This window comes from Balearica regulorum, chromosome 1, assembly GCF_011004875.1.
Source record: "Balearica regulorum gibbericeps isolate bBalReg1 chromosome 1, bBalReg1.pri, whole genome shotgun sequence".
NCBI lineage: Eukaryota > Metazoa > Chordata > Aves > Gruiformes > Gruidae > Balearica > Balearica regulorum.
This window is the reverse complement of record NC_046184.1, coordinates 47,130,951-47,268,269: the sequence shown is the minus strand read 5'-3', so window position 1 is coordinate 47,268,269 and position 137,319 is coordinate 47,130,951. Positions and strand designations below refer to the sequence as shown.

Genomic DNA, 137,319 nt, shown 5'->3' with positions numbered 1-137,319 from the left:
GAGCAGTGACGGGTGCTGCTTTCCTCCCGTACCCTCTGTGCCTTTCTATGCGACTGAATAAATGCTGCAGAAACAGAAAACATGCAGAATTTTCAAAATCCTGCCACAGGGAACACCTGGTGAGAAAAGTTTAATTAACTGAATTCCTTCTACCCTGAAACAACTTTTGCAGCACAACAAAATTTAAATTTGAATGTTGTTTTGGTTTATGGTCAAATAAATACATGCAGAGATAAAGTTGAGCGCATTCCCGTGGTATTAGCTGCTTTAAGAACGTGGATTTTTGCATACAGTTGGGAACACATCTTTCTACCCTACTAAGAGAAAACTTAAAAACAAACAAACAAACAAACAAAACCCCCAAAACACGTCTATCACATTGAATGGGCTGTGCTGCTCTGCCAGAAAGTTTCAGCTATCACTCATCTCCCTTAGCATGGAGGTTAGATTAGATAGCCACTCACACTCCCCTCTAGTCCTATTTTCTATTATTTCCATGATGTAGAAAGACCAATCTGCAGCTGATTTTGCTCTGTGGGTGTTCTGCAGTTCAGAAAGCTCTATGAATGAGAACCATATTTCATAGATATTTTCTAGTGCCTACTCTCTGTCACAGATTTCTTCAATAGTGTAATTGCTCGTATTCTTATGTAACTGGAATTTATAGGAATGAAGTTTTATTTTTTCCTCTGGAAGAGAATAATTGCCATTTTCCCTGCCATTAAAATCGGTGATCACCTAATTGTTGCCTCTTCTTTTTTCTTTTTCTTTTCCTTTTTCTTTTTCTTTTTGTCTTTTTTTTATGCTGAGATACTAATTATTAGCGATTTCAAGAAGATGAATGTATGGTATGTTATGGACCATAATCTTTTTTATCATTGTGCTGGTTTCAGCTGCTTCCCCCCCCCCCCCCTAAAATGACAAGGCAGAAACTTCAGTGTTAAAAATCTTCTTTGCTTTCTTATCACGTTGAATGTTCTTGACATATTATCTTCAAGTCCCCTGGATCAGGCACAACCGAGCTTGGAGAATTATACTTTTTTTTCTCAGTAGAACTGAACTGTCTTCTATTTCTCAGATGTTCCTTTACTTACTTTTTTCTACCTCTTTCCTACATCTGTAGCTTCTACTGCTCCATTAAGATTTTCATACTCAGAATTTTAACCCTTTCAGCAGTTAATTCCGTAAATCACCTTGACTTCCCCAATCATCTTTCTATCACATTTCTCCTAAAGAGGAGGATTAATCTTGCAAAGTAATGTACTCCAGAGAAGCTTTTATAGGGAAAAAACACACCTCTTTGCAGATCTGTCTCTTTCTCTCCCTCTTTCTTTTTAAATATTCCTCAGCTAGAGAAAACATTTATAACTATTCATTAGCGTCACTCAGCTTGGGAATCTCAGTTTATCTTCACTTGCCCTAAACATGTGATTTAAACAGCCTGTCCGGGCCTACAAATCAGCTCCGTTCACAACTGTGAGGCATCTGAAGATAATGAAACTATCAGGCAAATGGTAGATTCATGAAAGAACAGGTACATGAACCTCCATTTACTTTGTCACTGGAACATAAAACCACTATCGTAACATATGGATGACACCAAACACAAAAGCTGTAATCACTAAACAGATGGAAAAAAAACCATTCTGCTAATGATCCTGCAGTAGAAGGTACTGGAGACTATAATAAGGAACAGTCGATGTTCCAGTTAGCAGTCTTATGCCTTGGGAACAGAAATAGACACAGTGAGAATGAATGGACGGTAATTCAAGCTGTTCAATCTTGTCATTAAATATATTAATGTCTGAGAATTTTTGTGTGGATTTTTTTTTTATTTTATTTTTTATGGGTTTTAGCCAAATCTTGCCATGATTATAGAAGTATGGAAACTGGAAGAGGAATTATTCTGGGGGCGATCAGCAAGACAAAATTTCATATAGCAAACTGTCTCAAGATGCTCACTCACAATCTCAAAATTTAATCTAGTTGTGGTGATTAAGTTGCTTTGCCCCCACAACAGTTCGGGTATCAGCAGTTTAGGTTAATATGTTGGGCAGAAAACTGGTGACTCAAACTAATTTCTATCATGTCAGCTCAAGGGACAATAAGCTCAAGTGAAGCAGCAGGACAGACAGGGGAGGGTATTCAAAGCACATTTAAAGCAGAAAACATAGTCAGACACTGGAGCTGAACTTCCAGTCATTGTGAGTTCTCAGCATCTCTTTCTCTGAGCGTAAAATATGTCTACAATTTTTATTCTGTTTGGTCAGGACAGTGACGCTCAAAAATTGATGGTGTATTCACCTGCTGAAAATCCCAAAGACCACCTGGGCTGCAGAGGATATCAGAAAAAAAATTCAAAAGTAAAAAAGGAGATGATGGTTAACACACTGGATCACTCTTAAGGAAGTAAAACATTAAGCATCCTCTCTACTTCAAACCCAATCTCTAGCCATTCTGCGACTCATTTTTTTAGATTTGTGAGGTTGTGCACTTTAAGGAAATTTACTGCTGTAGAAAAAGCCCAAACACATAAGCCACCACATTATTATCTGAATCAGAAATATTTCTTCATATGCAGCAAATCTATACCACATTTTGTAAGGAGCTGCAAATCAGCAAAAACTTCTTGGATGGCTAATGAGCTATCTCTCTATGTTGTAAAGTTCTGGAGTCTGAAACTGTGAAAGTGGCATTTTGTGTGTGTACCCTCTACATATCAGGTCTACATGCATGGCAGAGCTTTTTATCTTGATGCTTTCACTCTTCATAAAGCAACAACATCTCAGTACCCCAGGGGATCATGATTCTCAAATCACAGAAAAATTTAAAGTATCATCTCAACAGAATGATCTGAAGTATCATATCTTCTTTTGCATTCAATGTTTTTTTTTTTTCCATTAAAGCACAGCCATTACATTTTCAGGACTTTGAGATTCTCTAACCATTCTCCTGACAAAATAGATTCTGTATTCCCATTACTATAAAGCAAATGCAGCATGTATATGCATCGACACACTTACAGTTAAAACCACTATAAATGTGAACCTTTTGGTCATATATACATGTAACTGTGTAGAAACTTATTAGGAAAAGTCATTTTGGATAAAAAAGGCCATAAGAAAACAATCTTCCCTACTACTCCTAATTTCCATTTCCTTTTTTCTGCTTTTACTAGAATCCTCCTATCTGAGAAAGCAAAGAGTGCAGTTAGAAGTGCCACCACAGTGTGTCATGTGAGTTATGCTTTGGGCACCTCCTCCTTACTTTCACCTCTCAGCAATGCATTCCCAGGCCAGATTGCATCCTTCTCATTTCTCTGATTACGTATTTTCCCCAAATACCTAAGTTAATCAATTTTTCATTTCTCTCCAGTGAGCTATGAATATTTTAATTTAAGTTTCAGGATATAATATATACAATGGACATGGGTGAAGAGCCTGATAGAACTTTGTTGAAGATTGCATATTCATGTAATCCACTGTTCATCAGACTGATCATGCTTTGAAATTCTGTGTTAAACTGATGAAATAGTTACAAGATGCAAAATTATTGCTTTAATAGTGTTACTATTGGACTGATCAGTTAACAATGATTATCTACAATTCCTGAAAGAGCAAACTGAAATTGATCTGAATTCAGAAGGGTGACTCTTTTTTCCCCAGGATATTCAGGTTTTGTCTGCAATTATTCTTCTGTTTTCCCTAGAACATGGTAACTGAAGACATGCAGCGTACAGTGTTATATAGCACTGGTTTCAGTATGTGACATAGGTAGGAATTGGGCTCCACACTGTGAAACTCTTGAAATAATTCTATTTTGTCTTTCCTGCCACCTTCACAAATTTCTTAAATATTTGTGCTCTTTCCTACTACCCAAGAGGCAATTTCACTTTAACTAGTTGTTTAGAAATCACGCAGTCATGAAAAGATTTTGAGTTAAAAATACTGAGGAATATTTCCTCTGTGCACAGTAGAGAGGCAACATGTTATTATTACTGTAAATCAGTGAGTGAGATTATGCTGAGACTGTCATTTTGGCCAGATATGTGTTCTTCGACAGGAATCCTGAAGAGGTTCCCTAACAACCAGTAACCTCTTCTTTTCTTTTTTTTTTTTTTTCCTTTTTCTTTTTTTTTTTTTTTTTTTTTAATAAAAGGGAGCCTGAAGTGTCATGGACAGTCTTCCACAGTTCTCCTACTACAACATAAGAAAAGACTAAGAATCACTGCCTTATTTCATAGAAGTGTTTCCCTTATTCAATTTGTAGTTATTTTTCCTTATCTTCTTCAGAAAATTTCATTAAGCAGGGCAGAAGCACTGATTTTAAATTTATTCTTCATATACAAGGTACTTGATTTGGCCATTTATGAGTACATCATTTAAAAATCATTGTTAAATCTGATTGTTTTTGATTTAGGAGTAATCCTCAGAAGCAAAATATGAATTCAAAGAGCTGTGGTTTCAGTACTGTGCCAGCATGCACATTCCAAGTATACACCCTTTCTGCAACTTCTAGCCTTTTTACCTATGAGGGATGGAAAGCATCTGTGTAATTTGCACATCTGTGAACTGAAATTTGCATGCATAGCATATAAGAAATTCCTTGGAGATTGAAAAGCAGACATCCCGATAAAGACAGACAAAGTGGTAATAAGAATACATGTTATAACAGCAAACACAGGCAACCAATCATTTACAACATAAGCAAAAACATAACTGACAAAGAAAGAAAACAGCCTTCTGAAAAATAAAACAAGGCTTTGCATCTGAAGAATATTTTACATTTGCATAACACCTTTCCATTTCAGTGCTTTACAAACATTAATTAGCTATAGCCATGTCTAAACTAGAATACAGCTTATAAATATACACAGCTCTGGGGAAAAAAAAAAAAGTTTCTCATCTGTGGCAGCTTCTACTAGCCTTGCTTTTACTGTAGGGCTTATCACAGGGAATGCTGAAGAGCTGCAATCTTCACCTCTATCCCTTATCAAAACTATCCCTTATCAAAATTATCCAGAGCGGTGCATCCTCCTGGACAGCTGTCATGATAGTAGTTCCACATCCGTGACTGCCATCCATATTGTAACGGCATCAAGCCTTGGTTTATTCACTGCTCGCTCGCTCTCCCCACTCTTCCTCCCAACAGAAATAAGTTAGACTGGCAAGAGAACAGTTGTGCTGTTGTAACTGCAGGTAAACTAGGGGATTCAGTGAGCACAGAGCGCTCACACCCCAGATTAACATGGTGATGTCAGCCATGCCGTGTGCTGTAGACATGATCTCAGCTTCAAACCGCCCCCCTGGTGCATTGATTTGTGCTACTGGAGCCATGTTTAATTAAGACCCAGAGGGAACTGTTTTCTAATCACTCGATGATGTAGCCCCAATCCTGCAAACACCTCCATACATGCCCAATTTTAAGAAGATGAGTAGCATGACTCAAATGCTAAAACTTAAGCTTGTCTGTATCTGTAAATTTCACGTACCCACACTGAGGAACATGAATCGTTAACTTAAACAGTGAGGCCTGGATTGCAGCTCTTTATTTTGGTGAGATACCTATGGAATCTCACCATGGAATCTCACCGATGAAGATACCATATGGAATACTTTGGATATTAACTGAAAATATGTCAGCAGTCAAAGATTATAAGTGGGTTTGAAGAGCATTTACCTGGTGGTGCCCTGTAACATTTCACATTGTTGATTTAGGCAAAACTGAAACTTTTGAAAATCAGGAATAAATATTGAGGGCAAAAAGACAAACTTCGGTTTCTTCCTCCTTTGCTCCTTGTTGTCCCCAGTCTCTCCTGGATGAACAAGTGCTCCAGTTGTATTCACTGGTAACTGCTGAGACAGCTTGACACTGAGACCCTGTAACAGCTAACAAGTAAAGGGTAGCTTTGCATTGATGTAGCTGCAATGGTCTCACTCTATAGGGCCATACCTTTATGAGCAAGGTAAAGCATTGGAAGTGAACCTCTCTGCCCCTATTTCAACAAATACCACCAAAGGGAAAAGGTTTGTTTACAAAGACGAGGTCCCTCTGCTGTGCAAACAGCCAGTTGAGGTCTTAATGCAGAAAGAATATTGTTAGATAGCATCCCTATAGAGCTAAGGGGTGTGAGAAGGTGTGAAGGAGTTCAAAAACTTAGCAGGTGTGGCATGTTACCTATGGCAGGCTTACACAAGTACAGCAAGTATAGGTAGCTCCTACTCCCTACGGTCCAAAGCCACAGAAGAAGGATGGACCAGTGCCTCAGTTAAAGTGGCAGGCATGTTTGGTTAACCCCCATTATGGGTTTTCAAGAGGTATCTTAGTAGAGAACACAGGATAACACTGACAAACTTTACCACTCTCCAAAGTTTCTCAGAAATATAAACATTAGAGGTAAGGAGTTGGCTATTATTTACACATTTGTGTAAACAGGTGGTTCAGATATAATGCTGACTTCATCAGATAGCCTGTGCTGGTTTATCCTGTACTCTTTTTTTTTTTTTTTTTTTTTTCTGTGGAATAGGGCTTGCTGTTGTGGTTTGAAATGTTTATAGTGTGTAGACATCAGAACCATCATAATATAGCCTACAGCTCTTGTACCAGGGCTCTCTAACAGTAATTTTCACTATGGAAGAGAGAAGAGAATAGGACGCTTCTCTGCCATGCGTAACAACCATTCCAGCTCCCCTCCTTCCCACACACTGCTGCTAGATGTCATTCATATTTGCAGCACTGAACGTGTGCTGTTGCATATATACTTCAATGGCAGCAGTTTCTTGCCAGATCATACCGCTTGAGGTTATGCAGCTGATTGTATACCAGTCCTGGTCATAGATTTATGCACCCAAGCAACTAGATTTTTTTTTGAGTAAGGCCTTCAAGCCATCACACAAGCTTTCATAGTCAGTCATAATCACAGTCAGGGATTGACCATCTTCCCCCTAATGCTACATCTTCTAGCACAAGGGCTTAAATAGTAAAAGTATCCATACATATTAAAATCAGTGGGAGTTAATTATCTAAACAACTTTGTGGATTTGGACTAAGGCAATGCTAAGTCAAAAGGCTCTATACCTTTTTATTAGATAGCTATATTTCCTTTATGCTGCTTCAGGATTTGGATACCAGCAGCCAGCGGGATGGGGAAGAAACCAGTGGAGTACATTCCTTTTATCCTCTAGAGCTTAGATGTCTGGGCCATGGGCAATTTTCTTGATGAAATAATAATTAACAAATTAGCGAGGAAAAAATATATACTTGACCAAGAGGCACAAAAGAGTTTCACAGGAGCAATCATTTACAAGGAGGCAAGTCTCCTCTGTTGTGAGGAATTATACCCCAGTTCAAAACATGATAGCATCTTCAGGAGAAGATGTATGTCTTGACATACGTATCCCTGCTATGTAAACTGTCTCATGCTGCTGCTTCTTTTTGGTCTGTCAGATGTAAGCATGCATCCCACATGGCTTTCCGCCCTTTGAAAATCGTCCTGATATTAGCTGGTCTGGAAAGCTCTCTCTGGCATCTCTGTCAGAAACATTCAGGCATGTAAAATCCTCCTAAATCCTCTCTCCTTTCGTTAGAGACCTATGTCCCTTACTGGAACTAATGCTAAATCTGTGAAAGGGCAGATGCGGCTTAGATTTCTGAAGATAGTTTTGATTATAACTATATATTATATTATAGATTGTAACTAAGATAGTTTTGATTATATTATTATATCTGAAATAGGCAAAGATGCTAGAAAATACCATATAAAATATTCTGCTCCATCTAGATAGTAAGCTCAATACAGGTGGGTTTTTTTTTTTTCCTTTTTTTCTTTTTTCATTTCTGTGTCTTAAACTGGTCCTATTTCAATGGCTTCATTCTGAAGTTAACACCAGGTTTACTCTTAAATTAATGTTCTGTGCAATAAATCTGCTTTCCAGCTAGGATGAAAGTAAGAAATTCTTTTGGATATGAATTACCGAACAGTCTCAAGAGGGTTTTTTTTTTCTTCTTCTAAAGGAGACAAAACACTTGTGATTCACTGTCCCAGAGATCAGTCTTTCCTAACACGTTTGCAGTTGTTCGTTTGTGTAAGAAGGCCTTGATCAGACCAAACTCCCACTGGCTTCAATGCAAAAGCTTCAAAAAAGCACACGGAAATGTGAATTTAATTGTCTCCAGGTATTACATCATATGCAGATTTCTACCCTGCTGATTTTTTTCTTCTAATAAGAAATGGAGTGAGTGAAAGGTTTAGAAGCTGCTTCAGCCTAGCATTTTCATATGTTGTGTATTAGAAGATTTCTTATTCTTCATGATGCCCTAATTTCCTTTAAAAGTAATTCATGAACTGGCAGTGTGCCAGTATAAGATTATGAAACAGCAGCTTTCTGCCACTGTGAAATTATTTGCGATACTTTCCATGTTCCCCTAGATAAGACGAGATGGGGGTAGGGGGGTGTAAACATTTTTTTCTGTCCTTCACAAAAATAGACTTCAGGGATGGAGTTATTCTGCCATTTACGTAGGGTTTGAGTATTTTCCGTACACGGCTGTAATCTAGCAAGGGGAGAGGGCTTATGTCTTAATGTGTGTCTAGCCCACATGTGAGCCGACATCTGGAGAAGATCTCTCTCTCTCTGCAGGAAGACGAGAACAGGCATGCTGGAAGTGTACATCAGGAAAACAATATCAAGGATTTTGGTGTAAAGTTGAAAAGTGATAGGTTTAATGGGTGCAGGTACTGACAGGATCTCAGGGACTGGCATTAAAGAACATGAGAACTCCCTCCGTAATGACTGAAGTAGTGCACACCTCCAGGGGGCATTTGTTTCAGATGTTTGTCTCTCAGAGATGTTCTCATTCAGCAGACAAGAGCACACTCAGAGGCTTGTTTCTTTCTGAAAATCCTTTTCAGTAGCAAAGGTCAGTTCTTCTATAGACTGTAAAATCTACTTAAATTACCTAAAAATGAGTTCCTCTTTTGAAATATTAAATAATGACCCAAAGTCAAATAATGAATCAGTTGATCCAGCTCAGTTGAGCAAGAGGCTTCTGAAATACAGCCACAAGGAAAATAAAATATTAGCTCTGTATATGTGTGTATTTGAGGAATCAAACCTGGCCATGAGCATGCCAAGTTTGATTCCAGTGAGGATGTATCACTCTGTTAAGAAGCTTTTTTAATTACAACATTAAAAAAAAAAAAAAGTAAACTCTATACATGGGGCATGAAGACTCCTTATCTCGGAGGCTATCTGGTGGGTGCATGGTCCTTGTCCTTTTTAAAGCTTATGATTAAAATTTGGGTGGGAAGAGGAGGAACAGTAATGGTATTTTCCAGTTTGTGGTTTGAAAGCATTTATTCTCCTACTGTGTGAACCAAGACCTTGGGAGATTCCTAACTAAACATAAACCACAGAAAACCATAAAATATTAAATAAATGGGACATTATCATTGCAGACCAAAAGGCATACAATTCATATTCCCTTTATTAATCACATCGTGGAGTGCAAAGCATATCATCATTAATGGAGATGTAAAGTCAGGGGAACCTTTCTGAGAATATTTCCATAGATTCTTCCTGTATTCCTTTGCTTCCTATGTGTTTAAAAGTCTTCAGATCATTGAAAATAATACTGTCAGTTGCTTATCTACAAATCCTATGCTCATCTTTTCTCACTTAGTGCTGCAAGGACTGTCATTGCTTATCCTTAGATGTAAGCAACATAAGAATAAGCAGCTTTTTTTCAGAACATGGGAGTAGGTTATAGTACATTATGCAAATTTAGCATATGTCTTTTGAGAGAAAAAAATGCTATATATAAGAAGTTTTATTAAAGTTATTTAGAAACCTATATTATGTTTTTATCAAGAAAGTATTTTTGTCATATTTTTAAATAAGGAAAATTATTTTCTTTGTGTCTCCTCTTCAACTTCTAAACCCTTCCAATAATAGGAAATTTCTTTAGTGTACCTGGTGTGTTTCCAATGTGCCTTTCGCAATGGATGCAGTTTGAGGTAGGGCTCCTGGAAGTGTGCTCAGATCAGTTTTAGGTTTTGCAATAAATCCTCTACACCAATTATTGGTGATCCTGGTATGGCAGCTTGGGGCACAGTAGTTCATCTAAACTGCTGTCTTTGATTTAGATGACACAATAGTCAGAGCTGCTACTAAGTCAGGCACTTACACCAAAGAATATAACCAGCATGTTGCTAAAACTGTTATGAAAAGTAATTATATGATATGTTTCATAAGAGGATTAAAAAAAATAAAGGAGAGTATTAGAAAGATCATTTAACCCTGTCTGCTGTTTCCATGATTACTGTGCAAATCTGTAGGAGCTAAGAATTTAGTTCATGTCTCATTTTAATCAATGTCACATTTTAATCAAAATTACAAAGTGAAGAAAAGGGATGTGCTGGGGAGCTGGAGAAAAGACACAAGGAGAGGAGCAATTGTCATGTTACATCCAATCATTAACGGAAGAGATGCTCTACTAGATCACACCAAATGTTTGCTGGCATCAGATCCTGTCTCTGATAGTGGGCACTAGCAGATGTTTAGTGAAGAATATAAAAGCAAGGCAAATATGAGGTAGTCTTTTTTACTCCCAGCATCAGGTAATCAGTGGTTCAAGGACTTTCAGAGCTAAAAGCATATTTGTACCATTATATTTAATAGTCCCTGCAACAGACAGAAGGATGTTCTTTCATATACCTCAATGCTCACTTAATTTGCTTCAGCCTCTTTATTGCAGACTCCTCAAGTACCTAACTGAAAACATTTACACCATTACAGAAAGAGTGGGAACACATAAGGGAGGAGAGTGTTAGAAATGGAGAAAATGGTAAATTCAGTCACAGGACATCATCTCAGTACCTAAAGAATGCAAGGAGAAAAAGAGATTTGGGGCCGAATGAAGAATGTGCTGGCTTGGACAGTCGTGTGCAGACAAAGAACTAGACTCCACATCTGGGGAGTTGCTCCCTGCCTTGAGATATATGCTTCAGAGTACTTAGAGCTTGTAGAACATTAAAAAAAATAGTTCTGTGTCTGCAATATTGAATAAAAATTTGCCTACAGGGGGACAAGCTGCCTGGTTTCTTTACCGCTATATTAAAATGTAGGAAAATCCTTACGTGGAAGTCCTCTACAGAGGTCCCAGCAGCTGAGGTGATGCTACATCTGGACCCAATCTGCAAATCAAAAGTAACCTGTGAGGTTTACTGTACTTAGGGCTATGCCAGTAGCTAGTGAGCTGTAGGAAAAGGAAGGAAAAAGAAAAAGAGGTTTGGGAAACAGCTGTACCAAGGGAATAAAGACTCAAGAACCCAGTGATTTTTGTGACCTCTATTGGCCATATGCTCCATGGTTTTGCCTAATCTCTTTTTAAACTCCTTCATACTTTTGTTCTCCCTGACATTTGTAGTCAGCAGGCAGTTCTGTCATTTACTTACAAGTACAATTTTTTTTGTGTGAGTTTATTTTAACTTTGCTGTCTAATTATTTCTTTCAGTGAGCCTTTGAACTTATACTGCGAAAATAACTGTTTCCTATTTATTTTCTCCATGATAAAGATTATTACAGATCTGTCTTCTAATATGCAGATATTTAACTTTCTTCAGATTCAAGTCTTATCTCTCCACTTAATTTCTCCTAATATATTAAGCTATTCTGTATACTAAAACTCTATTGCTGCCATTTGCTTCTCCCCCTCCATATCCTTTTTCAGATGGGGTACCTGAGGTATTCAAAATGTAGGCTCAGAACAAATGTTTACAGTAGCATAATGAGTTTTTCCACTTCATTCTGTATTCCTTTCTCATTTATTGTTAACTCCCTCTTTTTGTTTGTTTGGTTTTGCTCTTACTCCTATAGAACATTGACCTGAGGCTTTGAGTGAACTGCCCCAAATAAATTATGCTTCTGAGATGTGGCAGTTAATTTAAAGGTTTGATTAGCTTTTCTTCTCAGTATATTACTCTGCACTCATCAACATGACCTTCACCTGCCAGTGTATCATCAGCCACCAGTCTTTTAAGTTCCTTTTGCAAATCTTCTCAAGTGAGTAAGTTGAGCAGCAAAATCCACAGCCTCTCTGAAGATGGATTACCCAGTTTCCTGCCTTTTAACCAGTTATAATCCCAGCACCGACTCTGTTAGAACATTTAGTCTAGTCTCTTGTATTCATATACCTGGCTGCACTTAAAGCAGTGTGCTGGTTTTGGCTGGGATAGAGTTAATTTTCTTCACAGTAGCTAGTATGGGTCTGTGCTTTGGATTTGTGCTGAAAACAGCGTTGATAATATAGAGATGTTTTTGTTATTGTTGAGCAGTGCTTACACAGAGCCAAGGCCTTTTCTGCTTCCACCCCACCAGCGAGTAGCTGGGGGTGCACAAGGAGTTAGGAGGGGACACAGCCGGGACGGCTGACCCCAACTGACCAAAGCGATATTCCATACCATGTGATGTCATGTTCAGCATATAAAGCTGGGGGAAGAAGGAAGCAGGGGACATTCAGAGTGATGGCATTTGTCTTCCCAAGTGACTGTTACGTGTGATGGAGTCTTGCTTTCCTGGGGATGGCTGAACACCTGCCTGCCCATGGGGAGTGGTGAATGAAATCTTTGTTTCGCTTTGCTTGCACATGTGGCTTTTACCTATTAAACTGTCTTTATCTCAACCTACGAGTTTTCTCACTTTTACCCTTCTGATTCTCTCCCCCATCCCACCGTGATGGGAACAAGCGGCTGCATGGTGCTTAGCTGCTGGCTGGGGTTAAACCACGACAAGTAGATAGAAATATTAATGATGATTTAAAATAAGGGAGCCAAGGTACCAGAAGCGGCTATGCACGGTAATCTAGAGCACCGAATAGGCAATCTATCCTGTTCCTAAGGTAGCTTTTGCTGACTCCGCTGAGCTGCTCACTGCTGCAGCCAGGATGAAGTTACACACCATGGCTGAGCCAATCCAGCTGCTCAGGGCTGCTCAGACGAGGCGTCTTCCTCCCACATCTCTCTGCCCACACTCCTAGCCACATGGTTCTGTTTCTCTCCTCACATGCCAGTCCTGCCAATTGTCTGACACCTCAATAAGCCAATTTAACTAGCTTTCCCAACAGAAAGCTGTTTATTCACTTTCCTGTGTCAAGTCAGGTTTCCATCCATTTAAAAAGTTGAATGGTGTGAGCACAAAGGCTGTTGACAACCAGACCTGGCACAAGGAAAGGGTCGGGAGCCTGTGGCCGGTGGGACATGAACGAGACCTGCCCACTTTTAAGGATGGCAAGCCATTAGATTAGACAAAGTCATTTCATGTAAACCCACTCTTAGAATAGGTTTCACTGAGCTGCCAAGCTGCCCTACCACACAGCCAAAGGAGGAGGTCTTGCTCCCTGCCCTTTTCCAAGTGCTCCTTTCACTTTGCTTCCTCTCTTTTGTTCTCCTAGTCCTGCTTATAGTTCAACTCCTCCCTTGTAGCAGCTCTGGAAATCACACTGTCTGACTGATCTTGTCTGATTCTGAGGTAAGCCAATTCACCTCAACAATCAGCCCAAAACAGAAGGAACAAACTTTTGTTGCTGGAATGGAATTCAAATGAGTTATGTCAGCTTACCAGGAGATCAGATGAGATCCCAGACTGTGCAAGATAGGCCCTGGAACCAAGTGGTGGGTAAGAGACGTAAGAAAGGGAAGGAGAGAGCAGTAGCACACTTGCTCCTTGCTGCATGTAAGAAGTTCATTTGAAACTACCCATAGACTGATATGGTTATAGCTGGGTTTTAAAGCTGGCATTGAAAGCATTGCTATGCTGCAGTATTTTTGGCAAAGAGATGTACACAATGCTCAGCGTGAGCTGCTTTGGAAGATGGCAAATGAAACATTTCAATTTTATTAACCTTAAGCTTTCTGATCAACCACCTGAGATTTGCACCCAGATTTATTGTTCAGTAAGCTTACCCTGATGGCAGGTGATACTCTAATGTTTATATTTCCCTTTCCTTTTCCTTTAAATACCACAGTGAATTGTTGACATGTCTTTCTGATGATCTCAAGTTCAGTACATATGTATTTTATGGAATGTTTTCAAAAAACAAGTCCTGCAAACTGAACTATCTGACACTCATCTATTACTTCTCCTAGGGGGAAGACACTGTGTAGGAGAACAATTTGGCTGAGCTTAACAGCTCACGAGTGAAAAATGGGATGTTACCAGCTATTCACCTTTTAGATTTTTGCATGAAGAAAGCACGATTAGAAGATGATCATGCTCAAGACTTGAGCAGTGTTTGCTTTTTATGTCCATGTGGCAATGCTGGGAAGTGCCAGGGCCCTGGTCTGGAATGTTGGCCCAATATTCCTGGAAGATCAGAGCTGGAGTTTTCTTTAAACTAAGGACGTGTACATACAGATACAGATAGTTTGAGGCACTTTGGAAGTTTAAGGGCAAGCTAACTGAAGTGTTGTGTCAACACTGCCTACAAAATTAACCTGTCCCTCTGAAATATTTTGCTACTATTTCTGCTCTGTTCAGAGACTAGTTTATGTGCTGAGGAAGGGAAATTCATGTCCCTTCTGTTACTAGGAGAAGTATCCATGTATTTTTATGGGGTTTTTGTATGCATTTGTGTAAACTCAGTAAGACTTTTTGATACTTTTGTTTGGGTTCTACAGATTAATTGAATACCAAGTGGAACAGCACATATTCACTTCTTTATGTTACATTAAATGTCTTTCAGTCTTGTTTTTAGTAAAGAGCAATGTTCCTCGTTCTTAGGATTCTCTCCTTTATTACTTTGTAAGACTTTATCATACACCCACTTACTTTCTTCCTGGTATTGGTTAGGCTAATTGTGAAAGTGCATAGTCTGAAAGCCTTCTCTTCTCCCTCAGCTGTGGGGAAAATGCCTGCTTACTATGCTGGAGTCTTTCCTTCAATTGTTTGCATAGCTACATGAATGTAAGAAGCATTTTGATTTACTTGCATAGAGGGACCCAGTTCCCACATTACATACCTTTGGTTGAAAATTATTTTGCATTTGCTAGTAGAAGAGGAACCATTTACATAGTATTTCAATGCTGGAAAAAAATTGTGAGATGACTATTCAGAAGTAATAAAAACAGCTACAAATATCGAGTTCCCATTTATTTTCATAACGAAGAGAATAGTGAATATCATTCTGTAGATAAAGTTATTTCATTTTACCTCTGCCAATAAAAAGTTATTTGAATATTAATTATTCTCTAGGAAATTCTACACTGATTTGGTTTTTATGACAAATAGGCCTTGAACACCCCATAGGGTCCGAAAAATTTTCCCAGTCCTTTAAATATGGACAGTCCCCTCTTTGTGGCATATATGACTTGATTCACAGCAAAAGGAAGACTTCTGTGGACTTAATGTGTTTGGGCTTACGTTCATAATGCCAAAATCAGACGGCTTAAAATCTCTACTGGCAAAAGCATAAGAAATCTGAAAGTTGTTTCATTTCAGCTTCCCTATTTTTGTGTTATTTGGATGATTACCCAAACAAGGCTTTTAAGAGGCTCCGGTCCCTCTCTTTGTAGTTACAGCTCAGAGAATTTAGAGGCGTGGGACTGAACTGAAAATATGTGGGGTATTCCCAGAGCTGCCAGTAATAGGTAACCCATGGAACGGGCCTTTGCTTTGTTTTGTTCAGGCTGCTATGACTATCTTGACGAAAGGAGGAAAGGGGAATTTTAGAAAAAGCAACAGCTTTTTTTTTTTTTTCAGATAAGCCCTTACTCTGGTAGGCTCTTATTTAATCATGCCTCCCTGGTTAATGAAACAATTCCCTATTGTGCTGTACCTTTGGGTGGCCACATAAAGAATTTGGCCTGTGATATGTGAGAAATAGGAAAAAAAAAAAAAAAGAGTTATTTACATCTAATATGTACCTGTTAAAATAACTGCAGAGAGTAGAGGGCTAGGGTGGGCTAGGGCTTTGCTGGGGACTTTCCACCTGCCTGCCTGCCCTGGGCCCTTCACCCACCAGCATCATCCTTTGGGGTGCGATGGGTCCGCTTTCCCTTGCTCCGCTCCACATTGGAGGAGGGAAGAAAAAAAATATTTTTTTTTTTTTCCTTCTGAAGCTTTGAAAAGTTTTCCCTTCTAAAGCTTTAATCCGAATGTCTCGTTCCCAAGGGGTTCCAGCGAACAGGAACTGTAGTGTGTGTTCATTTCCCTTCTGGCGAAGCCAGCTTAAAATAATAACAAAAAAAGTCCTGCAACATCGCAGTACAAACTGAGCCTTTCGTGTTGCTGCCTCACTTGTTCTCTGCTAGGCCACGGTTAAGAGTTTTTCCGAGGTGCTTTTAGTCTGCGAAGGCTTTCATGCAAATAGCTAGTTTACTTAAAAATCCAGGGAGGGCAGAGGGGCCACAACGACCTGACTTTTTCCCTTCATCTTCCCATTACTTGTCCAACACCTTGTAAAGAGGTACTGAAAAGGCAGGTTATTATGTACTGGGAACTGGTGTGGCAACTGTTGCTTGCCCTTCATTAACGCTGGTGTTTAGCTGAACGACTTGACCTGAAGTGGCTGGAGCCTCCCGGGGAAAGTTTTCAGTCCTTTTGTTGTGTGATTTTACAGAGTTCCCCACCGGAGCAAAACCCCTTCTTTCCCATTTGCTGGCTGGTGCCCTGAGGCTGACGAGGCTGAAAGTTTAGCAAGTTCTGTGCATAACTTCACATCACAAGAGCAAGTGCGTGTTTCCCGGCCCCCCCTCCTTTCTTTTTCCTGCTCCTAAACGCCTCCTTCAAGTTTGCAGCTGGGCAGGACTCCAAAGGTGCAGCAGCAGCAGCAGCAACAAGCCGGAGTTCAAAGTTAGCAGTAAATTGCACAACTTCCAGCTCATCGCTACGCTCAGTGACTATTAACAAGCTGGAAGGCGCTCAGGGAAAAAAATAGGGGAGAAGGGAACACCCTCGAATTGTTTGGGGATCGCTGATGTTATGCTTCTGCCGCTGGGATCATGGCTCCCTTTGGAAGGAATTTATTAAAAGCTCGGCATAAAAACAGGTAAAGTGCGTGGGTACGCGGAGGAAAAGGGAGAGCGGTATGGGATGGATTTCTATTATACTTTTTTTTGGTTCTGGGGGGAGGATGTGTTGCTCCGGACCCACGCCGCTCCCGAGAGCTGTAACTTCGGGGCTCACCTGCGAGTGGGGCCGGAGGCAGCGGGTCGGGTGTGCGGAGGGAAAGGGGCGCTTCCACCCCCCTCCCCCCGCATCCCTCTGGACCTGTCTCTCCCCCCCTCGCTCTGGTTCTTTTGACTCCTGGGCAACATTTTCAGTGAGGGGAGGATAGCTCTTCCTGGCTTTGGACCTACCCCGTCTAAACCAAAGCGAACATTGGAAGTCCCCCCCGTTAACAAGGTGAGACTCGGTCGGGGCTGGGGGGAAAGGCTGGCGGCCCGGGCGTGCGGGGCAAGTGCCGACGGCCGGCGGCGGCGGGGAGGGGAACCTGGAGCCCCTCACCCATGCTGAGAACAAAACTCCTGGAGTTTCTCACGGGAGGGCTGCGGCGGGCCGGGCCGAGGCGGGCCGGGCTCCGGGTCCCTCCGCCGTCCGCTTGCCCCCCGTTTCCCTGGGAGGGAGAGCCGCAGCCTGCAACCCCTTAGGATCAAGCCCGTCCCTTAACTTGTGCGCTGGCTATAAGCCTGGGAAGTAGGAGAGCATCGATCTTCCAGCATGGGGCGGGGGGGGGGGGGGGGGGCGGGGGGGATGCTTTTTGGGTTTTTCTATTAGCTTTTAGTCTGAGCTGGACTTGACTGCCTATGGGGTTTTGCCTAGAAACATGTTGAGGGTGACAGCTGTGGTCCCTGGGTTGGCTCCTGCGAAGTTTCTTCATGAGGACTTTGCCCCTCACCTTGTGCGTGCTTCCACACGCCACGCACACCAACTGTAAAAAGAAGAAAAAGAGTTATGTAATCATTTTAAGGGCTAGGGTGGCACTAGATTTTTTAAAATGTGCTTGGAATGGAGTAAATTTGCTTGGACCCTATGGAGTTCACAGTGGCTGAACCCGTCTCGCCAAGATTGAACAGAAACAAATCGCTAGAATTTTGGCTCAGTGAGAAACTCAAAAATCTTGTAATCTCTTTCCCGCTTTGACTGGTGCTCTCCACTGAAATTTACTTCGTATTTAAGCGTATGCAAGGGAAAATCTTTTCCAAAGGGAATATAATTGGACCCCAAGAGGTCGTGTAAAATGTCCGGATTTTTCTCCAGGTTTGAGTTTTGGTTTTCCCATTCGATACATTAAAAATTATTCTGGGGGTATTGTATTTGTTGGAAACTTGGCGTATTATATGGAATATAAATCCGAAAGATTGTAACAGTCAAGGTTTAAAAAACAGGATACTATTTTAGAATTATTAATGCTGTAGGTTACTGATTAAACAGCATATTTGGCTAATGTGTCTGGAAACAGAAAAACTTTGATGTACTTATCATGTGGCCATTTTATGTTCAGAAGATCTGGAAAGGTGGACATGAACTTCTACGTGAAATTGCTTTTACCTAGAGCTGTAAATGTATTACTATTAAAATAGAAGTTTTGCTACTGCCATCAATTACCTGAATAACAGTGTTAAATCACAAAGCACAGTTCCACGCTGTTCAACAGTGAAACTGTTTCTCTTTTGGGTGTTTAAAATATCTTCATGCTAATTGCATCAATCTCACCGTGCTTGCTGATGTGACATTTTATTCCTCAGGAAAAGAAAGTCATAATCCAAAGCTTTAAATAGCCAATAAAAATTAAAATACTAAAGGAATCATTACCGTGAACATCTAGCACTTTCTTCTCATTTCACCCTCCCTTCCCCCGTCCCCCCCCCCCCCGAAAAAAGAAATTAATGCCTTTAGTGGCAGAGAGGTGTTGTGGCATAAGAAGGGGCTGAAAGTCTTGTGACTACAGAAGTGTGTGTGGGGAATCAACAACAAAGCAAACTACATAATTCTTAAGACTTGTCATTGTCTATTCAAATATTTAAATTTGTGTGTATTAGCTTTTGATACTGAATTTTGAGAATTAAACTTTGCTTATGTAGTTAGTAAAAGGGTCTTGTAGCATGATTGAAGAGCTATGCAATAACTCTTTTTTCATTATAATTGTATCTTTGTGAACTCATTTGAAACCGTGAAAAGGAAGTCAAGTGAGCTTAAAATCCTTGACTGTGTTTAGAGAGTAGTTGGGGAGTCTCGGGACTTGTGGCTCACTACCTTGTCTTAGTTTGCCTACCTGTAAAAAGGGACCAAAAAGGGACATACATATATGTATATATTTAATCTGCTGCTTTATTTATTAGGGTCTAGTGCTTGTCCATCTTTTTAAGAAACTCAGGTTTTTTTGCTTTTTCACTAAGAGTTTTTAATGACCATTTGCTACACGCAAATATAACTCTTGAGAGTTATAAGCAAATGAGGAATAAAATGTATGTTTACAGGAGGAGGACATAAAGCTAAGTCAAGGCAACAAAGGTAGTTGGAAGAAGAGCCAGAAGGAAAATGAAGGCGTTACAGTCATTTGCTCAGATAACAAGATGACACCTCTGTAATTAGTGCTTGTCTTGCAGCATTGCCCAGAGGTCCCAGATCAGGGCCCTGTGTCATAGTAGACTCTTCACATCCAGATCACAAAATGTCAGTCTCTACCCCTACGACCTCAGAGTTTAAACAAAGAGGTTACTCTAACTCGTACCTGTGTGTACGAGGTATTTGAGCAAGAGGTGGGGGATGTTGGCTGGGATGCTATGAGCCTTTAGGGAAAGAAACTGAGATTACACTTCAGGAAGATAAAACCTGTGCTGAACTGCTTCTAGTGTTTGAACGATCTTCAGCTGGTATTACTCTCTTGGGCTGCTGAAATCTCACTCATGCAGAGAGACAGCACAAGGCCTGGGTAACCATTGGTTCATTGGAACCCCTGATTTGATTTCAGAGGAGCAGCCGCTAGGAATGTGGCCCCAACATATTTTTCTTGGCCAGAAAAAGAATGAGTGTTATCTTGATATCTTTTTCAAGAGTTATGAGGAGTTTTTATACTATTCTTTGACCTCCTGTGACAAGCAGAAATAATCGTAGTCCCCAGAGCGTGAATGTGCTTGTCAGTGTGTCCACTGGAGAACAATGCATCCCAAAGGTAGCAAGGCCCTGCCCCACCCGCCTACAAATCCAAATATGCTCAGCAGGGACAGGCTGTACCCTCTAAGGCAATAAAGGAAAAGGGACGGTTTCCTGCAAGACTAAGCCTCCGTAACATGAATAAACTCAAGGGGATTTATTTTTATGCAAATCTCTTAAAGATGCTATTCTCTGGGAGCAGGAGGAATGTTCAGCTGGCATCACACTTTGGAAGTGTGATGATGTGAGCAAATGCTCGGGTGAAGATGGAGTAAGAGAAAGGTCATTGAGTTCTTTGCAGATAAGGTCTAGTATTGATCTATCACATTGCGCTGCTTAGAGACAAAACAGCTCCCTAACTAAATATGAGCAACGAATACAAAGCATATATACTTGCAGTGTTTATGTACCAGAATTTCACATTGTATACAATTTCCTGATTGCTAAGTAGAACAGGATTCTATGCCCCACTGATTTTCTGTAAGATTATGACTTCTCTACTCTTGGCTTCTAGATTTGGTCACTTCTGAGTCTTTATGTTCATTTAAATACTTCAGATGTTACCCATCATCTCAAGAATATCTGGATCTATCATTGTCTTATCTGCCTAGTGATCTCGCACCAAGAAAGCTGACTGCATTGCTATTGCTCTTTAATTGACACAAGTTCCTTGGTTTTTTCACATAAACCTTACCCAAACTTGTCAAAGCTCTGCTTTTCCATGCAAGTTGTAGGCCAGGGAAGTAGCAATCTGAAAGGGAGAGGGTACAGAGAATCCATCTTCTTCACAAAGTTTGCCTTCATCCTGTAGGGCTGTCCTGTTAGGAACAAATAGCTTGGTAAGTATTTTTTGCCAGTGCAATTGATGCTGGTCCTAAGTTTACCACAACCTTTTGTACACTCTGTTGACATACAGTACATCTGAACCCACAGTACTGTTTGGTGATGAAACAGTGTGTTACAAATTTGTTATTATTTAAATGCCTTTATTGCTTTTGCTTTTCCTTCATGTTTTTTTTTCCAACTTTATTGTCAACGTCTCAGTGCCACAGCAGTTGGCGTAGTGTTTCTGTATAGGAGGCAAAGATTTACTTTGCCTACTCTTTATGTTTGCCTCTCTTTAATCATCTCATCTCTGGTTCAGAGGCAGAAAGAAAGACCGTGCATATCTATTCATTCGTACGGATATAGAGGGAGTTCTTCCTGTCCTGACAGTCAGAGGCCCCTCCCCAGTTAGAGTAACATTCAATTATTCTCTCAGGTTTTATATTACAGCATGGGGTAATGAATTAGATTAGAGACTTCATCTATCTGATACTGACCTAGCATTACCATGTTCCCTCCCTTCCTCCCTCCCTCCAGTCGTTTCTCATCGTATCTAGTTAGCACAGTGATTTGAGTATTACTCTGAACATCTTTACTGCTCTACGGTTGAGCACACTGCTGTATATTTTAAGCCATAGTGAAGCAAAACTGAAAATACTCAGCATTTAGGTTTGGACTGGAAAAGCTCTTGGAGATCAGCTGCTTATCTGAATGAACTGTGTATGACCCACGCTGTAAGTCTCATGGGATCATGTGAGATGTCTAATACGTCTCTTGGATGAGCATACCCGGAGAAAAGTCTATATGAAGCTATAAAGGTGCTTTTTGGTTCAAGACTACCAGGCATTTGGTATGTATGTTGGAGGGGGGGATAAAAGCTTATTTAGAAATGGTGATGCTATGTGTATTAAATTTTTAGATTGAAAAGATGGTGCTTGTTTGGTAATGGTGGAACACATTCTTCTGCTTATTTTTACTTTTCCTTGAGTGTGAGATGTGTTAGTGAACTATCAATGAAGTTCCTTTTTGAGCCAGAGTTCATACATTACAATTTATTTTCTGGTCTTGCTTGTCAGCTACGTCTCGGGTCAAAGTGGTTGCATACATTTTCTAATAATCTTTGTACATATTTGTTCACTTCACTTTCAGGAAGACCTTTTTGTGTAGCAAAACACTAACCTTATTTCTAAAGAGTTAATTATCTACTATTCCAGGCGGGCAGACAGCAATTTCATTCCAAAGGAGTAAATAAAATGAGTAATAGATGTGTGTAATACTACACCATCTAAGGAAAGAGCATTTCTTAGGTTAAGTTGAAGCTCATCTGAAACACTAATATAATGGACAGTCAGGCTGAGACGATACATTTCAGGCAAGGGAAACACATTTTTAGTAACACAGAGGAAAAATCTTGCTGGTTAGTGGCGATTTCCTATGTTACTGATGAAAAAGTCTCTCAGAAGAGAGACTGAGACATGTTGGTAAATGTGTAATGATTTTGGTAGAGATGTAAGTTTTCAGAGATGGGATTTTTTAAAAATTCTAGTAACTAGTAATTCTAAAGTCAGTGATAATCACAGAGTAGTATCTCTTGATTTACCTGCAAATGTATACAATTGCGCTTAGAAAATCTTATTTTTTTGTTTTGTTTGCTTTATATGACAAATAATAACAACTTAAAATTATGGTCTTAAACATTATTATTTGCAAGCATTAACATCACACATGCTGTACGAGCCTTAATTAGTTTGTCCAACTATTTAGTATGTAGATAAATCCTTATTAATGGTGACAGAAAGGATGATGCAAGGTAAAGTATTTGTTTAAGACCACACAGTAAGTGAGGCCTAGAAGTGAATGTTGGACATGTTGGTACCCAGTCATGTGCATATGTAACTGAGCTATTATTGTCACTTCTATTGTTTCTCTTATGTGTTATGACACTCTCAGGATGGTGACTTTCTGTCGTCTTCTGCAGGTTTACCCTGCTAGCAGTTCCCCAAATATCACACAGGACACAACAAAGTCAAATGGATTCAGGACAAACAGAAAGAAAGAGTGAGCAACAACATGGAATTAGAGGGGAAAATAGATGACTAAATTTATTTGTGTAACAAAGGCCAGAACCATCCTCTAGAGGATGTAGGTACTAAACAAATACAGTTCAGTGTAATTTTCAGGTAGGTAAGATACTTTATTACAGACAAATGTCATGAAGAGTTCTCCGAAAATTTCTATGAGATCAGTTTGTGTCTAGTCTTTTTAAATCAACTTATTCCATGCCTGTGTCTCCCATTAGAAAAAATTACTTAGAACTGAGTGCAATATAGTTTTCATGCAAATTCTGGTGATTCCATTTTACCTTCCAGGGTTGTAAATTTTCCATGGACCTGCAAAATTCTTTCAATAGAAATGAGAATTTTTTCATAAATCTTTTCTCATACATATGTGTTACACAAATATAAAAGCCAAAAGCTAATTATTGATTCTGGAAGTTGCATTTTTTGAGGACCTTTGTCCAAAGAAAACTTTTTTGAGTACCTTTCTGGAACTTGGCCCAAATAGGCACCAGAATGACCCACTAGTTGCCTTTTCCTGTCTCGACCTATCCAGAAATGCGCTTAAGGTGCACGTGTTGCAATAGCGATAATGATACCGACTTGTTTGTGACCTCAGACAACTGATAAGCATACCTAGTTTTCCTCAGCAGTAATTTGGGTGATAATATTTACAGGCCTCAGGAAAATAAGTAGGGCATGACTAGACAGTGTAAAATCAGTAGAAGTTTCGAGTGTGAAAGCCAGTTAGAAGGAGAGGTATGATTAAAATCTGGGAGTTCCTTGATTCTAATTTTTGTCCAGTCCATTGGAGCTGGCTGCCACGCAGAGAAATGAGAATACACTGTAGATTGTTTAGGTTTGATTTCACATGATTCACTGAGGAATTTTCAACAGTCTAAAATTTTTCATAATGTTAAAAATGGCTTGTGAGGAGGGTTGTAACATCAAAGGAAGGGAAATAAATAAGAAAATGCCATGTGTATCTTGAGGTGGTTTTGTGAGGTGAACATAAGGAAAGCAAGTCAACTTTTGAAACCAAAAATCAGAAAGGAAGGCTTTCACTGGTAATAATAATAAAGTTTTCATGTAATTATATTTTTAATGCTATGAAAGCTAAGTCCTGATGTCATGTGGAGAGGAATAAAAGACACTAAACTTGAAAGAAAATTTTCCAGTGCAAGGTTGGCGCACCTCTCAAATGCATTTTATTTAAAGATGTCTTTCTCTTTCACCAACTTTTTCCTATTTCACTCTCATACCTGTCTACCTGAGTACATGTTTGCATCTGTCAATTTGAACCATTTCATTTGTAGCTTAGATGGTTGCTGGACATACATTTTTGGTGCCTTAGCATTAGAAGAAGCCAGGCTACCAGTTTAATTCTTATGTTGTAATCTTGGAGGTGATGTAAACCTCTGTTTTGCTGGATTTGGGTTGGGGTTTGTTGTTTTTTTTTTCCACGCTCATTAGTCAGCTGCAGACTAATGATAGGAGGAAAATATATTTGTACAGAGATAGATATGTGCTGTGAATGAAATACATAAATATAATTTGTCTATTTGAGGGTCAAACCTGTCAATCTGATTAATTTGCGTTCTTTATTCTCCACCCTTATCTGTTCACATTCATTAATGTAAAGAATTCAGAGTTATGAATTTCCCATCATAATGGAAAATATAATCAGCTCTCTTGAAAAGCACAAGATATTTCTTTCGTCCTCCTTTTAGTAATATAAAACTAACAAGGCTTAAATTAAACATGCAAAAGCATAACATTGTCTTGTTTGGGAAAAAAATCAGGTTTATAAAAAAAGTAATAATCTATTAGACCAAGTTTTGTTTTGGACAAGTATAAATATGTTTACCTTTAACTTGTAAGGATGCACGACCTCAGTAGTTGAGCAAAGACTACTAATTTTTAAGAGAGTCTGCCCTTGGGTCTTGAACCTGCAATTGGCTCTGTGTTAATAGATTCCTTCATTCATGTGGAACACCTTCCTTTGCTTTCCCCAACCTCCTCCAAATTCAAAAGAATTATTTCTACAGAGGGTAGTGTCCACTGTGAAAGCACTTTAAACTACAAAATTTTTCAGAGCAACAGTTGGGGCATTTTTTTGGATGATGTAAAGTATACCTCATTTGTTATAGGAAGATTCTGCTTACTAATCAGAGAGTGGCTTAGTGGTATTTATAAGTGCAGGATCATACGCCAATTTTCAGCTGCTCCTGTTCCTGTTGGCTTCCTTATTGGTAAATTCATGTTCTGAACTGTTGTTTCACTTGAACATTACCTGTTGACAGACTTCCTCTGTACTGATTGCTAAGGGACTAAGCATACTTAACTTGATTATTGCCTGTATCTCTTGGGGCCACTTTGTTGTTAGTATCCTGTTTTATCAGAGACCTCTGTACAAATCCAGTTTCCTAACAAAAATTTAGAATTGGTATTGACTTCACCGCACTTTCCCAGACTTCTGGTACTTTAAGGTCTAGGTAGACAACTAAGCATGTTTGTTTACCCTTGAAGGCCACTACAGGTGTCAGACAAAGATCTGAGTTATTTTTGGAACTAGAGTTACGAATGGTCACAGTACTTACTTTTACTGACACTCATACTGTCCATAAGATTCAGGTACATGGTAAAACATAAAAGTTCAGCTTCATCTTACTCAACTTCAGCCATTGAAAATCATCTAGTACCTAGTCATCTAGGTACTCTCTGTAGTTAATGGATACACCTAAACACTTCCAGAGGGCAATTCATTCAGCCTTAGACAAGCTTTCAGTATGGGATTAGTCACTCTTTTGGAGGTGCCTATCTTATGCCACTGATTACAGAGGAAGGTCAGAAAATTATCTTTGACTACACATCTACATTTTAAATAGCTTAAGGTAGATGACATGAGCCCCACCCCAATCACTTTCAAAGGGAAGGTCTTCATGGAGCATGCTCAGACTTTGTAGAGCACCTAATTAACCATCTTTTGTACTATTCATTTTAGAAATTAAAAAGGGAATAGTGAATGGAGAGGTGAATTACAGGTGGATAATGTATGATTAAGGGAGAACCATCCTAATAGCATGGATGTCTTCCCTGCCACTGCCACAAAATTCCTACGTGATGTTGGGCAAGTCACAAAAACCGCAGTTTACAAAAGTGGTTACTCAGTGCATGTTCCTCGTTTGCTAATTCAATCTTCTGTAATCTGTTTTGCACAAGGGCTGAGCAAAGGAAGTTTATGGATGTCCTGCTTTGGACATGTCTATAGATATCAATTCAGTTAGCCAGTGTGTGAACTTAAATGAGTGGATAGCTTTGGCCTAAACCTTTTTGAGCTTTGGTTTGTAAAAGGGAGTTCTCTCCCTATGTTGTGGTTTAACCTGGCAGGCAGCTAAAACAACCACACAGCCGTTCATTCACTCACCCACCCCCACCCCCCCCCAGTGGGATGGGGGAGAGAATCAAAAAGAAAAAAGGTAAAACTCGTGGGCTGAGATAAAGACAGTTTAATAGGACAGAAAAGGAAGAGGATGGTGGTAATAATAACAACAACAACAATAATAATAATAAAGAATATTAAAAAAGCGATGCACAGCACAATTGCTCACCACCCAGAGCCGATGCTCAGCTAGTTCCTGAGCCATGCTGCCTCCTGGCCAACTCCCCAGTTATATACGGAACATGATGTCATATGGTATGGAATATCCCTTTGGCCAGTTTGGGTCAGCTGTCCTGGCTGTGTCCCCTCCCAACTTCTTGGGTGCCCCTCCCCTTCTCATTGGCAGGCCAGTATGAGAAGCTGAAAAGTCCTTGACTGCTTAGCAACAACTAAAATATTAGTATGTTATCAACATTATTCTAATCCTAAATCCAAAACACAGTACTACACCAGCTGCTAGGAAGAAAATGAACTCTACCCCAGCTGAAACCAGGACACCCTACAAAAGCGTGTGGAGATAAATTCAGTAATATGTCAGCTTGTGAAGCAATTGAATATCTGGTGATAAAAGGCATATAGCAAAAGATTAAATTTAAAAATGTGTCTTCTATAAAGGGTAGTATCTTACATAGGAGAGAAGATATAAAATGGACACACACTGAAAAAATGTAATAAGTAATAAAAATAATAAAAAGTAATAAGCACTAGATTTATGAAGGAGACTTTGTACCTAAATGTCATTGTAGTCACCTAAGACAAGCTTTAAGAACTTCTGAATATTCACAAAATTATGATTAAATTCTGAAGTAGTAACATTTTGACTGGAGGCACTTCCCAGCCACCTATACTCCCATCATGTCTTACACTGCCCCTGAAAGCCCTGCAGTTATGTGCCTCCCTCACACCTTACCAAAATTAAGAAAAAGGCAGTCTTTCAGCTTTTTCCACTGTGAGGTCCCATCTGGTAGCCCTGGTCAGAGCATGTACAACAACACACGAAGTGCAGCTGGGTGTCCCGGTGGCCAGAACACCCCTGTAAGATGCCTGCACTTGATGGAGTCCTCAACATGTATTTGTCAGGAAAGTCCTGCCAAGTTATTCTAAACTGAAATTCTCCCAGTATTTCCTGTTTAAGTTGTTCCATTTTGTGCTGGCTCGTATGAGTTACAGCAGCCCAGACAAAGGCAAGCATTCATGTTGAAGGCTTCAGTGGGAGAAGGGGATCAGGCTTTTGGTTGCAGTTCTAATTAATATTGTATTTTTTATGCAGATTTTATACATCTGAATATAGTCTAATACTACCTAAATCCTACCCTTTTGTTCATATTTCTGACTACTTTAAGTCAGTTCCTCCTGAACCTGCTGGTGTCAGCAAATCCCATTGTTAGGAATTGAACTCATCTGTAGCGCTTTTTGTGGAAGTTTAGGTGTCCAAGAGGAGATTATGAATTTCAGCAGTGACTACTTGAAATTTGTAACACACAGTGTCTGCAATGCCTCAGTACCTTCTGTGGCTCTGGCGAAACCGAGCGTTATCTCCTGCACGCGTGAGACGGGGGTCTGATGTAAGGAGGGGAATGCACCTTGCTATGGATATACTGAATCAAATTAATTTTCATTGAATTAAGTACCATGGAAAACTTTAATGCCAGTGCTTAAAATTTTTGAGTACTTGACTGCAACTTAAGCATATTTCTTTCTGCTAGAGCATTTGTGCATGGTGGGCATTTATTTAGTATATAAATGCATATATGACAGTTTGTATTGTATGTGATCATGTAATGAATATGTATAGCACATAAGAAATACTGTCATGTACCTTATTATAGGTCTAACCTGTATTATCTACATCTAACTTACAGTAAAATATATTACAAACTCCCAATCATCATATGTGTAAACAATACATACAAAAATAGTCACTTATGTAGATTGTATACATATGCATCTACATATTACAAAACCGGGTACATACACGGTTCTTTAAAAGTCAGAAGTGACAAACTGAATGTGAACATGTCACAGAAGAATGCTAAAAATATGTATTTCTCCAAACATCAGAGTTGTTGGCATAGCAGAAGGAAGAATGCCTTCATTCAGCTGTCACTGAGGTATCCATTCAGCTTATGAAGTGCCTTGTTAGAAGTAAACTGCCTTTTTATCCTCCCTGAGCTATGAAGTCATCTGAATTGCTCTTATGTTGAAAGGATCCCCACCTGCAAAGACATCTGGATCTGTGAAATAAAGAAACATAGGATTAATTTGAACATTGACTCAGTCTGACTTTCTGTGAACTAAAGACAACAAGTAGTTTGCAGTGTCTTTTTGGTGTCACATCCCTCTTTGGATAATCACTATCCTGCCATAGATGTGTCTCACAAAACTAGTGTCATTGTTTCTTGGGCCTTGCCTTGGTCTTCAGTCACAGATACCCGGCCTTGTTTGGCTTCAGCTGGGCTCACTGCAGGTTTTTGGCCCACGCTTGCTGTTCATCACAAATCCTTTGCCATGGGTTAAGACCTTTTCAGCTGCAACAAATTTTTGAATTATTTCTTCCTAAACTGTTCAATCACATTCAGGTGGGTTATCTTCGATGGTTTAACAAGGCCTTTATCTTTATGGTCTAATTCATCATGACTCATGTGGTTTGGAGATAAGACAAGCAGCTCAGCTCTAGTGGGAGGGTTGTGATGGACAACAGACATGGCTATGAGCCTCTTCAGGTGGCCCCAGCTGGAAACTCATTATCTCTGTTCTAGAACAGTTTTGGGGCTTAAGTTATGATCATGCAAATATTTTAGGATTCATATGGTTTTTTATCTGAATCATGGAATGTCTTTTCTCTGCAGTCAGCTTCCTTCGTCTTCTCACAATTAAAACTTGTGTGTGCACATGCTACTGGACACCATTCTCTGTATCTCTCTCTTGCCTCTCTCCTTTGCATTAATCCAGTTAATTTCCCATTACTCTTGATCTTTGTGATCCAGCATTAACCTTGCTTCCAGACAGCAATTCCTCCCTTCTTGTCTTCCCTATCTCTGTTGCTTAGCTGGCTAGAACTAGTTTTGCAAGATGCTGTGCCCTCTTTAGAATATCCCTTGCTAGGGCAAAGCACAGTTGATAGGTTAACAATTTATTTCATTTGTTCAGTAGCTTCTTCAGGGAGGATGTGGTGATATTTCAGAGACGCTATCAGCCTGTGCCTGACTAACTACTTATTGAAGCATTCATTGATAAGCAATTTTAGAAAATTACTTGAAAGCATAAGCTGAACAAATCCTCATATTGTCAATGGACACTAAAATGCTTCAGGTTTCTTTGTTAAAAAATTATGTCCACTCATCTTGTTAGCATAATTATGTATCTAGTACTCAATTTAGCTCTTTAGAGTGAAGATTTATATAAGAGTCCACTTCAGCATCTCATCTCTTTTTTTTTTTCCTTTCAGCTCTTCAAATATTTTAAGTAATGGAACACATTTGTCACTGAATTATCTTTCAGAAAGTTTGAGGGAGAAATTTAAAAAAAGAAAAAGAACTGATTGTAAATTGAGATAAAAGAACATTGTAAATGAGGTCTTGATAGAACCCCTTTTGAGGTGACATCTTCAATATAATTTAATGAAAGCAAATGAAATGGGGAAGACCTACAGTATAATTTCAAAGTGGGGTGGTTCATTCTCTGCAAAATTTATTGCAATAAATACAGAAGAAAATTGAAGCCCATCCTGCCTTTCTCACTCCTGGCAAACTGAAAAGAGATACTCAAACCAGGTTTTATGATATACAAAAAAGTCTATTTTGAAAGATCATTAGATGTCAAAAAGTTAGGAAAGGCTGATGTCTCATGAGATTGCTGAACAGATCTAAAGGCTTGCTGTTGCACAAAGGGCAGTCCTAAATCCCCTTTCCAGGCTCCTGGCCACGCTTTGCCATTTCCTTTGCATTGGTACTGTTCTCACCTGACACCCTAGAACCCAACTCAGGGAGCAATACTCCAAAAAAGTTTTTCCTTTTTTCCCCCATTCCTTTTTTGTCCTTTTTTTTTCTTTCTTTCTTCTTCTCTGGATTAGTGTGCTGCCAGTTTATCAAGCTGGAAACCCTTTGGTTAAACTAGCAGAGCTGGCAGAAGCAAGGAGATGGGAATGTCAGATAGACAACAGATTGCCTAAACTACTTCATGAAGTTTGAAGTGATACAGTTGCTAACCTATAAGATCTTTAGCAGTAAAAATAGTATTTAGGATAACCACTTTCCTAAGGTAGTTATCTTGTAAATAATTTTGTATATTTTGGGGATTGTTCTGGGGAGTGTTGAGGTGTTTAAAAAACAGAAGCTAAAAATACTGATTCTTACAATGTTCCTTTTCAGAATCATGAAGTACGGTGTCCAAACTCTGAAATTCTCCACAGGCTGTTGCTAGAGCAGCTACAGAAGTAGTTACAGTAGATAGTCACTAGGAAAAGACTGTAAGGAAAAGAAGAGATGCTTTGCTGAGCCTGAGTTCAACTTGAGGAGTTGAAAGTCTATCTGGACTTCCTTTCCTTTCATTGTGAATGAGGTTAGCATCTGCCTGACATGGTGCCACCATGAGTAGTGAAGAGGTACACTGAACTGTTTGAGCCATGCACTGTGTCTAAGGGTTCATAAGAAGGTAACCGTCCCAGCCTCCTTTAGCCCAGGGAGGAGCTTATTATTTCCTTGTCTGTACCTTGTTCCTTTATTCAATTTACCTTATTATCACTGGTCTACGTATAGTGTGCTTTGTTCATGTTTTGACAGTCCAAACCCAACCTCAGAATGCTTTGTGTTTATTTCTTCACTGGGCAAGATGTCAACAAACGCAGGGGAGGGAAATAGTATACGTTTGCCTTTCAACAAAAGCTGAACTGAATTTCATGGAACAACAACAACAAAAATTATGCTTTCAACCTTGGAATTCCCCTCACTTCTTTGATCTTAAAAGCTCATAAACAACCAGGGTGCTTCTAAAAGGTGGTTATGAAAATTCCAATGGGAGAAGTTAGATAAAACAAATTTCTATTAGTTGTAATAGCAGCTCTAACTTTATCATTTAGAAGCCTATGTTCTAAATGAGCTATAAATGATTCTGCTTTCTCTGTGTCATTGAAAGTGATGTAATTTTAGACACATTCTGTACATTATTAATAGGAGCCCTGTAAAGCTTGTATAGCATAACCAGTGCTTAAATATGCATAGGCACTTTAAAAGATAGCACGAACAATATAGAGAATTGTTTTTTTGCAATGTAGCAAAATTCCTGTGGTAGATAAAACATACTAGTTGCATCTTCATTTGTCAACTAGCAAGAACGACCCACTGCCCAAAATCAAGATGTAGCATTTGCTGTATTGATATTCCTAAACTTTGCTGGTTGCTTACTAACACTGAAGAATTTGAAAATGCCCATCTTACCATTCCATCCATCATGGTCTAAAGCATTACTACCACTGAATATGTCAGTGTTTGGTTTGGCTCTGGAGTTTTTCCTGAATCTGCCATTTCTGTATCACAGCTGCTTCCTCGGTAGCCATTGCAATATACACATCAAAGCGTGTTTTCCCAGTAAAGCAAATTGTTAATGTTATTGTTGCTCGTCTTGGAAAATATTTTGGTAGACAGCTAGCTCTCCTCTGTTCTCAAACCTCCATTGTCTCAGGCCACCACAATTACAGACCTGATATGATGAACATGTTACCTGTCACAGCATTTTGTGTACACAGCACACTTGCTGATGTTACTCACTGCAATTCCAAACATTTTTTTGACTAATACCCACTTACCAACCTTAAGACTTTGAATATACAATGGAGAAATGATTATTTGTCTGACAGGAAGGCAGATTTAAAGCATAGATGTCACTTATAGAGAATGCGTACCCTTAGGGGGAGAGGAATAATTTCAGAGGTAAGACAGGAGAAAAGGGCAGGGGCAGATGCAGTCTTCATCTGAACCGGGACTGCAGCCTTTGCACTTGCATGTAGGCTAAGTGATCGGGAGCATAACCATGGTGTAGGGCAGACTTAAGAGAAGGGGAGGACTTACTAACCTGTTGGTCACCTCTGCTGAAATTCTGCACTTGAACTTTGCAAATGAGATTTTGCAAAACAGTATCTGCTGCTGGAGCAATGACAGAGGGTTATGTTATTATTAAATTGGAATAGGGGCAGGGGGATGTTCAGGATAATCTGCCATAACTATCACTCTTACCTAGTGAGCAAAGTGTATAATTCCTCTTACAATGTCTTCTATTTCTCTCTATTAGTGTAACTAATAGTGAGTTAATGCAACTTCGTGGCTTATTTTCTACCTAGTATAAACTCTGCTGTCCATCTACTTATCAGATTATTACCGTCAGTCATTGTTGGTTCTTCTTGTTGGCTGCTTTTTTTTTTTTTTTTTTATATCTGTTCTAAGTAGTGTCAGGGTTTTTTTCCCTTTTTATTTTTCTTAAATATTGGTCCTTGTTCAGGCAGCTGTGTCTAAACAGTACAGTTATTAGAATGAAGCACACGATTTCCCATGGGATTTTTACTGAAGTCTGACATGTTAAGTCAGCAAGAACTCTGGTGTAAATGACTTATTTGCAATAAAATAATTCTCTTTTAGAGAATTATTTTTTGAAAACCATCATACCTTTCATGTTTTTATTCTATGACAGAATAGTACTATCCCCTTTCAATTCAAAATTATTTAACTGAAATTTGTCATAGAGCACTAATATAGTGTAAAATGATTGGATGAACTGAAATTTTCACCATAGGTCATTGCTGAATTATAATGTATGCACTTTTGTACAGTAGCTAACTGAGGTGATGGCATTCCTCCGCAGAAGGGATTAAGGAACTAGTTATAGTTTTAAGTGCACAAATGATAATTGATACAGGACATAATTTTCAACAGCTGTTGCCAATTAAAATGTTTCATAAAGGCTTCCTGACGGTATGGGCATCTTGCTGAGAAAAAAACCTATGTATTTAAAAAGGAATTACAAAAGGAACATAAACTTATACTAGGAAAATGTGTTGTACATAGCTAGTTAAAGTGGCCTTTGTTTAAATCGTTTTCTTGTTTCAAGTATCTGAAATATTTCAGTTAGAACATCCAAGCTACTATGTATATATGTATGTTTGAAAAACATCACATGAATGTCTAGATGCCTATTTTCTTTTATTTTTAATAAATGCCTATGTACATTTCTGTAAAGGAGGAAGCTTTATCACAGAGCAACATTAAATGTATACAGAAACAGATGGCAAAGAGAAATTTAAGTTGTTTCTTTTGAAAGAATTATTTTGTTTTCTCAAGTTCTATGGTGTTCTGTCCAAGTCTTCCTGCAGTATTTGGACTACTCTGATTATCTATATCAAGAGGTTTTGTTCCTGTTATAGTTAAAGTACCAGTCCTGCCTTGCCCTGATACTTTTTAGCTAGACATTGCCCTGCCTTTTGTGTGATGCAGAAGGGAAGAAGGACCAAATTTCTGACATGTCATGTGTGGAACTTCTATCACCTCCTATATGATATGGACATTAACTGTGCCTCCATTAATATTGTTTTTTAGGGATAGGTGAAGGGGAATGAGCATGCAGTTAGTTAATAGGCTGTCTTGAATTCCTAAGGCTTTGGAGTGATTCCAGCGTCATTGGGTGGTGAGAGAGAAGATACTTCCTCATTGCTGCCCTTAGGAAACTCAGAAGCGTGTAATCTACTTAGGCGGGAGGCATACTGAGTATAAGATTTGGCTTTTATTGCTTTTTGAATAACTTTACAGAAGGTGACAGAAAGTTGAGACAAAAGGTGGATTAAATGTGGATAGTCCGAATAAATTTAGTGTGAACTTTTAGTATGATCCATTTGTGCCTGAAAGGTTGAAATACTTCTGACCTCAGCTTTCATATGGGCTGTGTATTATTTACAGTTTTAATGTTTAAACTCATTGTCAAAAATCCGTTTGGATCAAATAGTTAGAGTTTCTTCCAAGGAAGGGCTGCAACACATTGCACCGATAATTTTACTTTTTGCAAATCTCACAGATAAAAATCCCACAGAGCCAAAGTATGTTTTGATCTTTTCTTTCAGAATGATCGTCCACTGTCTCATATAAGCTTTTAATTTTATATATGGTAACATGCTGTGATTTTGAAAAATAAATAATAAATGTAATATTAAATTATTTCTAAATAGAATGTGGTGACTGATAAACTAATTAACCTTTATATACCCTGACATGTAAATGCCACTGGTATCAGAAGCTCTCAATGGCATGTACCATGTGTCCTATGTTACAAATGCAGGATGTTTCTATCAGTAGGTATCCCTGTAATACTGCCCTCTTCTTATTTCCAGCAAGTAAATATAATTAAAAGCCATCAGATTTCTTTGATATTTAGTTATAGCTCAGATCTGAGACACAGAGATAACAGAGGGATCTCTCTTAGTCGACTCCAGGCATGGAGGTGGCAGACACCAAAGCTCTAGGCAAAGACTTCACTACAAGGATGCAGTAGGCAGCAGGAGGGTTGTCTCTTAAAGCCTTTATTTTTTTTTTTTATTTTTTTTTTAACGTGCTCTTAGTCGCTTTTAGTTTCTCCATTGAAAAAGTGAATTGTTCTAGGTGGTATCTTGACATAATGTAGGGGGTTGTTTCTTAGTAGGTCAGAAGCACTTTGGTCTATGACAACAGCATACCTACCTGATAGCTCTGGTGGGCTGAGGACCCCATCATGGCAGCCAGTCCATCATTGACCACAATTATCAACTGATTTGCTGCAGATTAGACTGTATGTTCAGATGTGTTCTTGAGAGGGTTTATGCTGTCAATAGGAGGCTATTTATAAATTACTGTTCTGTTGCTTTTTCACATTGCAAATGTCAGTTATGTCATGTGGCTATCTGGCCCTTCTGGATGCTGAAATGTATTCATGCAAGCACAGCGTCAAAGAGAATAAAATAGATGAAGAGAAGAAAAGATCTCAAAATTAATTTTCTGCACCAAAATGGACAAAATTAGTTATGTCATCTGCTAGCATAATACTAGAGACAATCCTTCTGACATAAAGAATAATTACAAATTATGTGCCACTTGCAGATACAATGGTGAAAGAAAAAAAGGTGACATTATTACATTAAGAAATACAACAATATTCCAACCCACAAACATTTGTAATAACAGATACAGCTTTATGACATCTGATTAACAGTAATTTAATTAATACATAATAAATAAAAGGTCTTCCATCTCTGAGAATTAAGACGTGATTTCCCCAATAAATTGATGAAAAAATGACTAAGCTATTTCACACAAATGGCTTTCCAGCATGAACACTTTGACAGCAAATTTATAAATTGTTAACAGCTGTATACATTTTCAAGCAAAGGATTAATGTATTGCTTTGTGTGCTGTTTATTTTCACATGCAGATTTTTGATTCTGTATAAATTTTTTCAATGACTGGAAGGAGACAACTAATAAAATTCTAGCAGTTACCTAGGTATTTTTTAGTTACTCAGTTTGATATTTCCTTGGGGAGGGTACAACAAGAAATATGGTAATGCCGAGAAAGGAATTCCATTGTATTTTTCTGTGAAAGTCTACAAAAAATTTATTACAGTGAAGGGAGAAAAGAGGTTTGGGGTTTGTTGTTTGGTTGTTTTTTTCTCAACAAAGACAAAATATTCTTTTAGTGTCAATGATATTTCAGAAACACTGTATTAAGCTGCTAACAATATGATATGTAAGTGATCTAGTCCCAACAGAATGTTTGCTGAAATTAGTAAGGAAAAATTAGTATCTTGTAGACATGATGGTGAAATTCTAAAAAGTAGGCGGATCCCTTTATTTGATTGGCATGATATGTTGCGTATTTAGGAAGAATGTTAAAATTTTCAGGAAGGCAAAGGATTATGTGCTTGATATGTATGTTTTTGTGCCAGACATCCCTTAAAGTTAGTGAATATCAAAAAATGCCACTTCCAGCATTCAAACTATCTCATATTTTGACTCTGCACAACATAAGTACATGTTTTTGTTTTGTCTATACACTGGAATGTATTACGTTTCTTCCCCTAGGCCTGAATAATAAATTAACAAAGTGTATATCTGACACGCAACAATCAGCTTGTGGTGACACAATCAAGACTGTGTGTGAGGTCTATAACATGATTAGAATGGGTTTTTGGGTCATCGTGAAGAGAAGCAAAGAGTAGAAAGCATGAAAGTAGCAATCAAACCAAACCAATAAAAAAGATTGGAAATGTATTTTTGACCGTTCTCAAGCTTAAATTCCCATCTTTTCCCGAGCAAGAAGTGACTTTGCAAAAAAAAAAAAAAAAAGAGTTGTGTGTTGTTGTTATCATCAAGGCTTTAAAATCATAGATGGATAAGTAGAACATTTCAGCGATCAGTTCAAAGAAACAGAATTTAAGTCTGAACTGCAAGCTTTAAAGCCTGTTTACAGCAACAGCAATAAACTAGCTAGCTAGTTTTGAAGAAGTTGCTACTGATACTGTTTTTCAAGGAAGCCAAACATTTAAACTGGAAAAACATCTTAGCTGTCACAGACTCATTACTTGATAGGTTATTAAAAAATGATAGTTCTTTTGCTTCCTTTACTAAACTGCAGGATGTGAAGGCCAAGGAACCAGTAAGTACGAGAAGCTTGCCTCTTCATTAAAATAACCTTCTAAAAGCAGATCTTGTTGCTGAATATTGTCATTTTTAATATGACATCTCAGAAAAAAAAACAACCAACCAACAGTCACTGTCAATGACCAACATTTATTCAAGACGAGGAGTTACAAACTGCATTATATCTTCCTTAGTATTGAAATGACTTGATGGCTTTCCTTATAAATGATAGTAATGAAAAGTGAATGGAATAGTCAACATCTAAACTAAGCTATGAAATCTTAATGTGTAGGTCCCATGTTTAGTTTTCTTTATTAAATCTATTACTGTCTGAACCATTCTTGTTACATGTCTCTCAGACAATAAACCAGAATCTGACTGGATTATTCTTACCTGTAATTAGCTACCTGAAAATCAGCTATTTCGTTGAAGGTGGCCACATAGTTAATGAAAGAGAGAAATAGCTTCATCTGAGGATTCATCCCAATGATCATAGATGGTTTAGGCTGTGGTGACTTTCTCCTTGGAGGTCCACTCTCCTCTCATGACAAGGAGGACATTTGATGGTGACTTTATACTGAAATCTTAACTTCCAGATGCCAAAGTGAGATGAATTCCACTTCATATATGCAGAATCTGCTCTCCACTTTCTATGAGGAAAGCACAGCTTAACAAAAGTTATTCCCTAGTATTAACATCTTCCTGCATCCTGAAAGCAAGTCTTTAATAACTGTTATGCTGTGACTGACAGACAAGCTTCATTTTTGTTTGGCACTACCTGAATTAACTATGATTAAAGAATTATACAATAAATTTTACTTGAAAGGTCCATGGTAGGCCACATCAGTTTACTATTTTATAGTGGAAGATAATAAAGAACACTTGATTTTTTAGAAGATATTCAAATTCCGTGGTACTGTGAGATTATAAATGATTTGCTAATTCTTTTTAGATTAAAAAGAAAGATCAAAAATTTAGTGAGACTACTGAATAAAAATGAGGATAATATATGTTGTGACAAACACATGGAAAAATTAATGAAAGAATTTGCACTTTACAGTTCTGTTTTGATCCAAGAATTACAGCGATGCTCAGAATTTCTTTTTTATTCTTCTCTGTAAATGGTAACCATATTATTACAAGGTGTATGTTACATATGCTATACATAAATACATATATTTACAAGTATATATTTTCATGTATAAACTACTTCTTCGTGTACTTGCATCTACATACACTGTCCATTTCTGCAGTGCTACTACTAGGTATGGACTTCAGTATGTTAATACACTATAGAGAAGGTAAAGAAATACTCTTCCCAAAACCACTCGATAGAACATCTGGGTAGACAGGTGCATTGTAACTGAAAAAATAACAGGGGGTAATAAACAACTAGAAAATGATTGAAAACAGTAATTTAAAAATGTTATTTTATGTCCATATTGTTTGCAGAAATCCTGTCGAGATTGCTTTATAATAAACAAAGTATGTCCATCAGGAGCTTGCTTAACTCCTGCTGAAGTCAGTGGGAAGTCCTTGTGAAAAATGGGTATAGCAAAAGTATTTATCAGTATACTAATACTATGGGGTATCTAGGGGTTTTCAAATTTATCTGAAGATTTACTGATATCACAGAGAGAAACTGTGTTCATAGGAGAGCATTAAAGGAGCCATGAGGAAAAGCGACAGTGAGCTTCTGCTTAACTCGCATAATCTGTTACGTGCTGAAAATATTGACTAGGAGACAATATGGCAATCAACCAAAAACAAGAATGAGAAAAAAAATAGGAAGACTTTCCATGTGCAAACAAATTGCCCAAGACTCTCAGAAGAATGCTAAAAGACTGAGATAACATTCATTCCCTGAAATGTATTTGTTGATTAAAAAAAAAACCCCACAACAAACCACAAACCCACCAAAGACATGCTCTGAATTTACTGCCTCAAAGTCCCAGTCTGGTATTTTTTATATTTTTATGCCTTTGCTTGTTTGTTTGTTTTCTGTCAGTACTTTTATAAGTTGACATTCAATGACTGGTAATACGCTTTTATTTCTAGGTCAATTATTTATGTATCGGTACAGAACACGGTTTGAGACACTGTATTTTTGATAATTCATTTGGCATAATTTTAAGCTTAACATATAATGTAACTGTGTAGTTTATCTGTTTGTCTCTTTTTAGATCTGTAGTGTAAAACAAATACTGAGTTATTTGACAGTCACAGCTGACTTATGTTGCAATTGTCTATTTATGTAAGTTTCATTTAACTACCAATCTGTCAACAGACAAAAATATTTCTATAGCATCCTGTATTCTGTAAACCTAAAACCACAGATACTGACTTTTTAGCATGTGACATGCTTAACAGTAATGCCATTTCATCTGATACCGTCTTTCATTCCCTCCACCCCATTTAAACTTGATTATTTCTGTTTCTGTGTGCCATTTTGCCATTTCTGTGTCTGTGACATATGCTTTCGTATTTTGAGAAGCAGTCTATGAAAACATTATTAATCTTCCGAACACCAATTTTAAAAAATAATTACCGTAAAATGCTGGTCTGTAAGAGGGAGCTATTGAAGTGGGAAAATGATGTCATTACTCAGCGTAATATACCAAAACATGAATTTTACAGAGGAATGTTCCAAGACCTGGAGCAATGTAGTTGGACAGAGCTCTCCTGTGCGATGATACTAATAAACTCACTCTTGTAGGTTTTATTGGTATTCATTTGCAGTCTCCTGTCTTTTGAGGATTATTGCCTCCTGGTCAGAATGGCACCTGGAGCTGAGTCAATCATAGTTCAATGTATTGGATTGCAGCGTGTCTCTCGTGTTGTGTAAGAATTAAGAAAAAGGAACAAGTTGGATTGCTTTAGTAATCATAGGGTATAACCCTAATTAAGCCAAGTAAAACTCCATTCCTACTACATCTCAAAAGACTAGGAAGGTACTGCAAATAAATAGTCCCAGATAGAAACAAATGTCATATTGAGCCCTTTGAGTATTGTCTGAACTGTCATTTTCATTTTCAAGCTTTCTCTGTCAGACTGGGTTAAATCTCATCCATTCAAATGAATTGGAAGGGATACCAGAAAACCCAAAGAAATGCGTTTTTCCTCGGGGAATTTATTGTTTTATCATTTTAGGCAAGAGGCCAAATCATCAGGTCTGGGCAAGCAGCAAATTGTGCATGTAGAAGCTAGAGGACAGGAATATACTGGACAGGTTCCTCCCCTTTCAGCCACAACTCCTACATTGGCAGCGTGGCCTCGTCTCATTGAACGTAACCCATGGCAGTCCAGGGCTGTACAGATGGGGACAAAAAGTTAACTTCTACATTTGATCTGCTGAAGTGCTCTCTAGGCTCCACTGATTGTATTGATGAGACAGCTACAGTAACCGTAATGGGATCTTAGACACCTGAAGTCGGGCGTCTCAGTGTGTAAGGAGGTACCAGCTGCTAATGCCAGGTTAATGTCACATTCATTGGAATTCATTAATAAATAAAGAAATGATAAAACTTTTTACATTTCCTGACATTTCTGTATCATTGCAAAGGTTATAAAATAATGACTTATATACATATTCTTTCATAGTTGGTATTCTCTCACAACTCACTGGAATCCAGGCTATTTGATACTTCAGGAAAAGCAATACATTTCTTGAGACTTGTTAGTGAAAATCACAGTGGAAAACAATGGTGTTTATGCTTGTGTGGGTGCAGGTGTGGCAAAAGAGCTATAGATTTATCCTATCATCAAGGTCTTTTAACTTAGATGGTGTTCAGTCACCTTTATTCATTTTCAGCAGCGTTTCAAAGTCCACCATGTTCAGTGCATATTTGGAGGCATGATTCTTTGCTTCAGAAGCCTCAGTGATATTAAGAGCTTATAAATGTTTGTGCAATGTCTGTGTGATGAGAACAGATATGCAGATCTGAAAGTTATGTCTGGAAAGTAATGTTAGGACAGTCTGGAAATGTAACGCGGATTGCCAAACTTTATCCCTTATTGTCAATACATACTTAATACGGGTACAAAAACTAAATTTGATAAAAGATATTTTGTGTGAGATTCACATTCAGCTGGACTAGTAGTAATATTAGAGCAGTAGCTGAAATGGGTGTGTTTTTCTGTTACTTAATCCAAAGGTATTTCTTCATGTAACTTAAGTATATTGTCTTGTACAATAATATGGGATTTTTCAATACTGTAGTCATATCAGAATTATAGTTGTTATTCACACAGTCTGTGCCATTGATATGTAATTTATATTTTGTCTCTTCTTGTTTCCCAGGTCCCCCAACAAGGACATGGCTTCAAATGAAAGAGAGATTGTGGTTTGGGTTTGCCAGGAAGAGAAGATTGTATGTGGCCTGACAAAGCGCACAACTTGCACAGAAGTGATTCAAGCACTGCTTGAGGAACATCAGGCAACATCTGGAGAGAAAAAGGTCCTTTTTGGAAAACCTAGTGATTACTGCATTGTGGAAAAATGGAGAGGCTCGGAGCGAGTCCTTCCTCCCTTGACAAAGATTCTGAGACTTTGGAAGGCATGGGGGGAAGAGCAGGCTAATTTGCACTTTGTGTTGGTAAAGTCAGATGCTTTCCTCTCCTTTCCATTGTGGAAGACAGCTGAAGCTAAAGTAGTACAAAATGTAGAAAAACAGTGGGAGCTCAGTCCAGCAAATTACATGAAGATGTTGCCAATAGACAAGCAGAAGAAAATTGTCAGGAAGACTTTCCGGAAACTGGCCAAACTTAAACAGGACAGCGTTCAGCAAGAAAGAGATAATATGGAGACATTGATTCATTTAATCATTTCTCAAGATCATACCATTCATCAACAAGTCCTTAGAATGAAGGAACTAGATATGGAAATTGAAAAATGTGAAGCGAAATTCCATCTAGATCGTGTAGCCAATGATGGAGAAAATTATGTGCAGGACTCCTATTTAATGATCAATCCAAGTGAGGCTGAGCAGCAGGGGAGTAGGCCAGATGATCAAAAAGAGATGCATGAATATTTGAGCAAAAGTGAGGGAATTTTACAGGTTGAAGAGAGACTGAAACATCACAAACAATTAATAGAGAAGCTGTGTGCTGAAATTGAAAGAGAGGTACATGGTATATGCACAGAAAGAAGCGGAGATGATGTTCGTACAGAAGGAGCTGCTAATACTCAACTGGAAAACTCAAATTTGGAAAGTGTAAAATATGAGCTGGAAAAAAGTATGAAAGATGGTCTGAGAATCAATTCATACCTGAGCTGCGTTCAGAAAGAGCTTACATACAGGGACTCACTGCTTCAAAAGAAGGAAAAAGAATATGAACTTCTTACAGAAGAATTTAATTTACTACACGTTAAAGACAACATTGAAGCTAGGCTTCCATCAAATGAAGAGCCATCCAAGGGCAGTGGTATCTCCAGTAACAGCATCGCAGTTCCTGACTTTGTTCATAGAGTGACTAATCTGGACATAAACGACACAGACTCTGACACTGGAATCAGCTCCACACACAGTCAGGACTCTGAAATAACTTCAGGGGACATGGTACTGTTGTCAACATAGCTGAAAACAGTCACGCATTTATGAAAAGTCATATTTTGGCAGATATTTATAAGAATTAGTAAACCTTGTTGTCTTGAGAGTTCAGCCCTTTAAGATGTTAAAACTGGCAATGCTGTAGCAAAGTAAACAGTGTCTATTTATGTGCTTAATAGTATACTTGTGCTTAAGTGCATAGGCAGTCTCGTGGATTAACTGCTAATAGGTGCAAGATTGTTGGCTTTGCTAAATCAGGGCAGACTGTTTAGACCTTGTAGTATTGTTACTCAGTGAAACAGGAGCATTCTGACTGGCTTGGACCAAAAGTCTGGAGATTTGATATCCCCTGATCTTTGGATCCACCTGTGCATCTCTCTAACTTTTTAGGAATGTGAATTAGAGATTAGACCAAACTAGACAGAGAGCTTGATTTTCTGCTCTGTTACATTAGCTTTATTCAGCTGGAGTTTCCTTGCCATGAAGCTGCTGTAAAGGAATATATAATGGAGCATGTATTCTGTTAAAAAATAGTTTTTATGATATTGTAGGACAAAAAAATGCAGTTGCATTTATGCTGTGTATTTAAATTTAGTTTTGAGTTATTAGGATGGTATTTTCAAAAACACCTAAATCTCATTTTAAAAATTAACTTACACAGATAGGTTTTTAATTTCCATTCTCTTTCAGCAGTGTTTAACTGCTTCTAAAATCCTTAAAACCCCTACTTATCTGCTGTTACCCTGTAGTTGCCCCAGTGATGCTTAAGTCCACATAGTTTCTGCCAAGGGGCATGTCAGAACTGCCTACATCCTGCTTGTGCTGAGACACTCAAATCCCCACACCTAACCCCAGGGGCGTTTTCAGCAAGGCTTTCTCCTGCCTATCTCACCAGTCAGATCCAGTATCTTGGGCCTCCTCAGATCATGACTACCAAATAAAGCATAACAGAAAGGACAGGCAGGAACCAGACATTGTTGGCACTGGCTAGACACTGTTTCCCAATAGCCAGATAGTCACCATTTTCACATAGCGGGTAGGTTGTCAAATCTCGTCTCATGCTGGTTTGGAGCCGGGATATAGACCTGTAAATCTTGCTTCCTTGGTCAGCACTTTGGGATACAGCTAAATCTGATCTACTTCATATAGCTAATTAAATATTGCGCCCCAGGAAAAAAAAAAAAAAAGGGGGAATGCAAAACATGAGAATTTTACACCTCTGTGGTTAAGTCAAATGATTTCACTTAGGATGTAGGAGTTAGTCTCAGATCCTTCTCTAGTGCATTTCTGTGAATCCAAAGTCAAAGGTGTAGAGTTGAGGTCGTCTCCTCGGTTACCAAACAAGATTTCTAACTCTGAGCTACAGACTCTGCTAACAGAGAGCACATGAGTAATTTCTGGGTTATGTTTGTATTTTGCAGATCAATCTGTTTATTGCTTTTGATTAAATGAATTGAATGGGGAAATCGTTACAGTGTTCCTAAAAAAAGTTTAGCTCCAGCAAAAATCAAACAAATTCTGGAATTAAAAGCCTACAAAGTAAATAAATGAACAGTACCTAGAAGGTAAAAATGAAAAATACTTTCAGATACACTGCTTTCCCTTTCTGTATTTTTCTTCTCTTAAATGTCTGTCAACCATCTGTTTTCTAAAATGACCAAAGTGCTAAGACTGCTGATTAGCACATATTTGAAGCAGGGGGAGGGGGAAAAAAAAAAGGAAAAGAAAAAAAAAATAGCCTTTTCTAAAAAGGCAATTTTTTTTTTTTTTTTTTAAGTTTTTTAATCCTGGATACTATAAATAATTTATATTCCAGGAAAGTGTGCTAGTTGCCTTAATATATTTTGTGTTGTGTTTTTGTTATACAATGTTATTTGAATACTTCAGTAGTAATACGTCATGTTTAGACTCATCAGCTCCTGATGGAAACACAAGTATGTATCAAATATATTATCTTTGTAATAATTTATTAACGCAGCTCAGCATCTTTTGAACTTTGTGGTATCACTCTGACAAGTGGTAAGCACAGAGCTCAGAGAGAGTAGAGTAATGTAGTCTATGAGTTCTTGTGAGTTTAGCTAACAGTTATTTCTAATGAGTTGGTTTTTTATATAAGTACTTAGGGGACAAAGAGTTCAAACAAAATAATAATCACAGCTGTGCAAGCTAGTACAAGACCAGTGGGGGAACTAATTTCTACTCATAGTCTATCAGATTTATTTCACTCATAGGAACTTGTACAGGTTCTCAAAACTGATCTTTATCCACACTACGTGCTTGATTGTACATCCCCCGCAATGTGTAGATCTTAAGAGTATTTCTGTATTTTAAGAAGAAAATAGGAAAAATAGGTTGGGAGAGAGAATTTCTTAAAAAATAAAATAATATTTAAAAAATCCAGTGTTTTGAAGCTTATATTTGAAGCTTATACTTTGATATCTCAGACAGACTTGTTTCTTTCAGAATTTAGATGAATGTACAAGATGATTAAAGACTGTGTGCGTGCTTTGCTGTTCATCTGCCTCTACTCTTTTCATATACTTGTTCAATCTGTTTTTAGGATGCTAAAAGTATGTTTTATGAACTTTTATGCTCCTTACTTAGCCATTCTTCCTTTGTCTCAACTATCTATGTTTTTTGTTTGGTTTTGGTTTGTTTGTTTTTTTGTTTTTTTTCTAAATTCCCTTAAGGAAATGCACAATCAAATGATTTGGCTCATTTACTGTCATTCTTTTAAGCCGGTTCCCTTTCCATATTCACATTTTTGTTTTATTTCATAAAATTTTCCATGGAGTAGGTTATACTTACCAACAAAGAGGAAGATAAAAAAAGTTCTGCATAAGAGGAGAGAAAAATTCTACCCAGGGATTGGGAATGTGAAATGTGAAAATGAAATGAAAGGAAATTTGGTCCATTACACTCATCTGCACAAGAGATTTTTGATAAAAAGACAGTTAATTCTTCAGAGTGAGAGGAATATTGTGGTGAGTAGGTGCCAGACTCAGCTTGTATCATGACTTTTCAGGTGGGATAGGTTAGTCCCTGATACGAATCTAGGCAGAGATCTTCAGTGACTGTCATCCAGGCTAACAGTACTGAAATGAATCGACTTGCCTAATACAAAGTTCTTTGGATCCTACATACTTAAATAGTTTCACATATATATTTATAACCAATATAACTCCAACAATTTCCAGGGAACACAGTGTATACCCCAATCTCATGTTTCTGCCTGACTTTATTATGTGCTTTTACAAATTTGATGAAAGCAGATGAGTCAATTTAATTACCTGCTTCAGTTCCTTGATGACTCTTTCAAATATAAAACTTAATTATCATTTGGTTATACATAAATTTAGAGTATTTACCATCCATTTATGTTCTTAAAAATTACTGTGTAATTACAGAATTATTGCTTTTTTTTTTTCCCCCCCCTGCAAAACTGAGCAATCCCCAAGAACTTCTGTTACTTCAAACTTACAGATTATATATTTGCCTTCAGATTGTGCGTTCAGGGATTGTTCTACTGGCTTTCTTTTGCTACAGACGTACATACATACATCTTGCTAACACAGTGTATTTGATCATATGATACGGAGAGATTGAAATTCACAGAGATGAGAGCTTCAACTTGCAGCTTTAGGCTGCTAAGATTAATAGGCTTCGCATTTCTCTACATGCCCAGAATCATTTGTTAGTTTCTGCATATTTCCAATGGTCTAAAGACATAGATATAATAAATCATTATTACGAAATCATATAATTTGTATTTCTGATTGCCTAATTGTGTTCATCACTTCGGATGAAGGTTTAGGTTCATGAACCTAATTCAGCAAAAGTGCTGATATATCTAACTTTAAGCAAATAGTAGTTTGAATGATTTTGTGTGTGATGCATATTAGATTTTCTTTAATAATATGTGAACATTCCTTGCTACATTTGTAGTATTCTTGTGACTGTTCATTCTGATTAAAAAACAAACAAACAAACAACCACCACAAAACCAAACAACTTACTATTTTCCATTTTTATCTCATGAAACACTGGTCTTGTAATAAAATATCTTTGGGAATGATAAACATTTTCAGTAGCACTGCAAGTGGAACATGCACTTAAGAACAGAAGTCTCTAATCTAAAGGGTCTTTTTCTAAACCCATCTTAGACCATCTCTTCCTGTCTTGCCAGTTTAGTTAGCTTGAGCATAAAGGGCTCTTTCCTTCCAACAGTAGCATTCTCATGATGATTACACACATATTTTTCTTTTCCTAGAGTCGTAGTGTTTATCCTTCTGGGTGCTTTACTACAGCATTTAAAAGACAACTAGTTTATTTGGCATTTTATAACTTCCGAAAATAAATTGCTGTTTGCTATCTTTCTCAGGGCTCCATCTAACAACATAAACACACTTGGAAACAAATATGACTACATTTCCAGTGCCCATAATATAATAATTTTTTCCATATATTAAAACCATTAATTTTTTTCCTGAAGTGTGTTTAAATGAGTATAGGGCTGTTTAAAATATTGTATTGCCTTTGTGATATAGTGTTTTGTAAAATGTAATAGTCTCATTCCAAAGTTTGTTGGGTTTTGTTGGTTTTTTTTTTTTTAATTTAACAAGCAACTCAGAATATATTATACTATGTCAAAATCTCATAGTCCTTTCTCAAACAAAACTATCCATGACTGAAACTACTTTCTTCCAAAGAGAGGACAGCTGGGACATAAAATACAGACATCAGACTTTTCGTTCTAATACTTAACAGATTCAAATATTTAGTTAATATGCCTTACATCAAACATAAATTTTCAGATGGATGATTACAGACTGATTTTCTGGAATGAGATCAGTGGCTGCCTTGCGATAGAGCAAGTCCAACTGGAATCTGGTCACTAATTTCAATAGGAGCTGTTCAGAATTTTCTACAAGCCTTCAGATTTAATTGAGGAAACATTCCCAAATAAAAATGTATAGTTATGTATGGGCACTATTTCACTTTTCCTGAATTGTGTATTAAGTGCTTATCTTTTATGCTACATTCATTTTTCAGGGTAAAAAAAAAAAGCAAAAACAAAAAACCCCACCAAACTTCAAATCTATCTAGAATTCATACCAGTTTTCTATCTTATTCATCTGAAATTTGAAGGTTTTCACATCAGTGATTAATTAAAAAGCCAAGTGATCATTCTATTTTCAAAAATATTTACAGTAAGAGCTGTTGACTATGCTAGCTTTGTCAGCTGAATCCCACGTAAGGATGGGAAAATTTAGCCTTTGTGCATGTAAACGCAGGTTTTTGCTTATGCAATGACTATATGCATATTTTGCTTGACTAGCCTGTTGGTTGAGATTTTAGTTCACCCAAATATTTGAAAACTTAACTTGTGGTATTCAATCCATTCACTGACATCCATTTTTCAGGAAATAATAATTCTTTCTGGGGAGAGAGGAATTATTTTATTAAGAACAATGCAAGGATCATCTTGCTAGGATGCAGTTAAGATGATAAAACAAAAAGCCCAGCTGGTACAAAAAGTTCACTGTCAGCTAGAAGTTCAGTTTAATCCTATGCAGTATCAAGGTTGGATAGATCATATAATATTAATTATGGGGAAAGTCATGCAGTTACTTGTTATGATAAAAAAATTTGTGTTGTTCCACAACGCAAAGCATTAAAGGAGTATACAAGATACAGAAGTATCTGAGCACTTTAACATGCATTCCCAAGAATACCACATGTCAGCAATTCTGTTGCAGATTATAGGGGGGGAAAAGAGTTATTTGGATGAGGAAGTACCTGTTAATTACTTTCTATCTTTATTCAGACTTTTTGCTAGGCATAGAGCGGGACCTTTTGATTTAGAGAGCTTTTGTCATTCATGACCTAGAAGTGGTGTGGACTCCTTTTGTATTAGATTACAGTGGCAGAAAAATATACAGTGTTTGTGGTAATTTTAATTCTTTTGCAGGTTGCCACAGACTGTGTAGATGTAAAGCTTATTTGACCATTTTCCCCGATTCTGATTTGATTCATCTCCATACTTGACCTAAATAATTACCAGTCTTATGTATTGGCAGCTCTGTGCAATTTCTCTTATGTTCATATCTGCATTTTTTTAAGTTTTTCAGTGGTTAGATCAGATTTTATTTAGAATTTCTTCCAACATCAAACATCATCCTCTTTTATGTTCATTCCTATTTTGCTTCAGATCAGCTGTATTTCAAGTTCTTATTTCCGAGCGCATGTATTTGTTTTAAACTGCAGATTAAATAGCTGCTGTTTCATATTTTATTTTGCTTAAATATTCATAGAATAGATATACATACTACCTTGGGAAAGGAGGTTATTGCTTAAACCTCAGTTCACCAAGCTGATTAGCCTCTTAATAGTTTGCATATAGTAAATTGCCCTTACTTTTGCTCTTCTTTATGTATGAAAATAAGTGGATCAGGAGATGCTTTTATGTAACATAGGAATGTCTTGATTAAAATATTTCCTACATTATTCATAGTTGCACTGAATTCTGACAGCAGAGGAGTTATACGTAAAAAAGTCTGAACTGGTATTTCTTTTCTGGTATTTTCATGTCAAGCAGGGCCAGGTCAATCATAAACCCAGGACTGTATTGCACAGTCACACATTTCTAGAATAATAGATTAGCAATACACAGATTAGCTAATGTTCACTAAACTTTTCTGGTATGCTTAAAGCTGAGAGCTTGAAATAGTTGTTATGAAACTGTTACCAATGATGACCCCAAGAGGCATAGTGTTCCTCGTAACATTTACCATTTTCAGGGTTGCTTATTTTTGCCATCTGGATGATTATTTTACTATGCAAACAATTTTGTTCCGTAAATGTGAACCCTCTCTTTCTTTGGGAAGGACTTTGTATTAACAAGCAGATCTTTAGCTGGGTTTCATTTCTCTTTTTTGCAAAGGCAGAATGATACAAACGAATTTTAACTCAAGTGTTTTGAAAAATATTTGTACAATTCCTTTCTGTACAGATTAGTCAGTTGCGTACTATTGCTGCTCTCAGTGTTCTTTTCCAAGACGTATTTCATATATTTGGTTTTGATGTCTGAAATTACAGGCTGAGATTGTTTGTAGTTAAGTCAATATTTGAGCTATGCAACATAGGCATTTAGAGAAAGGCCAAGTCCTGTGCTTGTGTAACTGTTTCATTGCTGTAAAATTCCACAAGATTCAGGAAAGATAAATTGTTTATATATGACTATGGAGGGGAAGCAGAGCCATCTCACAGCATCTGTTGTAACACGACTGTTCTACAAGTGCATCTTGGTGAAGATGGCAAGAGAATGCTTTATGAACTGTAATTTCCTGATAAAATAATTTCTTGAATTTTGTGATTACGTGGGACTTTGCTTTCACTAGGAGAGGGGAGAGTAATAAACTTCCTGTTCTAGCTTTGCCAAAGACTGTCCGAAAAATGATCCACATGTAATTTTTGCTCCAACACAAGAAGCTAATTCAAAACCAACAAACTTCTATGATCTTTAAGCTAAATTCATGGTCAGAAGATCTTGATAATGTCTTTTAATTCTTGCGTTGGTAAAACTGTAGTTTTAAATCACAGATTTGCCTCAAAAATTTATTCACACCTGAGTTTACTGAACCGCAACAGAACCTCAGAGTAGTATCTAAGAAAAGCATTCATCAAAATAGCATCCTGACACCTGGCATCTGAGAAATTGCTTTGCTTCCGTCATTGGACTTTCCCCTAAAGTGTACACAAAAACTACAGGATTTCCCTCAGAAATATGTTACACTCCTTATATTGAATGAGTGATACAGTAGTTGAAATTTATGCTTTAAGTAAATTCAGTGGAATAAAACAAGGAAACAAGAATACTCTCATCTGTTTTCTGAAAGTAGATTAATATCCTTATCTTTCTGCATAAACGCACAAGTTTGTTGTGATTCCCAGTTATTTTTCCACTGCTTTATACCATTGTCTACATGACTTCCTTTTTCTTTTTTAAACATATTGTGTTTTTTCATACACTACTGGATTAACTAATGTTTTGTGTTGCTAAGTAATTATCTTACAGTTTGTTTGTATGTATACTTTGTTAATCAACATTTGCATTTCCTTCTTTTTGGCTATGACTCTCCCCAAACAGCATTTTGACCCACAATCAGTGCACACAGCTTCACTTTGTTAATGCAGCTACTACACTACTGAGATAGACTTTGTTATCAATACTTTTAAAAGGCAAATACATGATTTTGCCAATTACAGTACAGATTGACACTGAGAACAGAAAATCACCATCACATAAAAAGCATAAGGAAACTTTTATCTGTCAGATTTCACTGTGGGAGAGATTGAGGGTTTTAAAATTCAAAAGAGTATGGAAATACACTGGGAATGGACTTGTTATGACTTATGCATTCGTACGTATCTTTCTCCAATTTAAAGTTTCCCTGTTACAGCACTAATATTTCTGGCTATCACCATGCTGACCCTCTCGTAGTCCATGATCCCATCTGCCAGATGCAGTCAGGCAGGCTTAGATATGACCAGTTGCATCTGATAGTTGAGGTCCCAGTATGATTTATGCAGAAGTTGGCAAGTTTATGCCTGGCAGATGCTTGGCTCACAAGGCAGATAATTCTGAGTCTCACAAATGAATTGTGCTACCATAGTTTTTCTCCTAACACATAATCTTATATGAGTAAAAAGCACCATCATCACACAATCCACTGTTTGTTACATCCCATGACATACCTGATAATTCCTGCCTTCTCTTTTCTGTGGCCTGGGACAGCTTTTGTGAGGCCTGAGAGAGGAATGAATTTAACTGTGGTTTAGCATGAAATAGGATAAAAGTAAAGTAAGGGTTGAACTGGAGCCAACCATAACGTAAAATCCTTAAAACATAGTTATAAAAGGCCAACAGAGCAAGGACATATGCACAGATACAAGTATATATATATAAATAGAATATTTTGTCCCTTGTTGTGGGTGTGACAAACTCTCAGGCCATACCCACCCGTATCATATGGCAGCCCTGTATTTATTTCTGGATCAAAATGAAAATTAGAAACAACTGCTCTGCAGTGATAGTAATTATCTATTGCCAAGGAAGAAGTAAATTCATCATCTCCAGGATTCCTTAAATTGAGACAGGATGTTTTTATGCTCTAGCAAACCGCAAGTTATTGGGCTTGACAGTCTTCACTTACATTTTTGGGAAAGATGATATGTTCCACTACAAGAATTATTGGTAGAAATTTTATGGCCTGTGTTAGGCAAATATCAAACCAGATGATCCTTATGTCTTAAAATCTGCCCTTAGAATTTACAGCTGCTCAGAAACAAAACCCTATTAGAAAATGATGAAGGGAAAGAGGAGGACTGAAACACTGATCTAATTTTTTTTCTTTCTAATAAAGCACCACTGTTTCCAGAATGGGCAGATCTGCTTGTTCTGGAATGACTATGTCCCCAGACTTGTTTGTAGTCATGGCCTAACTGAAAATTTCATACACACAGAAAAGCAAGCTGCGAATTCTCTACTATTTTCTCTTCTGGCAGTTGAAAGAAGTATTGCCTACACCTCCACAGAGTACATCTCTCATGTCAAGCCATGTAGAGATTTACCTGCCCGTGCAATGACTGTCTAAGCAGAGAGAGAAATAATGCCTTCTTACATGTGAGAAATTAGGCTCAGAATGACTGAGTTACTCGAAGTTGTGAAGTTTCTGTCAGTGCCAAGGAATATATAGAATTAGGCGTGGATCTATCATGCTACTAATGCTAAGACTTTCCCTCCTATCTAGTTTCTGCCATCCTGTCTCACATCATGGAGCACTTTACTGGAGGAAGAGAAGCAAAGAGGTCCTAAGGAACTAGACTGACAAAGCCCTGGCACACAGTAAATCTTTCCTACTTCCTCCTGTTGAAACTGTAATATTACACAGAGCTCAAAGAATGGGAATACTCTGCGTGCAACACCAGAGAACAGGTGGAAAGAAGATGGGGAGAATGGATGAATGCAAAGGGAAAATAATTTACCATATAAAATAAAAGAGGGGAAGCAATGCCTGACTCCTCTTCATCATTGCAAAAGACGGAGAAGGGAAATACCATAGCCCAAAACTATTAATTCTGTCTTCTCTTTTAGCTTTTAGCTGTATGCCACATCCTTTCTAGGATGAATTGTAAATTTCCAAACTAATTCAACCTTAATTCTTAATTTTCCATTCACAACTTCAATCTAGGCTTGGAACAGTTCTGCTACATGTGAGCGCATGAAGTAAAATTCTAAAAATGAATCTTGGTCTTTTTTTATAAGGGTTAAAATCTGAGCTGCTCAGCTATTTTAACTTTCTGTGATCTAATCACAGTCAAGGCGCTTTAACCTAGTGCTATAAAACCATAGCTGCAAAGATGACTTCTGCATTTTTTGTTCTTTATATATTCACTGTAAATCATGAAGCACACAAACAGAAGTGCTGTAATTATGTTAGGCTTGCACTGCCAGTTATGTACCTTAGTAAATTCTCAGAAGTTTTTCGCAAGATTGAGGAATAAGAGGTACATTACATGTACTTGGAAAAAATGTCAAAAACATGAGAACACAGTGTCATAGGGTTTGGTATTGACTTATACTCTTTTAAATCACAAACTATCGATCTTCTCTCTTGAGCTCACACAGAAAAAAGAAACTTTGTGCCAGCAAGGAAAAAAGAGTTTTTCATCTTTTTCAGAATATTGCCAGAAGCTTATACACAATGGACACTTCAGATGACCCCACCCCAGAAAACTGTAGGAAAAATGTTCTTCCATCCCTTCTCCCTTTCCTTCCAGCTATCTTTATGTCACAAGCTGGTCATGACTGGAAAGGCATCTAAAGTGTATTTCAGAAGAATAGCATCTGAAAACTGATCCCTGATGAGAAAAGTGGCAGATCAGAACACTTAATAGATGATATCTGACTTAATGGCTGGGTATGGTGGAAAACTTGAAAAAAATCATAGAGGATGAGAAATCTGGGTGTTTGATAACCTCCCTTCACCAAAGCATGAAATTTGCACACCCTCAAAATTATGATTTAAAATACCTGATGGGACTACAGGCAATGCAAGTTAGTCAATAAATGGAACAGACTGAGAAGGATCAATCTCTCTTCAAATATTTTGGACAAAAATATTCTGTCCTACATGGTATTCCTCACTCATGTCTTGCAAAGCATTTTATGAAAATTATTTCACCAGTAGTGATTTAACTGAAACTCATTTAGTATCAATACCTGATCTCACTCTCTTGCTCTTCTCGCTGATACTTCTAATATTTGTATTGAACGCAAAAAGCCTTTAGTTAAAAGCAGTAAAGTGAAGCAAAACAACCCAAAAGCTTTTCCATCAAAGTATCACTTCCTTGAACTCAAGAAACAGGTATTAGCAGAGTCTACCCATCTTTAAATTCTCAGCAGAACTGCAATGGGACAGCAGGCTTTACTAAACACTTCCTGATATACAACTTGTGTTTATGCCGGTGCACTAAACCACAATTCATCATGTATTGTTCAGGGTCCAACACATGAAATATTCAATACAATGGCAGTTCATTATAAGAAATTTTCGGTATAATTGCATTTACCCTGATTGACAAAAGTAAGATGAAGGATCTCATTTAAGGTGTGCGATCACATTAAGTAGAAATGCTCCTGTGCATTCTTCAGTTTTAGTTTCAGCAAAGGCATCAGCTAATAAAATTCAGATGGTCCTATATGAGACATCATCTAATTGCTGCACTCCATCTGTTGTAATGGGAATTGGATAATTTACTATATAAGAAAGTTGATAGATTATTGGAGCAAATGTGCTTTTTTTGATAGTAGCCTCTGGAAAGTAATTTTTCAAATAGCCTTTTATTAAATAAAGTTATTTGAAAACAGCATACTTCCCTGCAGAACTGTGTGGATCTCTGAATATATACACCCATGCTGAGTAGCAAATTACATGTGAAAGCATAAGAACATCTGCAATTTAGACTCAATTTATTCCTTAGAGGAACAGCTATTTCACATGGAGTTGCATGACTTCCCTCGCTAGTAAGTTAAATACACCTTTTTTCATCTAACTTGGCAAATGATACAATATTCTTGGGAACAGACAAGCAGAGACCAAAAGAACTGGGATTGCTGCTTTGATAGTTTCTCAAAGCCTGGATGTACTTGGAAATCCAACTGTACCACGAGGCCTGCAAAAGCCATCAGGCATTGAAAAATAGGAAGAATTGCTCAAGGGTTGGGAAGGTGGAAACAGTGATGTGACTTCACATAACTGGCAGGGAACTTGGGGCACTTAGTTCTCAAATAGGCAGGGCTGAATCTTCAGCAAAGATTATGCTGCATCTTAAAGCAATTTCAAGGCTGATACAGCAAATACAGTCATGATGAATGCTATATGGTGCTGCAAGCATCAAGAAGCAATTTCTCTGTTATTCTGTGTGAAAGCATCTTGTGTTTGTGCAGGATGCAACACAATGCTGTCCCAGTTTAGGATGCTAGTAACACAGAGCAAGCAATTTATGAAATTGTGTCATTTGCAGGCCTGTGCTATGGACCTTTTGCTACGAATGGAAAACTCTGGTAACTTTTTTCTTTTCTCTTTTTCTTTTTTAAAAATAAAGAGTTCCTTGTATTTGCATAGAGTATTGTTTTTTTCTAATAAATGCCAGAAAATTTGCATGTGACTTAGAAGTGTAAAATTTTGCAGGAACATTAACAGTGAAATCATTCATAGCAAACTATTGCTGCCAGGCAAAAGAATTAAGGAGCATAAGGTATTTTATAAATACATTGAAAGGAGGAAGTGCTAGAGAGAAAACTGATCCCAGAATAACTATTCAAAACTAGTTACAGCAATGCAGATTTCTAAGAAAAAACATTTCACAAGGGAGTGAAGTAAAAATGTTAAGATACTGAAAAACACTCACTCTTAGTTTAAGTCTGCCTAACCTCTTCAGTTGCTACTCACTTTAGACATCTCACCTCATCTCATCTCATCTCGTAGGAGGAAATTATTTAATAGCAAGGTACTGTGCAAAGGTTTATGTTACAAGGATCAGTTATAATCCAGACATCCAGCAGAACTCTGTTGGACTCTTTGGTTGAGAGTGGATTTTGAACTGCAAAGAAGAAATGGGAAGGAGAGATAAGGGAAGATGCACCAGTAGTGAAATTCCCGCCATGCTGTCCTGCTAGTACTAAGATGTGGGAGAGGAAGGGAGAATAAATATGTCACACGTGGATTTTTTTCTTTAAAAATGGGCTCGCTCGGATCACAAGAAGCTGGGAAACTGTGAGTGAGGCTTCTGTGTAATGATGTGGCTGTCAGTGCCCCTGGTTCAGAGGAAGAACAGTCACTCTCTTGTCTAGTTTCCTCCTAGAGCTCCAGCTGGCATTTCTCCATGCGTGGAGGCTAGCACCTGCACCACAGCTGGCCATGGGCCCTAGGAAAGCTGTGCACTGGGTATCGATTAAGTATGGAATAAAACAACCATCAGCTTTACAGTAGATCATTGCTTCCTCATGCCAAAGGTGCTATTGCACAATTTTTTTCAGTGTTTACCAACAGTCATTTTCCAAAAACAATAGCAAGGGTTTGCCAAGTGGGCAGAAGTTATGCAACAACCTCTTTATTATATTTGCGGAACTGCTTAGTTTTGCACTGCAACGGATGTGCTGTGTGTATGAGTTAGGAATAGCATGTAGGATTCACTTTGGATTTTCTGCAGTATGATACATCACCTGGGGCATAGTTAGGAGTTTCCTGCTGTGGCAACAAATGACATAGGGTTTGCCATCACTACCAAATATAATAGAATCTCACGGCTTTTGTTATCATCATAGGATCACGTCTTGAAACATTTTCAAAGCAAAAGCAAGAGACAAAGTGACTAGTCATTGCCACTTGTGACCGTGACTTGCCTCTATTAAGCAGTGACTCAAGGGAAAATGTTTTGAAAACTTTCCTTTTCATACACTATTTGAACAGAAAAGCCACGTTGTTCAAGTGCCTGCTGAGCACAAGAGAGCTGAGCTCTTTTGTAGTTATGTGCTGGGCAAGCCATCTCACCCACAGGAGTGTGGGGATGGATTCGTGAGCATGTTTTCAGACGTGCAAAAATTATGTGTGAGTGTACACTGGGGAGGAGGAATGAGGAAAAAAAAAGGTAAAAATCAAAATGCCTTAATTTTAATATAACACGCATCTGCATTTTCATTACATCTGACCATTTCAGTGACAGCTTTTAGGAGAGCATAGGTCTAATGCTTCTAAGTTTCTAATGCTTTTCATCTTAAGGTCTTACAAAATATTATGAAATATGTTAGTATTACAATTTCCAAGGTAAATCAAGGCAGAAGAAGAAAATGGAGTTGGCCAAGATCACTTAGACAGTCAGTCAGTGGTAGAGTTGGGATTTTTAATGTGATCACTGAGTCCTAGGATAGTCCTCTGTCCATTATTTTCTACCAGTTCCCATTTAGGTGAATGAAAAGATCCACAGTAATAGCTATTGCTGGGACCAGATGTTTTTAACTCTGCCTTCTTTCTGGAAGACTATTGCTTTCTAATTCAGAGACACAGTTAACAGCAAATAGAAAAACAATAGCTCTTCTGGGATTTGCAGGATTATATAAGATAAAAAAAAGTCTGTAAAGAAACCCAGGAATTCAAACCCAGGATTTATTTTCTTTTTTTAAAATAAAATTATTTTATGCATTTTTAGCAATAAACTCATGTTACATGGTATTTTATAGCATTTATATGAAAACCAAAATAAATACAGTGTTGCCTTTTCCCTCTGTCAATGTGTAAGTACTTTATATGGAAAAAGATTTGTAACTTTAAAAGTGACATTTCTTGTTGTATAATGGAAATAGTTCTTAAATTATTAACGTTTGGGGTATTTAAATAGCTTCCTTTTTTTTTCATATTTGTGTTATTTCTGCATGCAGATTACAGAAGCGCAACTTTTATTTTAAAAGATACTATCCAATAAAACTACTTAAAAATATACAATTTAACTGCAATACCAAGCACTCAAATGCCAGGGTTAATTTTCTTTCACAGAATGAATTCACTTCCTTTGACTTCATGCATTATAATATGCAGGCACCAATCACATTAACATATGATATTTTTCAGCAGGATCCTCCTTTATGCAGTGCGTGAAAAATTCTTATCACGTAACGAACCACCGTTTCAGGTATTATTCTCTCCTTGTTCCCTGTGTGGCCTTCTGCTCTATGCATTACGCACTATTCAGACATTAAGAAGACTTACTAATTCCCCCCTGGATTTCACTGTGGGACGTATCCATGGAATCAAAACCACAAAAGATTCACAAAGACTCACAAAGGTCTTGTGATAACCCACTCTCGGAAGAGGGGATGCTGAAGCAGAAAGAGCTTAAGGTCAAACATTTCCATTAATATTGTGTGTTTAACAAGAGTTCTTTAGCACTTGAATTAATAGCATTAATGTACAGCCCTCAATGACGGGTACAAGTTCAAAGTCCTGGCTTCCATTGGTTTTGTTTACATTTCACTGAGTCTTCAGGATGCCCCTCAATTAGACATTGGGTTCTCGGTGGAAAAAATGATCCAGCTGGAGAGGGAGAAGAGCAATGCAGCTACAGCACTGCAATCACAGCATGTGATGCATAGCACAAGGACTAGGGACTAGGTGGGATGGTACTGTTTCTCAGGGAGAGAGTTTACCTACCAGTCTTCTTCCTACGGAGTCTGATTAGGAGTCAAGGAATACAAAATCAGTACTTGTCCTTGAAATGTCTGTTTCATCATCATGTCAGAACCCCAGATTTGCTGATCTTTCAGCCAGCTGCTTAGACCTTTTGCTTACGGTGAGCTCCCCGAGGTTTTTAAAGTGAAAAAAAAAATAATCTAACCCAATAAAAAACTCAAAGCAACCCCATCAAATCTCTATGTATTTTGGGATTAGACATTATAATGCATATTAAAAAAAAAAAAAAAAAAAAAAAGAAGAAAAAAAAACAGAAACAGAATAGAAATTAAAAAGCTACACTTGCTTTGTCCACTGTGTCCTTGAAGACAGATCCTGGCTTGCTGTCAGTCAATTGTGTAAAAAATGGCACAGTCCCTGTTGATCCCCAGGTATTTTCTCTTTCCATTGTCTTATAGGCATGTTTGTCCATTCCCTGATCTTCACAGAGATCTGTGCTCCCAGTTTCTTGCTGTCATTCCCCTTCTTTCTTGTTCTGTTCATGTCTGCAGTCTGGGAAACTTTTCTCCTTGTCCATGATCTAAGGAGCAACCTCCTACCTTCCTGAGGAGTTGATCTGACCCCCTCAATCTATGATAGGGAAGATAATATGCAAGCTGGAAGCAAATAAATCAGACATACACATTTCTTCACAGTCATGTAGAACCTTCTAGGAATAATCTGGGTTACAATTCAAACTTTCAGTTCTCTATCCTTTTCCTGAGGTTTCCCATTTGGTTTGCAAACGGTCTTTTTTGTTTGTTTTATTATTGGTCTCTCTTTAATATATAATTCCTATTCTTAACCAGTAAAAGTTTAGCTAGCAGCAAGAATTGCATGGTCACAAGGGGACAATTTCCTAGATCTGACCCTAAGTCATATATTTCACAAGTGAAATAATGCTCTTTTATGAGGGAAGTTATGATGCAGGTGAAAATTTTTTGAAGAGAAGGGGAAAAATGAAGTTCTGTGATGTGGTTTCATATTGACACCTGCATGGGTCACTGAAGTTGGAATATTTATATCCCTCATTTAAACCAATGGCATAAAAGACAGGATTTAAGCTTATCATCAGAGCTAATCAAGTCAATGGAATAATTAATAAATTTTTATCTTCTGCATGGACAAGCTGTAGAGGAGAATGAGCAATTTTGCTCTTGGCTTTTATGGCTATTTGCCCACAGAAGGAATGAACAATGAGGTTATGGAGTTCAGGGCTCTGCTCCAAGCTCCAGAGAAGCTGGTGCTGCAACACCACAGGCTGTTCCAGCATTATAGCCCATCCACATGTTCCAGCTTCTCTAACCTAATGCCTATTTCTCAGTTTTGCATCTTTTCCACTCATGGTTTCTTGTACCAGTCATATTGCTCTATCTATAGTATTTTATTCCCAGCTCCTCATGCTTGTCATTTTCTAACATATGTTTCTTGATTGTCTCTCTTAGCTTTTCCTTGTAGTTCTAGATTACTTCTGCCACTGCCAAGCTTTTTCTTCCAGACATTTCCAGTCCCAGTCACATTCCCTGGTTTCCCTGTCACGGTCTTCTTGCCTAGTCAGTCCTAGCTCTTGAAAAGAGCTGAATTGTTTTGTTTGGAGTTTTCCAGAAGAATTCAGCCTGAGGCAGGTATGAAGCATATGGAATTTCAGCCTAAATAGTTAAAGTCTGGCAAAGTTTTATGCAACATAAAAGAAGGTCTTTAATAATAAGCAGTGTTACTAGCCAAATCTGTATAAATCCTAATCTGGTTCCCTTTGAAGTCAATGGTAATAGTCCCAATGGGACCATTAATGTTAAAACTTTGTAATACAGTAAGCAAGTAAGTACATGCTTAAAGTGCTTTTGTGGATTGGACAGCAATTAAAAATGAGAATGTACCTCTAGTTACTATGAACATGAATATATTATTTGCACTTACTACTTTCACTTCCATTTTATGAATGTATCCAATGAAATCTGTGAAATTTCTCTTTGAAATTTCTGATTGAATAATGTGGTCATATGTGATGGACATCCAAATCCACAGAAAATGAAGAAAATTGATAAACTGATGTTCCTGCATATAATACTCTAAATGGCTTTACTTTACACTTTAAAAAGTACTGTTCTTTGTTGTGGCTGTATTGGGTAGCAGCATTTCGGTTTGTAAGCATTTTGAGCCCGTGTTCAAAGTAGCATAGGAGAGAGGAATATGATCTTTTGCCTTTGTTTTCATTTGTAATTCCAAAGAACATGAAGGGCTCTTTCATGCTTTTCCTATGGAGTACAATGCTTTTGAAATTCTCATACAGGGCAGGTTATAGTCTAGGAGCCTTTGGCAATATGGCCAGGATACAAGACATCACAGAAAAAAACAAATGTGAAGAAAATAATTGATGAGGCTGGAAAAAAAGAGGCAGCGGCATCATGTTGTAAGGTTGTGACACATAGGCTGTTCAGAGTTGAAACACATGAAGGCAGAGCTGTGTGGGTCTCATGGATTCTGTAGATGCAGAGTCTCCTTTTGAGGAGAAACCCCTCAAATCCTAAAATCCTCTGTACACATCCCCTTTCCCAAACTGTAACTCAGACATGACAAGAACAGTCAAAATTTTCCCCTTTTTAATAGTGATGAGATCTCCAGCTGTGCTATCTATGGAGTTTGTACTGTATTACCTAGAAAGTCATCCTGTAAGCCACATCATTTTAGGTTGTTTTGGAATTTTCTGATTTAAAAAAACCCCAACAAACCAAATTAAAAAAAAACCCAACCAACCAACCAACCAACCCACAATAACAAAAACCTCTTCATTTTGCTTCTATATCACATTTACATCAGATATAATTTTTCGATGTATGTAAGTTAACATGCCATAATCAAGGTCATCATGAGAAATAAATTATGTGGGCATGGAAACAGTATAAATAGTATCAAACAACATTCCCCCCCCCGCTAGGAAATTCAGTTTCTCTGATGCCCTTTGGGAATAACAAACTCCCTTTATTTTCATTCCAAATTCCAGAGTGATTCTTCTGAGTATCATAATTTACAAGAATAAGTAATTTTCTTTACTACTCACTGCTGACCTCTTCCAGGTAAGTCTTGAAGTTTGAATGACTTTTGCACTGGAAAACTCATTATCAAGGTTAGTCTTCTTCATATTGGTGTAATTAAGATCAGAATGAGGTCCAAAGCCTTGCTGCTTGTTGTAGTGTCTCAGTTTCTCATTAATCAGAACACAATCCTCTCCAGAGCTCTCCTCAATACAATATTGGTTCATTTCATTCTGCCAAATGAAATTGCTTCCAGGTTAAGTTGACCTAATTATATCAGACAAATTGTTAATTAATTTCCTCATTTGAGCTTCTCAGGTATCAGGGTACAAATTGAATTACTACCTACCTTCTATAAACTGACCAGCTGATTTCTATCATTTCACATATTTTTTTTAATATATGTAAATTTCCTTGTTGCTTTTGAATGGACTGTTTTCTGTGATCTGTTTTTCATTGCCAGTACTTTTATATTGCCACAAACAGTTGCTCTCTTGTTCTGTAATAGGCTTCAGATTATTTTCCTAGCTGTGTAGTAGCTCGCCTCATAAGGTGTCTGGTCCAAAGTTACACAATGTACAGGGCTGTTATTCTCCTCTTTGGAAAGACCTTATTGAAATTCAGAAGTGCTCACTTTCAACATTGTTTCCAACAGTGCTACCACTGTTTAGACAGCAGTATGTTTTTTGGGAAGATTTTTCAGTCATCATTTGCTTCTGTGATAGAACTAAATGGAATGGTTCAAAAAAAACCCTAGAGCCATGCCAGTTCATTTCTATAAGCCGATCCTCCCTCCTCTCTCCACCCATTTCTTTTACCCTGAAGCTTTTTCCCAGCCATCATGATCTTCTCATATTGCTATGATTCTGCATGCATCTTTTCCTGCATAGCAAGAGGCCTGTTTTTCTTACGCTTTTATGTTGCAGGGCTAACATTGCCTTCTGACTAAGTGATTCATAATGGAAACAGATATTGCTTTTCACTGCAGTATAGCGTATAGGGGAAACATAAATGCTTCTTACGTCTTTTACGGAAAGTCTGTCCAAGTAACAAATAAAGCTGAACAATTAATCCTCGTGGCAATTGTAAGTGGGACATCCTTAATTACATTATATTATACAATTATACAACACAGCAATGAGGAAACATCACTAATATCAAAACACAGTAACATAAATGCATGCAAACATATAGGAATGTATCTCGCATGCTAGTGTCCTGCTAATTTGCAGGACGTTTATTGCAGTGCCATTAAACAGAGAATACAGGATCTGTCATAGGTACTGCAGAGGCATTCTGCCTTTGGCCTCCTATACATAAACACTGCTATAGGACTGCTTTAGCATCTAAGGAAGCCAGCCAGGGTTCTGAAATTCACTTGAGAAGCAAAAGCAGGCCCAGTGTGGCACATCATAGAGAATTTTTAAAAGGTAGAAACTACTGTAAATCCTCTAGTAAATTACCACACACAGCAAAGCCTATTAAAATACAGAGTATTTATTGCTTGCAAGGACAGAAAACTTGAGGGAATTTAAATCTCACAGTTAAGTCATGCAACTGAGACTTTTAAGACAATAGTCAAACAAACAAACAAACAAACAAAAATTCAAGTGTTTGTAGCCCAGATCCTGAAAGGTATTTAGAGACTTAAACTGATGGAAGTTAAATCCTGAAGTACTGTTCAGGCTGACTACTAAGTGTTTACATATCCAACTGCCTTCGGTTTCAATACATGTGCAAGTATCTCTAAGAGGCAAGGTCTACAGGATCATAAGCCAGATCTACATTTCCAAGCAGTGTTTCTAATTGATAGCCATCTATGGATAATAAGGTACATGCAGACTAGTCAGACAGGCAGACCTATGAAGAGCAGGCTGAGAGTGATCACGTCCTCTGGAAGCTCCAAGTTTTAGTAGGATATCAGTAGTGTATGCAAAGATGAGTGCTGAAAACATTAAAGTCATTGTCATTCTAGTAAAAACAGAAATATCTGCATAAATTTGCTTTTTTCTCTGTGGGAAGTTGATACACATTCAGATTTAATACATGTTTGAGCCTTTTCCTTATTGGAGATGCTTTCTGGTGGTGAAAAAAAAAAGCACCACAGGAAAAGACAAAAAATCCAAACTGTTTCCATCAGTTATCTGAGCTTTAAAAATAAATTTTAACCTTAAATTTGTAAATTGGGAAGCCATTTTAATGATATAATTTGCAAGTTTAAAATTCTTTAGTAAGAAAAGGTGAAGAGTTTAGAGATGCATTCTGTCCTCAGAGACTGAGTTCTTTTCTCTCTGTGGAGCCCTTGTAATACTGTATATTGCAGCATTTATTCAGCTCATTTACCTGGTAGACCTGTTTTTTTTCTAAAATGTTCTGTAAGCCATAGAGTTCCATAAGTAACTGGGATGTCAGATAAAAAAAAAAATAAAAACTTCTGATCCTCTTTAATTTTTTTTAAAAAGTTGGCAATAAAGCTCTGCTAGTTTGAATCAAGTTATTTATTGCATGTCAATACACACAGCACTTCACCACTCGTGGGTGTTATATTCTGCTGGTATAGTGCGATGTCTGAAGTTGAAAGAGTTGAAAGGGAGAGGAATATATTAAATGAAAATGTCATTAATGTAAATATATTAACAGGAAAGACAGAACTGCAAAAAAGAAGAAAAAGCTGAAGTAGAAAGAAATCTATAACAATATGAAAATGGACTTCCGGATGAAATTAATTCTAGCTAAGTTATTTAAAGGAAAACTGAAAATGGCAGAATGCATTTAAATGGTTCAATAGCTGTTTCAATCATTGGCCAAATGAAGCCACAGTCTAACAGTTATTTTTCTTGATATTTATCTTAAATTTCACCTTACAGTTCTTTATTTAACAGTAGAGTTAAAGTGATGTTAAACATTATTGTTTAACAGTAGAGTTTGACATGAATAATTATGCTGTTTGTATACAATATTTCTTATTTGAGAATCATAGAACTTTTGTGGTACCCTAAAGTACGCTGTCAACTTGAAACCAGTGCCATGTAATCTTTTTTTTTTCCTTTTTCACTTATCATGATCACAAATTTGAGTTCTAATTGCCGTAACTAAAACAGAAAGAAAAAAAAATCCTTTTTCAGAATTGCGTTTTCAGCTGTGTTGAATGGAAGAATTCCTGGAAAGTTAGTAGATTATATTCAGACCACTCTGGCACTGTTTTGCCCTTCCTGTGACGTTCTTGTATAAAAGAGTGAGAAGTAGCACATGCAGTTTCTTAATACTGGGTTGCAAGATGCTAAATATCTGTACAAATATGGAGAAAAATATCCAACACGTCATCATCTAGATATAAAGGCAGTATAAATCTATATATTTATATAGGTCAGGTTGGTGGGTTTTTTGGATGAGGAGCTGGCATATGTGGCGATTTTAACAGGACAGAGTGTCCCAGGTGCAGGCACCTTGGTGCTCTCCGGCTTTCTGCCCGTGTGAGATGTAGACTGAGAGGGCTCAGAGAAGCTGCACAGATCCAGGGACCTGTGAGGTGCCAAGTGAGCCCTGAGCTCTGCAGCCTTTGCAGACACTACTCCTTGAAGATTAACATTCCCAGGAGCCCCTGAAGAACTCTGCCAAAAAATGACTCTGGGTAAAACTGTGTTCAAGCTTAGTGACTCTCTGAAATATTTTGATCGGATCTCAACAGAGACACCAGGGAAAGAAGCTCTCTTTGGTTAACAATGTCTGAATTTTACATAATCTACAACAGGAAACTCCATCCTTTATTTCAATGTACATGTAAACAGAGCAGCAGTTGTTGTTATCTGCAGCTCACGGGGCTAACTTTACAACAGTATTGTAATCCAAAATCTTCCAGACAAGTCTTCAAACACACAGCAGTAGGGAAAATAGTACTGTTTGAAAAGTATATTGATCAAACAAAAGAAATCAACAAAAACTTGCTGATTTCTGTCCTGGTTTACAATTATTTCAACCTCTACAATCATGAATAGTTATAAATTGTACGCAGTAGACTAGCTTGTGTTTTAATTAATTTCATCTTGAGAAGTAATTGAGTTTTAAGATATTTTCCTATTACGAACTCTACCTCTTCTATACACCCAAATTCTTGGGTAAGAGTCTCCAAACCATAGAGCTCTATCACACTGCAATGTGATTGCATTTCACAAAGTTTTATTGTTCTGCTTACAAGTTCTTTTTCAAGTTTTAATGCAATATGAAGTAGAAAGCATCCTATCTTGGTCCTACATTTTTAGTAAGTGTGCAAGTGGAATGATTTTGTCATTCTTTCTCCTTTGTTAGCAATGCAACCTAAAATGATTTTTGAATTGGAAAATGTAATGTAAAGTACTTTCAAGAGATATTTTATTAGTAACGTGCTGTATCAAAAATATCTCCAAGTGAAATAACCAGATTAAAGGGTAGAGAACATTTAGTGTATTTGTAACATTTTACTGTTGCAAAGTCCATTTAGTTTTGGGTCCATCATATAATATTTATTTTTAATAGTTACTACTGAAACACGTCTTTTGAAGTCCACACTTAAGAAATGGCACAGAGGAGCTGACAACACAGTCAAAAATGAAAACTAGTAGGAACTAGATGTGTCAAAGCCTGATGAAATGGAATACCAATCAATATAGAAGTTGTGAGAAATTGTTTGGAGTCACTGAACAAGAAAACATATGTGTAACACTGCAACATAACATGTAACTTCCAGGTGAACAGCAATGGAAATCATAAACTATCATTTTCTACACTCAGTAAGCAAAATGAACAAGAGAATTTTTATTCTGCAATACTTTGATTGCCAAAAAGAAAAACAAAAAAAAAAGAAGTAGGTTGGCTGTCCATCTGTAAATTCAAGTTATAATCTAAATGGGATTTAGATTGAAAGATACAAATCACAGAGCATCTGGAGAACAACCTCAGAAAAAGTGCCTAGCATTAGCAAATAGACTTCAGTTGGGGTTCCAGTTGCTAACTATTTTCATGGGAAAATGCCCAATACATTTGAAGAAGCAGCCATGTGGAAACATAGAATACTTTGGGCAGGTCTTACTAATTATTTTAAAGAGAAAAGCCTTGATAATTCCCTTATAGACACACAGAAAAGCTATGTTACTGTCTAAGAATAGAGGAAATTCTTCAGTTAGTACTAAGGAGAATTGGACTAATGAGACTAATGGTCCATGGACACATGATAATTTCGTGCTGCCACAAGCCAGACTGGCTTCAGCTGTAGCATTCCTGCACTGGGTGATTCTGGCCCGAAGCCCAGCAAGCAGCCGGGGAACAGCTCCACCAGCCTCTGACACCAGCAAGAGCCTTCAGATCAAACCCTCTCTGTTACGGCACAGGGGCGCGTTTGGGAAAGCTAGGCGTTGTAAATATTCTTCAGCTTGGCCTTAGTGAGCTCTGGAAGGTAAATGGGTTATGGACAGTCAATCAGTTTGACTCCAGACCTGACGGTGAAGACACAGTGACTTCGTCCTACTCCCAGCCGTTCCTCAACAGCTTTCGTGTGTCCTTACTCACAGTTCAGGTGCAGGAATGAATCATCACTGGTGCCCCGAGGCTGTTCTCTGAAACTTTGCCAGGAGTGAATTTGCTCTGGTATCTCAGAATTTGTTCCTGTCACAGAAGCTGATTTAGGATGTAAATGAAGCCTATGAGTTGACAGCAGCCCCTTTGCCCCTTGGCTTCTCTGTTCAAGACCAAACTCACAGGCTGTACAAAGTCTGGCACAATGCTAAATTTTTTCTGGCTGTTGTTCCCTTCTATTGCGTTTCCATTTTCTAAACATACTTTCTTATATGGAAAAAAAAAAAAAGCAAAAATTATATTTAAAAATGTCAGTCGTAACTGTTACCATGTGTCAACAGGAATACAATAGCTGTTGTGTTACATAAATTATCAATCATTGCTCTTTTAAAAATGGAGTCTGAACAAAATGAATCTTAATATTCTACATTTTCACTTTTTTCCTGTTATTTATCATTTTTCAGAGATGGCAGGCATTATTTTATCAAGGCATGATAAAAATTACCTACAAACTAACGACTAATTTTATTCCAGTAAATCTGCGGGGTTTATGGTTTAGAAGGATTTTATGACCCTACCTGTCTAGTCCCCTTTGGATGATGAGTTGCCTGCCTGTCTATTTTGCTGAAGACAGGACACATTCAGTCTGCCGTTGTATGGCATTAATGATCTGTCTGTCCATTCGAGGCAGAATGGAGAGTGCTGCTGCTCTTTTCCTAGATGGCAATCTATCATCTTCTGTGTGACAGCAAAGTAGTAATGGAAAAGAACAGAACCAAAAAAATTCTAGGAAGCCCCTGGGGATTCACTTGGAGAATGCATTTATTTTTTTAAAAAACATCACCTATTTTATTGGATCTCCCAGGAGTTGTAACACTACTCAGCTCTGGGGCTAATGAAGTTCCCTTGTGAATCATGCTGTTTCAACTATGTGGGGCATATCTTGATTAGCATATGTTTCTTCTAAAAATACATTTTGAAACCCCCAGGACTTGACATTTGTTTGCAAGCCATACTAGTCATTCAACCTTGCATCACTGATTTTAGGACAAAAACTTTACTTTTAATCGTTGTGGAAGTAGATCTAGCTTTATCTGCAGTTCCTATCTGCAGCAAAAGCTTAGAAAGGCCATTAGTCCCCTCCAGAACACAGCAAAAACAAGGAGCTTTCTCAATGTGAAAGTGAGACAGAAGACTTTAAAGTCTGAGCTTGACTTTAAAGATTTGGGAACTCCTAGGGAGCCAAGATTTTAACCAATATTCTCAAAATTTCTATTTATTTATTTAGTTAGTTAGTTATTAAACTCCATTCCCTTTCTTTGGTATCTAGGGTCCTGACTGTAAGGACACAGGGGTTATAATGACATCCCTGAGTCTAAACCAAAAGAGAACCAGGAGGGAATGCTGCCAGATCTGGTTCTTGCAGATTTTCTGTGTGTATTGGCTGTGCCCCATGCCTCTCTGTACACGAGACTCAAATGGACAGCTAGGCCTGTGTTGTACCTAACACAACATTCTCACTTTGGAATTTCAAGGCATAAAGAACAGTTCTGAATTGTAAGCTCCATCCCTGATCACCCACAGGTTCTGCAGAGGCAGTGAAAGTGTGGCTACCTATGCTTCTTTCCAGAAAGTTCTTCAGTGTGATTTCCACTGGTCCAGAACCACCACGTTCTGGCCACTGGTCACTCCTGGCAGCTGGGGCTGTCCGCAGGACAGGGCACCATGGTTGCTCAGGAGGTTCCTGAGCAAAGGAAGCTCACAGTGGGTGCTACCGCTGAAAGACGTGTGTGCTGCAACCAAACATGTTACATTTCCCTTTCCCAGCCTGACGTGCCCTTGTTCCTCAGCCAAGTCACTGTGAGACAAGTATGTAAACACAGAAGACATCCTCTCTTGACATGACTCACCTTCTTTTAGTCCTAATCTAACCAGCTTTTTACACCGCCTGATGCATCTTCTTCATGTCCTGGAAAATGAAAAATTTCCTTTTCTTGGGCTGCAGGTAGATTAGTACTTCACAACTGGCCTTGCTAACATGAGGTTGAAACAACCTCTAGTAATATTTGTAGATGTTTTTACTGTAACTGTTTCTGCCCAGGTTTTTGTTTAAAATGTATCTTTTGAAACATACTTCTTTTTGGTCTGGATATACTTTATTAACAATTTTGATTGGAAAATGATACACAGAAGAGTATTATACAAAATTAACCAATGTATTAAACTGTGGCCTTAATCTTGTGGCAGAACATTAAGTAAATTATAGTCTTTTTTTCTTTAATAATATATAAAGTATATACCATAGTTGCACCATCTCTTTCAAGTGGATGAACCATAACAGAAAAAGAAAGTCTGTAGTTTACCTATAGTGTTTCTAAGCATTATATGATCAGCCTTCAGTGATTTGGTTAATGTTTTCATTCCCTTGCTAGTTTTAGGTGGGCAAACAGAAGGCCACTGATAGCTGTTGTGCTGCTGCTGACCTTTCTTGAGGCTAGAAAACACGTTCTCCAAGAGCTGACTTCTATTTCAGACATACTTACTCCCATCTGGTGTTGGTAAACCTCATTTGGCATCATTTAGTAAATCTCTAGTTCAGTTGACATTTCTGTGGTTCTTCTGCCTGTCCATGTTCCTCTAGCCCTTAGTTTTTATGGAGGATTAGCCTTTAATCAGTTAACACACATATTCTGTATACAAATTAGACCCAAAGAGCAATTTTCCAGAGGATTCAAGCTTTTCTCTCTACATATGCAGAGCTAGGAGTGCCTGAGATATAAGCAGCAATGATCCAAAACCATTTATGAGTCTTGGAAGAACAAACCTATTACTTCTCAATTTCTTTGTGAACCCGCTCTCAGAATGTTTTGGTTAGTGAGGCGTTATGAATTTTGAGATATTCTCTTAGAATTTGAAGCCTTGCACACCAGAGTGGACTTACATGTCTGTGCTAAGGTTCAAATACAACTCTGTAATATTGCTAGTGGAAATGACTAGCTAACCTAAGACTCATGTCCTGCAAAGATAAATGCAGTCATAAATGTGCACCCTGAAAACCACTTTGGTTCCCTTCTTCAGTGAAGAGAATGGAAACTTTCAGCCAGTTGAAATAATTTTCTACAATCATACAGAGAAAATGACCCAGCCTCATCTGAAAAAGGGTGGTGGTGTTTCTAAGTAACCATCCTTCTAACTCTCATTATGAATCCTTTCTTCTTCCACATCATAAGGCATGAGTAAGTTGTATAAGTGAAAATAGATGTATTTCCAAAAATGCTTTAGGAAATTAAGAGTATCTTGATGGATGTTAACTGATTTATTTTTTTTTATGTATTACATAGAAAGTCACAAAAATAATGGTGGATCATTAACAGCATTCATGTTCACAGTTTTTGCTAGGTATCTGCACCATGCAGGCCTAGCACGTGGACATAGTAGATACAAAATGTTACTGTTTGTGGAAAATTCTGACTAGAAAAAATGCTACCAGCTGTGTGTGAGGTAGTGGAAGCTCCATTTCCTGAGCTCATGCTCTCTTGCTGAGCCTTTTGTCTTCTGGGTGACTTAAGTAGTCTGGGTGAAGTTAAAAGCAACCTGATCCTGAAGGTTTATTGATCCATGTAACTATTAATAATAATAATCTTTTAAAAAATATAAATCCTCTGACCATTTCCTAGATAAGACTAGAGTTTCCACTGAGAAATATTGCATTTTACTCCTGCAGTTAAAATAAAGCATTGTCCAAGTAACCAAGTGCTAGCAAAGAAAATCCAGCAGAAAGCAGTACTTCTTTATAAACTACTGAAAGATTATACTAATTATTTCATGTTTCTTGACTCATTAATTTCCATTATATTTCATAATCTAATATGATGTGGTTTTCATTCTCAGTACATTATTCCTAAAGCAAAGATGATATAAAAGTCTTAAATAATTCTTAAATTTTTCATTTATTTTGTCAGTTTCAGTGATAATAAAGAAGACTTTTGTCTAAAAGCCTGATTATTAGGCTTAGGCAATTAGTTTAATAGTCACTCAATTGCCTCCTTGGGATGTGATAAAAGTAATTTCAAATTTGTATTTAATTTATAAAGAGTAGAAGATCACAGTAGATCAGTGGAGCATTTCAGATAGTATACTTTTCATAGACGATGTGATAGAGCTTCATAGTGTTGTTTATATGCATGTTGAATTACAAGAAAGTAAAAAAAGAAATATAAAAAAATTACTTTAACCTAAGCAACAATTATTAGAAGAAATTAATCCATCTGAAATTACTACCTCAAATACAGTTTAAAAAAAAAAAAAAAGATATCTACTTCTAGATCGCAGTCTTGTTATTAAAATCTCAAGAGGCTCCATTTACAAACTGCAGTTATGCAAATGCAACTGTTTATCTAGGCAGGAGAGCATTCCTGTGGCATTGTACACAGGAGAAAAAATAATGGATGATTTCATTGCAGTTAGTGAAGGGAAACATACCATATGAAAAATGTTTTTTAAAACGAATCACTTTTAAGTTAATCCAGTGCTATGTAGTCAGCCGAGGCAGCCAAACCTACGACAGAACATGAGCTAGGTCCACAAGGGTGTGGCACTGACCAGTATCTGGAACCTTGAGCCAACTACTATTCAACCACCTGGAGTGGGCAAAATGGGTTTTATTCCCCACATAACAACAATGTTAAAAATGTATTCTGTGCAGTGGTCCTGGAGGTGATGTGGATGAACACTGCGACAGGTGTTTCTCCTCCTCCCTGCTCAAGGAAGTCATCCTAACCCCTCCCCGTGCATCTCTGGTGATGCATCTTGCAGTGATGATTCCTGCTTCACCACCAGAGGACAGATTTTCGGGAAAGGACAAGGGCTATGCTTTAAGAATAAGGTTGTGTGAGTCAGCACCCTTTGCCAGCCCCCTACTCTCGCAGTTGTCCTGCCCTGCTTCTCCCTGCCAGTGCTATCTGAAGTCAGTAGGAGGAAAAGGCTCTTTGACTGGCAGCTCTCCAAGCTTTACTCCCTGATAGCTCAGCTCCAGCCAGGCAACGCTCCCGCACAGCAACAACTATGTCACTGCTTGACTTCTCTCCAACCAAGACAAGTAGACATAGTTGTGGCGCACCTTTGCTGCAGCCATGGCTGCCAAGGAAAACTGGGCCTAGCAAATCCCTGCCATTATTCTCACAGGAAACAGATGACATGATAAGGCTGTAAAAGCAGTGCTGTAAATGCCAGAACCAAAAATTCTTCCTGTTGTCCAGGAGAGCTACAGTGAGAAGGAATGCTATTTATCTGGTATTACATCTGTAAAAAAAAATAAATAATAATAATAATTAAAAACCCCCCTAAACTCCTCTTGCATGTGTCTCACACATGAAAGCATTTCTAGTTACATACTAAACCAAGTCACATTTCAGTCAGGATGGGCAGTAGAATATGGTGCAGCAGCTTTCTCACATCCCATCTTCCTTACAAAGGCACTTTAAGCACTGTAACGTTCTTAATCACCACTCAGAGATAGTTACAAAGACCCAGAAAGGATTACTCTGTCTCTGCCCTTCACCTGCTTATCTGTACTTGCCAAACAGCTTTCACTGAAATCTCAAGTGCAGATTGTTGTAAAGTTACATCTCACTGGAGATAACCTCAAGATCCCATCTTTCCTTGAAGGCTTAGATAGACTTTCAGGTTACTGGTGGGAAATTTTCTCCAAAGCTGTTTTACTAGAAGTCCTACTTTGACAACATCTGCAAAAGAGTACTTCTAGACATGATATTTTGCAGTGGAAAATGTGGCTCATTGATTTCAGAGTGAGGATGGCTCCAGACATGCTACTTGGTGGCCACCTACAGCTCTTCAGAGAATATTGTGTTTTCTATCTTTGACTCCAGAGACTGACTGGATGGAGAGCTTCTGGCCCTCCTTGCAACCTACCATCTTCCCTGCACACCAAATAGGACGACAAAACAATACACAAATAGAAATTGTTAGAAAGCATCCTGTCCCAGATCTATGTTACATGAAACTGCTGGAGGAGCGCTTCGACCACAACAGAAGTGGTTCTGAACACATCATAAGCAAGCCCACAAATAATGAGGAGCTGGTGCATCTCCACCAGAAATGTACCTAGGAGCAATATGAAACTGTGCAAAAGGACAGTGACCCATGATGGAGTCCAGGAGACAAAGACTGCAGAGATAAAAGTAGGACCAACAACTCTAGGAAGTAGGCTTCTGCCCATTTCAGAAGCCATTGTGGCTACTCTCATCAAGCCAGAAGCACAGGAGGAGGCTTTCCTCTCCTCTCTTTGGTTGCAGATGCCCATGACCACAAGCTGCGGTGCCTGGCCTTCCAGACTCTGTGTCAGCCTTCCTTCCGAAGAGACTCAAACAGTCCCACCACAGCCTTCAGCCTCCACACCAGCTACGGATCACAGGGAGGAGGGGAAGGAGGAAAGAGAAAAAGAAGGCACTCACAGGTTTCGTTCCATATAGGAAGTTTAGCAATCTGTGAATACAGAGGGGTTTCTGTGGTCCAAAACTGTCAATTCAAAGTAGAACAGTTTCAAGGGGTGGATTATGAGAAAGAGAGATGTGATTATATTGAAGTTTTGACTCCAGTATGTTCTTGTTATGTAGGTTTTATACTTTTGTCGCAATAGTATGTAATGTATTCTTTTTACTGTCATGTTGAGGTTGTTCTGCAAAATTTATTGCTCCTCTCTTCCTCTTCTCTCACACCCATTTTCACATATTTTTTCACCATGGACCCTATGCATAGCACAGTCTACCTCCGCCCCCATCTTCCTTCTGCCTTTAGATCTCTCTTTAGGTAACCGTTCTGAATTCCTTCCTATTTTTATTTTCCTTCCAATAATTACACTATACCTCATATCTGCATAAACAACTGTCACATTTTTACTGGTTTTTTATCATCTCTCTTCATATATAAGATTTTCAGTAAAGCTACTGTCTTCCCCTGCTTTGCAAAGTGCTTTGGCCATTTTCTGAGCTAAATCAGTAATTTGTAATAATGTACTAAGGAGGAGATCCACAACTCATTTTCCATTTGTCTGCCTGTCAGTATTACAAGTTTTATCTAGCTGGTAAGTTTGCCACTGACTCATTAATGTGTGCAGCTCATATCATGTCAAACTAGATCCCTGCCAAGCTTTTCCCACCCTGATGCTATCTTGTGGAGTTTTAGATTAATTGGAATTTTGGACTAAGTGAAAGCCTGAGGCATTTAACTAACAAAATGAGATTAACATAGGTTGAGTCTGTTATTGAGAACTACTAAACTAAAACCTCAGGTGTGTAGATTATTCATTTTTTCAGCATATAGATTTGCTGACTATTTAAAAATAATTAACTTTACCTGCTACCATATTGGGCAAAACTTTGGAAACTTCATCATTCCCTGATCCCTTTTGCTGTTGGATATATCATTTGTACATGCTGTTTCCTGACATGTTGTCTCTCTCTGTTCCATAAATTATATGTTTGTTCCACTAATTATGTGTTCTCCTTTCCATCTCATCCAATCACAAAGCTGTTTCAAAGCATTTCTGTTGGACTAAGCCTTGCATCCAAAGCAGACACAGACTAAACATCTTTGCTGGTACATTTCCAAATACTTACAATAACCAGTGTAGGAGTGAAACCCCCATTCGGAAGTCCACATTGCTTAATTTATACAACCTCTTCAGCATTCTGTTGTGGGCATAACTCCATCTCTCACTTTAATTATAACTGATACAAATACTTAATTGTTCACTGTTCCAGACAGTTAAAAAAAAAAAAAAAAAGAAAAGCTGTTTTACAATGATCATAGCTGTTGCACAATGATCATAGCTTGCTTTTTAGTTGTGGAAAGCCAAAGAGCAGAATGAGAACAATTATTTAACAAAGATCCCTTGCAGAGGTAAATATATTTTCACAGTCTTCACAGGGATTTTTTACAGTTTTCATAGAATCATAGAATGATAGAATGGTTTGGGTTGGAAGGGACCTCAAAGATCATCTAGTTCCAACCCCCCTGCCATGGGCAGGGACACCTTCCACTAGACCACATTGCCCAAAGCCCCATCCAACCTGGTCTTAAACACTTCCAGGGATGGGGCATCCACAACCTCTCTGGGCAACCTGTTCCAGTGCCTCACCACTCTAACAGTAAAGAATTTCTTTCTAACATCTAATCTAAATCGACCTTCCTTCAGCTTGAACCCATTACCCCTTGTCCTGTCACTACACTCCCTGATAAACAGTCCCTCACCATCTTTCCTGTAGGCCCCCTTCAGGTACTGGAAGGCCGCAATTAGATCTCCCCGGAGCCTTCTCTTCTCCAGGCTGAACAACCCCAACTCTCTCAGCCTGTCTCCATAGGAGAGGTGCTCCATCCCTCTGACCATCTTCGTGGCCCTCCTCTGGACTCTCTCCAACAGCTCCATGTCTCTCCTGTACTGGGGCCCCCAGAGCTGGACGCAGTTTTAGGGTCGTAAATAGAATAACTGCTGTGGGATTTTGAGGAAGAAGTTGCAATTCCGTTCCAGCTCTGTCATACATGTCTTCCCTTTAAAACCAGAGAAATCACTAAGGGACTGATTTCTTTATATATTTTTTTTTTCTTTACATCTATTTGGTAGACCAAAGCCAAGAAAGTGTCCAATGTGAATTATGTAGGCAAGCAAGATTGGTGTCTTGAGAAGAATAAAGTGGAACATACTGCTTAGTATCAAAATCATGCTTCACCCTGAAGTTGCACTTGACATTTACCGTAAGTTATCTGAAGAGATCCCTGCAAACAGAACGAGTTTGGGATTCATTTACACCCTACACTGCAGTAGTATACTTGTTAGGTATCATTTGAGCTTTCTTTCTCATGATTTCAAATATGGACTTTAGACTGAATGAAAGGCAAGTTTCAATAATTACATTATCATGTTACATTACTGAATTGTGGTGAATATTCACATTAAGCGTTTTAACACCAATATGATTTATGTGTGATTTTTCCCCATCAAAATGTTTGAATAGCTCTACCTTGGTTTTGGGTGATTTTCCTCAACACATTACTAATTACTAGGAAAGATATTACAATAAAATGAGAGGAAGGCACTAGCTGTTGTAGTATAATAGTTCAGCATTTTCTAAGATGCCTGTTTTCAAAGGCTTTCATGTTCATATCTCCTATGTGTATCTGACTCCAGCTGATTGCAGAGTCACAGTGGCTGGGAGTGGCAAGCTCCATAAAGGGAATGGGGGGGCTTTTTGATCCACAAAGACTCTGTATCATCCCTTTGGCACTGTAACAGCCTTAGAGCCCCAAGTTTTCACTTAAAAAACCCTTACATGCCAGTGTGCCTTCCCTGTGCATATAGCCTACCTCAGGATCTGGATATTTATGATCTCACTCCTTTATGTATCTGTCAAACTATTGGAAAGCATGTGTGTGTATATATATATATATACACACCCAGTATCACAGTGTCCATACACCTATGTGCTCAGGGCATAAGTACAGTTCTTTATCTGGGCCCATGTCTATTACTAAAAACAGCAGAGGTGAAATAGCACTACCTGAAACTACTACCCTTAGATTAATGCTTGTTGCTCAGCCTCACTGAAAAGTTTTGTGATAAAGTCTGAACTCCAGAATCCTGTAAGCATGTCCCAAGGCAAATTATATAGAGAAGCATAATTTTTCTTTCATCATTTTCATTTGCAAGTGTATTTTACATTGTGGTTGCTGATGATATGTATCGATGTTCTATAAGAATATTTTGTGGGCATGCCATACTTCTGAGGAAATTAAAAAGATGGAGAAAACTAGGACAGGCACCATATAAAAAGCTCAGCGCTGCTTAATGCGGCTTGTAAGCACATGCTTAAGTCTCAGATCTGTCTATGCTGAAATATGTTTGAAGCCATTTTTGTTTGAGTTAAATTATGTGATCACCCTCAACCTAAACATTTCTGATCAAATATCTAAAATATGCATCTTTTACTAGCTCTAGTAGTAAGATAGTACTATAGCGATATAGTAACTACACACGTTCCTTCACCTTACACATATTTGTACTACTAGTGCTGGCTAAAATAATTTTAATTAAACTTTTCAAACAAAATGTAGCACTCTGGCAAAAAACTTTTTGTACTCTTTTGACTTTTCATCAAGTAAGTATTAAACATTTGCAAAGAAAATTACAGTGAAGTAGGAACTATTAGTTTCCATCTTTTTTTTTCCAGGGAAAAAATATTTTCACAGTCTTATTGTAAATTTAGAGTTTGTAAATTCTTACAGAATCCCCACCAATCCCAAAGTCTTTTTTCTTCCCCTAGCTGCAGTAATAAGTTAAAAGACAAGCTTAATTCAAAGCTCCCCCAGAAACATGTTGGTTACTTTTGGCAAAAGCACGCAGCTTTATTCATAAGGAGTTGTAAGGAATCCATTTTTGCCTGTAGATTTTAGTCTCGTCTCTCATGAATAGTTATTGCCATGCAAGTTTTAGTTAAGTCTGAAAGTTTAAGTAATTTAAATAGAAATGATTATGCTAATTTTGTTATTAAGCAGCTTCCCATTCAAAACATTACAAACACAAATTTAGGAATAGAAACAATAATTCATGATGTAAATGAGCTATTATACAAAATCATGTGCCAAATATTTGAGTTGATCAGTTTGTGCACAGCCAATGATTATAAAATTATTTGAGAAATATTTTCTTATCATTTAATGAATATATGGGATTAAAATTAATTACCAAAAGACTATATGGACAAAGGCAGTCATAATAAACATGATTCATAATAGATTATTTGCCTTTTTTTTTTTTTTTTTTTTGTCATGACTGAGATCATATTTCTAGGAAGATACCTAAATCCTTCTACAAATGTATTTAAAAAGGTAAAAAAAACCCCAAACAACCAAAACAAACAAAAAACCCCCAACACCAAAACCCCACAAAAAAAACAGCAAGAGAATAAACAGGAGTTTTTAGCATTGCTGTGAAGGAAAATATTACTATATGGTAATTTTACTGGGAAAAATTTACATGACAAAAATACCTGGTATGTTACGAAGAGGTCTAAATGCTAACAGTTCTTAATGGGGTCTGTTTCCAGAAACTTCACATAAAATGTAAGAACTTATAACCAAAGCAACATTTCTACTGGGCTATAATAAGGATCACAGTTCATACTCTTAGAAAATAAGATCCAGAGTTTAAATACTCAGCAATCCTCAGCATCTATTCAGCAAATTTAATTTCTTCAGTTTCCTGAACAAAACCGAAACAAAAAAGAAAATTTTATCTGAGAACAACTGTGCGTTGTATTTAAAGATTTCTTTTTGGTGGGTGAAGATAGCTGCCAATTCTTGACAAAGTATTTCACAATTTCTAATGCATAAAGGAAGTCCTTACAAGCCTGTTAATCCATAAACCGAGCTTCCAGAAGTTGTTCTGGTAAACACTGGGACTAACGGTGTTATCCCATCATGTAATTCCTTATTTATTTATTTATTTATTTATTTATTTATTTATTTATTTCTCCCTCATGATGCATATTTCCATCAGACATCCAGACAACCTTTAGTTAATAATTGTTGCTTTCTTCAATTTGGGGTGGGCATCCACGAACAGTAAGTCATGTCACTTATTGCTAGACCTACCAGAAAACCTCACATGCAGCTCCTGGAGAAACGTGCAGTATGTGGAAGACATCATTGCTGGAGCTGGGAATCACAAAAGCCAGCAGGTGTCCAGGAACCATTTAAGCTGACTATCAATGACCTGCATGGTAAGGAAGGGGTAGAACAATAGTCTCAACCTTTCCAGGAACTGCTGGACAATTTAAAATAGCACATAAGCCCAAACTGAGGTGACATTTAGACTCTAGATTATGGTAAATGGTACAGAAGTGTGCTGCACTCTGTCATCTGACACTTTTCAGATATCTAAAATATCCTCAGAAAACATATTTTGCCATAGTACATATTTTCAGCCAAGTGTACGTGTCCATATGTTGACACAAATTCAATGACCTGTGCCCAAATTTTACAACTCCATAGGCCCCTTATATCTGAGAATCTCTTATTTACAGCCTGTTTTATGGAGCTGATGATAACAAATGTGTGTCCCTATTAGACCGAGGAGCAGAGGTGACTATTAGCGTTTCTGTAGTCTAAATTCATCATTTTCAAACCTGGACCACAATACCAGACCACTTTCTGTTTGGTGTTTTTTGTGGGTGGTTTGTTTTTTTTTTCTTTTTCCGGTGTTGGGTTGTAATTTTTCCACCTTTCCCCTCATCTGAGATGAGAGATCTTAATCTCAGGATGTATCTAAACCACACTTCTTATGAAGTTTGTTTTTTTGATTTTGAGGCATTCTCAGTATATGTTTGAATCTCCTCTCCATACTAAGAATCTCTTCCCCATTTCCTCAACATGCCTTTCTAGGGTTATGTGTGTTTGTGGGTTGTGTTGCAAGTCCTTTAAATGGGGCTGAGTTGAGCACTGCAGCACTGGGATCTCTTGGATAAAAGACTGAGTTTGTAACATTCCTGCAGCCAGGTACATGTTTCTAATTCTTGCTATTCCCTGCTTTAAGGAAGATAGCATATTCTTGCAAGTATCCTGAATTCCTGCAGATGTAGGGATATACACTAATTAGTCTTAGGTTCTAGCTGAAGGTCTTGTCAGACAGAAGTTTGACATTTGGTTCTTGGGATGGTTCCTTCTGTATGGCAAGACAGTCAAAACCGTTCATTTGTCTCTCCCTCACAACTGAAAGCAAAATGTTTGACCGTACCTTTATACGTTCTGTTTATGGTTGCTCTCAGCTGTGTTCATCACAATCTCAGCCACGTGCCAGCGGAGCAATGGTTGCGTTTGCACTTCAGAGAGGAGGCATAGTAGGGCGACACGGGTAAGGTCACAGTCTCAGAATAAAGCACTGCAGTTGCCTGTTGCATAGAGATTTAGACCTGACAAGGAAGGAGAGTCCAGTGCTGACATAAGAATATGTAAATCCTGAAATGTAAAGAGTAGCATGCTTTCACCAAAGGCCCAGTTTAAGGGACCTGAAAGCATTTTTTTATCACAGGAGATAAGCACATCATTTGATCTAAGCCAGCAAACATATGTACTGTGAAAATATTTTTCAAAGACATACAAGCTACGGGCGATTTACCATAAAACACAATGTGCATGTGGGAAAGATTTATTGTGGTAATCTTGTAAATAATGATATAGAAAGATTCTTGTACTATATTTTGAAAAATCTATGTATTCTGGGCCTTTATACGGCAGACAGATATTCTGTTGTTGTTCAAAGACTTTCTGGTGTCATTGGGAAGTGTATGATCCTCTTACCATTCTGTTTGATTAAATCCTATTCTAATTCTTATTTAGAATCCTTATTTAGTCCTGTGTGTCAGGACCACCCTTTCAAATTCATTTAAATTCTTCTGGATTCAACAGCTTACCTCTCTACTTTCTCTAATTAAAGTGTGTTCCTTTAACACTGTTACTTTACACTAAAGGTAGACAGATAACTTCTGTGTCTGAGTAGAACCATCTTTTCAGAACACCAAACCTTTATGGTGATTAAGATGATATCTGAAGTTAAAACATGACATTTTTGCAATAATATGTGGGTTCAAAATGAGAATACTGGAAAAAGACATTAAAGCTTGCACACAATTTTCACCTGTTGCTGTAATGAGTGAAACACTTCAGTTTAATTTTTTTTTTTTTTTACTGGCTGTGCATATGCAAGCAGCAATGCCACACTTTATTTTGTTTTAGTTTAATTTTGGTACACTTTTTATTGACCTTCAGGGGGGAGGGGGAGTTGCATCAAGTTAAAATTGTTGCTGACCTCCAGCTAAAACCAAAGTGAGGTTACGGAAGAGATGGAAACCACTATAATGTTCCGAATCACTTCTGCAAGTCTGTATATCATCGCATGGGCAGTTCCTTTTTCTGTGGCATTTTTGAAAGTTGAAAATTTCCTTAAGATGTCTATGATCTTCTTTGTCCTTATGTTCATCGATCCAAATCCTACCATTTGTAGAAATGCTCCTGAAACCAATTGTATTCCCGTCTATAAATCTTATTTTTATCTTGTGTTAAACTGAACTGCATTGAGTCCTATTCTTTTTTAACTTTCATTGCAAACCTCCAGTCTTTTCCAATTTTTTTTGTAAGATCATATTTAATGATAACGCTCAAGTAGAGAGTTCTATTCACAGAGGTAAAGCACATACTGTCCTAGAGGAAACATTTTCTTGCAGTTAAAAAGTAATCCAGGAACAAAGCCAGTTTGATCCTCTCCGTTCAGAATAATAAGCGTGATGTGGACAAATGGTCACTTGGAACAGGTGGACTAAGAAAAGCAAATTTATTTCAGCCTTCAAATTGTAATGACTTTCTTGGTTGTAATTTGAAACAGAGATCTGGAGGTGAAAAGTCTGCTACAATTACCTAATCTATCCAGCTTTTTCTCTTCAGATCTTGTCTTTGAACTCTTGTTTTGGGACAGAAATCTCAAAGTGCCCATAGATTTGCATTTCTAACACTGAAAAAATTATTTATTTAAATATTTGATTTCATCTGTGAGTGTCACATGGCTCTATTCATGCCATCATATAAAAAAAAGAATTTTCTTGTTATGTTCTAAATTATCCTGTCTTTTACACGTTTACATTAATCTTCCTTCTCATGAAATTATACACGGTTACTACTTGAATTTGCTAGAAACCAGTTGCTTCCTTTGAAAAATGCCTTAATAAAGATTTTTACCTGCTATTTACCTTTTTCTTCATTGTTAGCATGTCTATTTCATCTCATCTTCAAATATTTGGGAAATTAACCCTCCCAAATACCCAAGTATTTCATTCATTGTAGAGTTATATATATACACAAAATTAAATTAAGATTAGAATTTGACCTGACCTGTACCTTACTCACTGTTATATATATTTTATATATATACACACAACTAAGGAGGTTCATTCCTGTTTTTCCAGGTAAGTTGACTGGTATTTCTCTATTGTTTTGTCTAGTGGAAATAATTGGTTGATACCAAAATGCTGTGAATTTTTTTGGAGGCAGATATAGAGTAATAAGACATGTAAAATTAAAATGTAAATTTTCCAGACAGTCAGAATTAGGTCTGTGTGTAAGTCAGCGAAGGTATGGGCAGGTGTCACTACATGGTGTCATCCCTGAGCCTTGCCAGGCAGTCAAATGAATGTGTGAAGCTAAGCAATTTATTAGGGGATTAAACTGTAAAAAATTAAATTTTATTAGAAGTCTTATTCAAGGATTATTTTCACAATTGTCACATTTTCATACTTTAACAATAAATGGAGCAGTGATAAATTTGTCTTCAACAAAGTTGCATAATACCTGCAATACAAATTTACCACTTTAATGACATAAAAATTTTGGTATTTTGATTAAAGAAAAATATTCAAGTGTTGTAGATTTTGTGCAAGTTAACCAATGGAGATATGTACTAGCCAAAGGATGCAAAACATAAACAGTTCTTTGCTTAAGGCAGAGAAGAAAGCATCTCCTTGCTTCCAGCAACACTAAAATCACCATTTATTTTATGGTTCCATGACTATTTATCAACTTGCAAGGAAAAGCTTTTGCACACGGCTCAAACCTAGTATGCCTTGAAGAAGGGCAGGATTCGGACCCTCTAGGGTGCTAAGTATTGCGATACCTGTCAGCTTAGACTCCCAACTTCTGAGGAAAGGACCATGACCAAAATGAATCAACAACTTCACAAGGGCTTTCTTGCTGAGGCAGAAGCAGCCTTGTACTGCTCTGCAGTGCTCGGAAGAGGAGGCTGGGTCCCTGCCATGACTGTAGGAACTGACCTGTAAAACATCCCAGAATACTGCCTACAGGCTAGGCACTGAAACCACCGTCCTTTAGTGTCCAGTCACATGGTGTTGATATTAACTCTTTAATAGTCCTGTAAACAGAACATCCAGCTCCATGCTGTAAGGAATTGAACTTCAGTTCTGTCCTCTGCTTGAGTCCAAACTAACAAGTCCCATTTTTCTGGATATTATTCCAACCAAATATGCTGGTTTGGAAGGAAGCTAGTTTTTTTGAAGGGGGAAGTAGTTTCTAGTCTTTTCATTGAAGCTGCATCTCTATGCATAAAGTTATTATATTTTTTCTTTAGTTTATATTTGTTTTGTCAGATAAAATAATGGGCAGTGATTTTGCTGTAGAAACAGTCACATTATGATTCCAGCTCCTTCTTGAATTTCAGCTTCTTGTTGATGTAAAATTTATCTCTATTTCCTTTTAGAAAGTTCATTAAACTCAATTACCTATTGATGGTTTATTGTTTCAGATTCGCTGTGCTGTGTACACTGCGGACTGGGGTACAGGTGCTGATAGACAGCGTTGCACAAGTGTGGGAAAAACATTTTGATGACTGCTTGGACCCTGAAGAAATGCAGATGCTCTCCTGCGCTCTCCTGCACGTGGAGCTCTAGCTGACAAGTCTGACGGAAGCTAATTTAGGTCTTTTCACATAGGGTTTCAATTGCTATGGCTCCTGGAAGCACAATACTTCAGAGACAACTGAATCACTCTTCATGTAACCATCTCTGGTCGGGCATGGCTGGATATGAATCCCAGCTAGCAAGTCCACAAAAGTCAAGCTGGCTCTCCCCAGCCATGCAAGTGCTCTGATTGCAGTTGCCGGGGCACAGAAGTTCCCTCAATAGAAGAGATGGAAGCTCCCAGTGCTTCAGGCACTGAGAATGTATCACACCATCCTCCATCAAATCATCCCCTGCATTCACACTGCTGTCTGCAAACCTAACAGGGATTTTGACAGTCTGAAATACTAAACACTTCATATCGAATTGATACAGCATATCAAAATGGTATGCGTGCACACTGTGTTTAGTGCAGGTGTGTGGCTACGTGCCAATCTTGAGTGAGACTGATTTTTTATGACTTAATATTTCATGTGCTGCAACATTAAAATTTGTCAAGAATTGTCAGTAGCAGACAGGCAAACATTCTGGGCTAATATTTTATAGCTGGCACAGAAAAGACATATGTTCTGTGATCTTCCAGGAGATTTCACTTTCATCTCTCCCTTGTCTAAAAACTATCATTTTAGATTGAGAGCATGCGGTTACACAGAAAAACAACCTTTAGAAAGAATTTTTTTCCTTTTAATTTATTTGAGACATGCAGGATAAAATTTATACTTTTTATTCGTGTATAAAAATCTAGAGTAAATTTTAAATAACAACAAGCACAAAACCTAACAATTACAGCATTCCATGGATGAATCTTACTCTAAATAATTTGCGATGGCAGAAGGAATGACAACACCTGTACTCTGACTAAAATAAAACTGAACAATCAGAAAGTGAGTTCTGCTGTGGTAAATGAGGCTTCAGTTATTGCGGGCACACATCCCCTTATTTTCTTTATCAGCAGATGCTGATGTTACAAAACCATAACTACCAATTGAGCACAGATGGTTATCTGTGTTCAGCACAAAAGCTCAGAAGGGAATAGGCACTTAAATAGAGAGACCTCAGCCATCCCTCTCAGTAAGTTTCCTGTTCTGATTTTCAAACAATATGTCTCTTACAGTTTTCCAGTCGCATGCAATCTGCACATCCAGAAAGGTAACCGCAGCTGCCATCAGCACAGACCAGGCAGTAAATGAAAGCTGACCTCAACTGGCTGAAGTACAGATTTCTGTACTCCCACAAGTGGATCTGCCTTGGGCTTGAGTTATAATGTCTCACTAGCACCCTGGGCACAGCTTCCTCCCTCCTCTCTAAGAATCAGACCACAGACAGACAGCTATGGTAGATATTAGATGAGTGCAGAATATAATTTTTTTTTTCTTTTTTTTTACTCTTTCATCACCGATTCCTTATGTACACACCGCAGTGCTGGCTGGCTGAAGGAAGGAAATGTTTCAGATAAAATTTCAAATTCCTCATCTTAAGATAAATTTAAAAATATTTTCTCATTCTGTGACTAAATTTGCTGAACATGAAGCAAGGGGCACAATGGCAGTGTGGTAAATAAGATGAGTGTGTAAAGTTATCTTCCTAATATTCCAGAAAAAACAATGAGAAGGAGAATAAATGCTGCCCAAATTAAACATGGAATAGCTCCACATACATTTAATTATACCACTGAACACATTCCCTCTGATCCTGTAATGAGGAAATAAAAGTAGTTGGAGCTAAAGTTCAAAGAAGTTCTGAGATTCTCAGAAACCATTTGTCACTCTCTGACTTCTCTTTGCAGAGCCAAATACTGTAACTCAGCACAGAAACAATGTCCTTTAGGGATCACGAATAGCTGGAATCAGTGAGTGCTGGCCTCCCCCTTGGCACGTTCTACAGAGCATGTCCTCTGTGACACGGATCTCCCCAGGTCTTATCACAGCTCCTGCTCCAGAGAAGGATGTGTATAACTGGTGAATGCAATTTGAATAGCTTGGTGCTGAATTACAGAAACAGGGCAGAGAACATGTTATGATGAGCTACATGAAGTCCAAGTGTTTATGCAGTCTATGAAAAAAAAAAAAAATTTATATATTATACATATATATCTATATATAGTATATAGTGTATATTGCATATTGTATATTGCATATTGCATACTGTAGATCATATAGTACAAAAATTACCTGTGAAAATTCCATTTTATCCTAAAGTAGATGGAGAGGAATATGTTGTTCTGTGGTACATGGGTTGGTGTCTCCGAATGGATTCAGTCAGGAAATACATAACTGTGTCAATATGAAAAGTGTCTACACCCTTTCTGGATTAATGTTCTCAATAGAAGTAATTAGGACTCACTACATTTACTGAATGAAGTTTTGTCCAGCTTGGTTTTTTTTTTTCTACTGTCAGTCTTTTTCTCTGCATTTTATCTCTTTAAAATTCTTGGTTACAATGGCTGAAAAAAATACCCCTATATGTGAACAGATTGGTGAGTGTAAAGTACACATTATGCAAAAAGATAGTGGGCGTGTTGTTGGTGTGGCTGTCTCTCTCTGCCCGCTTCAGATAATTAGTCATGCTGAAAAACTGGTATAGTTCTGTATGATTGCTATGCAAGCAATCAAACTAATGCCAGAAACTGGGATAGATTAATATACCGTGGAAGATATTTGAATTGAGTAGGAAAACCAAAGGGGAATTATCTTCAAAATAATGGTTTCTAATGTCCATGATAATGTTGGCAGAATTATCTAAGTAGGGAAGAGGACCATATGTTAACGTTGCTTGATTGACATTTGAAACAGGAAGAGTTGCTTCTGTTTCTGGAACAAGATGCTTGTAAACTAGTCATGAGGTGGGTAGTGCTGGGTGTTGACTCTTATATATTAATGACAGGCCTTTGTACTATCTTTTATGATTAACATATTAAATACTGTATTACACTAATGTTCTTTTCTCATTATTTAAATAGGTCACTGTTGGTGGAAAGGAGAACAGAGAACTGTGCAAAGAATAAGTTTTGTGCTCCACCATCTCAGTGTCCAATTACTGGCTTCAGGGTGCCTGTATCTTACCTATCCACAGATTCTGTTTTGCCTTACTCAGTATTGGTTTAGACCACACAGGGAAAAAGCCTACCCTAGTTAGATTATCCACATTTCTCAGAGGATATTCATAGAATCATAGTATCATAGGAAGGTTTGGGTTTGAAGGGACCTCAAAGATCATCTAGTTCCAACCCCTCTGCCATGGGCAGGGACGCCCTCCACTAGACCACATTGCCTAAAGCCCCATCCAACCTGGCCTTGAACACTTCCAGGGATGGGGCATCCACAGCTTCTCTGGGCAACCTGTTCCAGTGCCTCACCACTCTCACAGTGAAGAATCTCTTCCTAATACCGAATCTAAATCTACCCTCTTGCAGTTTAAACCCATTACCCCTTGTCCTATCGTGCCATGCTCTTGTAAACAGTTCCTCTCCAGCTTTCCTGTAGGCCCCCTTCAGGTACTGGAAGGCTGCTCTAAGGTCTCCCCGGAGCCTTCTCTTCTCCAGGCTGAACAACCCCGCCTCTCCCAGCTGGTTTTCATAGCAGAGGTGCTCCATTCCTCTGACCATCTTCATGGACCTACTCAATTCAAATATCTTCCACAGTATATTAATCTATCCCAGTTTCTGGCATTAGTTTGATTGCATGCATAGTAATCAAAAAGAACTGTACCAGTTTTTCAGCATAACTAATTATCTGAGGATCTGTAGAGGACTGGAGGATAAGGACTGGTGCTGAAGGTATCCACCAGCTAAATTCAACATCTTCCTTGCCCTGAGGGATTTTAAATCTACACCTCTCCCTTTTTCAAGTATAGTTTAACCCCCAGGCTGTATGTTTTTCTGCTGGGGACATTCACTTGGGAAGGCTGTGACTATTCTGTGTAACATTATTTTCTTTCTGTCAGAAACATTCATAAGAAAAATACCTGCTAAATCTGCATCTCTCACTACCTCAGCACACCATGCCTTGAAACACTGCTGAGATTCCTTGAAAAAAGCAGGAATGACCAGTCTCATTTTTGAAAGAGAATAATAAAGGACTGTGTTCTGAAAGACAAACTTTCAGCCTGAGGTTCCTGAGAACAAAGAAACATCTCAAACACCTCCACCACTCTTGCACACAGTTCTAGATTTAAGGCACACAAGGGTTCTCAGCGATCCCAGTTGAAAGGTGCGAACTTGTATTCCCATGCTTTGTGTTCTGAGTATTTCATATTCCATTCAAATCTGCCTGATTTTCCACTTTATGAAAATTTGAATATTCACATTTTTCCTTCAGCTTTTGAATATTAAGAGTGCCAGAAGTAAAGAACTCAGCTGGTATTGTAAACATTTTTTTTAAATGGAGTCTAAGTACTTAAAAGTACCTAAAGGAGTGTGCAGACCCATCCAATGAGACTTTATTGTTGTTAACTCAGTGGGAATAATGCACAAGTTATCACACATCAAGTAAGTCACAGTATCTGACTGTGAGCATCCTTTTAGCCAGTGGAAATTATAGGATAATACAATTTGGTTGAACTTTCTCTTATTTTATATCTTAAAAACATCTATGCATACAGATAGAGCAAGTCAGCCATAGCTTGACTGCAAATCTGAGTCCATGCAAGTTAGTGAAGTGCAGCTCTGACCAATATAAATTCAAGAGAAATGCTGCCGTAATAGTTCTAACAGATAAGAAAAGTGAGCTCTTATTTTAGGAAAAAAATCATAATGCTGACTTCACTGTGAAAAAGATAAAATGATAAAAAAAAAGCCTTAATTTATGATCTAATAGCTGCAGCTGGTTGTTTATGCCTTAGGTTTGTAATTTTTTTATATTCCCTCCTCATATGTAGGACTTTTAGTTTGTTAGTAGAGAATTTCCCATTTTGTTGCCTCCAGCCCTTATCACTCCGAACTTTTCAATAGCATTTGGAGCTGATTTCATCCTCTTGTGCAGTTGCTACTGATCCAGTTTTGATTTTTCTTTCAGACTTTCTTTAAAGGGAATTATTACTAAAAATACCTGGTGGTAATACCTGAAGCACTTGCTTCAGGTAAAGAAAGCAATTTGAAGTGACTTAATTGGTCAAAATGCAAAATCTCTAGTAGACTATAAAGTCCCTTGCTGGATGTGGCTGGAGGAGGTTTTCATTATTTGCAGATAAACAGAAACAGATGTCTGCTATAAGCTGTGGCTGTTTAAAAAACTTCTCAAATGGAAAAAGAAAAAATAAATAAATAGAGTTGATAAAACAGTGCAAAACATTTTTACTGCTGTTGACTTTATTGATCACTATTAATAGCAATGCTGCTGTGCAAATTAAAGGAATACTGTCAACCGCAAAACCTCAGACATGTAATGAAAGGTTTCAATGGTGGCTAGAGGAGATGAAATGAACCCTCTAAATTAGAAGGTGAGCTGAAATATGTTAGAAAAGACAAACATTGCTTCACTGTCTCAGAGAACGCAATGTGTTCCACTCTGGAAAGATTTACCTATGGATATAGAAAGAAGCCTCAAGCAAAGAATGCTTAGAGAGAATGGCTGAGACAGTATCTCAGCGTGGGGAAGGCTGTACCATTTGAACTTCATCTCTTTTAAAGTCACATGAGTAGTATTGCACTGATGATCTAACATGAACACCAATACACAGTAACGCTAACAATATGTTTGTTATAACACTGTTTGGGAATTGATAACATAACAAGCTCACCATAAAGACAAAATCTTGAGAAATGTATTTTTTTTTAAATAAATGGGAATGACAAGTATAGGGGGAAACTGCCTCAAGTTGCTATGATCTTGGCCTAAGACCTGGGAGGCACAGGCTTGATTTCCTGCTTTCTTGAAACCGCTCAGTAAAATTCTATTTTCACCATGCTTCTTCCCTGTATACAAAACAGTTGCAAAGTCAAGTACGGTAATGAAGACAAGCAGAACACATGTCTGGAAATTACGGAAAAAAAATCTATCACTAAAAATATAAAAAAATAAAAATATAGAAGAAGTGCTAATACCTGTAAACCTGGCATGTATAGCTACTACCTTTATAAATTTTTGAGAAATAAAAGCAACTGTCCTAAGCAGGTGTCATCTTGATCATCACTTTCCTGATTTGATTATGACGAAGGGAACAGACAGTACACTGAAAAAGCAATGGTTATGATAACATAGAGTGTACAAGAAGGAACTGAATGAACAAAAGAGTGAATTTTGGGCAATTGCGAGGACTGACTCATTTTCCAAAAATATGTGCATGCTGTGTGATAAACCCCAATAGATAAATCACCAACTAGAATGACTGTAAACAAAATGCTGTTATCTTTGCTTCATATGTAAAACTTTTCAGACAACAGAAATCAGGTATTCATGTATATTGCTCCATCACAAGTTAAATCCAACAATTAATTACTAGACTGATGTCCTGCCATACTTTATAAGTAACTAAGAGAAAATAACAGTGTAGCACACAAACATTAAGTACAACTGTGAGGTTTTTGTTCTGTTTTGCACCCATCTCCCTTTCTCCCGTTCCATCTCATTGTCTGTAATCTCACCAGGACAAGTGTATTTCATTTCTCCATTACTGAATTTATACTTTGAACTTATAGTGCTGCAGATGGCAGTACTATTGATCAAAGGATTGCTCAAGCCTGAAATGGTATCTAGGAAAAAAAAAAAAAAAAGAGGTTTGTTTAAAGTGTAGACATGAAAGCACAAAGAAGAATAATGCACATTCATATCAAGCAGTATCCTCCAAGCTTAAGAATATGTTTGTTGTTGAACACTGGGGACCAATTGGTGCATGATTTGGGGGGAATTAAGAAACAATAAAAGAAATTCCATACTTGGAATATTTGCAATATTATGGCTTGAAGTTACTGATGTACTGACAGAACTCACAAATCTGAAAACTCTGGTTTGCGTACATCAGAATCAGGTTTCAGTCATGGTGTTTTCTTAATAAAGCCTCTTCTCCTATTTTCAGTAGTTAATAAGAAAAAAAGATAGGGCTTTTTTTTTTGTTTCTAATTGCAGTAGTTTTTCATTGTTATCCTTAAAATTTATGTGATATATTCTCTTTGATTTTTATTTTAACTTTTTTAGTTTCTGAGACTTGAACTAAGCACTATAAATTAAAAGAGAATTGTGATGGACTCATTAAGAAATATTTTTATATCATGTTTGACCAACCTGATGAACTCCTGTAATGAAATGACTGTCTTGATAGAAAGAGGGAGACTAATGGATATTGTCTACTTTGACTTCAGTAAAGCTTTCAACAGTCTTCCACAAGATCCTCATAGAGGCGCTGATGAAGCATGGGCTGGATGAGCAGACAGTGAGGTGGACTGAAAACTGGCTGAATGATCAGGTCCAGAGGGTGGCGATCAGTAGTACAAAGTCTAGCTGGAGGCCAGTAGCTAGCGGTGTACCCTAGGGGACAATGCTGGGTCCAGTCCTGTTCAGCTCTTCTTTAATGCAGAGCATACTATCAGCAAGTCCACAAATGACACAAAACTGGGCAGAGTGGCTGGTACATCAGAAGGTTGCGCTGCCATTCAGAGAGACCTTGGCAGGCTGGAGAAATGGGCTGATAGGAACTTCAAGAAGTTCAACAAGAAGTGTAAAGTCCTGCATGTGGGGAGAAACAGCGTCATACACCAGCAGATGCTGGGGGCTACCCAGCAGGAAAGCAGCTTTTTAGAAAAGGACCTGGGGGTCATGGTGGACACCAAGTTGAACATGAACCAGGGATGTACCCTTGCAGCAAAAAAAAAGGCTAGTGGTATTCCATTAGGCAAAGCACTGTCAGCTGGTCCAATGAGGAGATCTTTCCCCTTTATTCAGTACTGATGAGGCTCCCCAGTACAAGAGAGACATGGACATACTAGAAAGAGTCCTGTGAAGAGCCACTATGATTATTAGGGGAGTGGAGCATGCTTTCCATGAGGAAAGGCTGAGACCTAGGACTGTCCAGCCTGGAGAAGACTCAGGAGGATCTCATCAATGTGTACAAATGCCTGAGGGGAGGGTGTAAAGGAGACAGAGCAAAGCTCTTTTCAGTGGTGCCAGTGACGGGACCAGAGGCAATGGGCACAAATAGAAACACAGGAGGTTCCCTCTCAACATCAGGAAACACTTTTTTACTGTGAGGGTGATGTCCCACTGCCACAGGCTGCCCACAGAGGTTGTGGAATGTCCCTCCTTGGAAATATTCAAATGCCTGGGCAACTGGATCCTTGCTTGAGCCAGGAGGTTGGACCAGGTGACCTCCAGAGGTCGCTTCCAACCTAAACCATTCTGTGATTGTGTGATTCTGGTCTGATAGATATAGGGTTTTGAACTGGGGTTCAAGACTACCACCTTTTACTGTTAGATCTTCAATTACACTATTTTATCACTCTCAAGGAGGCAACTAGAATATTCATGTTTCTTTTCCTATTTCTTTTCTATATTAGTTTTTCAAGCCAAGAGCATCTGTTTGTGGACTGCCCAGGTTAATGCCTAATCAATGTTTTACTAGTTATTACAAGTAACATGGTTACAAAAACCTAGTGACTAAAAGAAGTGTGGAAATTTGAGTAGGCAGAATATGATTGCTTGTCCTGTCTCATAGTTCTTTATGCCCCAGAACTGGTCAACCTATGAATTATTTTCCTTACAAGGAAAGTGACATAAATGGAAATGATAAATCACTCTAATAATCAAAGTGTGATAAAACTGTGAGATGGGACACTGAGTAGTTCTACCGAGTGTCTTCTTTTCATGGACAGTTCATTTGTAAATATACTCCAGAAAAATAGATAGGACTCTTAAAATCTTTTTATTTTTCAACAGAGGTGCACAGCTTTCCCCTTTACTTATTTTCTCCCCTTACGTGAACAAAACCTCACAATTCTCTTAAAGTCAATTACCCATATTATCAGGTCACATCTCACTCATGCTCCGTACTTGGAGCGTGTTCTAATTCTGCTCTCTTTCAACAACTTGTACATGTCTGCTCATGTTAGCACAGTGTAAATATATAGAAGGACAGTATGTATATGACAGTAGATTGTTTGATTAAAATTTACAAAGAAAATGGTTGCTGATGTTATGTGTCTATTACCCTTAGAAGAAAATTCAAGCATTTAGCACAAGTTAAAACTAAGGCTTTTATCCTGAATATCCTAGTGGATTTTATTAAGTAACAAATTTCAAATGTTACATTCAACTAGACTAGATTGGTACTAGCACATATATTTCTATGTATCTAGATGTTTTCTCTTGGAATATGACACTGATGCTTTGATCTCTTGTTTGTTCTTTGTTTCACCTCCAGTCTTCTGAAGGACTTGCTCTCATAGCTCTTCTGTGTCAGGAACTAGGTTACCTATACCCCAGTCATTAGGAAGGGGCTTTTTCAGGGGTTTGATTATATGCCCTTTCCAAAAGAATTTCTCTGTATTCCAGGAGAAAGGGAAATACAAATGTGTTTGTCTAGAAGTGCTTAGATCATCTTTGCTTAAATATTCCCCATGAATATGGGCAATACTGGAATTGGTAATACTGTCTTTCATCTAAAGGAAGAGTCAGCCAGACATGGAATGTGTTAATGCACTAATAATTGCATTCATTTTCATGAATGTACATGTGTGAAATATGATCATGTTCATGAAACCATGTTGAGCTTTCTGATTCATAGATTAAAAACTGCAGTCGTCTTACAAACTCCATACACACACACTGGTAACTGCACTAGCTTGTTACCTGTCAGAGTTCATTACAGAACAAAAAGCTGGAGTGTTTAACTGAGGTGACCCACTGATCACAGCGGGTTCCGAATTCATGCTGAAATTTAGACTTTAGAAAAATGGCAGAAGCTGTGACCACTTAAAACAAGTGCCGTGTCACTGGGATAAGAGTTTCAAGTCCTCTACTGACAGGAATAATGACAGTATTCAAGACCTATTCAGGCCCCCGCCCCCTCACAGAGCAGCCATAATACACATCTGTCACTTTTCCCAAAATGCCACACTTATGGGTGCCATTCAGCTCCACTGCCAGCCTTCATTTTCTTTTTTGTCGTCACTAGCCTGACACTTAAAAAGAGGATAAACAATTATTTTTTTCCTTGCAATATTTTCTGGTGAAACATTATTCTGGTGATGTTAGTCAGAAGTTACTTTTAACTGTAGCATCTAGCATAATTAAACGAAAGACACCTATTGTGGGTAACTATTCTTCTGTGCTAGTAAACTTGCCAAACTTGATGGTGACAGTGGAGAGAGGGAGACACACCAAACTGTGCATCATTTCACAACTTGTGCTACCCTACTTGGCAATCATAAACATAGAACCTGGAAATTAACAATTTAGTAGTTGATCTGGGGTTTAACCATATTTTAGACTTTGTTTAAGAAAGTGATCATTTGTGCTTTTTAAATTAGAAAACGGATATGCTAAACAAAATTACTAGACTGTGACTGAACTTTTCAGAAGCTTACACTTTAATGAAAATTTGATTGTGAAGCTTGCCTATTCTGACCTATGAGAATCTCAATTAATTTAACTAATTAACATTACTAATTAAATCTGCCCTAAAATATCCAAATCAGACATTCAAATTCATACCCATTGACAAAATAGTGTACTCACTTTTTAACTTAAGCATCCAAGTTTTCTTTTGAGTATTTCTTCCTTTGGACTGGAGGTTCTTTTCATTAACAACCAACTTGCGAAAGACTCTCAGTTTTTGCCTGCCAGTAAGCATTTTATTTTAATATTGTAGTAATGTTCAGTAATTCACTTGATATCTAAACTAGAGAATTCTGAAAAGCAAAATAGATGTAGAAAATCAGAGCCAGTTCCCTCCTGTGATAGTTTCCAAGACAACTAGACAAGATGGGAAAGCCTAATACACTTTTAGATGCTTTAGATGGGGCAAACTGCAAAGAGAAATTGAATTACTTGTCCACAGTGAAAGGAATGGAATGTAACAGAAACCATACTTAATCGCCAGAATCTCCAGTGTTTCCAAGAAAGTTAGAGCAGTAAAATTTTTCCACGTTGTTCAGCTGCTCAAACTATAAGAACTAGCTTTCCATGGGGACACTAGTTTTGGAATAAGCTCCTTCTTCCAGCATTAATAAAAAATACCTGCTAATGGAACTTAAACTAAACTGAAAATGAGAATTGAATTTGAAAGAAAAAAGCCTTTCACCTTTAGACCACTCAAATTTGTCCATTTAACTTATTATTAACTGAATATTTATCAAAGGTCCCAGACTTCTTGGGGACACAAATTGAAACTAAAGTGGGTAAAATGTTTTGGTTTTTTTCTGATGGAATCGAGAGATCATGTTTAGATATAATTGAAATCTAATAATTGATGGAATAAAAATATTTCTAAAACTGTGTTTTCCTCTGTGTAATTTCAGTCACTGATAGGCAGCATAGGAAGATTAGCCCATCCATACAAACATATTCTGCAATAACTAATGATTTAGTTTGTGAACAGCTTTAAAAGTTTGCTTTTTTTTTTTTTTCACTGTCACACAATAATGATAAAAAATGTTGTTTGCTTGTTTATTTTTTTATCTATGTAAAACTGGAAATCAGTCAGCAAATACATGTGTCAGTCACATTCTATATGTTGGTGGGTGGGAGTTTGGCTTGTATGCAGAGATACTGAGAAAGTAAGCATCACTTCTTCACTTTCTGGATGTGTCTCAAACCCAGAATTTTCTCATTAAAAACTTGGTTGGAACAGATGTATGCTTGCAATTTTTTTCTGCTTTGATAAAATCCTGTATTTCACCAAAGTTTTCTTCCATAAAATGTTCCAAATGGTTTTAATCAGGTATTACATTTGGCTTCCCGTAGGCAATCACATTTTTTTCTGTGGGGTAATATTAATTGATCTGAAAATGTCAGCTCAACAATACAAGATATGATATCACCTGTAGGTAACAAGTGTAACAACTGTAAGCAGTTGCCAAAAATCTATCCTAATCAGAAGCAAGAAATATGCCTTATACTTGGGAAAGTGCCCATTTTTATTTAAATATTCAGAACTTCTGCAATATGATCTTAAAAGCCTCCAAAGCAAAGTCTGAAGCAAAACAACCAGCCTCAGAGACTATCTTCAAAAATTCTGGCGAGCAATCAAGTATTCCTGAGTACAATTTTATTTACATTTCAGTTGGAATGAAGTGATAAGATTCAACAGAAAAAAACCCCATATCCTTTAAACTTTTTTAAAGGGCTAAATGTTGATCTACTTTCATTGGTGTAGACTTGGAAAGAATGAGACACAGAATGCAGAGACTGTAACTTTTAAACTATTAATTTCACTCTAGTAATCCAATCAGTCACACTATAATCTGCCAGATTTTTTTAAATCTGTTACTTAAATGGAATCTTCCAATTTCATGTTATTTATTTCATGTTGTTTAAAATCCATGCCAGAACTCAGGAGACTTCAGCAGTTAGCCATTGGCACAGCTCCAGATCCAGCAATTAAGGTAAAAGGAGGGTGTGAACTAAGTGAAAGATGGCAGAAGTTTTAAATCTGTTTGTTCTTGGTCCAGTGTATATGTGTTGTTTCCTGTATGCTTTGTTTAAGAAGGTGCGGCTGGGCAGCAGGAAGGAGGGCTGCCAGGTTATGTGTTCTGGCTGTGGGTGGGCAATGCAGAGGCTCCTGGAGACCGGGAAAAATTACTCTGAGAACAAGTGAGTATGCTCAGCTGGAAAAAATTTCTGCAGTGTAGACACAAACTAAGAGACATAGCAAGAAAGGATCCTCTAACACGAGAGGAGTCTTCAAAAAGGAGCTACAACAAATGTTAGAAGTAATTAAAAGATGATTAACTTCAAAAAGGATAAAGAGTAGCTGCAGAGGGAGGGACAGAGGAGGGAAGGAAGGAGGGGGTGAATTCTTTCAAGCCTTTGATCTTGTCCCACTCAGAAGAGCTGATTTTTTTCCTATTTATATGATGTAGCTAAATTTGTGTGTGTATTTTCTACAGAAAAATAGTCATACAGGTAGGAAACCTTTTGATGTTGTTTGGCTGGTCGCTTCAAGGAAACTGGGGTGAAAAGCAAACTTAATCTCAAAGCAATAGCTGGCTGTGGAGCTGACACATTCTGACGGTTTGTTGGTAGGCAGCACACTGTATAATCAGACCCTCATATTGTGCTCATCTCCAAAAAACAACACCAACTGGTCAAAAAAGCGCCAGAATCTAAGTTCATGCCCTAAGAAGGACATCTGACCTTCTCATAACTTGCATCTTTCAAAAAGCAGCAATAAAGTTCTGGAAAGTACAGAGCAACCCATGCAGTCTGAGGGACAAATATGAAAACTTATGCAAAGCTACCTGAAGTGATCTCTGCTGGGTTTTCCTTTGCTTCTTGCTGGTCTTCCTGGCTCCATGAATGCTTTATCCACCTTGGAATGAGGCATAAGCATTCTGAGAGAAATGTCATTATTCTTTGCCTCTGATCAGTTTGAGGGCTTTTTTAGAGAATTTCACTGTGAAAGCATCCACGTGGCAGTCAGACATTTTTCTCCTGGAATAAGCCTATAAAAAAGCTGCGAGATTGTGGTAAGTCATCTATTCTTGTCAGCATTCTCACACTTCAATGCAAAAGACTCAACAAGGAAATAGGTTGCCACCATGCAAAATATATTTCATCGGGGTATAGGAAGCTAGCTGGTGCTCTACAGCATTGAAAATGTAGGTAATGCACGCTTTCTGGTAAATAAGAATACTCAAGAACTACATTACTAAATAGATACAGATATGGTTACACGCCACTGATTCTAATTCTTTGCTTCCTGTTCAGTATTGCATTATTTATCTGATGAATAGTTCAAAGGGACAAACTGTTCCTTTTAATTTCCAAATAGTCAAAAGATGAATGAGATTAGAAAGACTTAGCTTTTTAACATTGTTTACTCAAATATTACATTATTGAAACAAAAATAATAAAAGATAGTTTGAGTTCTGTTACCACATTTCATTACTAATCCATTTTCATTTGTACGCATTTCTCCTATTAATGTCTTATGAAAGAACTATGTTAAGGAACAGTTGAAAAAACTAATACTCTCTCAGTCTAAACAGCATTTATTGCTGCTATTATTCAGCTGAATTTAAAGATGAATATAGTTATGTACATTTCAGGTATTTTTTGCCACAGTCATACTTTGCTAAATCCAGCCGTAATGTGATCTTGGAAAATTGGTATCAATATCCATATTATAAGGATTAATCAGTAAAGCTAAAATAATTGGAGAATTATACCTGTGAAATTAAAGTAGTATGAAAGAGATCGGCAAGAGATGAAAAACTGTGGCTAAACCATGGCTTTGAATTAGTAATCCTCTAATTCAGGAGATGTTCTGAGAAAGATGAGTCAAGGGCTTTAAAATTAAAGTGAACAAGATTTAGTCTTTAAAGCAACTATTTCTTCATCAGTGTTAAGTACTGTTATCAAGCCATAGCATGAAAAGGTGTGGAAAACATATCAGAGAGCATCCAGAAATCATGAGAAAAATCTATTGATTCCAAATTTTAAATTCCACAGAAGTATGTAAATGAGAATGTAATTTATTTCACTCCCAACATACACTCAAGCATCTGTTACTGGTGCTCAAAGAAATGACTTATCAAATCTATTTTAACTGAGAGAACATTTGGTATTCCTGATTGTCAGTGGGTCCAAAAGCTTTCAAAGTCACAATCATGATTTTTTCATCCTTGTTCTCGTCCTGTGAAGAGAGTGACTTTTGAAAATTGCTTCTTTGTTTCTGTCATATTTCCTTTCTTTCGAAGTTCTAGATACACCAAGTGAAATCTGTATATTTGGAAAGATCATCAGATGCCTAAACTTTGATTGTTCAGGTTCTGAAGATATTCTGCTTCTCTGTTGTTGGATAAGAATTTTTGAAAGCCATGGGATACTGACTGAGTTATCCAAGGGCAAAATGCTGAAAAAATATGAGAAAAATTAGCATTAGACATTATGGCTGTGGTTATCAATCTGCTGTGGCTTCTTGGAAGAAGGAAATAATACTGGAATATTACAACAAATCTATAAGCCAGCTCACATGCTTTCCACCTTCTGTTTGAAAGTCTTCATTTTTTATTTGCTTCTTTGGGTTGGTTTTAATTTGGAAAGGAAGCTGTATCATACTGTGGCTTATTTCTCAGTCGCATGGATTTACCAGGCAGTTTCAGTTGGCTAGTACACAAGGAGTGAGGGCAAGATGGAGGTCTTATTTAGGAATTTGAAGTGGTGGTGGTGAGCATCGAGACCCTGCTGGGGGAAGTGGAATTCCTGAGATAACAAATGAACCTGTGATGCAAAAAACTCTGTCAGAGCCCTGTCTGCTGAACACCAGCTTTTTGTAGTCACATCTCAACTACTCTGGAAAAGAATTTAGCTCGCCATGAACTTTCAGTGCATCTTTTCATCTGTGTACTGTCTTTTGACAGATAAAAGACTATTTACGAAATCTTCAGACAAAGTACGCATCTGTGTGTCTGTGTAATCCTCCAAAATATATAGCGAAAGCAGAATCTTAGAAGCTCTGAACAATTTCAAAGTATTTGATCCTCAGTGTGAATTGGGAATGTCTGAATAATAAAAAAAAAAGTCTGAACATATACATATAGCATGCATATAGATACGCGGGAAGCTAAGTTTCATTACGGATTATTTTAATAAAAATCAACTGGATGTAATATCACCATATTCAAATGAAAAGTAGAGAAATACATAATACAACTTTAATTTTAACCATATTCTTAATTATTACAGTGATATAGTTTAGTATAACTGTTCTCAGTTACATGCTCCCAATAAATATCAAGAGATTACTGAAACCTGTATAAATAATTCAGATTCCTTTTACCTTTTTGAGCAATGGTCACATCAGGTTTCTCTTCAGCTGGGATTATGGCCCTATTAAAAACTGTCTGCCTGAGCAGCTCTGTAAAAATGCTGTAGAGATGAATCTGTAATGTTATATGATACCAACTACATTATCATAAAGGAGCAATAAGAAGTAAATAGATTGAATGATAGTCTACCATACAAATCACACAATCAGCTTAGAAAGAGTTTAAGCAACCAATACTCATCCGGGTCATTCTTTGCCAAGTGCTGGATTTTTCTCTGAAGTGGATTTCCAAGTTCTAAATCACTCAAATGAAAGTGCTTTATCCTCTCCGACTGGGAGTTCTGGTTATTTCCTCACCATTCATTTGTTCTGATGCTCAGACTAAATTTACTTTTCCTTAGTTTCATACCATTAGTCTCAGTTATTCTGACAGTTATTATAAAAGAGAACTTTAGGAAACACTTCCAAGATTTGTTTAAAAGGAAGAGTGGAAGAATAAACTTTTTTAATATGTTTGTGCTAAAAATGCCAATCTTCAGAACTTCACAGTATTGCCCTGGAGAAGAGCTCTGAAATTCTCTTCTTAAATACATTAAATCATTTGACAGCAAGATACCTGTCTCCGGCTTCACACACACATATGCTCACGCATACACACCTCCGTATATTTTCAGAAACCCAAGTATCCTTACTACCTGGTAATTTTAAGGTAAATACAACTTTCTTCATAGAATTTATGAAAATGCATACTTTTATTCTATCATCTATAGAATTTTGCCAGTAATAAAGTATAAACAAACTGTTCATAGGAACAGCATTAACCAAAATAGCTATGATTTTCTTCGCAATGGAACTAGAAATATGAAATACTAGTCCTCCCTCGTTCATATTCATGTAAGCCTATTTGGTGAAAATGGATATGAATGTTGTTTACTGTTTCTTTGTGATGCTTAAGCAGTATAGAGAAGTCAGAGAAAATGAAAGTGGTCTTTTAGGATCTCCCACCCAAGAGGGTGTACAGTTATTTTAGCTGTTGTGAATTAAAAGTGTGTGTGATACACTCTGTCTACATCGCCTCCTATCCATTGTAAGAGAGGTAGTCATAATAAAGAATGTGCCAGAAATATTGTTGTCATAGAAACCTATGGACAGTTATTGAAAGTTTGCTCAATTCAGAATATACTTGGGGCTGAGAGTTTACCACTCTCATTTGCTGCATGGTCTTTAGAAAATGTGGAATGTGACTTGCAGTTTATTGGGCCTGATGTGCTTATTTTTTCTTTTAAATACCTGTTTACCATAACAAGTCCTGATATTTACGTTATGCAGAGTGATTTATTTCTCTTGCACTCTTTGCTGTTGTACATATGATTTGAGTTTGGGTGGAATTCTTTGGTGGAATCCCAAGTTTTGTATTATCTAAGCCAAACTTTATATTAATTTACAAAAAGACAAACTTTGTTGCATGAAAACACATTTAATCAATTATAAAGTTCCATGTTGTTAATATAATAACATTATCCCAGTACAACTAAAATAGGCTTTGGACAATGACAGCATTACATATTTGAAGAGAGAAATTTGCTCTTCAAGCTCAAGTTGGAAGAAAATTGTCTGAATCCAAGAAAGCTAAATGTAGTTTGTGAGTGATATGCACAGGGTTTGTTTGGAAAGAGACAGGGTGGACTAAAATATTTTGCAAAACTGTCTTTTGCAGCAATCCTGAAGCAGCAAGACAGTTCTACTTTTTCAAAGTTATATTGAAGTTAATAAACAACAAATAATAAAAGATACTTCTTATTTACAATGAAACAAAAACTAAACTTTGCAACTGGAATTAATCTCAAAAAATAATGAATTAACTAAGGGAATGCATCAATATGATACACTCTGTTATGCCTAACCATAAATTTCAGCATAAATTTGTAATTTCTCAGAGGTTTAACTTCTCTCACCCTCCACTGCATTTGGATTCCTTTTAAAGAGCCATCAAGAGTGACACAAGGGTGCTATTACCCCTCACTAGCTTCTCTGTTTTGATACAGTGCAATACCTCCCAGAGTATTTCAGGCTTATGCACAAATGTGCATAACCTTGGATAATATTTTAAAGCTAAGAAAAATTGGATTAGAATATGGATACAAACATGCTAATTCCTGAACATCCAAATTTTCACTCCTTGAATAAACCTGCAGAAAAATTAAGAGCAGCAAGTGTTTTGAACAACAACAACAAAACCTCAAAAAACAAAAGACCACACACAACTTCCTCCCTGGAAAACAAGTAGCAGCTGTCTCCAGTCTCCTCCTTGTACGCTTGTAATTTAAGGACAGAAAATGTTGACTGCTCATCTTTGTCAGAATCAATATAGATTGACGTTAAAGACATGCTTTACTGGAAAAGTAGCTCAGATCAGCTGTCATTTCTGAAGCATTCAGTTGATCAGGCTGTTTTGATCTTGACACATCTTTCTTTTAGACTAACCATGAAGGGCCTGGACTCAAGAATGGGCCAGTTTGACCTTTCATCAGAAGAAAAAGTTGCAAATTCTGTTAACTGCTTCTGCTGATAGTTCTTGCAGAATACTTCTCATTACATGAATTGCAAGATAGAACACAAAAGATATTGTTTTGCTCTCACTCATCTTTAATGCATCAGCTGTGGCAGATGATTCTACACTTCTAAGACTTTTTTTGAACTCAGGCATGAGCATTTCTTACAATGTCACAATTTCTGTAAGAACACAGCTCTTTTAGGGCAGGAAGAGATTTATAGAACAAACTGTTTGCACTTCAGTTGAGTGAAAAATCATTTTGCCCTCAGCAGCAAAGGTGAATCATCAAGCTCTATTAGATGTTAACATATATGCCCCTAAAGCTAAAGCAAATTAAAACTAATGCATGCCACAACTCACTCAAAGGGCTCTTTTCATTTACAATTTTGCACTAAAAAATAGGTGAGGGCTGAAGCAAAAGCAGCTTGATTCAATTCCACCTCAGCAGCTGTGTTTGCATTCTCCATGTTTAGGGAAGCACGGGGCTGTGCAGGCCAGCAGAGAAGGGACAGCTGTGTCTCTTCTGGAGCTAGAGAAAACTTCAACCCACAGGTCTCTGGTGACTCTCCTAACACATGGGGTGGGCACTGTAACCTTTTCTCCTTCTGCCCCTTTTGGCAGACAAGGGTTTCTAATGTTATGGTGTTTCTGCTGCAGTGGTGTCAAAAGCTCAGAGCCCTGGAAATTACTCATAGGGGTTGGAAGGGACCTCTGGAGATCGTCTAGTCCAACCCCCCTGCTAAAGCAGGATCACATAGAGCATGTTGCACAGGATGGTGTAATGTGTAGTCAGAGAACAGGACAGCAGGTTAAAATAGTGCCCTCAATCAAATTAGTATGTCAAATTACATCAACAAGAGAGAAACTTTTTAACAGATTAATAAAAACAGGTAAAACATGGACCTGGATGTACCTGTACATGAACCCATACTTATGTTTTAATGGCCAGAGTAGTTGACTTCACTCTTATTTTGCTTTTATGTTGAACATAAGCTTAATAACCAGTAGGACAACATAATTTAGTGTTGTTCTGAAGGAACCTGTAGTATTATAATCACAGAACTGTTCAAGTTGGAAGGGATTGATGGATATCTTACAGCCCAACTGCAATTAGATCATGTCATTCCAGGTATTGTCTACCTTAACCCTATTAGCATTACCATCTCAGTGTTATGACATGGAGCAAAAGCCAAATAAACTTTATATAATCTTCTCTTTAAAGGATTTTTCTGCTTATAAATTACCCCTGCTTTAGAAGCAGAGTCTGCTAATAGCAAGCGGGTGTACTAAAATAAAACAAAACTAATGGTACTGATTATATTGCTTCTAATGTTGGTATTTATGTATGTGCAATGTGGCTATGTAGGCGACGAGATTGTTTTTTCAGCTACCTTCACATTATATTCTTAGGCTTTTATCCTACCAAAAATATTTGTTTACTTAAAGTGTGCAGGATTCAAAATTCATAGGAAGTGATTCAACTGCTTAAATATAGACGTCTAGTGACATTTCAGGTACTCTAGGCCTGGCTGTTCTCCTTGCCTCCAGCTACCAGTCAGGTCATGCATGATGTGCCACAGGTCACGTGTCATATCTGTCAATCCCCCTCCGGACTTCTCAGATATCCTACAGCCTATAAGATGGCACTGAGTACTAGTACTTGTCTGTAGGAAGTTGGATGTCTCCGTGAGGGTTAAGGATTAAGCCCAGCGAGGCAGTCAAGAACCACACAGCTGCTTGCTCACTGCTTCCAAGTGGGATGGAGGAGAGAATTAGAAGAGTAAAAGTGTGAAAACTTCTGGGTTAAGATAAAGACAGTTTAATAGGGAAAGCAAAAGCCATGTGCAGAAGCAAAACAAGGAATTCATGCACCACTTCCCATCATCAGCCAGGTGTTCAGCCATTTCCAGAAAAGCAGGGCTCCATCACGTGTAACAGTAACTTGGGAAGACAACCACCACACCTCCTCAGTCCCCTCCACATTTCCCCCAGCTTTTATTCCTGAGCATGACCTCATATGGTAGGGAATATCCCTGTGGTCAGTTGGGGTCAGCTGTCCTGGCTGTGTCCCCTCCCAACTCCTTGTGCACCCCCGGGGTGAGAAGCAGAAAAGGCCTTGACGCTGCCTGAGCACTGCCCAGCAATACCTAAAACATAGGCCTGTTATCAACATTGTTTTGGTCACAAATCCAAAACAAGCACCATACTAGCTACTATGAAGAAAATTAACTCTATCCCAGCCCAAAGCAGTACACTTAATAAAAGTTACAACTTGTGAGTGGAGAGCCAAGTTATACACAATATACACCAGATCTAAGAACTTCAGAATGGGATTCTAAAAAGTCAACAGGCAGAACAGGGTTGTCTTAAATACTATTCATCCTTCTTTTCTTTGCTGTTCGGTATGAGGTGGAGTCCTCCTGGATTGTCAGAAGTGCATAGGAACACATTGTCCATTTCGAGGAGGTAAAACTGGTACAAAAGTCCTTACAGAGATAACCATTTTCTGTCTGGATTTGCAAAGAACTGTGTGGCTTCTTTATTGTGCCATGCCTCATGCTTTTAGGGAAAAGGGCAGGCACTGTCTTTGCTGCATGGATTTAGTGAAGTCTGCAAGATCCATATGTTTTCATGATCTGTTGCCTATATGGAAAACATTAGTAGTGTTGGCAAATTTTGTGATATAAGGGTTTTATTCTTATCAATCATGTGATAGGTGGGGTTTTCTTTGTTGGATTTGCCTTATTTGTTTTGTTGCTTGAAACTCGAGCTGCTGAAAACAGATTATTACCTAAGAAACCTCAGCCTTCATTGAAAACCAAAAAAGTTTCTAGCCTTCCAGACTGAGTATTAGTTCGAGGATAAACATTCCCAGTGAGGTACAAAAACAAACTAACTCACTAACCCCTGCATATGCTCTTTACCAAATCTCATCATTTGGGTGGGGTGGGCACAAGGTGTGGTACTAAAATAACTTTTGAGTGCCTGTGGCTGACAATACTGAACTGAAACCTCACAAGAAGAGTTTACCCATATAATGCATTAAACCTTATTTGTGAAGAAAAAATATTTTAAATTAACATATATACTTTAGGGTAATTATCCCTACTAAGCTGCAGCATGCTCTTTAAGTTTGTTAGTCATCTTTTCAGACAGTTCTCTAGCTTCTGTTTTTCTTCCTGGCTCATATGGCAAATTCTGAATTTTGCTAATAGGATCATCAGGGACCTCACTCCCTTCTTGCACTTTAGTAATGCAGCATGTACTTTTGTTCTTACTAGAATGAATGAATAAGCAAAAATGTACAAGCCATTCACATGTTTCTTTGCATTTATATCATTCTGAAGAATAATTCTGCTTTCTGAAAACTCAGCCTCAAGTATAGGAAAGTCAAAACAGGCTTCTGGGATATAGGACTCTGTTTTCTTATGCCTCGCCTCCTCTGAGGTAACTTCCTTCCTGTGGGATAGTTATCAGCACTGTGCACACTGTTCCTGATGGGACATTATCAGCATTTTAGAACTGTGATAGTACTGTTGTTTATATTATAGAGCCATTCCCCCGTTAATGCAGTCTTCAATACCTTTCTTGATTACTTCATTGCTGTTAAGATTTGAAACTAAAAGGTAATATCATCAGCTTTATCATATGATTAATTGACTGTAATACTTGAGATAACTGATACAGGATGAGAAGAGAAAATAAAATACTCATGAAAATTCATAAGCTGAAACTGAAGAAAAGTGTATGTACATAGCATACTGAATGCAATAATGTGTGTTTCTTTGACTTTTTCAATTATAAAGTGCCCTCAAAATTACCCACTTTAATTGTAATGCCTGCTTCTGAGGATTATCAAGGCATTCTTGAGCTTCAGCAACATATTAAACATACAGATTTTTGTTTTCTTTACTCTGTGAAATTAATTAGAACATATAGAGCTTTGTGAAGCATCTAAATCATGTAAATGATAAAATAAATAGCAATTAATTATATCAAATTTAAGATATGCAGTGAATTTTTATTTACATTGTCTTGATTTGCTAAGCACTTTTTCTTTAAAAAAAAAAAAAGATAAAATTCAAGATATCTCCTGAAAAGAGATTTGTTACTTGGGATGAATCTGCATTGAGGTTTTAATCAGAAATCAGTTTGCTATCTTGGTTTCCAGCTAAGAACACAAAATTTCTAAAGATTTTTTAGTGTCCAGCTCAGAATACTTGATTTCAAAACAGAACTGAATTAAGTCCAATAAAGCTTCACTAAACCTTTGTAAAAGTTTCTACTTGACAACTGATATTTAAATACAAGGAAAAGATAGGAGTTTAATAGTAGATAAATTTATAATGAAAAGCTGAGTCACAAGCTTTTCATTGAGTGTCCTCAAACAGTGAGGACAAACATATAACAATATTACAAACAGAAGGGAAAAATCAGGAAGGACATAATGGGGAGTAGATAATGCTGAGGAGGTCAAAGAGCTTTATGACTCTTTTGAATCAGTCTTCACTAAAACTAGTTTCATTATACAGAAGGGACTAATGCAATTAAGGACAGATCAAAAGGATGAAATTTCCACCCTGAACAGGCAAAGAAAGGACTCAAGAATGCTTTACAGACCAGAACCTAGATAAAATTCACGTCAAGATCACAGAAATCTGTCTGAAACAATCTCAGAGATAATAGTGATTATTTTTGAGGAACAAAGTGATGAGAACCATTTTTTGGACACTAGAATAGTGAAATACATTCCCTCTCTTTAAAAAGTGGGAAAAAGAAGGAGCAGAAAACTGTAGGCTGAGCATGGAAAATTATTGGAAAATAAGAAAACTGGTTGCAAGCTCCTGGACAAATATAAGCTAACTAAGAGCCAGCACTGTTTTGGCCCAACTTGTTGCTGAGCAACTGCTGCCTGACATCTTCAGTAGGTAGTGGACAAACAATAGCAGAAATATATCTAAATTTTTACCGAGTTATTGACATATTTTAAAAAAAACCACAACCAACTGATACCTGGTAAGAATTCTAATGGTAAGAGTAGTCTAAATGAAACTGCTTAGAGGTGGGTTCATAATTAGCTGGATGATCACAACCAGAAATATTATCAGTGGTTCAAGATGATAGGATAATACCTGAAGAGAATCAACTTTCAACAGACATCAGTCCTAGATATGTAGTGGCTAATATTTTAATTAATGAGAATGCCTTTGATTGTTTATATATAGAATTGGGAGACAATTTACATATAAACACATGGAGGTCAAGATACACTTAGTAAAGTGCAAGGATCTACATTTAGGTGGTAATTCAGAGCAGAAGTACAGTTTGGGGAGGATGCTACTAGCCCATCAAAACAGGTTTGTGGTTTAAATTTATATGCTACTTATGAATGACCACTTTCATGCTGTTGTAAAAAAGGGAATGATACTTAAGGCATCCAAATAATATATTTGCCCTGTCATATAAAATATGTCATTTGTAATCTCTGAGCTGCAATCTTTGCACTTCAAGCATAACATGAACCAATTGGAAAAAGTGGGGAAAAAAAGATCCACAAGAATGATTGAAGGTTTAAAAGCCACGAATTATTAGAAAAGACTGGATTAATTGGGTTGTTTAGAGTCTACAAAGACAAAAGAGAAACATGCTAATGGAATTCAAGTACATAAAAACTGCTTCAAAGAGGAAGTGAATAATCCCTTTCTCATGTTCATGGTCAATAGAAAAAAATTAAAGAGCTTAAAATGGAGCAGGAGAGATTTGCATTACACATTGGAAATTTTAATCTTAGCAAACATCTTTCAAGCTAGCCCTAGAAATAATTGGTTGAGGGAGGAAAAAAAGAATGACTAAGTGATCTCTTGAAGTCCCTTCCAGCATTCTTTCAATGATTTTATGCTCCTCTTCTGAGGAGCAGAAGCTCTGGGGCTAAAAAGACATTTCTTTTCTGAGTTAGAATATTCCATGCTGTCCATAAGTGTTATGCACAAAATGGGGCTGTGATGACATAGTGCAGTACCAGCTTAGAGGAATGCTGTACTGCAAATTACATTCCACATAACTATTAGAGGAGTCAATAGTTGTGTGGAAAGTTTGATTTGTAAAATAAAGGAAATACAGAAAAGTTTCTTTAAAAACTGGTCATTTTTCCTGATTTTTTTATTACCTTACTCATGAAAAATAATTCCACGTCACAGCTTTAGAAAAAATGTAAGCAGATGAACAACAGCTAGTAGTAAGGAAGACAGCCTAGCTTTTGACAAACTTAAGAATAAATTCTGTAGAAAGCAAATTATTACCATCTTCATCTGGAATTTGATGTCATTTATCAGCTTCATCAGATATCTCCAACAAAAATACATAGATGGTTATGAGGCAGATAGCATTAACAAGTCTATGTGAAAAAACCATAAACATGAAGGCAGTGAGAACAGGTATTAAGTACCTTTTTCTGTTTACCCACAATGTATATAGTACAATTTTGATGAAGGAAGTACTGACATTTGGCTTACTAGTACCTGCAAATGCAGATATAGATTTATTAATTTGGATAGTCCCATTAAGAAGACAACTATGTTTTATTTCTGTTAAAGATTCAGGTACATGAAACTCTGCAAAAACAAAGGCTAAAAAAAGGAAAAAAAGAGTGTAGAAGGCAAAATGATTGGAGTATCTTGATAAAGTTGTTTTGGATGATAGCATGTTTCATAATAATGACTTTATATGACCCTTGGCTATGATTTTAATTAATTAACAGTTGCTCCTCCCTGAAGTTTATGTTTTACAAATGGCAAAGAAATGCAACTTATCTAATATTTCTAGACAGTGGTGGTCCTGTTGGGAGTTTGAGGAGTTTAGGCACTCTTAAGAAGGATAATTTCTTGGAAGATGCATTCTAAAAATCTAGATCTCTCACTGGACTTGGAACATCTGAAAACTGAGAAATCCAGACTCACAATTCACTTTTTAAAATTCTGAATTAATGAGCTGTTTCCTAGAGACCTCACTAACCTGTGATCAAATGTTCATATGCTAAGTGATGAATAGAGCACAGAAAGGCAAATTTTAAATGGTGAGACAGATGGGAGGAACAGTTTATGCATTTAAGTTATGTGTCTAAGAATGTCTATCCTATCATATCTCCTGCTCACAGGAGAAGGCTGGTCACTGAAGCATTATTCATAAATACAGTTTTGTATACCCTATGCAAAATTGCTAAATACTTAGTGTATATTAGTTATGTACTTGTAAAAGTCTATTAAAAAAAAAAGGAAATCTAACTGATTTCTAAACTCACATATCTTAAAGCATTTTTACAGAAACCCATATCAAGTGATATTGGGGAAAAAAGGGAACTATAACTCCTATTTTTAAAAAGGGAAAAAAGGAAAACCAGAGGAACTGCAGGCCGGTCACTCTCCCCTCTGTGCCCAGCAAAATCATGGAGCAGATCCTCCTGGAAACTATACTAAGGCACATGGAAATAAGGAGGTCATTGATGACAGCCAGCATGGCTTCACTAAGGGAAAACTGTGCCTGATGAATTTGGTGGACTTCTACGATGGGATTACAGCATAGATAAGGGAAGAGGCACTGATGTCATCTACCTAGACTTGTGCAAAGCGCTTGACACTGTCCTGCAGGACATCCTTGTCTCTAAATTGGAGAAACATGGATTGAACGGATGGACCACTCAGTGGATAAGGAATTGGCTGGATGGTGGCACTCAGAGAGTTGCAGTCAACAGATCGATGTCCGTGTGGAGACCAGTGACAAGTGGCATTCCTCTGGGTTCAGTATTGGGACCGGCACTGTTTTAACATCTTTGTCAGTGACATGGACAGCAGGATCGAGTACACCCTCAACAAGCTTGGCAACAACACCAAGCTGCATGGTGTAGTCGGCATGCTGGAGAGAAGGGATGCCATCCAGACGGACCTTGACAGTCTTGAGAGGTGGGCCCATATGAACCTCATGAAGTTCAACAAGGCCAAGTGCAAGGTCCTGCACATGGGTCAGGGCAATCCCAAGCACAACTACAGGGTGGGCAGTGGACAATGGATTGAGAGCAGCCCTGAGGAGAAGGACTTGGAGGTGTTGGTGGATGAGAAGATCAACATGAGCTGGCAGTGTGTGCATGCAGCCCAGAAAGCCAGCCTGCGCTGCATCAAAAGAGGTGTGACCAGCAGGTCGAGGGAGGTGATTCTGCCCCTCTACTCTGCTCTTGTGAGACCCCACCTGGAGTACTGCATCCAGCTCTGGGGTCCCCAGTACAAGGTGTCCTGGTTCTGGCAAGGATAGAGTTAATTTCCCAGGGAGCCAGGACAGGTGAGCCAAGCTGGCCGGGGGCTATTCCATACCATGTGACATCATGCTCACCATAAAAGGGGGCCAGTCTAGCAGGGGCGGGTTCGGCGTGTCGGCGGGGCTCCGGGACGGGTCGAGCGTCCGGTCGGTCGGTCGTCGGATCGGTAAAATCGTTCTCTGTTATCACCATTGTTACTATCTGTTATCAGCACTGTTGTTGATTGTTCTCCCTCTCCCTTGCTGTCCCAGTAAACTGCCCTTATCCCAACCCTCCAGGCTTTGCCGTTGTTTTTCCGTTCTCCTCCCCATCCCGCCGGGGGAGGGGTGAGCGAGCGGCTGGGGCTAAACCACGTCAAAGGACATGGATGTGTTAGAGCAAGTCCAGAGGAGGGCCATGAAGATGATCAGAGGGCTGGAGCACCTCTCCTGTGAAGACAGGCTGAGAGGATTGGGGTTGTTCAGCCTGGAGAAGAGAAGGCTCCGGGGAGATCTAATTGCGGCCTTCCAGTACCTGAAGGGAGCCTACAAGAAATCTGGAGAGGGACTGTTTACAAGGGCATGTAGTGATAGGACAAGGGGTGATGGGTTTAAACTGCAAGAGGGTAGATTTAGATTTGGTATTAGGAAGAGATTCTTCACTGTGAGGGTGGTGAGGCACTGGAACAGGTTGCCCAGAGAAACTGTGGATACCCCCTTCCTGGAAGTGTTCAAGGCCAGGTTGGGTGGGCCTTTAGGCAACGTGGTCTAGTGGAGTGCATCCCTGCCCATGGCAGGGGGGTTGGAACTAGATGATCTTTGAGGTCCCTTCCAACCCAAACCATTCTATGATTCTGTGATGATTCTATGATTCTGTGATATTATCTGTGGTGGGTTGACCCTGGCTGAAGGCCAGGCGCCCACCAGAGCCACTCTATCACTCCCCTCGTTCACTGGACAGGGGGGAAAAAAGTATAACGAGAAGCTTGTGGGTCGAGATAAGGACAGGGAGAGATCATTCACTAATTATCGTCACGAGCAAAACAAACTGAACTTAGAAAAATTCATCTAATTTATTACCAAGAAACACAGAGTAGAGGAATGAGGAAAAAAAATCAAATCTTAAAACACCTCCCCCCACCCCTCCCATCTTCCCGGGCTCAACTTCACTCCCGGCTTCAACCTCCTCCCCCCCTCAGCGGCACAGGGCGGACGGGGAATGGGGTTTACGGTCAGTTCATCACGCGGTGTTTCTGCCGCTTCTTCATCCTCAGGGGGAGGACTCCTCTCATCGTTCCCCTGCTCCAGCATGGAGTCCCTCCCACGGGCTACAGTCCTTCACGCACTGCTCCAGCGTGGTCTCTCCCATGGCGTGCAGACCTTCAGGAGCAAACTGCTCCAGCGTGGGTCTCCCACAGGGTCACAAGTCCTGCCAGCAAACCTGCTCTGGCGTGGGCTCCTCTCTTCCATGGGTCCACAGGTCCTGCCAGGAGCTTGCTCCAGCATGGGCTTCCCACAGGCCACAGCCTCCTTCAGGTACCTCCACCTGCTCCGGTGTGGGGTCCTCCACGGGCTGCAGGTGGAATCTCTACACCCCCTCATCCTTCCTCCATGGGCTGCAGGGGGACAGCCTGCTTCACCATGGTCTTCACCACGGGCTGCAGGGGGATCTCTGCTCCGGCGCCTGGAGCACCTCCTCCCCCTCCTTCTGCACTGACCTTGGTGTCTGCAGAGTTTCTTACATCTTCTCACTCCTCTCTTCGGCTGCAAAAGCTCTCTCTAACTGGTTTTTTCCCTTAAATATGTTATCACAGAGGCGCTGATTGGCTTGGCCTTGGCCAGCGGCGGGTCCGTCTTGGAGCCGGCTGGCATTGGCTCTATCAGACACAGGGGAAGCTTCTAGCAGCTTCTCACAGAAGCCACCCCTGTAGCCCCCCCACCCCCGCTACCAAAACCTTGCCATGCAAACCCAACACAGTTGAAAAATATATCCTCAGACATACAACATCACATAATTAAATCCCATGCTGAGGAACCCCCAGTGTTCTCTGTCTTTAACAAACCCCTTATTGTACCATGTGTTAATTTGAATCAGGCTGTTTATTCTTCTCTTGATTTAATGAAATAGTTCCTAACTGATCCCTAAAGTACTGCCTCTGTGGTACAGTTTCACCAGTGGTTCTTTGTACAACACCCTCATTCCTAGAGTAACATTCAATTATTCTGAGTAATTTTGGGTTATTCTATAATTATCTATCATCATTCTTTGAATTATTAACTCTGAATTTTTCAATTACTTGCAAAGATTTCTTTCAGAACATTCATTCAGGTTCAGTCTATTAACTCTTTGTAAAAATAATGACGTATTTATCTGTCCTTAAAACACATAGTAGTATATAAAAAAGCCTTCTGAGACAAGTGCAAACACATACTATGTAAATTAACTTTCTCTTTAAATGATGGGCAGTTCTACTGAAATGACTGTAGCAGTTCTTCATTCTCCCGTTGCAGGCCAACAGCCCTCTCTTTAGTGGGGATTCAGTTGGAGGATAGAGCAGTGATGAATGTAGGACTATCCCTGCTGAGGAGCCAATGGATATTGTATTGTAATCCTACATCTTTTTTCAAGTATGAGGACATGCACACATAGAAACATACATACCTGCTCTTAATACATCTGTACTCATCCACATTAATTGCAAATGAGGACTAAAATGTCTCAGATGATAGTCTTCTTGAGTAAAGAAAGCAGGGAATTGATTTTTTAAATTATTTTTAAAATTCTTTATTAGAAGAAAATATAGCAGCAACAAAACCTCAAAGTCTGAGCATAAAGAATTTTTTAAAAAGAACTGATCCTGAAAAGATTTTCCCCTCATTCATAAAAATAAAATAAAATAAATACAAAAAAGCTAAGAATAATTACTGCAGTAACTGATGTCTGCTGAAGTCATGCCAGGTTTTGTATAATAGATTTGATCTCCCTCAGCATGGATAGCTCCATTAATGCTGAAAGATTAATCCAACTGTTGTGGTTTAACCTGACAGGCAGCTAAAACAATCACACAGCCATTCGCTGACTCCCCCCACTCCCAGTGGGATGCGGAATAAAATTGAAAATGGAAAAAAAACCACAAAAAACTCATGGGTTGAGATAAAGACAGTTTAATAAGACAGAATAGGAAGTAATAATAATAATAATACAATATAAAAAAGAAGTGATAAACAGCACAATTTCTCACCACTGGAAGCTGATGCTCCACAAGACCCCAAGCTGCCCCGCCTCCCGGTCCACCCCCCAGTTATATACAGAGCATGATGTCCTATGGTATGGAATATCCATTTGGCCAGTTTGGGTCAGCTGTCCTGGCTGTGTCCCCTCCCAGCTTCTTGGGCACTCCCCATCTTCTTGTTGGCAGGTCAGTATGAGAAGCCAAAAAGTCCTTGACTGCCTGGTAACAACTGAAAACATCAGTGTGCTATCAACATTATTCTCATCTTAAATCCAAAACACAGCACTACACCAGCTGCTAGGAAGAAAATTAACTCTGTCCCTGCCACAACCAGAACACTGACATAAGGAAACTGTGAAACCTATAATGTCTCTCCTAAGTGAAAATATAATCCTTCATTTTGTTCATGCATTAGGTTTACTATTTGCAATACCTTCACTTATCTGCGATAATGTATTGGGTTTGCATGGCAAGGTTTTGATAGCGGGGATGGGGGGGCTACAGGGGTGGCTTCTGTGAGAAGCTGCTAGAAGCTTCCCCTGTGTCTGATAGAGCCAATGCCAGCCGGCTCCAAGACGGACCCGCCGCTGGCCAAGGCCAAGCCAATCAGCACCTCTGTGATAACATATTTAAGAAGGGGAAAAAAACAAGTTAGAGAGAGCTTTTGCAGCCGAAGAGAGGAGTGAGAAGATGTAAGAAACTCTGCAGACACCAAGGTCAGTGCAGAAGGAGGGGGAGGAGGTGCTCCAGGCGCCGGAGCAGAGATCCCCCTGCAGCCCGTGGTGAAGACCATGGTGAAGCAGGCTGTCCCCCTGCAGCCCATGGAGGAAGGATGAGGGGGTGTAGAGATTCCACCTGCAGCCCGTGGAGGACCCCACACCGGAGCAGGTGGAGGCACCTGAAGGAGGCTGTGGCCTGTGGGAAGCCCATGCTGGAGCAAGCTCCTGGCAGGACCTGTGGACCCATGGAAGAGAGGAGCCCACGCCAGAGCAGGTTTGCTGGCAGGACTTGTGACCCTGTGGGAGACCCACGCTGGAGCAGTTTGCTCCTGAAGGTCTGCACGCCATGGGAGAGACCACGCTGGAGCAGTGCGTGAAGGACTGTAGCCCGTGGGAGGGACTCCATGCTGGAGCAGGGGAACGATGAGAGGAGTCCTCCCCCTGAGGATGAAGAAGCGGCAGAAACACCGCGTGATGAACTGACCCGTAAACCCCATTCCCCGTCCGCCCTGTGCCGCTGAGGGGGGGAGGAGGTTGAAGCCGGGAGTGAAGTTGAGCCCGGGAAGATGGGAGGGGTGGGGGGAGGTGTTTTAAGATTTGATTTTTTTTCCTCATTCCTCTACTCTGTGTTTCTTGGTAATAAATTAGATGAATTTTTCTAAGTTCAGTTTGTTTTGCTCGTGACGATAATTAGTGAATGATCTCTCTCTGTCCTTATCTCGACCCACAAGCTTCTCGTTATACTTTTTTCCCCCCTGTCCAGTGAACGAGGGGAGTGATAGAGTGGCTCTGGTGGGTGCCTGGCCTTCAGCCAGGGTGAACCCACCACATCAGCATATTCCTTTTTTCCCTGCTTCTGAAGGTAGATGTTTCAGAGGCAGAAGCTGGTTTCTCGTATGGTTTGACTCCATGATCGTTTGCTCTGTTGGGCAGAAATTATTTATAAATAAACAGTTGAATCCTTGGTTAAGGTTAAGGGATATTTGGAAGTAGTCACAGGTACAGAGAATGAGGAAAGCTCACCTTTGCAAGTGTTCTTATCTCCAAACTGAGTCTGAGTTGTTCAGGCCTGTTTAAAAAAAGAGCTGCTCTAAATTACTCAAGCCACATATGTCCTCCGGGGCTGAAACAGCAACTGGCAGCCAGCTTTGTGTTGGGCAATGCTGTCTGTATTCCCTTTGCATTGGTCACCCCTTTTACCTTGGCAGCAATAAGTGTAATATGAAGATTAGCTCGATCATTAGAGAATTTAGTTATGCTGGCTGCCCAGTCAGGCTGTCGGCAGGAAGGCAACAGTATGTGCGCAACCCATGCGCAGCCTCCAGAGTCAGTGGGATGATTTCTATTTCAGTAACGCTCCGTTGTGCTGATTCCCTGCACGGTATCTTCTTACGGGAAAGTTCTTCAAAATAAATTGTCAGAATTTCTCAAAAGGAAAGCATTACTGTTGTCAAGTAACTGTCTAAAAAGACAAAACAAGACCATAAGGAGTGAATAATGAAAGCTCATCATTGGCATATGTGAAATTCAAGTTCATGTTTGAAACTATTTCTGCATTACTAATCAGCTAATAACATAATGCCTTCCAAGTACGTGTGTTAATAAAGACCCTAGGGAGGTAAACAAAAGAAATTATGGCTTTTCTTTTGCCCAAGAGAGGCCGGCTTACAGCAGAACCTTTGCAAATCTGTTGCGCTACAGTGGGAGAGGGAGAAGATCCTGAGTAACTGTGTTTTGCATCCTCAGTCTATCTGCTCTTCTGGTTCGGCATCTGCAGTCTTCAGCAGCACAAGCATCACAAGCATTTAAATAGAGAACAATGGTGGTTGCTCGTCACTGTATTTTAATTGACATAATTCTCTGGCATGTGCTAAACAAGAGGTCAAGCAGCATGATTCATAATGGCCCTTTATATTCCTCTTAATCTATGAATTTATGAAATCACAGGTTATTACTTATCCTAGAACCAGGGTCATTTGGCATTCTTAGTACTAACAGAATAAAGCACCCTAGAAGAATCCTTATTCAAGTCTTGTTTGAAACATATCTAGCAAGAAAGAATGTTTGACTTCTAAAATGCAAAGCTGAGACCATATTCTGTAAAATAAACTCCCTCTGTCAGAACTTCATCATCAGTTAATTGGAGTAGCGCTGCTGAATCAGTAAAACCATGTTGGGTTATATCAGCTGAGATCCTCTTCCATGCTTATTTAGAATCTGTTTATGTAGCCTTCCCTCAGGCAAAGCTCCCGTTTAAAAGGCTTATTTATTTTTTCTGATTTAGTTTACTTAGCAGGTATAAAAGATAGCCTTCCAGTAAGGGTTGCTAGAAGGTTTCAAGTAATTGTTGTTAGGTAAATTCTTTATTCTCTTTATCACTGTTGATTTTACAGCTTGCCTTTATTAAATAGATATTTTTAACGAAATGGCTTTCTCTAAACTTATTTATCCCATATTTTCATTCAGTTATGCTGAACACTTTCTCTGGGGTGGATACTCACCAGAGTTGTAACCTGCCAATGCCAATCATTATAATAAATTTACTCCACTACCTGTACAGTTATTGCATTGCTAGAAATATCGCAGTTCATTTAAATTGTGCTAATTCAAAACAAGTATTTCAGCTCAAGGACCCAGAGGTGTTATTTTTCACCCTCAAATGTGGATCATTAGAAACCCTAATTCCAGTCTTTACAAGACAAACACTCAACCCTTAGCATTTCAGCAGCAGCATTATTTTTGCAAAGATTCATTTTCAAGCTGTCTGGAGAAGCGCTGTCCAAGACGTGCCTAGAATATTCCAATAACTATTGCAAAAAATGGATTAGTCAAAATGGACCAAGTCCATAATGAGTTAAACTATTTGTGGGTTTTCTACTGTTAAAATGCATTAACGACTTTTTATCTGTAAATATAATTGTATAGTTCAGTTTTTTGAATCAGAAAGTCACAGACTCAACTTCATTTTAGGGGAAAGATTGTTATAAAAAGTCAAAAATATCTCTGCTTGTGTTTTAGATATTAGATTAGAGTCTTTCAGGGAAAGTAATAGAAGCACTTGGATACACTAGGATTTGATTTGCCTTTATCAGGACGATATTGAAAATAGGCTGTTGCAGATAGCTGTCTGAAGTACTTGACATTCAGTGGCAAATCTAAAGGAAAGTAGGAAATTAGGAATGATTAGGGAAGAAATGGAGCTCAAATCAAATTACTTTTTTTTAGTACTGTATAAATCCATAGTTCCTGCCCTTTGAATAATGTATACAGGAGTGGCCATCACATCCAAACGTTATGTAATACAATGGAAATAGGTGACAGGAAAGTGAATCCAAAGAGTTACAGCTCATGTAGTATACATCTGCAGAGCATGCAATCAACACCAATTTAATTCAGCATATCAAATTTATACATACGTAAAGGTGTGTAATTGATTTATTTGTGCCTAATTGTAAGTCTAAAGGTATCTAACATTGTTCCTTTAGTTGTTATTTAATTTTTACTGCCTCCTTCAAAACACTATATATATTGTATCTTAATATGATATTTTGTCAACTTTTGGGGGGAGGAGAGGAAACATCAAAATTTAACAAGAAAGTGTATACCACTATTAAGGTTTTATTAAGTCAGTCTCTGTCATGTGCTAAACATATAAAAATATGTTTTAAATATACTCCAGTAATATATTTATTGTGAATTTAATGATAGTAAATCATCAGAGGAATGGGAACAGATTGTTTATTCTGTCTAATTCTTTTATTTTAAGACTTCTAACATGGTAACAAAAAGAGTCAGGACAGTTTGGATGACAGGTCAAGATGTGCCACAGATCACTTGCATAAATACAGGCATGTGTGCCTTGTATTCTGTCTATTAAATATAGCACACTGAATATATAAACGGTGCTTTTCCTTTTCAATTGGATCCAAAAGGTCTCGATCCCCATAACAATTTATCCCTGGAGTACCAAAGTGCCCACTTCCTGATGCCTGTCCCCAAAGACGAGCCTGGAGCCTTACAGCAAGGCTTACAGCCCCAGGGCTCAGGGAAAGTTAAGCACCTAGAAATGGTGTCCAAAGTCTTCAGCTGAGCTAACTAGTAGGAATACTGGGGGTAGAAATGTGCCTTCAGTCTTGTCCTAGAAACCATTCAGTCAAAAGGTGGGATTTTGTAGCGCAGTGATTGCAGGGCTTGGGACAATTGGAGATCAGTTTCTGGTTCTTGCTTTGACTTCCCTTACACTGAAAAGTCTCTAAAAATAGGTTTCTACAAGAATTTCAATGTATTGGTTTCTCATCTAATACAAGGCAAAATCATCCCCCACTCTCTGTCTCACTTTCCTCTCTTTATTCCTGGCTTAATGTTTCTTCCAGGTTTCATCAGGAACACAGCTCAGAAGGTAAGGAGCAGTTCATATTGGGATACCAGTCAGGCTTTGATGTGAAATTTGCACAGTCTGTTGAACCCTACAAAACCAGGGCATTTCTGGGCATGTACAGAAGCAGAACTTCAGGAGCCTGAGGAATTTTCAGATACAAATCTGCATCTTCTATAGAGTTTAAGTTCCTCCAGGGCTTGGTGTCAGAAGAAAAGGGATTTTCAGGATGGCAGTTTCAATCACGAGTATTTAAACTCTGTCCAAACCTTACACTTTAATTTGACTTAGTAAAAAAAGATTAATCACATCCTCCATAAAGCAGAAGACCCGTGCCACTGAGTTTGTTTTTATATTAATTCTTCTCTTCTTCCTCTGACATAGAAGAGTAAAACATCTCTCTAAAGCATCTTGCTATATTAATGTCTTTCTCAGATAAAGGACAATTCCAGAATTACTTGCATAATAATTAGTGCTTTGATATAGTCATCCTCATGCAGAACAGTATAGTCCACCATCTCAGACAGTGATAAGATTCAGAATATCAGTACTAACACAGTCAGTATAAATATCAATGTGCTAAATAAGTTGATGCATGATTGCCAGTAACCTGATGAAGAATTTGAGCCAGTTCTATGGACATTCCACCTTTTTCAGTGAAGGAGCATTTGAGCAAAAGATATGTTTTCTTCCACTAAAGAGCCTTTTCTTAATGCAGGTACGAGAGAAATAGTAATTTTAAATCATATGTTTGTCTTCATCTGTGGTCTTTTATATATGTGCTTCTAAATTTATACATGTATATTTTATATGGACATAATATATGTCAATATAGCTTAAGTGTATCCATATACATATTTATGCATGATGTTTTATAGCATATCTGTATCTTTTTCATTTTATTTAGCTATTTTTTTTCACTTGAGCCTTTTTGTAAGAACTGATCTTTACTGTGTGATTTACCAGGGACAAAATGTTTAAGCAGACAGTAGATTTCCTTCTTTCCTTTCAAGGCAACTGCTCAGTGGCTGAACGGTCCTAATCTATCAGCTCCTAATCTACAATGCACCATACCCATGCACCCTTCTCTCCTTACCCTATTCAAATTAGAGCTCTGCATTTTAAATGGTGTATTATAGTGGCATATTATAATTAAGTGAGCCACCCAACACCTTTTGAATGGAAGCAGAATTGCCTGTTGGTGTTTGATACGGTCTACGTATTGTTCACCAAAGCAAGCATTGCCTTTAAATTTGGATCCAGAGGCCCAACACTTGGAAATTCAGGGGTCCACTATTGTGAAAGTCAGTCAGTGCAGCATGTAGTACTTCTCAGGCATATTCTTATAAAGGTCTTGTTTTCTCAAAGAAAACAAGCCTATGCACTGTCATAAATACAGGTTTTCTTCTGATTTTATGATTGATGTTATAGATGTTACTTTTGGAAAATATTATTAAGTTACTGTTTGTTTGTTTTTTCCTTATAAATAAAAATCTTGGCATTTTTTTAAAATAAAGTTCTTTCCACAACACACTCATTTAAAATCTCAGCTGATAAAGTCCATATCATATGTTGATCATTAGTTTGACTTATATAAGTCTTGGGCAGCAATCCAAATATGGTGAAGGCTTACTGTTTAATTTGTTTTATCATCCTAAGTTTTCTTTCAATTGCTGCTAAGAAGTGAAATATTAATCAATCAGCAAACGTAATAAAAACAGTTCTGAAACAACCTTTAGTAAAAGCTGATATAGAAGCACTGAAGCATGAATAGCCATTTGCACATTAACTTGAAACAGGCAGTTTCGAGAATGAGTTGCTCAGAAACCCTAGACCATAGCATCCAGAATTAGTTCAAAGAAGAATCAAGCTGACATTATGGTTCATTGTATACTTTTGTATTATACTTCTAGAAGTATTTTTAATTGATTATGTTCATGTCTCCTCTTTTTTTTTTTTTTTAATATCACTGAGATATAGGATGCATCTTTTGCTCACATTAGGTCTTTTGCATGGTATTAATAAGTGAAGAACAGAACTAATGATGAATGCTACTGAAAATACTATGCTGAAAGGTTGAAACTTTGTCATCAGATGGTTTTTTCAACAACAATAGATTTAGATGAGCAAATGGCACTGTGGGTATCTGAGAAGAATATACAGGATTATCACACAATCACAAAAATCACAGAATGGTTGAAGTTGGCGGAGACCTCTTGAGATTATCTTGTCCAACTGTCCTGCTCAAGAAGGGCCGCCTAGAGCAGGCTGCACATGCCCATGGCGAAACTGCTTTTAAATATCTCCAAGGACGGAGACTATCCGACCTCTCTGGGCAACCTGTGCCAGTGTGGATCAACCTCACAGTAAAAAAGTGTTTTGTTGTGTTCAGGCAGAATTTCACATTTGTTTGTTTGTTTGTTTTTAACTTGTGTCCATTGCTTCTTTCCTCTTTAAATGAAAGAGAGCTTATCTATCTTTCTCTACCAAAAAGTCCTGAAACAGGGTCTACAGAAGTTACCTTCATTGCAAATAGGGGCACAGACGATTTCTTAATCATTAGCAATTTCACTTTATTCAAAAAATAAAAAAAAAAAAGAGGGATGCAAATAATTTTTTATTAAGAAAAGGTATCTTTTTGGGGAGCCCTTCAGCTGTTTATGAGTTTTTAAAAACTGACATGAGAAACTTCCCAATGGTAGGAGAGTATAATTCTTACAGAGTTTGCACTACAAATAGTGTTCTACTGACAAAATTTCCTTAGATGTTTATGTATGTTTATTTCCCTTCCAAAAACTGTCTTCATAAGCATTACCCTAATCAAGTGAACATAGTCACATATGTAATTCATTCACTGATTTGATAGAATTAGTATGCTCTATTTTTCACCAATTAAAAATAACATCTACTCTTGGGAAGAAACTTCACAGACTGGGATTTTTTTTTCAGTTCTCTCTAATGCCAGACAGTGATGTTACCTTCAGCTGAGGACATGACCTTGTGTGAGTCAAATTGTCTTTGAGAAGACCAGAACTATTAAGAAAACCTTATTCTAGGAGACCACCACGGTCTTTTGCTATGTTTTCTCTCTAATGGAAGCATATGACAGGTATCTAGGATTTAAAAATTGTCTATTTTGCATATTATTTTTATATTATTATCATGCTATAGAAATAGCATATACAGAGGCTTTTACTATGTATTAAGACCTTTCTATTATACTTTATAGATATAGCTCTGATCTACCTCAAAGTAAAAGTACTTTGCCTTTTTTCCCTCTAGGATTTCATAGTAAGGTAAAGTTTATGCAAGTCAGTGTCTCATGGAATTTTTTTTTTTTTCACTATCCGTTATTTATAGAAGGATAAATCTTCTTTGCTAAATCAGCCATAGGCTTGCAAGAAGTAAATTTTTCATAATAATGTTATATAGTATACTCCATGAATAGATATTTTAATTGCAGACAGTAAAGTTAGCCGTTTTCCCCCTCGTTGTAACTAAGGTCTTATATATGGTTAGTTGTGCCTCAAATGGGATGGGAGGGAAATAACCTCATAAAGATATTTAAATTTGATCTCCTGGAGCATGAGTGATTTGTTGACTGAATGAAAATATAGATATTCATTATTACTTCCTTGTGACATTTTTGCTAAGTTGGGCCATTCATATGAAATGTGTTTACTGAATCTTAAGGGTTTGTCCATTCAAATTCAAAGTGTTCATGAACCATAATCATGCCAGAAGATGTTGCTTAGCAGCATTAGGAGGTCAACATCTCAGACACCTACAAATATTGTGGAGGTCATTATAGCGAGCACTCTGTTATGTCAGGGAACCATGTCACATGATCATACCACCAAGCTTCATCTTAAAAATCAGTTGTTTCCTCCCTCCCTCTCATTCTACTAGAGAATGTTCTAGGAAAGCTGTTCCAAAATCTCATTCCTCTTTCAAACATTTTAAGACTAAACATATTAATGTTACTCTTTTTTTCTCATAGAAAATGTTATATTTTAGTGTGGCCTTACTTTTTGCAGCTTTTAAGCATGTCTTGCATATTTATATATAGAACGTACATATTTATATATTTATATTACTTATATGTTGCAAATTCCTATATAGATTATACATATATATGATACCTTCTAGTCCTTTCAGTATTGATAAGTTTAGTAAAACAAGCTAACTTAGTTGCCTCCTATAAATATATCCTTCTTTGCTCTGACCACTTCAGTGACTCTTTCCTATTCTGGTTCTATTTATTTCACATTCACAGTTCCTGAAGAGCGTATGGTATGCCAGATCAACTCTCATCCATGACATTGACAATGTACACTTCTCTGTTTCTACCCTCTAACTAACTAACTGAGAATTTTCACCTCTCCTTTCCTCTGTCTCTTTCAACTGAAGATCAACCTAGTTATTTTTAAAATAAGTCTTATTAGTCTGTCCTTAAACACCTTGATGGAGTTCATTCTATTTTTCTTAGGTTTCAAGACTATTAATTACACATTAATTAATCTTCTTTCAGTGCTCATCCCTCCTAATTTTTCCACAAAGCAATAAAGCTAAACATTGCTAATACAAGAGAAAACCGATTTTAAAAAGGAGTAGAATATATTTTAATAGAACCACTCTGCAAGTCAACAGGTCTCTTGCATAGACTGAGCACAGGTGGATCTGAGAAAATAAGTAAAGAAGAGCTGTGTCAAGCAACCTATATCAAAATGATTTTTCAGTGTACATATTTTTACATTATATATATATGTAAAAATATTTTTCATTTTTATTTTTATCTTGAACACCATAGCAATGTCATAATAATAGAAGTTTATTAATAATGGAGGGATATTGAGAAGTTCCCCAATCTGTGGGGAACAATAAGATAAAATTCAGCTCACACTTCAATACCTCCTGGTACAACTCAGCATGAATATAAGCTTTTTATCACCTTCAGAGGAGAGGGAGGGTTGTTTGAAGCACTTACCTTCCTGCTTCCACTAGAAAGAAAGGAAGAAAAGGTAGAAAAGAATTTAAAAGCCTTTGTATACTATGAATACACATCAACTCTCATTTCCTGTTCCTGTTTTCTATCAGGAGCTGTTCTGGATCATACCTTAGTCCAAACTGCATTTTCAAAAAAAAATATTTATGAAAGCACAAAGACCGCACTATTAGAGTTGAATAGAAGAAGAAACAGCAATATTTCTTTATAACCTGAGTTCAGCCACTAGAAGCCACAGCATGATGGGTGGCAAATTAGAAGTTCAGTGGACTTCTATAGGCCAGACTTGCAGTAATTACCCAATATCATCTTCTGAAGTATTTTTAAAGGTAAGAACAAACGTTCTAGTCTACACCTGCCTGGGTCTATGGGTGAGGCAGCAAAACTTCAAGGTCATTGTTGACTGATGATGGGAACTGTGTTGGCTAATCAAAGCTTGATGATAGGAATTACAAATAAACAAAAATAATACTTTGTGCACCACATCCTTTAGTCCTTGGGATCACAACAAAGTGAAAAGGAAATGGCAATAATCTAAAATATTGCTTTTAATTCTGTAGTTACTGAAAAGAAAGAGCTTTGTTTTGCATTATGCCACCTTATCCCCTTCTAAATAATTGTTAGATGTTGACTCATGTCTGATTCAGATATAAAGCAATATTCTCAGTGGGTGGTGCACTAGCTTAGGAAATTTTTGCATTGTTATGGCTTGTCAAACTTGTATTTTCATGAAAATCTTGATCAAGTTCATTAAAAGAGAAAATATGGTCTCATAATTATAGCTTGAAATAGCAAACTCAGCACAGATGTAAGAAAATGGAAGACGTGCTCATTTATAGGAAGTAGCCAGTGTAAAAGTGACCCCTCTTATGTCTTAGCTTTCTCCAGCATATCTAGACTCCTGCTGCCAGCCCTCCTAATCATGGGTTAAAAAATCAAGGTTTACCCTTTGAGTAATTGATGTCATTTAGACACTGTGACGTGGCAGAACATTGGCCAGATGCACAGTGGAATTCTTGTCCTCTGCAGCTGGACTGTTCTTGGAAGTTTTTATTTATTTTTAAAGAAATTTATATAACACCAGTGACTACAGTACATCTTTGTTCTCTCTCTCTCTATATATATATATATATATATTTCTGACGTGTCAATGTTAACATTTAAACGTGTCATTGTTATTCTTGAAAAATAATTCAATATTTATACAACCCAGTAGATCATATTCTGAGTTTTGGGGTCCCCCCCCAACCCTCCTGATTCCCTCCCCCATTTATGTTCAAACATCAAAATGCAAAAATCAAAATAGTGCACCGACATTTCAGTTGAAAGCTACAACCCACAAGAGGTGTGCATGCAATATTTTCTTTCCTTGTAATATCACTGTGCAGACTACCTTAATGCGACTGGCACAAAAATCATATGACATCTCTGTGGCATAGCAGAAAGACTGCTGGTATATGTCCTTAAGCCTCTCTTCATACAGACTTTAGATAGCATGAGGCAGTTGAAATAGAATTAAAATTAAGGTTCACCAAGACAATTTTTTGGTCCTTTTTAAGGAAAGAGGTAACATACCATACTACAAGATGAAGTTGTTGTTAGGAAAACATCACTACTATATTTAGTGATACAATTGCACACAGTAATTACAACCTAACAAATTAAAATTTTGAACAAAAGAGTGTCTGCAAACTTTCTGCATTGAAACAATTCATTGGTTATACTACTTTCATCATTTTGTGTGGAAATTAATTTATCTATTTTTTAACCTGAAGTTGAATATGGGATTAGTCATATGGATTGGTAGAATTACATGAAGTACTAAGATTAAATTTCTTGTTCCTCTCTAAACTGATTCTGTAGGAGACAAACTTAACTTTTCAAAGAAAAAAGAAATCTAAATGGCTAGAAAGAAGACATGAAGCTGGATTCTACAAAATCGTAAAAAGGGATGGAAAAATTGTAGAAATATTTTGTATTTTATATGCATTTGTGTAAGTGAAGGGGAAGGAAGCTTTTAAATCTGTTTCTATTAAATTTTATTTCATCTATCCTCAGCCTTTTGAGTGTGTTTTCTCTCTCTGGTATCCAAAGGCTGCAAAGACACTTGCATAAGGGCTGAAAATGCAACAAGTATGCTATATAACAAATGTCTTATTGTCTTATTTTGAAAAGAGATGCACTGAAAGTAAATGGGATTTTTCTTGGCTTTTTCTCATGGTATGTAATCATGAAAGCAATTCTTCCCAATATATTACTTATCTGTACTAATCACTCTTGATCTTAAATATCAGTGATCCAAATGAAAAGATAATGAGTTTAAAAAAACCAATTATCTAGAAAGCCTACCCGAGTTAAATGGAAGCTGAACTGAAATTGAAGAATTTATCCTTTTGTACATGAGCAAACTTTTTAAAGCATTATCAGAAAGAGCATATTCTTACAATGATTTGGTATTTACTGGGACATAAAGGTGTAGAAAAAGAATAAACTTTGCTTTGATCCTGAAGCGTAATATTTTCCAGAGATAAGATAGTTAATGCCAAGAGTTTCTGTACACAGTATTGTTTTCATTAAGATCATGTAGTTTAAAATGAATAATCTCATTTTAAACAAGTGTTACAGATAATAAAGGCATTTTGTAAAAAAGGGGCAAAAAAAAAAAAAATCTTCCTTCATTGTCAGGTATGGTGCTTTGATCTGTTGATTAAGCCCCTGTTTGGAACATGCATTCCTTGTAGTCTCCATGGGGATCCAGATAGTTCCATATTATGTATAGTGCCTAACCACAGAATTAACCTAATTCTAGTGTATTTTGTGCACTTTGGAAGTTATTAAAACAGGTTGCTATGGTAATAGCTGTTGAACCTCAGAATAATCAAGACAGTTATAGACTAAATTTGTTCTAACAATCAAAGCTAGGAACAATCATTCCCTATTTATTTGTGCACTGTGACAGAGTTGCAATTGCTGGAAAGTCAGCCACCCTTATGATTTTTGACAGGACTTCTGGGAAGAAAGGAAAGTACAACTTTGCAGGTGTGGGACTGAAACACAGAGAGGCTAAGTGATTTGGTGGTCTCACAGAAAGTCTGAGGGACTGGGGAATTATTATAACTCTTCTAAGCCCAAACATAAGCATCCAACACACTGCATTATCCTCTCTCTCATTTAAAGTTTGTCTGTGTAAATCCATTATCTTTAGTGTGAGGACAGGTTGAAATCTTTTAGAATTTATTGTTCTGCTGGTGTCTAAAAGCAAAATGTAGAAACAAGCAAACAAGCCCCAAAACCTTACTGCATTGGTTATAGATGCCCTAGTAAACTAATCAGGGCCAAGGAACAATCTTGAACACTCGCACAGAAGTATCTGTATGTGTTAGCAGCACTGAGTTACAATAAACTGTTAACGTAGTGCAAACAGCTTACCATTGTTTGACTGCACAGTTCTGGCACTGTTTGGCTCAGGGCCACAAACGATCCCCCAGGCAATGCCCGAGCATGGTGTGGAGCCCATCAAGGAGTAGCGAGGACAGTCCTTCTCAGAAAGCAACACAAAAGAGTCCACCCTGTTTTGGAGAGTTTTGCTATTTGAATACAAGGTTGGCTGTTGCATTTGGCCTCAGGACCACAGGACAAATCTTGGACTCTATTCATTAAAGTAAACATAGGCATTTGAACAAGGAACTCTGAATTTCAGAGGACAGTTTATTTAGGAGCCAAAGCACATTTTCAGAAGCCTAACTTCCAACACTCAAATATGACAAGTTTGTTGGTTGTGCCTCACATATATAATGATGTGGACATCACCAGAGTAAGGAAATTAAGGAAGTTCCAGGAAGGCTGTGATTTAACTGAAAAAAACTGTTGCTAAGAAGGTTTTTGTTGGGAAAGGAAGCTAGGAGAAAGTTGCATGGAAGAGCAACCCCCTTCGCAGTCATGTCACCCGCTTTGGCCTTTGTGGTCTTTGGGCTAATCTTTCTGAACATGCTAGAACACCAGTGTTTGTGCTCTGCTCAGATTTTAAATAGTCTTGCTGCGTGCCTAAAGAAAAGGCATATAAAGAATCGTACTTACATGATGTTCAGCAAAGACTTATTAAAAATCAGATCCTTCTAACATGCTACTAAATTTGTACATGGAAAACTTCAGAGATTTTGACTGCAATTTAAAACAGTGTACATGGAAAATCTGCTTTCATTTGTCAGTTTAGTTCATCTTTCTTTTCCTTCCTTCCTTCCTTCCTTCCTTCCTTCCTTCCTTCCTTCCTTCCATCTGTTTATCTTTGTGTACAAGAGGAAACTGTGTCCAGAAACAGGTTTAGATAATACTACATTTGCAAAATCAGCCACACTGAAAGGAGAAAATACCTTAAGTCTCATGAGATTTTTGGCCTCTTTGTTGAGATACATAAATATATATTGACATTATGAACTTCATAACTATAGAATGTAATTATGTGAACATCCCCTCCAACTTCAAAGTATCCACACCCACTCAAACTCATTAACATAGTAATGAAGCAGTATGTACAACAAATCCCTGAACATATGAAGATTTCAGGCATCTTGTAAGCACAGGGATTATTTAGGATAGTTCCACGACAGAAAGAGCTGTGAAATTGAGTTATAACTTGGGAAAGTTGAATCTGTAAACTTTACTCTGAGGGTGACAGAGCACTGGAACAGGCTGCCCGGAGCGGTTGTGGAGTCTCCTTCTCTGTAGATATTCAAAACCCTCCTGCATGCAATCCTGTGCTACCTGCTGTAGGTGATCCTGCTCTAGCAGAGAGTTGGACTAGATCTCCAGAAGTCCTTTCCAACCCCTACCAATCTGTGAATCTGTGAATCTGTAAAGGGAAAAGAGATCTAGATATATTTAAAAGAAGACTTCCTGACAACGATATGGATTAAAATGTAGAACAGCCTGACTATATCCCATTTCAGTTCTCTTATCACGGTTAAAACTAGATCCTACAAAAACAGAATATAGAACAATACTGACAATTTCAAAACAGTGTATCAAAACAGGACTTACAATTCCCCTTCCTGAGATTTTTAGAAAATTTTTCATCTTCTTCTGAACATTGTGTTTTTCAGTGAAGAATTTCTAACAAAAATACAGCTGAAATAATAAAAGGCTACTAGGTACCCTTCATGGATTTCCAAACAGAGCCAGATTTTGTAGTGATATGTTATTTTATTCTATTTGAATGTTCTTAGAACTGATTAGATAGTGGATTTCACAAAATGTCTCAAAGTGTTAACTCTGACTTTGTAGTCCTACCAGTACTGTCTATCAACAAGATCATTAAAACTTGGAAATAAGACCCCAAAATCAATCATTGTTATGCTTTTTCTTCCCCCTCCCTCCATTGTAAAATAAGAATTAGAGCTTATAAAGACCTTAGACCCTAATAACCCCCAAAGCAGCACTGTTTATCAACAGGATGATGTGTGTGTTATTCACATGTAAACAGACATCTTCGAAACTTTTTTTTTTTTGCTCACACTGTGTCCTTGAAGATTTTTTTTTGATAGTAAACAGAGAACTCTGAAATATTTACTCTGTTCTTTAGCAAACAAAATCTTGCTATTCCTTCTAAGAACAGAACTGTTTAAAGTTCAGAAATAACGTGATTGGCTTGTTTATATTATGTATTTGTCATCATAATAAAAGCTTCTGACTCTTAAGATGAATTTTTCTTAGCTGATCTTATTAAGGGCAAGAGAAAGGTAATACTTGTCTGCCTGATGTGGGGTTCAGGAAAGTAGTGGAAGTACCTTTTTTCTGGGCCTAGGCAAGAATAATGTGGCAGACTTCATCAGTTGCCTGACACCCTCTGAGAGTCTCCAACTCAACACCCTCCTCCTGTTACCTTGCTAGAAGGAGCACTGTGATGTGTTGGTGCTCCTACCAAAGCAAAAGGGGATATAGGAGGGAGGTCCACTTTCCGCAGCAGCTGACTCTGTCCCAGCACTATTGTTTGGATAAGGCCTGCAGAACCATATTTTGTTTTTGTCTCCTAAGCAAGTGACTCTTGACGAGCATGGTCACATACATGCCAGAAGCCAGATGGATTAGTGAAGAGATTCTATTTTTTTGTTTCTCATAACAGTAATGGTCTGGCCAAGTAACATAAAATTATGATAAAATAAGAGTTGGTGGCTTACACCATTTTCTCTTTTGAAACAGAGCTGTGAGACCAGAGACAAGTAGAACACATTTTACGAAGAACTATGTATATTCATATGTCCTACTAGAATCTAGAGCAAAAGAGTAGTTTTTCATTCTCTTTCTTAGCCTAATCATCTGGATGAAGAGTTTTAGATCCATTAATATTTTAAGACTAATTTTTTGTGGAATAAGGGGGTCATTTGGGGATGAGAAGGCAAGGAATGGAGAAAAAGACACTGGTTTAGGTTTTTAATTTAACTTTCATGGTTTTCTAAAGGTGATACTCATCAAAATCATTTCAGCTCTGGTTCAAAAGGAGCAACTGAGTGTGGTAAAATGCATGTAAAACTGGATTGAGTACTGGACCATTTATGGGAATTTGGATTTACTATGGAGAAAAAGGAGGAAAAGAGCAAAGGAAGTAAGAAGCTCTGGACAATACAATAAATTTTATGCACTGCATCAAGATTGGTTAAAGGTGCAAGTAGACAAGAAATCTAGATTTTCTATGTGAAGATAAAAATGAGGGAGATTTCTGTTCAGGGGGAAATTGTAGGGTGTTTGGATAGGCTGTCTTACACAAAGACTTCAAGTACTTGATGGTTTCCTCTTCCTTTAAATTATTTTCAATCCCCCAGTTTTCCACAGTAACTGCATATCACAGAAGTGTATTTTGAGCATTGTTTTAATTTAGTCTACAGCATATAAAGCAAGTAAGTTCTGCTTTCAGTGTATGAGCCTGATTTGGCAAAGGATGAAGAGTCAGAGAATAAGTATGCATTTCTTATGGGGCCTTATATGCATCACCTTGAAAGTGTGCTCTTGAAATCAATAAATTACAGAGAAGAATAATTTTTTTTTTTCAGGTTTAATACCATCAGCAAACTTGTCTACATAATTTGGAGCATAGTACTAGAAAGAAGAATCTCATTCTTTTGATAATTTTCTTACATAAGTTGGCAACACTCAGGGTGGGATGCACTTATCAGATAATGACAGCCTAACAATTGTTATTCTATAATCTCATCAGACTCATATTATACACTTCTTCATGAAAACATTTTCAATGTATCAAGGTTGTGTTTGAAAGGAAAGTAGATTTCAGAAGAATGGTTCATAAGCACTCCTATTTGTGATCTATTGAAAACTTATCCATGACAACCCATGGTGCTTCTGAACAAAGAGCACTCTGAAATATTTATTAGCACACTAGTTAGGGCAATGTTTCCTAAGACCATGAAGACTTTCAGAGTTTTTAGCCTATTGGAGACCAGTGTCCTAATGAATGTCCATGAGTTCACAAGACTATCCTCTTCAGCTGAAAGTGTCACTTTTATTAGCTGTATCTTCTACCCAGAGAAAAAGGTTTCTAGATTTGTGGAAGAACACTGTATGAACCCTCTTTTTCACTGGAATTGCAAAAAGTGGGTCATCCATTTGATCCCCTAGAATATGCAGCCATAAAAGAATGCTATCATATGATTAACCTAATAAATCTGACTCCATTTCTTGGTATCTCACAAAATGCATATTAAAGTTTCAAGGTAGTCCAGATAATGCAAACAACTTTGGGAAGAAGCCATGCTTACCGATTACTTATAGGCAGACGATTTACTAATGAATGACTGTAGTTGCCAGGAAATGGATTAAATGAGCAAATTTTGATTACTTTTGTAAACTGAATCAAACATTAGTTACCAATTTATGTACACACAGCTGTCTGAGCATACCAAATGATAGGTAATGCTTTTTGAAGTAGTAACCTAATGTTCTACATCTGTGGGAACATCGACCTAGTGGTTCAATACACTTTAGTGCTTGTAAAATTCTAGAATGTGTGCTGTAAGGACATACAGTTGAATATTGCAAGTCAAATATATAGAGCAGTCAGATATCTTAAGTCAAAATGTATTTAGCTATTCTTGTCTAATGAACTATTCTCAATTAACATACTAAAAAGAATGGAAGAAAAAAAAGCAAGCAAGGAAGGACATTCTTCAGCTATTCTATGCAAAGTGAAAAGTAAAACTTGAATGGTGGAAGGAGTTAGATATTCACAGTAGCACCACTTGATTTGTACCATGGAAATAATGCTGAGTGAAGTTAATGAGATGTCTGTAACGCCCTTAGCATTTCTTAAATCCTTCCCATTTCCTTGTTACTACTACCCCTACTTACAACTTCAAGTATTAGTGATATAATGAATTGCAACAACTCCTTCATTCCTCCAAAAGCACACAAATTTGTCCACTTTCTGCTGCTGGTTCTGTTTACAAAAAGATCAAAGCGTAAAAGCACAGTCAATTTACGTCATAAAGGTCCCTTTTTATTTTTAGAAAATCATGTTAAAACTTCAGTACATTCTAATAAACATTTATGGATTTACTTCATTTGGGTGGCTATATCTGGCCATGTTCATTGGTTCCTAGAATTCCCAGTCCTCCAATGTTAAATACTGTTCTTAGTCAGATAAGAAAAAATAGCTAGCTTGTCTGAGCTAACTATTTTAGAATTAAATTCCAGTTTCTTAAAATTGGATGATGAATCCCTGAAAGATTTTTTAGTTCTGTGTTTCCATCAAAGTGCTATTTTGTTTCAATAATGTTTTCTCCATACTTCTACTCTTAGATACATAAACCCAATATAGATAATATAAAATTACAATAAATACAAACAAATAAAAAGGGCATGTTTAAAAAAAACCCACAAATCTATTTAAGCTTAGTATTGACATGTTGCTTCACATAAGGTGGATATCTCATCATTCTATTCTTTTCTATGAACCAGTTTCTCCAGAGAGATTAAATTTGTCATAATCTTCAGTATAGAATAACCAGGAAAGGAAATGGAGAGAAAGAGGTCTTGTGTTGGTGAAACACATAAAAATATTGAATTCCTGACACTAGGTTGTCTTTAAAATATTGGTCTTATATTAATGATTTAATGATTTTTTTTTTAATTTGACCTTGTGCATTTTTATGAAAAGATGGCACTTTCTACAAAAGAAACTAAAATACTTTCTAGCTAGCTCTTACAAAGTATGAAGGATTATCTATGATATGATGTCATCTGAAGGACTATGTGAAGAAGTGCTCATTCCATAAGATAAGGTTATTTTAGAATACTAAAGGAAGCTCAAGGAATGATCATGAGAGTAATTATGAAAGAAGAAAAGACATCACTGAAGAGAGTCGTGAAAAAATACAATTCCTAGGAAATACTAAAAGAGGTGTCACAAGAAGTATAGGGTATAATGATACAGAAGGCTAATCAGGAGACTTTACTGTGCACGGCAATGTCCTTGACAAAAGTCACCGAGAGAAAGTCAAAGATCATAAATCCTTTGTTACTCAGCACATACTTAGCACATGGATATGCTTTGAGATCAAAAGTGAAAAAAAAAGAGAAAGGAAAAAAAAGAAGTATTTTGATATATACCAAGAACTGTAAGTGTAAGTTAGAGCAATGCAAAGCAGCAAGAGAATTTGAAGTAGAAAGTATTTTTTGGAAAAAATTAAATTGCAGGATTTCAGAATTGTAATTAATTTCTAATTTTTAAAGGCCATCATAAAGCTGTCATGGGGTAAGCCAGATTTTTTCCATGACTACAGCTAGGAATTTGCTTTCTGTATTCTGGTACTGTCCACAGTCAGCAACAGAGCTTTGACTAGATGGACATTGGATATACTTTAACAACATAGTTCCTAAGATCCCGAGAGCCACAGAAAAAATTGACTAAAATTATAAGACACCCCGTTCCTCCAAGCTAAGAAGACAATAAACGGTACAAAACACATAAACAATCACCTCTAGGAGATAATAGGAAATTAAAAAAAAAAAAAAATCAAGATGCAAGGCATAGGTCACAGGGATACAAGTTAGGTGTGTATGCTACAATGCATTTAATAATTGAGAATATACATTAAGGCAGTAGAAAGAAAAATAGCTTGAGGAAAAGTTGGGGGGGTTATATCTATATTTTCCATACAGGGATTAAGTAATCAAATGCCTCCAATATTTTAGCAGTGCAAATATATTTCTTTGCAAACAGTATGAATCAGTTATACTTCATCAGGTATGACCATTAGACATTTAAAAGCTGAGATATTTTAATTATTCCCTGTCATTCTTATTTTATTCTCTGACCAGATAGATAAAATATTATTAACAGTTGAGGATGCACATGCTGTACATTTCTTGGACAGAATGAGTAATTGAATAAAACATACACATAAAATCATAAAGAATAAATTGTTTAATCTGTACTTCCTTTGCTATGTAGGCAAAAGACTGTGCTTAATTCTTCTTTCAGCACAGCCATAATAATTTTGTATGGATGTGCTGTTCTCACTGAGAAGGGTGTGGTCGGACATTTTCTGGCTTAACTACCTCTATGCCAGGGCTCTGGCAACAGACTTTGGGAACTCAACTCCTCCTTATGTCCCATCACATATGAAATATACAGAGTTCATTGCAATTACCTCCCTTTAATTGTCTGTCATCACTTCAGCCTATGCTGAAAAATAATGAGTTGCGCAGCCCTAAATGTGAGGACAAGATCAATCTGTGGCTCATTTAAGTGTCTATCTAACAATATGCTAAGTGCTCTGGACTCATTCCAGTAGAACAACTACTTTTGGACTGAGAGCTAAACACTGGAACTGTCCGGCTGAATCCAATGAGACATCCCTCTCATCCTTGAGGCTAAACAGTTGTTGTAATTGCTGGGCCTAATTATTTTGTTGGATCAGTGACAGCACGCTCAGCATTTTGTAAGATCAAGATTTGGCCCAGAAAATTTTAAAACTCAATTCTGTAGTTTGTTTTCTTTTACAGTTTTCCAGTACAATTCTAGGAAGTAGTCCAGCCTTCCTGTGAGCAAATAGATATACTCAAATTTTCCTCAGTATGAATGTAAATGGGAGCATGGACCTTTCTAAAGCAAATTAATTGCTAAATTTGAACAAGAGTTTAAAGGAAACTGATTTTTGTAGCTTTAATGCCTCTCTGAAAAGGTATGCACAAACATTATACAGAGGTAAAGACAGTGCCATGTATGATAATTTTACCTTTGAGTCTAAAAGGAAAATACTTCAAGAGAAGTGATGTGTGGTCCAAATTAATCCAATTATGACCCTATTATCTCTTGCCTTGACTGACAACTTTGTAAATACAAATAATGGAAGATTCAAGAGAACAAAAGCCTTAGTTCAAACCAAATCACAGAATACTGAACATGGAGGAACTGGTTAAAACAACCATGGGAAGCATCTGGTCTTTGTGAACTTAGAATTACAAGGAAAATAAATCTGTCCAAAAATTAGAGCACTGGCAGCTGTTGTGGCCAGCTGTTACTTTGTCCATTTAAACAAAGAAAAAAAGAAAAAAGGTATTACTTTTAATTAACCATTCCTTACTCCCACTTTATTTTCTCAGTGCAAAGATATCACTACAGTAACTCAATCATGTTAAGAAAACTGTACTGTAAATAAATTCTAGCATGAAATACATATTATAACCATCTTAGGTCAATTCTACACTGAACACTAGTTTGATAGATTAAGATTAAATGATCAGGGTACTAATAATCAGGCAAGATACACTAGGGTTAGATTTAAGATTCTTCCTAACTGAGGCCCATTAGGTTTCCTCAGTCAAACCATAGAAAACTTGTCCTGTGACTGGTGGTTCCTGGAAATAATATCCTCTGATAAGGAAGCTAAGTTAAATGACACAAATTTTGAGAGCGATTTTTACAGTGATCTGGCAACTACATGATAAACATCATATAAAAGATAATACATCTTCCTTTTTAGTGAATTGGTAATAGTTCTGGCACTATTTGTGTTGGGTTTGCATGGCAAGGTTTTGGTAGCAGGGGGGGCTACAGGGGTGGCTTCTGTGAGAAGCTGCTAGAAGCTTCCCCTGTGTCTGATAGAGCCAATGCCAGCCGGCTCCAAGACGGACCCACCGCTGGCCAAGGCCAAGCCAATCAGCACCTCTGTGATAACATATTTAAGAAGGGGAAAAAAACAAGTTAGAGAGAGCTTTTGCAGCCGAAGAGAGGAGTGAGAAGATGTAAGAAACTCTGCAGACACCAAGGTCAGTGCAGAAGGAGGGGAAGGAGGTGCTCCAGGCGCCGGAGCAGAGATCCCCCTGCAGCCCGTGGTGAAGACCATGGTGAAGCAGGCTGTCCCCCTGCAGCCCATGGAGGAAGGATGAGGGGGTGTAGAGATTCCACCTGCAGCCCGTGGAGGACCCCACGCCGGAGCAGGTGGAGGCACCTGAAGGAGGCTGTGGCCTGTGGGAAGCCCACGCTGGAGCAAGCTCCTGGCAGGACCTGTGGATCCGTGGAGAGAGGAGCCCATGCCAGAACAGGTTTGCTGGCAGGACTTGTGACCCTGTGGGAGACCCACGCTGGAGCAGTTTGCTCCTGAAGGTCTGCACGCCATGGGAGAGACCACGCTGGAGCAGTGCGTGAAGGACTGTAGCCCGTGGGAGGGACTCCATGCTGGAGCAGGGGAACAATGAGAGGAGTCCTCCCCCTGAGGATGAAGAAGCGGCAGAAACACCGCGTGATGAACCGACCGTAAACCCCATTCCCCGTCCCCCCTGTGCCGCTGAGGGGGGGAGGAGGTTGAAGCCGGGAGTGAAGTTGAGCCCGGGAAGATAGGAGGGGTGGGGGGAGGTGTTTTAAGATTTGATTTTTTTCCTCATTCCTCTACTCTGTTTTGCTTAGTAATAAATTAGATTAATTTCCTCTCTAAGTTTGGTCTGTTTTGCTCGTGACGATAATTAGTGAGTGATCTCTCCCTGTCCTTATCTCGACCCACAAGCTTTTCGTTATACCTTCTCTACCCTGTCTACTGAATGAGGGGAGTGATAGAGCAGCTCTGGTGGGCACCTGGCCTCCAGCCAGAGCCAATCCACCACACTGTTTTACATAGATGCTTGGGGACTAGCACAGAAAATTTCATGCACAGATGAATTAATTCCCTGTCTGGAGTTTAGGAGCCTAACTCCACTCCATGCTGTTCAGTTCTGCACAAACACTTCCTGAAAAATGAAAAATACCCTCCTGAAAGTGTGTTTGCCTATTATTAAATAAAAAAACCCCAAATAAAATAAAACAAAACAAAAACTAAGTAGATCTCGGTTTTTCTATACCTTGCATCTTGGAGGATAAGGTGCCACCATCTGCTTTTTATTCAATATTCTGGTTAGAATGCTTGACCACCTGAGCCTGAACAAGTTGGAATCCCTAGTCCAACTGGCAAGAGAATATCCTAACTAGCAGGATAGAAAGTTTAAGGGTTGTCTTCTTTTCTGCACAAAAGGAAACCTTTAAGGGGGGCCACTCAAATGAGACCTAGAATAGGTAACTTAGTGCCAAGGGCAGTTAGATCAGAGGCAGAAAAAAGCCTTGGAGTAAAGAGCTGAATCCAGAATTTCTAATTCAAGCTCAATGTCCTAACTAAGAAATTA

General features: G+C 37.9%; 1 protein-coding gene and 1 long non-coding RNA gene across 2 annotated transcripts; one reads left to right on the top strand and one right to left on the bottom strand.

The window, feature by feature from the left end:
• The first annotated feature begins 16,141 nt into the window (after positions 1–16,141).
• RASSF9 (Ras association domain family member 9) lies at positions 16,142–45,053 on the top strand. Its single transcript, XM_075748035.1, has 2 exons — positions 16,142–17,043; positions 41,423–45,053. Exons 1-2 carry the CDS (start codon positions 16,997–16,999, stop codon positions 42,696–42,698), a joined length of 1,323 nt encoding a protein of 440 aa, XP_075604150.1. The 5' UTR covers positions 16,142–16,996; the 3' UTR covers positions 42,699–45,053.
• Positions 20,865–97,167, bottom strand: LOC142600988 (uncharacterized). The gene is made up of 3 exons (XR_012834525.1): positions 96,958–97,167; positions 28,450–28,708; positions 20,865–20,968 (listed from the first exon to the last, which is right to left on the bottom strand). It is a non-coding gene; the product is annotated as an uncharacterized LOC142600988 (long non-coding RNA).
• Between the last annotated feature and the right edge of the window lie 40,152 nt (positions 97,168–137,319).

Coding starts and splice junctions, on each gene's coding strand:
- RASSF9 (XM_075748035.1), top strand. CDS start 16,997: ATGGCTCCCTTTGGAAGGAATTTATTAAAAGCTCGGCATAAAAACAG. Junction 17,044..41,422: donor AAAGCTCGGCATAAAAACAG/GTAAAGTGCGTG, acceptor CTTGTTTCCCAG/GTCCCCCAACAAGGACATGG.